General features: G+C 42.3%; 4 protein-coding genes and 1 non-coding gene across 5 annotated transcripts; 3 read left to right on the forward strand and 2 right to left on the reverse strand.

Moving 5' to 3' along the window:
• Positions 1 to 12,814: 12,814 nt before the first annotated feature.
• On the forward strand, positions 12,815 to 13,744 carry LOC135169791 (uncharacterized). The gene is made up of 3 exons (XM_064135089.1): positions 12,815 to 12,832; positions 12,877 to 13,384; positions 13,465 to 13,744. The coding sequence occupies exons 1-3, from the start codon at positions 12,815 to 12,817 to the stop codon at positions 13,695 to 13,697; spliced, it is 759 nt and encodes a 252-aa protein (XP_063991159.1). The 3' UTR covers positions 13,698 to 13,744.
• Positions 13,745 to 17,125: 3,381 nt separating this feature from the next.
• LOC135169792 (uncharacterized) lies at positions 17,126 to 21,301 on the forward strand. The gene is made up of 2 exons (XM_064135090.1): positions 17,126 to 18,398; positions 18,462 to 21,301. The coding sequence occupies exons 1-2, from the start codon at positions 17,126 to 17,128 to the stop codon at positions 21,299 to 21,301; spliced, it is 4,113 nt and encodes a 1,370-aa protein (XP_063991160.1).
• A 2,971-nt stretch (positions 21,302 to 24,272) lies between these two features.
• LOC135169793 (uncharacterized) lies at positions 24,273 to 95,021 on the reverse strand. Its single transcript, XM_064135091.1, has 4 exons — positions 95,013 to 95,021; positions 93,400 to 94,908; positions 92,299 to 93,289; positions 24,273 to 24,319 (listed from the first exon to the last, which is right to left on the reverse strand). The coding sequence occupies exons 1-4, from the start codon at positions 95,019 to 95,021 to the stop codon at positions 24,273 to 24,275; spliced, it is 2,556 nt and encodes an 851-aa protein (XP_063991161.1).
• On the forward strand, positions 30,970 to 31,043 carry Trnam-cau (transfer RNA methionine (anticodon CAU)). Its single transcript has one exon. It is a non-coding gene; the product is annotated as a tRNA-Met (tRNA).
• On the reverse strand, positions 93,151 to 96,497 carry LOC135169456 (uncharacterized). Its single transcript, XM_064134494.1, has 3 exons — positions 96,168 to 96,497; positions 95,095 to 95,971; positions 93,151 to 93,289 (listed from the first exon to the last, which is right to left on the reverse strand). The coding sequence occupies exons 1-2, from the start codon at positions 96,361 to 96,363 to the stop codon at positions 95,100 to 95,102; spliced, it is 1,068 nt and encodes a 355-aa protein (XP_063990564.1). The 5' UTR covers positions 96,364 to 96,497; the 3' UTR covers positions 93,151 to 93,289; positions 95,095 to 95,099.
• Between the last annotated feature and the right edge of the window lie 47,682 nt (positions 96,498 to 144,179).

Genomic DNA, 144,179 nt, shown 5'->3' on the forward strand with positions numbered 1-144,179 from the left:
GGTCGCAAGGAAAACGATGTCGCATCAGTTTCCTTGGTTATTCGACGTGCTGAAACCGAATATGATGCCAGATTTTGTCTAGGTGCAGCCAAAAGAAAGTGATTCCCACGATGTCGTAAAAACGCATATGTATAATCGACTTTTTCTCGAAGACAAATTGTTCACACGCAAACTTCGCGCATTGCACTCGTGTAGTTCGACGAGACGAAGCTATTGCACGCGGTTTCATCGGCCTACGACAATGTGTACTCAAGTTATATGCCATCATATCGAACACGAATATCAACTTCTATGATTGAGTTTTTCGTGAGCTGTGGTCGCAAAGAAAACGATGTCGCATCAGTTTCCTTGGTTATTCGACGTGCTGAAACCGAATATGATGCCAGATTTTGTCTAGGTGCAGCCAAAAAAAAGTGATTCCCACGATGTCGTAAAAACGCATATGTATAATCGACGTTTTCTCGAAGACAAATTGTTCACACGCAAACTTCGCGCATTGCACTCGTGTGGTTCGACGAGACGAAGCTATTGCACGCGGTTTCATCGGCCTACGACAATGTGTACTCAAGTTATATGCCATCATATCGAACACGAATATCAACTTCTATGATTGAGTTTTTCGTGAGCTGTGGTCGCAAAGAAAACGATGTCGCATCAGTTTCCTTGGTTATTCGACGTGCTAAAACCGAATATGATGCCAGATTTTGTCTAGGTGCAGCCAAAAAAAAGTGATTCCCACGATGTCGTAAAAACGCATATGTATAATCGACTTTTTCTCGAAGACAAATTGTTCACGCGCAAACTTCGCGCATTGCACTCGTGTAGTTCGACGGGACGAAGCTATTGCACGCGGTTTCATCGGCCTACGACAATGTGTACTCAAGTTATATGCCATCATATCGAACACGAATATCAACTTCTATGATTGAGTTTTTCGTGAGCTTTGGTCGCAAAGGAAACGATGTCGCATCAGTTTCCTTGGTTATTCGACGTGCTGAAACCGAATATGATGCCAGATTTTGTCTAGGTGCAGCCAAAAAAAAGTGATTCCCACGATGTCGTAAAAACGCATATGTATAATCGACTTTTTTTCGAAGACAAATTGTTCACACGCAAACTTCGCGCATTGCACTCCTGTAGTTCGACGGGACGAAGCTATTGCACGCGGTTTCATCGGCCTACGACAATGTGTACTCAAGTTATATGCCATCATATCGAACACGAATATCAACTTCTATGATTGAGTTTTTCGTGAGCTGTGGTCGCAAAGGAAACGATGTCGCCTCAGTTTCCTTGGTTATTCGACGTGCTGAAACCGAATATGATGCCAGATTTTGTCTAGGTGCAGCCAAAAGAAAGTGATTCCCACGATGTCGTAAAAACGCATATGTATAATCGACTTTTTCTCGAAGACAAATTGTTCACACGCAAACTTCGCGCATTGCACTCGTGTAGTTCGACGAAACGAAGCTATTGCACGCGGTTTCATCGGCCTACGACAATGTGTACTCAAGTTATATGCCATCATATCGAACACGAATATCAACTTCTATGATTGAGTTTTTCGTGAGCTGTGGTCGCAAAGAAAACGATGTCGCATCAGTTTCCTTGGTTATTCGACGTGCTGAAACCGAATATGATGCCAGATTTTGTCTAGGTGCAGCCAAAAAAAAGTGATTCCCACGATGTCGTAAAAACGCATATGTATAATCGACTTTTTCTCGAAGACAAATTGTTCACACGCAAACTTCGCGCATTGCACTCGTGTAGTTCGACGAGACGGAGCTATTGCACGCGGTTTCCCTGGCCTACGACAATGTGTACTCAAGTTATATGCCATCATATCGAACACGAATATCAACTTCTATGATTGAGTTTTTCGTGAGCTGTGGTCGCAAGGAAAACGATGTCGCATCAGTTTCCTTGGTTATTCGACGTGCTGAAACCGAATATGATGCCAGATTTTGTCTAGGTGCAGCCAAAAGAAAGTGATTCCCACGATGTCGTAAAAACGCATATGTATAATCGACTTTTGCTCGAAGACAAATTGTTCACACGCAAACTTCGCGCATTGCACTCGTGTAGTTCGACGAGACGAAGCTATTGCACGCGGTTTCATCGCCCTACGACAATGTGTACTCAAGTTATATGCCATCATATCGAACACGAATATCAACTTCTATGATTGAGTTTTTCGTGAGCTGTGGTCGCAAAGAAAACGATGTCGCATCAGTTTCCTTGGTTATTCGACGTGCTGAAACCGAATATGATGCCACATTTTGTCTAGGTGCAGTCAAAAAAAAGTGATTCCCACGATGTCGTAAAAACGCATATGTATAATCGACTTTTTCTCGAAGACAAATTGTTCACACGCAAACTTCGCGCATTGCACTCGTGTAGTTCGACGAGACGAAGCTATTGCACGCGGTTTCATCGGCCTACGACAATGTGTACTCAAGTTATATGCCATCATATCGAACACGAATATCAACTTCTATGATTGAGTTTTTCGTGAGCTGTGGTCGCAAAGAAAACGATGTCGCATCAGTTTCCTTGGTTATTCGACGTGCTCAAACCGAATATGATGCCAGATTTTGTCTAGGTGCAGCCAAAAAAAAGTGATTCCCACGATGTCGTAAAAACGCATATGTATAATCGACGTTTTCTCGAAGACAAATTGTTCACACGCAAACTTCGCGCATTGCACTCGTGTAGTTCGACGAGACGAAGCTATTGCACGCGGTTTCATCGCCCTACGACAATGTGTACTCAAGTTATATGCCATCATATCGAACACGAATATCAACTTCTATGATTGAGTTTTTCGTGAGCTGTGGTCGCAAAGAAAACGATCTCGCATCAGTTTCCTTGGTTATTCGACGTGCTGAAACCGAATATGATGCCACATTTTGTCTAGGTGCAGTCAAAAAAAAGTGATTCCCACGATGTCGTAAAAACGCATATGTATAATCGACTTTTTCTCGAAGACAAATTGTTCACACGCAAACTTCGCGCATTGCACTCGTGTAGTTCGACGAGACGAAGCTATTGCACGCGGTTTCATCGGCCTACGACAATGTGTACTCAAGTTATATGCCATCATATCGAACACGAATATCAACTTCTATGATTGAGTTTTTCGTGAGCTGTGGTCGCAAAGAAAACGATGTCGCATCAGTTTCCTTGGTTATTCGACGTGCTCAAACCGAATATGATGCCAGATTTTGTCTAGGTGCAGCCAAAAAAAAGTGATTCCCACGATGTCGTAAAAACGCATATGTATAATCGACGTTTTCTCGAAGACAAATTGTTCACACGCAAACTTCGCGCATTGCACTCGTGTAGTTCGACGAGACGAAGCTATTGCACGCGGTTTCATCGCCCTACGACAATGTGTACTCAAGTTATATGCCATCATATCGAACACGAATATCAACTTCTATGATTGAGTTTTTCGTGAGCTGTGGTCGCAAAGAAAACGATCTCGCATCAGTTTCCTTGGTTATTCGACGTGCTGAAACCGAATATGATGCCAGATTTTGTCTAGGTGCAGCCAAAAAAAAGTGATTCCCACGATGTCGTAAAAATGCTAATGTATAATCGACTTTTTCTCGAAGACAAATTGTTCACACGCAAACTTCGCGCAGTGCACTGGTGTAGTTCGACGAGACGAAGCTATTGCACGCGGTTTCATCGGCCTACGACAATGTGTACTCAAGTTATATGCCATCATATCGAACACGAATATCAACTTCTATGATTGAGTTTTTCGTGAGCTGTGGTCGCAAAGGAAACGATGTCGCCTCAGTTTCCTTGGTTATTCGACGTGCTGAAACCGAATATGATGCCAGATTTTGTCTAGGTGCAGCCAAAAGAAAGTGATTCCCACGATGTCGTAAAAACGCATATGTATAATCGACTTTTTCTCGAAGACAAATTGTTCACACGCAAACTTCGCGCATTGCACTCGTGTAGTTCGACGAGACGAAGCTATTGCACGCGGTTTCATCGGCCTACGACAATGTGTACTCAAGTTATATGCCATCATATCGAACACGAATATCAACTTCTATGATTGAGTTTTTCGTGAGCTGTGGTCGCAAAGAAAACGATGTCGCATCAGTTTCCTTGGTTATTCGACGTGCTAAAACCGAATATGATGCCAGATTTTGTCTAGGTGCAGCCAAAAAAAAGTGATTCCCACGATGTCGTAAAAACGCATATGTATAATCGACTTTTTCTCGAAGACAAATTGTTCACGCGCAAACTTCGCGCATTGCACTCGTGTAGTTCGACGGGACGAAGCTATTGCACGCGGTTTCATCGGCCTACGACAATGTGTACTCAAGTTATATGCCATCATATCGAACACGAATATCAACTTCTATGATTGAGTTTTTCGTGAGCTGTGGTCGCAAAGGAAACGATGTCGCATCAGTTTCCTCGGTTATTCGACGTGCTGAAACCGAATATGACGCCAGATTTTGTCTGGGTGCAGCCAAAAAAAAGTGATTCCCACGATGTCGTAAAAACGCATATGTATAATCGACTTTTTCTCGAAGACAAATTGTTCACACGCAAACTTCGCGCAATGCACTCGTGTAGTTCGACGAGACGAAGCTATTGCACGCGGTTTCATCGGCCTACGACAATGTGTACTCAAGTTATATGCCATCATATCGAACACGAATATCAACTTCTATGATTGAGTTTTTCGTGAGCTTTGGTCGCAAAGGAAACGATGTCGCATCAGTTTCCTTGGTTATTCGACGTGCTGAAACCGAATATGATGCCAGATTTTGTCTAGGTGCAGCCAAAAAAAAGTGATTCCCACGATGTCGTAAAAACGCATATGTATAATCGACTTTTTTTCGAACGCAAATTGTTCACACGCAAACTTCGCGCATTGCACACCTGTAGTTCGACGGGACGAAGCTATTGCACGCGGTTTCATCGGCCTACGACAATGTGTACTCAAGTTATATGCCATCATATCGAACACGAATATCAACTTCTATGATTGAGTTTTTCGTGAGCTGTGGTCGCAAAGGAAACGATGTCGCCTCAGTTTCCTTGGTTATTCGACGTGCTGAAACCGAATATGATGCCAGATTTTGTCTAGGTGCAGCCAAAAGAAAGTGATTCCCACGATGTCGTAAAAACGCATATGTATAATCGACTTTTTCTCGAAGACAAATTGTTCACACGCAAACTTCGCGCATTGCACTCGTGTAGTTCGACGAGACGAAGCTATTGCACGCGGTTTCATCGGCCTACGACAATGTGTACTCAAGTTATATGCCATCATATCGAACACGAATATCAACTTCTATGATTGAGTTTTTCGTGAGCTGTGGTCGCAAAGAAAACGATGTCGCATCAGTTTCCTTGGTTATTCGACGTGCTGAAACCGAATATGATGCCAGATTTTGTCTAGGTGCAGCCAAAAAAAAGTGATTCCCACGATGTCGTAAAAACGCATATGTATAATCGACTTTTTCTCGAAGACAAATTGTTCACACGCAAACTTCGCGCATTGCACTCGTGTAGTTCGACGAGACGGAGCTATTGCACGCGGTTTCATTGGCCTACGACAATGTGTACTCAAGTTATATGCCATCATATCGAACACGAATATCAACTTCTATGATTGAGTTTTTCGTGAGCTGTGGTCGCAAGGAAAACGATGTCGCATCAGTTTCCTTGGTTATTCGACGTGCTGAAACCGAATATGATGCCAGATTTTGTCTAGGTGCAGCCAAAAGAAAGTGATTCCCACGATGTCGTAAAAACGCATATGTATAATCGACTTTTTCTCGAAGACAAATTGTTCACACGCAAACTTCGCGCATTGCACTCGTGTAGTTCGACGAGACGAAGCTATTGCACGCGGTTTCATCGGCCTACGACAATGTGTACTCAAGTTATATGCCATCATATCGAACACGAATATCAACTTCTATGATTGAGTTTTTCGTGAGCTGTGGTCGCAAAGAAAACGATGTCGCATCAGTTTCCTTGGTTATTCGACGTGCTGAAACCGAATATGATGCCAGATTTTGTCTAGGTGCAGCCAAAAAAAAGTGATTCCCACGATGTCGTAAAAACGCATATGTATAATCGACGTTTTCTCGAAGACAAATTGTTCACACGCAAACTTCGCGCATTGCACTCGTGTGGTTCGACGAGACGAAGCTATTGCACGCGGTTTCATCGGCCTACGACAATGTGTACTCAAGTTATATGCCATCATATCGAACACGAATATCAACTTCTATGATTGAGTTTTTCGTGAGCTGTGGTCGCAAAGAAAACGATGTCGCATCAGTTTCCTTGGTTATTCGACGTGCTAAAACCGAATATGATGCCAGATTTTGTCTAGGTGCAGCCAAAAAAAAGCGATTCCCACGATGTCGTAAAAACGCATATGTATAATCGACTTTTTCTCGAAGACAAATTGTTCACGCGCAAACTTCGCGCATTGCACTCGTGTAGTTCGACGGGACGAAGCTATTGCACGCGGTTTCATCGGCCTACGACAATGTGTACTCAAGTTATATGCCATCATATCGAACACGAATATCAACTTCTATGATTGAGTTTTTCGTGAGCTTTGGTCGCAAAGGAAACGATGTCGCATCAGTTTCCTTGGTTATTCGACGTGCTGAAACCGAATATGATGCCAGATTTTGTCTAGGTGCAGCCAAAAAAAAGTGATTCCCACGATGTCGTAAAAACGCATATGTATAATCGACTTTTTTTCGAAGACAAATTGTTCACACGCAAACTTCGCGCATTGCACTCCTGTAGTTCGACGGGACGAAGCTATTGCACGCGGTTTCATCGGCCTACGACAATGTGTACTCAAGTTATATGCCATCATATCGAACACGAATATCAACTTCTATGATTGAGTTTTTCGTGAGCTGTGGTCGCAAAGGAAACGATGTCGCCTCAGTTTCCTTGGTTATTCGACGTGCTGAAACCGAATATGATGCCAGATTTTGTCTAGGTGCAGCCAAAAGAAAGTGATTCCCACGATGTCGTAAAAACGCATATGTATAATCGACTTTTTCTCGAAGACAAATTGTTCACACGCAAACTTCGCGCATTGCACTCGTGTAGTTCGACGAAACGAAGCTATTGCACGCGGTTTCATCGGCCTACGACAATGTGTACTCAAGTTATATGCCATCATATCGAACACGAATATCAACTTCTATGATTGAGTTTTTCGTGAGCTGTGGTCGCAAAGAAAACGATGTCGCATCAGTTTCCTTGGTTATTCGACGTGCTGAAACCGAATATGATGCCAGATTTTGTCTAGGTGCAGCCAAAAAAAAGTGATTCCCACGATGTCGTAAAAACGCATATGTATAATCGACTTTTTCTCGAAGACAAATTGTTCACACGCAAACTTCGCGCATTGCACTCGTGTAGTTCGACGAGACGGAGCTATTGCACGCGGTTTCCCTGGCCTACGACAATGTGTACTCAAGTTATATGCCATCATATCGAACACGAATATCAACTTCTATGATTGAGTTTTTCGTGAGCTGTGGTCGCAAGGAAAACGATGTCGCATCAGTTTCCTTGGTTATTCGACGTGCTGAAACCGAATATGATGCCAGATTTTGTCTAGGTGCAGCCAAAAGAAAGTGATTCCCACGATGTCGTAAAAACGCATATGTATAATCGACTTTTGCTCGAAGACAAATTGTTCACACGCAAACTTCGCGCATTGCACTCGTGTAGTTCGACGAGACGAAGCTATTGCACGCGGTTTCATCGCCCTACGACAATGTGTACTCAAGTTATATGCCATCATATCGAACACGAATATCAACTTCTATGATTGAGTTTTTCGTGAGCTGTGGTCGCAAAGAAAACGATGTCGCATCAGTTTCCTTGGTTATTCGACGTGCTGAAACCGAATATGATGCCACATTTTGTCTAGGTGCAGTCAAAAAAAAGTGATTCCCACGATGTCGTAAAAACGCATATGTATAATCGACTTTTTCTCGAAGACAAATTGTTCACACGCAAACTTCGCGCATTGCACTCGTGTAGTTCGACGAGACGAAGCTATTGCACGCGGTTTCATCGGCCTACGACAATGTGTACTCAAGTTATATGCCATCATATCGAACACGAATATCAACTTCTATGATTGAGTTTTTCGTGAGCTGTGGTCGCAAAGAAAACGATGTCGCATCAGTTTCCTTGGTTATTCGACGTGCTCAAACCGAATATGATGCCAGATTTTGTCTAGGTGCAGCCAAAAAAAAGTGATTCCCACGATGTCGTAAAAACGCATATGTATAATCGACGTTTTCTCGAAGACAAATTGTTCACACGCAAACTTCGCGCATTGCACTCGTGTAGTTCGACGAGACGAAGCTATTGCACGCGGTTTCATCGCCCTACGACAATGTGTACTCAAGTTATATGCCATCATATCGAACACGAATATCAACTTCTATGATTGAGTTTTTCGTGAGCTGTGGTCGCAAAGAAAACGATCTCGCATCAGTTTCCTTGGTTATTCGACGTGCTGAAACCGAATATGATGCCACATTTTGTCTAGGTGCAGTCAAAAAAAAGTGATTCCCACGATGTCGTAAAAACGCATATGTATAATCGACTTTTTCTCGAAGACAAATTGTTCACACGCAAACTTCGCGCATTGCACTCGTGTAGTTCGACGAGACGAAGCTATTGCACGCGGTTTCATCGGCCTACGACAATGTGTACTCAAGTTATATGCCATCATATCGAACACGAATATCAACTTCTATGATTGAGTTTTTCGTGAGCTGTGGTCGCAAAGAAAACGATGTCGCATCAGTTTCCTTGGTTATTCGACGTGCTCAAACCGAATATGATGCCAGATTTTGTCTAGGTGCAGCCAAAAAAAAGTGATTCCCACGATGTCGTAAAAACGCATATGTATAATCGACGTTTTCTCGAAGACAAATTGTTCACACGCAAACTTCGCGCATTGCACTCGTGTAGTTCGACGAGACGAAGCTATTGCACGCGGTTTCATCGCCCTACGACAATGTGTACTCAAGTTATATGCCATCATATCGAACACGAATATCAACTTCTATGATTGAGTTTTTCGTGAGCTGTGGTCGCAAAGAAAACGATCTCGCATCAGTTTCCTTGGTTATTCGACGTGCTGAAACCGAATATGATGCCAGATTTTGTCTAGGTGCAGCCAAAAAAAAGTGATTCCCACGATGTCGTAAAAATGCTAATGTATAATCGACTTTTTCTCGAAGACAAATTGTTCACACGCAAACTTCGCGCAGTGCACTGGTGTAGTTCGACGAGACGAAGCTATTGCACGCGGTTTCATCGGCCTACGACAATGTGTACTCAAGTTATATGCCATCATATCGAACACGAATATCAACTTCTATGATTGAGTTTTTCGTGAGCTGTGGTCGCAAAGGAAACGATGTCGCCTCAGTTTCCTTGGTTATTCGACGTGCTGAAACCGAATATGATGCCAGATTTTGTCTAGGTGCAGCCAAAAGAAAGTGATTCCCACGATGTCGTAAAAACGCATATGTATAATCGACTTTTTCTCGAAGACAAATTGTTCACACGCAAACTTCGCGCATTGCACTCGTGTAGTTCGACGAGACGAAGCTATTGCACGCGGTTTCATCGGCCTACGACAATGTGTACTCAAGTTATATGCCATCATATCGAACACGAATATCAACTTCTATGATTGAGTTTTTCGTGAGCTGTGGTCGCAAAGAAAACGATGTCGCATCAGTTTCCTTGGTTATTCGACGTGCTGAAACCGAATATGATGCCAGATTTTGTCTAGGTGCAGCCAAAAAAAAGTGATTCCCACGATGTCGTAAAAACGCATATGTATAATCGACGTTTTCTCGAAGACAAATTGTTCACACGCAAGTAGTAAGTGGGCACGATTGGCGAATTTTCTTCCAGGAATCGCCCCCCTTCCCCCTTTTTCCAGACGTGTCCGAACACGTTTTCCCCATTGTCCTTTGAGGAGGACGTCGCCGCTCTAGGGCCCCCCTGGGGTGAGGGTCCCCAAAAAATGTCATTGTTCGACAGGAAGTGGGTGGTGGGTGGGTGACGAAGGAATGCGGGCAGGTCCCAAAACGCCTGAAAGCATTCCGTTGTTATGCAATGGAATATCGTTCACGTGTTAAGGGAAACTGGGCCCATTATTTTTTTTTTTTTAGATGGAGGATTGCGCAATGCCCTGGCATGAATGGCGCAGTAAATGGATGATTTTTTTACAGGTTTTTTAGGGTAATAAATTTTCCCTTTCTATGGAAGACCGTTGGAAAAATTCTCAACGATGTCTCCTTTTTTTTTGACTATGTTTTTCTCTCTCTTTTAGTACATGTTGTTTCCTTTTAAAAGGTTTTTTTTTATTTAAAGATCAAAAATGTTTTTTGCCTTCCGTCTTTTTTATACCTGAAAAGATGTTGAGGGTTTTTGTAATAAATAATTAAACATAGGGTTTAAATTTTATCTTTTTTTATATTTCATAAAATCGTAGGTTCCATTTTACAAATGAGTTACATAAAATCATATGTGTATGGTTTTTCAATATGAGGGCATTCTGTAAGCCCCTCCCGCGAATTTATCCAAATAATTGTAACAATTATGGAATAATTCTCCAAATAATTGATACAAATAACCAAGATTTTCGTGGGGTATTGTACGTCGAAGATCATCGCGAGCCATGAGATAAATTTCCTCGAAATTTACGCGTATGCGATGATGAAGATCCTCCGTGGCAGGCATTCTATTATAATCCATATAATTCATAGCAATTCCTTTAATTGATTGTACAAGCGATTCCTTGTATTCCTTGAGAGGCAATGTCTCCAAGAAATCCAGCCACTGATTAATCCATGCAGCCTTGTGTTTCAATGTAATGATGCTCTGTCCCATCATCATTATGGGAGTCTGATTTGCATCATCATTGCGAACAAAGGTCACGCAGGGATTTTCAAAACTGCGGTGGAATTTCACGTTTATGGCCCCAAATTCCTTTGCAGGTAGATTGTGGTTGATCTTTGGGTGGAACTTCTCAGGGTCAAAGTAATCGGTTACAGCATCCAAATCGTTGAAAAAAAGGGTCCATTCTTCTCGTGTCATTGACAATATGGCGCGTTTCGGGCGTACGCCCATAAATTGCACAACCGGGACGAATTGACCGAAACACGTAACTTTTAAGCCGACACGAATTTGTTTTGTCTCTGATCTATTCAAAGATATAACTTGAGACAAGACCACATGCTGTTCAGCATCACTGAATCCCTTTTGTTTGTTGCTCTCCATGTTGAAAAAATGAATGGATGAAATCAGGACGACTGAATCAAATCCACCGCGAGCACCCGCGTTTTATAGCACTACGTATGAGAGTGGAGGGGACAGAATCCCCCACTATACGCATGACAGACCTATAATCGTCACACATTATCCCCCACCGCAGGGAGTTCTGCGGCGGCGGCGTCACACATGCGCCCCACTTTCGCGGTTTTTGTATGTTGCGCGGTACCCCCACTCTTACCATGGAACCTTCCTATACCGATTTTTTTTTGTTAAATCGAGTGACGCGTTTGTTGTCATTCGTTAAAAGGCATTGCAATAGTAAAAATGTCTAAAAACTTTGAAAGTTACGATTTAGAGTCCCTTAAAAAATATCTCGCGGGTCGCGAATCGTATGAGGGACGACAAAAGCCTGAATTTCGCCAGAAAAGAGTACGCGTATGTGTTGATAAATATACCGATGATGATTACCTAGACAGTGATGACATGTGCATTCCAGCAAAAGCGCGGAAAATCGCGATAGGGTCAGGATTGGAATGCGAAGTGGAAGATTTCCTTGTTGATCCTTCTTGTGTATGCAAATATAAATTTCTCGGTGAAATATGGAATAAAATCCATATCAGATATCGCAGGGATAAATTACACACTCAAGATGAGGGCATAGACATGTGTACGACTTTTAAAGTATGTTACAATGAAGAACCTGCAGAATCTAATAAAGAAATCGAATCGAATTTTCAAATGAGATATAATCCTCCATCACTGAGAAGCATTGCAATCGCGAATTTATTAAATGAAAGGAAATATGCGAAAAATGCAAAAACTTTGGCTGTGGTTACTAAAGCAATTGTGCATAATAGTGATGTATTATTATATAAAATGTCGAAGTCAAATGGTTTTTTCAACTGCATAGAACACACAAGATTATGCAAAGCAGGAGTGGGGGAAAAACTCTATTGGTACTACTTTTTTAGGGCGTGTGAGGAAGAATATTATCTCCCTGCGGGGGAGGAGACATTGGTCTACAAGAAAGGAAATGGGCCAATCATTGACCTTTCCTTTCAATAGCCAACAAATGCAAAACAAGTGGGGGGGGGGGGGCGAAAAAAAGGAAAACTCGAGCATCCGCCCCCATCAGGTATGCAAAGGACCCCCCACCAAGGGCAAATCTTCAAAAAAGTGTGGAAAACTTAGCCCCTCCTCCTCTAAACTAGGGATGCATCAAGGACCCCAGGGAGATCATTTTACTGCATTTACGCTTTTTACGTCAAAATGACATCAAGTCAAATGAACTCATCTCCAAAATCCAGTTATCAATCAGGTTATCAGCCTGGAACTTTTAAACCTAAAAAATCTAAATATGGTGGAAACAAGGCCAATCAAAACGGAATTAAGATAATTAGTGATCGTGTAGTGCAATATAACAGTGATGAGAAAAGATCAATTGAAAAAATAGTGAAAAAAGTGAAACTCCAAAGACATGAGATTTCCAAGGCAGGTCCTGTCATAAATATTGACTTTGACCTTCAAAAGGTTGAAAAGAAGAAGAAAAACTCAGCCAGACGATTGGGCCATAAATCACCCGGTAGCACTCAAAGTGGCTCTAAAATCCTGAAAGTCAATAATAAAAAAACAAGTGAAATTATGCAAGTGAGTACAGAAGAAAAAAAGTTATGGATTAATATGTTAGAAAAAGATCTTGATTTATTCAATCAAGTGAACTGCATTGATAAGAAAAAGGATCTGAAAAAAATACAGGCTCGCGAAAAACGTTTAAAACTCGCGGAAAAAAAGAAGGCCGACTTTATCGCTCGCGAAAAACGTCGCGAACTAGCTAAGGAAAAACAAAGACAATTTAGAGCTCGCGAATCAGAAAAAAATCGATCCAAGGACAACACATCGAAGGATATCATCCCTGAGCCCATGATGGAATTGGATTCATCGATCGAGATCATTCCCAGCACTCCATCAGTGATCAATTTAATCCTGGAACGCGAGGGTGAAGATGCTCAGCATGGATCATTGAATTTCGCGACCTCAACCCCGAAAAGTAAATATTCAATCAATCAATCATATGAATTTTGAGATTAGATTGATTTAGGCTAATCTTGTATTGTTTTTTTGTTTCAGAACCGCGAAAATCTATCGAGGAAATCGAGGCCGTTCTAGTCGCGTTGGGCGCGAATCTAGAACAAAGGAATCGCGAGGACGATTACGGAGGGCGATGGGCTCCAACGCAGCGCCAAAAAGAGCTTGATCAAATTGCGATGCAATTGGATCAAAGCGGGGATGATGATGATGAAGGATTGGCCATCCAGAGTCTTGATTTCACCCCGTTATCACCCAGTAACCGTTCGGGTTAAAAATTCATTAAACATGTCTGTATTTTTTTGAATACCTGAAATAAAAGTCATACATTTTATTGCATTACCTGTGAGTCTTGACTTTTTTTTATTGCTAGGCAAGACCCAATATTCCCTCTCCTGTCCCCAGCCCTTTTTTTTTCACGTAGAAGCTAGGAGAAATTTCTCTCTCGCTTCTTCTTCGTCGGCGTCCTGTAGTCTTTCGTTTATTGTCTCCTTCCTTCTCGTTGTTTAGAGGGTTTAGAGAACAATTTTGACTTTTTCCTCGTCTTTCCTACATAAATCCTTACCCCCATCTCCCTCTAACTTACGGTTTAGAGGGTTGAGGGCGAAATAGTGGGGCAGAAGTTATATAAACCGTGAGGTTCCACTACTCGCCCTCTTTCACCATCACCATCCCCGAGGACTAGTGTCGTGTCCAGTTTTAGTGTTTTTTGTGTGTTTATTTAAAAAAAAAAAAAAAAATGGTGAAAGTGACATGTGCAGGAGCGTGCCAAGAGCACTTAGCCCGCGAGGTAAGTTTTTTTCATATCTTTTGCATGTTTTTCGTGGGGTTTCGCGGTTTTTCTCGCGATTTTTTATATGTGTTTCGCGGTTTGTTTTTAAATTTTCATCTTTTCGCGTCTGTGGGTTTCATTTCGCGTATTTTTATATTCTTGGGTTTTTTGTTTTTGGTTTTCATTTCGCGTATTTTTATATTGTTTAAATGTCGGCATGCCTATACGTTTCGCGTTTTTTAAATTTCAAATCCGCGTTTTTTTTCATTCAAATTTTTGTTGTTATAGTTTTGATTTTTTCGTTTGTTTTCGTTTTTTAGATTTTTCGGTTTTCGTTTGTTTTAGTTTTAAATTCATGCGGCTTAATTTAGTTTTTGGATTTTTTCGTTTTCATATTTTTGTTTTAGTTTTTGATTTTCGTTTGTTTTAATTTTTAAATCCATTTTGTTCGGCTTTTTTTTTTTTTAAATTTTTAATTCATTGTGCTTTTTTTTTCATTTTTCAGATGCAGGCAACCAGGAGGGAGCGGGCCTACCTGAGAGAGGCCAATGCGTGGCTGCGGTGGGAGGACAAGGAGGGTGAAACCCTGGAAGGCGAAAATATTTTCGCCATCCAGGATTTGCACGCCAGGGCCGCCAAATGGTTGGCGGATTCCGAGGACGAGGCCTACATGGTGAGTTTTGTCTCTCTCTCTCTCTCTCTCTCTCTCTCTCTCTCTCTCTCTCTCTATCTCTCTATCCCCTTTATCCCGTTTAAACCCTTCCTGTCATTCCCATCAGCCCTCTCCTAAAATACACCTCTTCCCCTCCTTATTTTCCTATTTATATAAAATTAATTTATTTATTTATTTTTTCTTTTTTGTTGCAGGCCGGGGCTCGCTGGGAAGGAGGTGTCGGTCCGGACACCCCGAGAGCGCGCTGGGTCCGCGCTGTGAGGCGCGAGGCGCGACAGTTCGAGGCCGAGGGCGAGCAGGTGCTCGCCCTCTACGATGTCGAGGATGCCTGGGCCCTCAGGATCCTCTTCGGAGAGGAGCCCACCCAGCCTGACCTGACGGAGGAGGACTGGTCCCTGGAGCAGTGGGACTGAGATCCCCCTCCACCCTACCCCCCCTTTAATTAGATTAAATTAAAAAAAAAATTGTATTTTCTAATTTTAAGTTTTTTTTAAAATAAAATAAAATTTTAAAATTAATATTTTCTTGTTTCTACTTTTATTTATTTCCCTTAGTTTTAATTTATAAAATAGAAATAGAAAAAAAAAATTTTACTTTAATTTTAATATTTTAAAAAAGAAAATTTGTATGTTAGGTTTAAGTTTTTTTTTAAATAAATAAATTTTAAAATAAATTTTTGTATTTCTATGTTCTTTTTACATTATCCCTTCCCTTAGTTTTAAGTTTATTATTCAGAAAGAGTATATTAGCTTTAAGATTATTATTATTAAGAACCAAAAAAAAAAATGTAGTTTAGTTTTAAGTTTTTCAATAAAAAAATTTTTAAAATGAATATTTGTGTACCTTTTTTTTTTAAACATTTACTTCTTTTTAATTTTAAATTATTATTATTAAATAGGAAATGGGTGGGGGAATAAGCGTAAAGGGAATCTTTTCAATTTTTATTCATTTATTTATTTATTTCTTCGTATAAATTACATTTTTCTTACAGATAATTTTCATTTTCGCGGGCCGCGGGTTTTTGAAACTTCGTATTTCAATTCGAAATACGAACGGCTGAAAACCCGCCCCGTCAAAGTTGACGGTGGCGCCCCCCTGACAGTCGGTAACCCCTCCCAGGACCCTAGAAACGTACATTCCCAGAATTCCACAGTGTCGGTAAAACCGTAGGGCCGCCTCCTGACACCAGGAGGCTCTGCTCAAATGTAAACATTGTAGGGCCCATTTTTTAAAAAATTAATATCTAATGAACAAACAAACTTAAAAATATGTAATTTGGATATTAATTATCAACAAACGATTCCCTATCCATTAATAATAACTATTCGAGGCTACAATAAAATATTAAGCGAGTGGAGGAATAGCCCCTACTCATTAAATTGTTTAATTAATGTTGCGTATCAAATTATCAAGAAACCCCAAAAAAAATAGCATTAAGGAAAAACTCTTAATTATGTTAGTTTTTAGTCCCAACCCTTAATGACAGTATTCATTTTCCCATTAGTTATGGACATTCCTCAGACCCTTTCCTAATTGCCAAAACATCCCTGGCGGCCCAATCTTACTTTATGACCCATCTAAAATCCCTCACATTTTCCTCTCCAAACTTCTTTTATTGGAGAGTGGGCCCATTAATATTGTCCCTTCCCTTAATATTCCTCCCTTCCATCGCATGTCCAAGGCGAAATGCCTCCAATTGTAAATTTAGTCTTCAACCACCCTGCGCATAAGAAACACCTCATCGGAGGTCCCCAAGACATTTTTTATTAGAAATAAACAAATATCTCTCTTTTTCAAATCGTGAGTGTTCATTTCAAGTCTCCTCACCCTAATATCTTCCCAAACAATAATCAGCTACACAAGGATAAATTCGGCGTGTAGCATAAATTGTAAATACTGTTCTGTGGAGGTCAGAGCTCTGGAATTTACAACTCCAGAGTGTTCAAAAACGAACGCAGTGTTAACACAATTTAATTCATGGTCCTTCGAGCCGGATATTTAGAATCATTCGTATAAAACTCAAGTGTATAGAACTCAAGTGTATAAACTCATTCGCATAAAACTCAAGTGTGAAAAACTCAAGTGTAAAGACAGTGAACAAACTCAGTGTATTTTCGTGACATCAAGTGATTGTGTTCGTGCATAAACTCATTATTCGCAACTAAGTGACCTTTTTTATCTATTAACGCTACGCATCGGGGGAGCACGAAAATCTTATGATCTCATACAGTCCACCCAGAACTCGAACACACCCCGAGATGGCTCATATAGAGAATATGAAGTCCGCCCGCACGATTTTTAAATCACGACTAACAAGGTGTAAAACTTTCTTGGATGGAGATACACGAGAAACAATGGTCGAACTCATCGAGGGAAAATTAAAAACACTAACAGAGAAATTCGCTGAATGGGAGCGAAGCAACAAGGCACTCCTCGAGCTCGACATCGATAACGTAGACATCAACACCAAAGAAGCTGACACCATAGAAGACAACTATGAACTAGTGGCAGCTAGGATGAGACGCCTCATTAAAGAAAAAAATTCACCCACAGTGCAATCGCCATCAACACAGCCGACGTCACCTCATAATGTACATTTGGCAAATTTCAATATGAAATTGCCCGAAATTACATTACCAACCTTTGATGGACGGTTCGAAACGTACAGATCCTTCAGAGATCAATTCAACGCTCGTTTACCCAGTCATGTTGATAAGGTCATCAGGCTACAGTATCTCCAAACGTGCTGCAAGGGAGAAGCCTTTCAAGCCATTGAGGCCCTGGACATCACTGACGTCAATTACGACGCAGCTTGGGCTCTCCTGGATAAAAAATTCGACATCCCCAGGCAAGCTCTCCGACGGCATTGCTCTCACCTCCTCAACATTGGGAAAAGAAATAAAGAACACACATCGCTCATCGACCTTGTCAACGCAGTGCGCCAACAACTACGCTCCATCAGTGGTTTTGGTACAGCAGAGGACCAATTGAATGGCATCATATGTACCATCATTCTCGACCAATTGGATGAAGACCTAGTATTCCAATGGGAAACCCTCATAGAAGGCAAGGAGATGCCAAAACACGAGCAACTCCTGGATTTTCTTGAAAAACGTGGCATTTGTGCTAAAAACGCAGACACATCCAAATCTTCCAGACAGAAGAACGAGTCACCACACATCAAAGATTTAGGACGAAAAAATCCACACATTAAGCGTCAACAATATGCCAGATCCAGCCCTTCAGAGACAACCAGAGGTCAAACTTTCCTCACCAATACTCCTATGAAATGTCCAGTCTGTTCAGAAGAACATAGAATTTACGAGTGTTCTAAGTTCACAGACATGGATGTTGAAAATCGAAAGAAGCTAATCTTCAATCAAGGCCGTTGTCTCAATGGCCTAGCCAAAGGACATGGGATAAAAGAATGCAAATCAAAGGCCTATTGCAAGACGTGTAATAACCCAGAAGCAAGGCATCATTCTCTTCTACACCATGTCCGGGAATCTCCAACAGCATCAGCTAGCACCAGTACCTGACTAGCCTCTCCAGTCCCACTTACGCCGCTCACATCAGCCATCTCTCTACCACTAGATTCATCAGGACAGGACATTCTCCCCACCGCCATTGTGAATTTGCTGAACAAAAATCATCAACCTGTTCAGTGTCGTGCTCTGATTGATACCGCCTCAACGAAGAATTTCATTACTCAAGAATTGGCTGCTGAACTGGGCATCAAAAGGTTAACCTGCTCCATCCCCATTGGAGCTCTAAACGAACTCTCCACAACTGTCCATCATCGGATCCAGACAACGATCACCTCTCAACAGAATAACTTCAAAAAGGTATTGAGTTTTCTAATAGTTCCCAGAATTTCATCTCTCGTGCCCAGTGATCAGATTGATCGTGAATCACTGAACATCCCAAAGAATTTACCTCTAGCAGACTCGAATTTCCACAAACCTGCGCCAATTCAGGTCTTGTTGGGTTCCAGCACATCCATCTCCATTCTTAGCATAGGACAAGTCAAACTCCCCAACGCAGCAGACATCTATCTTCAAAAAACCGTATTTGGTTGGATTGTCTCTGGTAATATGTATGACGAATCTGATGATTATCACGGAAACTGTCATTTCACCGAAATTATGAATGACTTTAAGAAATTTTGGGAAATTGAAGACATCGGGCTCAGTGAGAGCCGACAATCAGAAGTTGAAGTAGCTTGCCAAGCCCATTTTCAAAAACACGTCTCACGCAACCTAGAAGGCCGGTATGTGGTGGCACTTCCCTTTAATGAAAAAAAGGATCAGCTTGGTACTTCATTGCTCCAAGCAAAACGCCGACTCCTCTCATTGGAAAGGAAATTCCAATGGAACCCAAAACTCGCCGAGGACTACACGAAGGTCATCAAGGAGTACCAGCAGCTGGGCCACATGAAGAAAATTGAATCAGAGGTAGAAGATGGCTTCTACCTACCCCATCATGCAGTTTTCAAGGAGACCAGTCTCACCACCAAGACTAGAGTGGTGTTCGACGGTTCAGCATGTTCCAGTACGGGTATCTCACTCAATGACGCCCTGATGGTCGGCCCAACCATTCAGGACGATATCCTAGCATTGGTACTTCGATTCAGGCTCCACAACTATATACTCACTGGCGACATCGAGAAGATGTATCGCCAAGTGCTGATCAGACCTGAGGATACCAAGTATCAACGCATCCTTTGGCGCGAACAGGGAAAAATCACTACATATGAATTACAGACAGTCACGTTTGGTCTCTCCTCTGCTCCATTTCTCGCAGTCCGATGCCTTCACCAGTTGGCTGACGACGAACACCACAAATTCCCATTCGCAGCATCACGATTGAAGCGAGATCTCTATGTTGACGATCTTCTCACTGGAACCTCCACACTAGAAGAAGCCCTGATCCTCAGAGACGAGATGATTAGCTTGCTCAAAGCTGGTGGTTTCAACCTGCGGCAGTGTGCCTCCAACTCTCACCAAGTTCTCCAAGGGCTCTCAGACTCTACAGTCAATCTCCAGCTGCTTGGAGGTGATGATCCCACATTGAAGACTCTCGGAATCCATTGGGATTCACAACAGGACAGTATTGTGTATACTGTAAACCCCATTGGCACCAGAGACATCATCACGATGAGAACGATCGCATCAGACGTAGCACGCATTTTTGATCCACTTGGACTCCTAAATCCAGTGGTCACACATGCCAAAATCATCCAGCAAGAACTCTGGAGGCTGAAGCTGAATTGGGATGACTCCACACCATTAGAAATTCATACCAGATGGAATGAATTTGCCTCGCAGCTTCCCCTACTCAATAAGATGCAATTCAAACGACAAGCCGCAACGAATCTTCAACATCTGGAATTGCATGGCTTCTGTGATGCCAGCCAAGCTGCCTATGGAGCCTGCATCTATCTAAAATCAATTGAAGAAAATGGAAAGGTCCAGGTCAATCTCTACTGCGCGAAATCCCGGATAACACCACTCAAGGGTACACACACGATTCCTCGATTAGAACTGTGTGCCATGGAACTGCTGTCCAAACTGTATGTCACCGTTAAAACATCAACGAACCTCGTACCTCGACGAGAAATTTTTTGGTCTGATTCCACCGTGGCTCTCCACTGGATCAAGACTCCTCCTCATCTCCTCCAACGGTTTGTAGGCAACAGAGTGGCCCGAATCCAAGAAATTACCAAGGACATCGAATGGAGACATGTCCGCACGCATGAGAATCCCGCAGACGCAGTATCCAGAGGTCAACTGGCTTCTGATTTCTTGAAAAATCACCTCTGGCTACATGGAACCCAATGGCTTCAATTACCTGAAGAGCATTGGCCCCATTTACATATTGCACGACCCACAGAACTACCGGAACTAAAGAAGGCCACCTGTCTCTATATGACTGAAACTCCCAAAAATCCATTTCTCCATCAATATTCATCTTTTGAGAAACTGAAACGAATCACAGCACGATGTTTGAGGTGGCATCAGAGACTCCCACACAAACATCTCACTCTCCAAGAACTACAAGCAGCAGAAACTAGGATCATGCAATTAGTGCATCAAGAAGCCTTCTCCACCGAACTAACTCTACTTCAACACGGACGACCTCTCCCTCTCAAGAATCGACTCAATAACCTCAGCCTGAAGCTCGATGAAAACGGCCTCATACGAGTTGGTGGACGACTGAGAAAATCTCGTAACTTCCCTCTAGATGGAAAACATCCGATACTTTTACCCAAAGGACATCACATCACCCATCTTCTCATCAAGAAACTCACTTGTCTAACCTACATACTGGCATTCAGACCACCCTCCATCTACTTAGGCAGCGGTACTGGCCCATTGACGGGCGCAGCCAAGTCAGATTTGTCATCCACAAATGCATCAACTGTGCTAGGGTAAATCCACCTGCAGTAAATTACCCAATGGCAGATCTTCCGAGCACACGAATCACGCAGACAAAACCCTTCACCCACACGGGAGTGGACTATTGTGGTCCATTTTTCATCAAAGAGAGAAGACACCGCAACCTCAAGAAATTGAAAATCTGGGTTTGCATATTCGTCTGCTTCGCCACCAAGGCGGTCCATATTGAATTGGTCGATGACTTGACCAGTGAGGAATTCTTGGCCACTCTCAGCAGATTTCTTTCCCGACATCCATCCTGCAAGGCTCTCCATTCAGATAACGCGACTACCTTCACCGGTGCCAACAAGGAGTTGGCGGAACTCTTCGCACTCCTCAACGACGAGAAACACTGTGACATTGTCAATGGACATCTTGCTGAACAGGGTATTGAATGGCATTTCATTCCTCCTGTTTCTCCTCACTGCGGTGGCATATGGGAAGCCGCCGTCAAATCGTGCAAGCAGCATATGAAGCGAGTCATTGGAAACGAGATGTTGACATATCAACAACTTAATACTCTCTGTATTAAAATTGAGGGAGTCCTCAATTCTCGTCCACTGACTCCACTATCTGCTGACCCCAACGATTTTACTGCTCTCACACCCGCTCACTTCTTGCATGGAGACATTACCAGAGATCTCCCCTCACCTGACTGGACCGAAGTACCCAACAATCGTCTTTCCTACTGGCAGCATCTGGAGAAGATCAAACAACACTTTTGGAACCGATGGCATAAGGAGTACCTGTCAGAACTGAACATCCGTCACAAGTGGACTTCGGGGCATCACGATGTCAACATTGGAACATTGGTGCTCCTGCGTGATGACAATCTCCCTCCTCTTAAATGGCGCATGGGCCGCGTCATTGAGACCTATCCATCGAGCGATGGCATAATCAGAAAGGTCAAGGTTCGAACATCTACTGGAGAAGTAGATCGAAATGTTCGACGACTGGCACCCCTTCCCATGGATTCCAGCAGCTCGAAAAATTAATTGATCGCAATGCTCTCAACGGGGGAGTATGTTGCGTATCAAATTATCAAGAAACCCCAAAAAAAATAGCATTAAGGAAAAACTCTTAATTATGTTAGTTTTTAGTCCCAACCCTTAATGACAGTATTCATTTTCCCATTAGTTATGGACATTCCTCAGACCCTTTCCTAATTGCCAAAACATCCCTGGCGGCCCAATCTTACTTTATGACCCATCTAAAATCCCTCACATTTTCCTCTCCAAACTTCTTTTATTGGAGAGTGGGCCCATTAATATTGTCCCTTCCCTTAATATTCCTCCCTTCCATCGCATGTCCAAGGCGAAATGCCTCCAATTGTAAATTTAGTCTTCAACCACCCTGCGCATAAGAAACACCTCATCGGAGGTCCCCAAGACATTTTTTATTAGAAATAAACAAATATCTCTCTTTTTCAAATCGTGAGTGTTCATTTCAAGTCTCCTCACCCTAATATCTTCCCAAACAATAATCAGCTACACAAGGATAAATTCGGCGTGTAGCATAAATTGTAAATACTGTTCTGTGGAGGTCAGAGCTCTGGAATTTACAACTCCAGAGTGTTCAAAAACGAACGCAGTGTTAACACAATTTAATTCAATTAATTATTAAATAATGCAGGCCTACAAACGTTTTTCGTGCATAACAATATTATACAAAACTACAACAATTAATCTAAATGCATAAAATACTTAATTTAAAAAAAACAGTGCGCGCCAACTAGCAGCGGTTAAATCGCGGTTTTTTGAAACCATAGGGCAGAGTCGCAAAACCATCAAGCCGCCGTTTTGGGCCTGTCGCACGTACGATCTTACTCTCAGGCTTCGTGATGACGTCATGATACACGGTCCGCCGAATACCATGATAGTCGATCTGGTAGGGATCTGCTTTATCGACAACGAGCGCGCGAATCGAGTCGTAATGAATTTCTTTACGCGATTCATAATTCAGTCTAACCCCTTTTATTTTACTAACTTCCGCGATACTGCCGTCCGGTTTTTTTACGCGATAAGTGTAAAATTTAGGTCCCCCAGAGACAAAAGAAGTAATGAAACTTCCTTCTCCGTAGCCCTCTACTTCGTCGGTCAAATCCCCTAGAAAATTCCCTAGCGGTAATTCATTTGATCCATCGCTAACGTAAATGACCGAATCTGTATCATAATATAAAACACGTTCTTGTTGTTTTTCTAGATAAGAATATAACTTTAGACGCGCGTGAGCGGTTGTATAAGCCGCAATAACGACATTAGCCTTAGTGGACATTTCCGCGGCTTCGTTTAAATGTTTCCAGGACATGAAGAGAGTGTCGTTATCGACAGGAACAAGTCCTGTTACTTCAATTTCAGGATTAAACATTATATTTGCAAATTCCTCATGTGTTCGAATAATAGTTTTTTTTGTCAAGTTCTCCCTCTCCCCAAATTTACCCCTGAGACAGTTTAAACAAAGTTTTGCTACGGCTCTTAATCCGGCATTCTTTTGAATTTTATCTTTGTCAAGTTTTATACCTTCTCGCGTCTCATATTCAGCAATATATCTATTCTTTGATTCATCATCTACACACTCAGCAGGCCAATCCGAAGCCTCTTGTTTTATTTTCAAAAAAGTGTTAATGTATTCGGCAAATAATCCACCTGTTCGCGTCACAGGATTATAACGCGTAGTACTCTTATACTCCCAAAGCTCACTGATTTCTAATATTTTATACCCCATTTCTACGGCTTTACGAAGTTCTGGAGCGACCCAAGTTCCCAAAAATTCGCGATCAGCGGGATCATCATGAGGGCAATTGTCTTGTACAAGATCATCGCAGCATGATCGACAGAGAGGGAACAGTAACTTTCCATGGGCTTTTACTGGTAAAACAGGGTGAAATAATTGACAAGGGGGTAAAACGCGATATTTCACGAGACCTTCTATCCGCGAAATATTATTATTAGGACATATAAGCTGGCAATCACGCCCCACATGGACAGTGGGATGGCCAATCGGGAAAATCCCTGTCTTTAAAACGTATGGGTATAACGAACAAACATCAACATAGCGAATTTTCTCATTATCTTTTACGTCATAATGTGTTACGGTATTTCCTGTTCGTCCCCCGAAAAATGCATCGCGCGGATCCAGCGCTATAAACATTTGCTGATCAACGTTTTCTACAAAATTCGCCAACACATGATCTGTCTTTTTTTGACCAATAAAATCGCATTCCCACATTTCAATGACTTCATAACCCGAGTGTCGCAATTCCCGTGTAATCGCCCCTGTTCTCTCATATCGACTCTCTAGTGTATCCTTGTGACTCAACTCTTTATCTCTATTGAATTTGAAACACCGTGGGCATCCGTGCCAATAACATCCGTGGAACTGATATGCATATTTCTTATTATTATTCGCGGTATCCTCCCAAAAACCATCTAGACGCAGGCCTGAAGTTGTTCTGTGCTCACGAGTTCGTCCGGCATGTATTATTCGATGATTCTCGCAATGTTCGCGCCACAAGAGCCATTCAATTGCGATTTTCGACTGCGTTTTCCCTAACCGATATCCTCCCTGAGGTATAATGCCTATCTGCTTGTCTTTTAAGAAATTTGTTTGAAAAATACGCATGCATGTAGAAGCAATCGTTACACATTCTGTAAAAGGACAGACATTTCCAGCATTCATAATCAGTTTTCGAAATTCAACACAGGCTCGTCTCAAAATTGTAACATCAAGTCTGCAATAATGAAGAATTTCTTTACGAAAATCAAATTCATAATCTTCTTCAACACGATCATTATACCAGGATAAGAATTTTTCACGATCTTGTACTCCCATAGTGTCAGCACCATAATATTTTCTATCAGGTATAGGCCCTACGTAGTTTTGATTGTCTTTTGTATTGAAAAAATGTGGAAAATAGCCTTTCGCTATATTCCCCAATCCAAAAGCTTTCGGTAAACTTGCAAGAGCCATGTGAAAATAATTTAAACTGTCTATAAATTTATTATCCCCAAAATCCATCAAGATAATGTTTGTTCCGTTAATTATCGCTTTAATTTGACTGTTAATGCGTTTCATGACGTCTCTCAAAACGAATTGTGAATCATAGCCTTTCGCGTTATGTGCAATACAAACTACTTTTTTATACGTCTTACCCATCGACGTGATGTAATCAACAAATCCTCGCACAGGATCCTCACCATCGAAAACATTTTCCCGATGTTTACACACGCCACACGGATTTCCGTGATTATCGTTGGCGTTCACAATGTCATCGTCGGTCATATCTGCACAACGATCACACACAGTTTGGGCAACGCAAAGATTAGGAATGTGTACGTTGACATCTGTAGTTCCTTGCAGAAGCTCATCCTGTCTGGTTTCAAAGTCGTAGAAAACAAACGCCACGCGTTTCAAAGTCAATTTTTTCTTGCTTTTTAAGGTGGGCATATAGCAGAGATGAGAAATATCTCCGTCCTTTTGACATACGTTGCAATAATATTTGTGGCACACATGATTCTGAGCTTTGCGATGATCAATTTTCGTATTACATTGTCCACACAATTTTATATAGTCACAGACGGTGGGGTTATTTCCGCTGAAAGATCCTGGTTTCTTATGTTGATCGAAGCACAATTGCCCGTGAAACTCCCGATTACAATCGTCACACACTATTTTATCAACAATCGTAGAGTCACACGGAGGATTCTTCAAACACCTATCACAAGTCCTATCACAAACATGTCCTTGCGTAGTGTAAGGTTTGTTACAATGCTCGCAATAATACTTCACGCCAAAGAATGAAGGTAAATTTTGGATTGGCTCATAGTGGTTCTCTTCAGGATAATACACAATCGGTAAGGTATATCGGACGGTCATCTTTCTGCTAATCAATTCAGGTGTACCATCGTAGGGCACAGGGTGATCTTTTCCGTTTCTCATGAGGGAATAGACCTTGATAAGGCATCCTTCTTCAGCCAAGTATCGCTGATATTGAGCAACTTCCTGTAGACCACAGCCTTCGTCAGGAGCAATGACTCCTGCCCTTCGAGTTAGTCTTTCGGCCTCCTTACGTTGCATTTTTCCCTTGCATTGCCGGATTGCCTGCCATACCTCGTGGATCTTGCCCTTATCAGCTCTGGTTTTTAATTTTTCTGCATGTGCTTTGGCCACAACAAGTGATCGGGCTAGACACAAGCCATCTTCATTCGAAATCTGAAGGATACATTTTCTACTAAACCCTCTTTTCATGCCGTTTTCAAGGAAACCTTGACCTACCGGGGCTTCAGCCACGTGAAGTTTGATCCAAAACTTATCGGCACATCCGAAACCGTTTGCGCTCTGCGCGATAGAGCTGACAAGATTCCATAGATCTTGAAACTCATATCCTTTGATCGCACGTGGACTTATCCAGGCATTGTCTCTTTGCATATTTGCAAAATTGAATGTAAGACACATTCGATTCATACCACGCCCTCCAGCCTCAATAATTTTATTATAGACATCACGAAAAGCTTCTTCAACCCAGTCGGCAGGGTCACGACTTTCAGGTAAAGGGTTGATTGCAAACTCCATCACATGTGTGTCGAGTTTGAAACGTGGAAGTCTCTGGCGTGATCGTCGTATTGTCCTTAAGGCCGGCAATCGATTTTCAATCTCTTCTTCGCGGCCATTTTGTTGATCTGAAATTGGGTTTAGTATTTTTCAATAAAAAAATATGCCTAAAATTTTTTCTCGGTATTAGAAAAAGGTATGAAGCTAGATACTTACCATTCTGCTGATCTAGTAAATCTAGATTAAACTCTTCAACAGCTTCCAAAACCTTAGGGTCACTCACAACATTTTCACCACCACCACATTGAATATCAAAGAGCGCAGAATTAAAATTTTCGAATAAATCTCCATCAAAATTATTTTCAATGGCAAAATCACCGAATAACTCAAGATCAAAATTATTTATCCAATCAAAATCTCCCTGTGGAGGTGTAGTATTTTCTTCGGACGGGTCACTGGGCCCCGCTAAATCGTTGGGGTCCGACATTGTGAATGTCCCTTGGACGACTGCAGTTAGTGCGAGAAAATTCGGGCTATATTGGGAAAAGTCAGGGGTTTTACTGTTGGCGCCACAGGGGGGCTACTGCACTTCTTCGCCTTTTTTACCTGCCCCCGCCTACGAGCATTGTCCTTGTCCTAGTCATAGGCAAGCCCACTTGACCCCAATACAGGTGCATTACGTCACGCCCCTCTCTAGCATTTTCAAATCCATATTTTCAGATATCGTAAAATTGTATAAAATGATGAGATTTTAGGCATGATTAATCAGAAGGCAATATGGACACGAGGTGGAAACATCCCTTTACTGCAATGATTTGTGGTCCCACGGGTTGTGGAAAAACATTTTTTGTTAAAAGGTTTTTGAAGGAAATTAAGCAAATGTGCGATACACAAATTGAAAAAGTGATCTTTTATTACGCTGAGTGGCAGAATGGATATTCGGATTATGATAATAATTTTGTCGAATTTCGTGAAGGCCTACCAAGATCTGGAGATTTTGATGATAATAAGCCAAAATTGGTTGTCGTGGACGATTTGATGCGGGAATCTTCGAATGGTGCAATAGTTGATTTATTTACAAAAGGAAGCCATCATAAAAATCTCAGTGTAATGTTTCTATCTCAAAATTTATTCCACCAAGGAACACGACAGAGAGACATTTCATTGAATACAAATTACATCGTCGTATTTAAAAATCCCAGAGATCGTGCACAAATTGCCCATTTGGCTCGTCAAATATATCCAGAAGATCCAAAATTTCTGCAAGAAGCCTATTTTGATGCAACGTCGGCAGCTCATGGCTATTTGTTGTTAGATTTGAAACAATCGACTCCTGAAAACTGTAGGTTTCGAACCAATGTATTCCCCAGTGATCCCCATCATTATGTTTATATTCCGCGCAAGGATCGCAATATAAAAGGAGGAGGGGCATCACGGAGTGTACCAGTCGTTCATGTGTGATGGCAACGAGAAGTCGTTCTGAAAGCGGCTCTGTTCGCAAGTCGCTGGGAGAAAAAAATACAGCCTTATTACACGCTCTCATCTACGCACCACCCAGGCTACGCCGGGTAATAATACAACACGCTAATAAAGATTTAATTCGCTGCATTTGCGAGTGTGCTTTAAATTTGTTACACGGAAATATTCCTTTGGAAAATTGTGAGAAATCAAAACTGTGCAAACATAAAAAACTATTGAGAAAACTTGCCGATAAAAAACAAAGTTTAAGCAGCAAGAAAAAAATCATTAATCAGAAAGGTGGTTCAATTTTGCCGATGCTATTGGGTCCTCTGATAAGCGCACTTATCTCAGCCATTGTATAAGGATGGAACATGCACGTAAAATGATTCTTGTACCAGAGGAGAGTGTGGAGCGTCTAAAAAAAAAAATTCTTCACATGTTGATGCTCACCATGTTTTAACGGAATTGGCTAAAGAAATTCAGCCATCAGCGCAAACTCCAGGCACTGTTACAAGCAGATTAGATACCCAGCTATTGGAAATTTTAAATTCGAAAAGCCCTAGAGATGACCATGAAAAATGGAAGTTGTATAACGACGTTCTGAGGCGATATTTGTTTTATACAGAACAAACTAAAACGCCGGTGTTAGAAACGGAGGCCCACGTCGAAACTGAAACCGCTGAACGATACGACCCAAAAGCTATTGTTGCTACTGTACCTAAAGTATATCAGCGAAAAGCCGCTGGTATACTAGAATACATTGACGCCATTGATACTGCTAACAGACTCAAATGGAATTCAAAAGGACAAGTGACTTTGGATGGACAGACATTTCCTGGTGTCAATATTGTGGATCTCATACAAGATGTTGTCAGAGCACGGAAAACATATTCAGCTAAAGGATGGGAGCATTTTGCCATTTATCTCCAAAGCCTGAACACCCCTCGGGAGTTTCTGGGTAATCCCAAGTTTCATCAGCCTCCACCAGCATTGCCAGACATTAGGAATCGAAGAGAACCTGAAATTTCAGAGGACGAGAGTTCCGTAGACGAAGATAGAAGAAGGAAAAGCTATAGATCACGCACTCCTCCTGTTCATCGCCCCCGTAAAAACTCGAAAAAACCCCGGCTTAGTTCTCCCTACACTGCGAAAACCGACAAAGTTACATCATGGCTTCCGTTTTGAACAATGAAAAACTCTCGAGGACATATTTTGACCTTCCAGAGCCTGAGGCATACACAGGGGCTCGAAATATTTTGTCAAAATATAAGAAAGAAATACCTGAAAGTGAAATAAAAAATTGGCTTAATGCTCAGAACACTTATACCCTTCATAGACCCATTAAGCGTAAATTTCCGCGTCTTCATTATACAGTAACCAACATTGATGATGTGTGGGAGGCTGACTTAGTTGAATTGAGATCATTAAAAACATATAATGATGGGGTTTCATATTTACTTGTAGTTATTGATGTCTTGAGTAAATTTGCCTGGGTAGAGCCATTGAAAGACAAATCAGCATCACAGGTTCTTGAAGCTTTCAAACGTATAATGGATACAAATGGAGGGCGCATTCCTGTTTCGATACAAACGGACAAGGGAAAAGAATTTATGGCCAACAGTGTCCAAAAATTTTTTTCTGATAAGAAAATAAAATTTCGTGTTGCACGTAATCCCGACATAAAAGCTGCAGTTGTGGAGCGCTTCAATCGGACATTGAAGGAATGTATGTGGCGTTACTTTACACATAGTCGAACATATAAGTATACAGATGTTTTGAAACAAATTGTCGAGTCTTATAACAACTCGCGACATTCTTCAATAAAGATGGCGCCTGCGGCTGTGACTATGGATAATGCACCATACGTATGGCGTAATATACAAAGTCGATTCAAGACGGAGAAACCACGTAAAGAATCCTTTAAATATAAAGTTGGTGACTATGTACGCATCAGTCGAACGAAAGGCATCTTTGAGAAAGGATATGAAACTAATTGGAGTAAAGAAATATTCAAAATAACGAAAGCCGTTTTCAAACAATCATTGCCGATATACGAGTTGATGGATTTTGCTGACGAACCAATTGAGGGATTTTTCTACGAACCAGAATTGGTGCTTGTCAATAAACCAACGGACAAGGACGAGTTCATAGTGGAACGTGTCATACGCTCCAAGGGAAAAGGAAAAAATAAGCAGGTTCTTGTTCATTGGGAAGGATATCCTGATAAGTTTGATTCTTGGATACCTGCTGCAGAACTGCATGCAATTGGGAAAAAATGAAGAGAAACGAATTTTATATGGTGCTCCCCAGCAACAGCAGCATGAGCTATCATCCTGATAATACAGCATCGAAATTCACGACCTTGCTTCCAAAACAAGTTGAACTGGAAGGAGAATGGGTAGTGGGTCTGAGTGAAATACAGTTTCCTTGCAATTTTTTACATATACGTAATGGAAAAGATTCTCCAATCAATTTCGTTAGTAATTCAACCGACAAAAAGACCAAGACAAACTCGGTACAAACATTTTTTCTACCTACTGCAGTTTTCAAAGATATAACAGATTTAGTGGGGTTCATGAATACTTTTCCGTCTTTGAGTACTCATATCCGATTTGAATATTTAGCAAGAAAAGTGAATCGAAGAAATGGCTAGGAGCCGGATAGCTCAGTTGGGAGAGCACCCGATGCATAATCGGAAGGTCCCGGGTTCGAATCCCGGTCTGGACTATCCATTTTTTCAGTAATTTTTCTTGCAAAAATTATATGGAGAATTATCCTGTTCCCCTTCCTACCTCATCCAAAATCCTATCCAACGATTTCCTTTGACGTCACAAGAAATGTGGAACGCTATATAAACTTCCCGTCTTGTTGATAAAAATATTTTTCAATCGGGGAGAGCACCCGATGCATAATCGGAAGGTCCCGGGTTCAAATCCCGGTCTGGACTATCCATTTTTTCAGTAATTTTTCTTGCAAAATTATGGAGAATTATCCTGTTCCCCTTCCTACCTCATCCAAAATCCTATCCAACGATTTCCTTTGACGTCACAAGAAATGTGGAACGCTATATAAACTTCCCGTCTTGTTGATAAAAATGATTGCCGAATGAAGGACGGCGGTGCTCCATATAGGCAAGAAAAGTGAATAGAAGAAATGGCTAGGAGCCGGATAGCTCAGTTGGGAGAGCACCCGATGCATAATCGGAAGGTCCCGGGTTCAAATCCCGGTCTGGACTATCCATTTTTTCAGTAATTTTTCTTGCAAAATTATGGGGAATTATCCTGTTCCCCTTCCTACCTCATCCAAAATCCTATCCAACGATTTCCTTTGACGTCACAAGAAATGTGGAACGCTATATAAACTTCCCGTCTTGTTGATAAAAATCTGTCGTTTTTATCAACAAGACGGGAAGTTTATATAGCGTTCCACATTTCTTGTGACGTCAAAGGAAATCGTTGGATAGGATTTTGGATGAGGTAGGAAGGGGAACAGGATAATTCTCCATAATTTTGCAAGAAAAATTACTGGAGAAAAATATTGAAAAATAAAAAATATTTTTCATTTTTATTTTAATATTTTTTTATATTTTTATTTTATTTTCACAAGGTTTTGTGAAAATTGTAAAACACTGCAACTCCAGGAACTGCACTAGCACAGTTCATGCAATAGACTTTTCCGATAAAGTATCCGATATGTTGGGATTTGAGAGACGTATACACAGCCTCACACACGCCAGGCCGTATTGTCAAGGATCTTCACCAGCAAGTTTGGCCAGAGGTTTACCTGCGAATTTGTTCATCTACAGCGATCTTTGTGTACCCTCCGTAACAGGTGACGTGCAGTCATCTCTGTTACGAGTGGTACCATTCAGCGCTTCTACGTATACCTATGGGGCCATGCACTGTACTACGTTTTCCACTCCTCATTATATTCCGTTGATGAGGTATTCATTTCGCACAATTGAAATAGATATAAGATGCAATCAGGGTGATATGATTCCATTCGAGTATGGTCCTTTGAACGTGACACTTCATTTCAAGAGGATTGATTGACTAAAAAATGAGCCCGTACATTGCATATTACGCAAACCAAGCTGGTGGAGGAACAGTGGACCGATATAATGATTTTGGAAGGATATTCGTTGGAAGTCCTTATCAACGAGGTCATGGAATTGGTGCTTTCCTTGGAGGTCTGTTTCGACGCATTCTGCCCTATCTGGGAAGCGCAGCCCGAGCTGTCGGTAAAGAAGCTCTCAATGCGGGTATTAACGTTGTTGGGGATGTAGTGACAAATGGAAAGCCCTTAAAGGTGGCGCTGGAAAACCGATTAGCCGAGTCTGGGCTGAAATTGAAAAGGAGGGCCCAGGACAAAATTGGGACCATGATGCGTGGCTCAGGATATAAGAGGAAGCGTAAACGCCTCGCCTCTCATAAGCTCACTGGCCGTGGATCTGCCAAGACATCCAAAACTCGGAAGAATAAAAAGAAAAGACCCGTTGCAAACAAAAGAAGCAAGAAAGTGAAAAAAGTACCGAGACATAAATCAAAGCGGAACACTCGTGATTTGTACGATATTTTCAACTAATCATCATGTCGTTTCTACATTCGCACTCTTCTGAGTGTGTGAAGTCGGAGCTGGACCTATTTACCATACCACCTACCCAAACAAGTATTGAAAATTCTCAATTTGTTTATTATAATCCTGTATCTACGCTGTCGGACGATGCCCCAATTGAATTCATCGTACCAGGCCATGGAGAAGAATATATTGATTTGGCACATACCATGATCAAAGTTCGCGCCAGAATCCTGATACCCGATGGCTCTGCTGGTATAGACGACTCTGTTGGGCCTGTGAATAACTTTTTACATTCAATGTTTAACCAAGTGGATGTATATTTCAACCAAAAAGTTGTTACGCCTCCAAATAACCTGTACGCTTATAGAGCATACATTGAAACATTACTAAACTATGGAACCGATGCAAAGTCCTCACATCTTGGAATGTCTCTTTGGGCTACGGATAGCTATGGTGCAATGGATTCTATTGCTGTAGCGGCGGCTGATGCAAGAAACAACGATGGACTAGCCGTACGTCAGGCAATTACTAAAGGTGGAAAAGCATTTGATCTACTGGGACATTTACATTGTGACGTGTTCAATCAAGACAAGTTTTTGATGAATGGCGTAGAGCTACGCGTTCGTCTTATCCGTGCAAAGGACGACTTTTGCCTTATGGACTCCACTCCCCTGCATTATAAGGTGCATATAGAAGAAGCCTCCTTGATAGTTCGCCGTGTGAAACTCAGCCCTGGAATTTTGATAGCTCACGCTAAAACGCTTGCAAAGACAACTGCGAAATATCCTTTGACACGGGTGGAGGTCAAATCTTTTGTTCTCCATCGGGGGATTATGGGGGAGACAATAGACAATGCCATTTTGGGTCAACTACCTAAAAGAATCATACTGGGATTTGTTGACAATGTCAGTTTCAACGGATCGAGAAAGAAGAACCCCTTCAACTTTCAAAATTTTGGGATAAACTTTTTATGCCTGAATGTCGATGGACGCCAAGTACCTACAAAACCTCTGCAGCCAAGTTTCACCTCTGGTGCCTGCCTAGATGTGGAGGCATTCAACACCCTATTTGCTGGTACTGGAACACATTTCAGCGACCATGGAAATAGCATCTCTCGTCCGGCCTATTCCGATGGATTTTGCTTGTTCGCGTTCGATCTGACTCCTGATTTATCTGCAAGTTCCGCTGGCCATTGGAATCTGGTGAAAAGTGGAAGTATTCGCATTGAAGTTCGCTTCAATAGAGCAACAGAGCAGAATGTAAATTGTCTGTTGTACGCCGAATATGACAATTTGCTAGAAATTGATTCCACAAGGCAGGTTATTGTCGACTACAGTGGATGAAAATGGAGGGCTACTTAATGGGAGCGCAGCATAAGATTGCATTAGTTGCATTCAACCTGCTGAACGAGACCAACGCTCATTTCCCGGATTACCGACGTTCTATGAATACCCTTGAGCTCCTGGAGATATTACCGCATACAGATGCATGCATTGGAGGTGTCTACCCTGCCGACCGTATCCCCTGGACATGGCCCCGGCCCTGTGCTATCATCATCAACACCGACAACCACAATCAGGCAGGAAGTCACTGGGTTGCCGTTTACCTCGGTTCAAATAGGCGAGGAATCTATTTCGACAGCTTCGGAATGCCACCCTTCGATACAAGAATCTCTCAGCGCCTTAAGCGAAATTGCAATGTTTATGAATGGAGCCAGAAGAGACTCCAAGATATATCGTCTGATGTTTGTGGGCAGTACTGCATTGTTGTGCTTCACTGGTTGTTCAATGATCGGTCTTTACAGTCCTTTCATAAACTATTTACTTCAGACACAAAACGTAACGATCGCATTGTTATGAAAATGTTCAACAAAATTATTCAAAAACGCAATTGTAATCGTAGAAATTTAAGTAAGCCTTTTCAGAACTTGTCTGGTAAAGGTAGTTTGCATTGTAACCAGCGGTCTTTAAAAAATATATTCCATTTGCATTAATTTAATAATAATAATAATAACAATAATTTTGATTACTACTATTTTTTAAATCCCTAATATTATGTACCACCCCTCATACAAGTATAATTTCTGAATAAATGATTTATATACTCAATAAATTATGTATTACATATTTATTTCATTTTCCCATATATACCCACATTTCCCACGCCATCCACTTTCCCCCCACGCCCGCCCTTTTAAATCACGTGACCCTTACCACCCATTTCCCACCCACTCTCCCGTTTGGATCACGTGACCCTTACCACCCATTTTCCACCCACCCTCCCGTTTGGATCACGTGACCGTTACCCCCCACCCACTATCTACTTCCTGTCGAACAAAAACATTCCTTTGGGGACCCTCACCCCAGGGGGCCCTAGAGCGGCGACGTCCTCCTCAAAGGACAATGGGGAAAACGTGTTCGGACACGTCTGGAAAAAGGGGGAAGGGGGGCGATTCCTGGAAGAAAATTCGCCAATCGTGCCCACTTACTACTAACGCAAACTTCGCGCATTGCACTCGTGTAGTTCGACGAGACGAAGCTATTGCACGCGGTTTCATCGGCCTACGACAATGTGTACTCAAGTTATATGCCATCATATCGAAAACGAATATCAACTTCTATGATTGAGTTTTTCGTGAGCTGTGGTCGCAAAGGGAACGATGTCGCATCAGTTTCCTTGGTTATTCGACGTGCTGAAACCGAATATGATGCCAGATTTTGTCTAGGTGCAGCCAAAAAAAAGTGATTCCCACGATGTCGTAAAAACGCATATGTATAATCGACTTTTTCTCGAAGACAAATTGTTCACACGCAAACTTCGCGCATTGCACTCGTGTAGTTCGACGAGACGAAGCTATTGCACGCGGTTTCATCGGCCTACGACAATGTGTACTCAAGTTATATGCCATCATATCGAACACGAATATCAACTTCTATGATTGAGTTTTTCGTGAGCTGTGGTCGCAAAGGAAACGATGTCGCATCAGTTTCCTTGGTTATTCGACGTGCTGAAACCGAATATGATGCCAGATTTTGTCTAGGTGCAGCCAAAAAAAAGTGATTCCCACGATGTCGTAAAAACGCATATGTATAATCGACTTTTTCTCGAAGACAAATTGTTCACACGCAAACTTCGCGCATTGCACTCGTGTAGTTCGACGAGACGAAGCTATTGCACGCGGTTTCATCGGCCTACGACAATGTGTACTCAAGTTATATGCCATCATATCGAACACGAATATCAACTTTTATGATTGAGTTTTTCGTGAGCTGTGGTCGCAAAGGAAACGATGTCGCATCAGTTTCCTTGGTTATTCGACGTGCTGAAACCGAATATGATGCCAGATTTTGTCTAGGTGCAGCCAAAAAAAAGTGATTCCCACGATGTCGTAAAAACGCATATGTATAATCGACGTTTTCTCGAAGACAAATTGTTCACACGCAAACTTCGCGCATTCCACTCGTGTAGTTCGACGAGACGAAGCTATTGCACGCGGTTTCATCGGCCTACGACAATGTGTACTCAAGTTATATGCCATCATATCGAACACGAATATCAACTTCTATGATTGAGTGTTTCGTGAGCTGTGGTCGCAAAGGAAACGATGTCGCATCAGTTTCCTTGGTTATTCGACGTGCTGAAACCGAATATGATGCCAGATTTTGTCTAGGTGCAGCCAAAAAAAAGTGATTCCCACGATGTCGTAAAAACGCATATGTATAATCGACTTTTTCTCGAAGACAAATTGTTCACACGCAAACTTCGCGCATTGCACTCGTGTAGTTCGACGAGACGAAGCTATTGCACGCGGTTTCATCGGCCTACGACAATGTGTACTCAAGTTATATGCCATCATATCGAACACGAATATCAACTTCTATGATTGAGTTTTTCGTGAGCTGTGGTCGCAAAGGAAACGATGTCGCATCAGTTTCCTTGGTTATTCGACGTGCTGAAACCGAATATGATGCCAGATTTTGTCTAGGTGCAGCCAAAAAAAAGTGATTCCCACGATGTCGTAAAAACGCATATGTATAATCGACTTTTTCTCGAAGACAAATTGTTCACACGCAAACTTCGCGCATTGCACTCGTGTAGTTCGACGAGACGAAGCTATTGCACGCGGTTTCATCGGCCTACGACAATGTGTACTCAAGTTATATGCCATCATATCGAACACGAATATCAACTTCTATGATTGAGTTTTTCGTGAGCTGTGGTCGCAAAGAAAACGATGTCGCATCAGTTTCCTTGGTTATTCGACGTGCTGAAACCGAATATGATGCCAGATTTTGTCTAGGTGCAGCCAAAAAAAAGTGATTCCCACGATGTCGTAAAAACGCATATGTATAATCGACGTTTTCTCGAAGACAAATTGTTCACACGCAAACTTCGCGCATTGCACTCATGTAGTTCGACGAGACGAAGCTATTGCACGCGGTTTCATCGGCCTACGACAATGTGTACTCAAGTTATATGCCATCATATCGAACACGAATATCAACTTCTATGATTGAGTTTTTCGTGAGCTGTGGTCGCAAAGAAAACGATGTCGCATCAGTTTCCTTGGTTATTCGACGTGCTGAAACCGAATATGATGCCACATTTTGTCCAGGTGCAGCCAAAAAAAAGTGATTCCCACGATGTCGTAAAAACGCATATGTATAATCGACTTTTTCTCGAAGACAAATTGTTCACACGCAAACTTCGCGCATTGCACTCGTGTAGTTCGACGAGACGAAGCTATTGCACGCGGTTTCATCGGCCTACGACAATGTGTACTCAAGTTATATGCCATCATATCGAACACGAATATCAACTTTTATGATTGAGTTTTTCGTGAGCTGTGGTCGCAAAGGAAACGATGTCGCATCAGTTTCCTTGGTTATTCGACGTGCTGAAACCGAATATGATGCCAGATTTTGTCTAGGTGCAGCCAAAAAAAAGTGATTCCCACGATGTCGTAAAAACGCATATGTATAATCGACGTTTTCTCGAAGACAAATTGTTCACACGCAAACTTCGCGCATTGCACTCGTGTAGTTCGACGAGACGAAGCTATTGCACGCGGTTTCATCGCCCTACGACAATGTGTACTCAAGGTATATGCCATCATATCGAACACGAATATCAACTTCTTTGAGTGAGTTTTTCGTGAGCTGTGGTCGCAAAGAAAACGATGTCGCATCAGTTTCTTTGCTTATTCGACGTGCTGAAACCGAATATGATGCCAGATTTTGTCTAGGTGCAGCCAAAAAAAAGTGATTCCCACGATGTCGTAAAAACGCTAATGTATAATCGACTTTTTCTCGAAGACAAATTGTTCACACGCAAAGTTCGCGCATTGCACTCGTGTAGTTCGACGAGACGAAGCTCTTGCACGCGGTTTCATCGGCCTACGACAATGTGTACTCAAGTTATATGCCATCATATCGAACACGAATATCAACTTCTATGATTGAGTTTTTCGTGAGCTGTGGTCGCAAAGGAAACGATGTCGCATCAGTTTCCATGGTTATTCGACGTGCTGAAACCGAATATGATGCCAGATTTTGTCTAGGTGCAGCCAAAAAAAAGTGATTCCCACGATGTCGTAAAAACGCATATGTATAATCGACGTTTTCTCGAAGACAAATTGTTCACACGCAAACTTCGCGCATTGCACTCATGTAGTTCGACGAGACGAAGCTATTGCACGCGGTTTCATCGGGCTACGACAATGTGTACTCAAGTTATATGCCATCATATCGAACACGAATATCAACTTCTATGATTGAGTTTTTCGTGAGCTGTGGTCGCAAAGAAAACGATGTCGCATCAGTTTCCTTGGTTATTCGACGTGCTGAAACCGAATATGATGCCACATTTTGTCCAGGTGCAGCCAAAAAAAAGTGATTCCCACGATGTCGTAAAAACGCATATGTATAATCGACGTTTTCTCGAAGACAAATTGTTCACACGCGAACTTCACGCATTGCACTCGTGTAGTTCGACGAGACGATGCTATTGCACGCGGTTTCATCGGCCTACGACAATGTGTACTCAAGTTATATGCCATCATATCGAACACGAATATCAACTTCTATGATTGAGTTTTTCGTGAGCTGTGGTCGCAAAGGAAACGATGTCGCATCAGTTTCCTTGGTTATTCGACGTGCTGAAACCGAATATGATGCCAGATTTTGTTTAGGTGCAGCCAAAAAAAAGTGATTCCCACGATGTCGTAAAAACGCATATGTATAATCGACTTTTTCTCGAAGACAAATTGTTCACACGCAAACTCCGCGCATTACACTCGTGTAGTTCGACGAGGCGAAGCTATTGCACGCGGTTTCATCGGCCTACGACAATGTGTACTCAAGTTATATGCCATCATATCGAACACGAATATCAACTTCTATGATGGAGTTTTTCGTGAGCTGTGGTCGCAAAGAAAACGATGTCGCATCAGTTTCCTTGGTTATTCGACGTGCTGAAACCGAATAAGATGCCAGATCTTGTCTAGGTGCAGCCAAAAAAAAGTGATTCCCACGATGTCGTAAAAACGCATATGTATAATCGACGTTTTCTCGAAGACAAATTGTTCACACGCAAACTTCGCGCATTGCACTCGTGTAGTTCGACAAGACGAAGCTATCGCACGCGGTTTCATCGGCCTACGACAATGTGTACTCAAGTTATATGCCATCATATCGAACGCGAATATCAACTTCTATGAGTGAGTTTTTCGTGAGCTGTGGTCGCAAAGAAAACGATGTCGCATCAGTTTCCTTGGTTATTCGACGTGCTGAAACCGAATATGATGCCAGATTTTGTCTAGGTGCAGCCAAAAAAAAGTGATTCCCACGATGTCGTAAAAACGCATATGTATAATCGACGTTTTCTCGAAGACAAATTTTTCACACGCAAACTTCGCGCATTGCACTCGTGTAGTTCGACGAGACGAAGCTATTGCGTGCGGTTTCATCGGCCTACGACAATGTGTACTCAAGTTATATGCCATCATATCGAACACGAATATCAACTTCTATGATTGAGTTTTTCGTGAGCTGTGGTCGCAAAGGAAACGATGTCGCATCAGTTTCCTTGGTTATTCGACGTGCTGAAACCGAATATGATGCCAGATTTTGTCTAGGTGCAGCCAAAAAAAAGTGATTCCCACGATGTCGTAAAAACGCATATGTATAATCGACTTTTTCTCGAAGACAAATTGTTCACACGCAAACTTCGCGCATTGCACTCGTGTAGTTCGACGAGACGAAGCTATTGCACGCGGTTTCATCGGCCTACGACAATGTGTACTCAAGTTATATGCCATCATATCGAACACGAATATCAACTTCTATGATTGAGTTTTTCGTGAGCTGTGGTCGCAAAGAAAACGATGTCGCATCAGTTTCCTTGGTTATTCGACGTGCTGAAACCGAATATGATGCCAGATTTTGTCTAGGTGCAGCCAAAAAGAAGTGATTCCCACGATGTCGTAAAAACGCTAATGTATAATCGACTTTTTCTCGGAGACAAATTGTTCACACGCAAACGTCGCGCATTGCACTCGTGTAGTTCGACGAGACGAAGCTATTGCACGCGGTTTCATCGGCCTACGACAATGTGTACTCAAGTTATATGCCATCATATCGAACACGACTATCAACTTCTATGATTGAGTTTTTCGTGAGCTGTGGTCGCAAAGAAAACGATGTCGCATCAGTTTCCTTGGTTATTCGACGTGCTGAAACCGAATATGATGCCAGATTTTGTCTAGGTGCAGCCAAAAAAAAGTGATTCCCACGATGTCGTAAAAACGCATATGTATAATCGACGTTTTCTCGAAGACAAATTGTTCACACGCAAACTTCGCGCATTGCACTCGTGTAGTTCGACGAGACGAAGCTATTGCACGCGGTTTCATCGGCCTACGACAATGTGTACTCAAGTTATATGCCATCATATCGAACACGAATATCAACTTCTATGATTGAGTTTTTCGTGAGCTGTGGTCGCAAAGAAAACGATGTCGCATCAGTTTCCTTGGTTATTCGACGTGCTGAAATCGAATATGATGCCAGATTTTGTCTAGGTGCAGCCAAAAAAAAGTGATTCCCACGATGTCGTAAAAACTCATATGTATAATCGACGTTTTCTCCAAGACAAATTGTTCACACGCAAACTTCGCGCATTGCACTCGTGTAGTTCGACGAGACGAAGCTATTGCACGTGGTTTCATCGGCCTACGACAATGTGTACTCAAGTTATATGCCATCATATCGAACACGAATATCAACTTCTATGATTGAGTTTTTCGTGAGCTGTGGTCGCAAAGGAAACGATGTCGCATCAGTTTCCTTGGTTATTCGACGTGCTGAAACCGAATATGATGCCAGATTTTGTCTAGGTGCAGCCAAAAAAAAGTGATTCCCACGATGTCTTAAAAACGCATATGTATAATCGACTTTTTCTCGAAGACAAATTGTTCACACGCAAACTTCGCGCATTGCACTCGTGTAGTTCGACGAGACCAAGCTATTGCACGCGGTTTCATCGGCCTACGACAATGTGTACTCAAGTTATATGCCATCATATCGAACACGAATATCAACTTCTATGATTGAGTTTTTCGTGAGCTGTGGTCGCAAAGGAAACGATGTCGCATCAGTTTCCTTGATTATTCGACGTGCTGAAACCGAATATGATGCCAGATTTTGTCTAGGTGCAGCCAAAAAAAAGTGATTCCCACGATGTCGTAAAAACGCATATGTATAATCGACTTTTTCTCGAAGACAAATTGTTCACACGCGAACTTCGCGCATTGCACTCGTGTAGTTCGACGAGACGAAGCTATTGCACGCGGTTTCATCGGCCTACGACAATGTGTACTCAAGTTATATGCCATCATATCGAACACGAATATCAACTTCTATGATTGAGTTTTTCGTGAGCTGTGGTCGCAAAGAAAACGATGTCGCATCAGTTTCCTTGGTAATTCGACGTGCTGAAACCGAATATGATGCCAGATTTTGTCTAGGTGCAGCCAAAAAGAAGTGATTCCCACGATGTCGTAAAAACGCTAATGTATAATCGACGTTTTCTCGAAGACAAATTGTTCACACGCAAACTTCGCGCATTGCACTCGTGTAGTTCGACGAGACGAAGCTATTGCACGCGGTTTCATCGGCCTACGACAATGTGTACTCAAGTTATATGCCATCATATCGAACACGAATATCAACTTCTATGATTGAGTTTTTCGTGAGCTGTGGTCGCAAAGAAAACGATGTCGCATCAGTTTCCTTGGATATTCGACGTGCTGAAACCGAATATGATGCCAGATTTTGTCTAGGTGCAGCCAAAAAAAAGTGATTCCCACGATGTCGTAAAAACGCATATGTATAATCGACTTTTTCTCGAAGACAAATTGTTCACACGCAAACTTCGCGCATTGCACTCGTGTAGTTCGACGTGACGAAGCTATTGCACGCGGTTTCATCGGCCTACGACAATGTGTACTCAAGTTATATGCCATCATATCGAACACGAATATCAACTTCTATGATTGAGTTTTTCGTGAGCTGTGTTCGCAAAGAAAACGATGTCGCATCAGTTTCCTTGGTTATTCGACGTGCTGAAACCGAATATGATGCCAGATTTTGTCTAGGTGCAGCCAAAAAAAAGTGATTCCCACGAAGTCGTAAAAACGCATATGTATAATCGACTTTTTCTCGAAGACAAATTATTCACACGCAAACTTCGCGCACTGCACTCGTGTAGTTCGACGAGACGAAGCTATTGCACACGGTTTCATCGGCCTACGACAATGTGTACTCAAGTTATATGCCATCATATCGTACACGAATATCAACTTTTATGATTGAGTTTTTCGTGAGCTGCGGTCGCAAAGGAAACGATGTCGCATCAGTTTCCTTGGTTATTCGACGTGCTGAAACCGAATATGATGCCAGATTTTGTCTAGGTGCAGCCAAAAAAAAGTGATTCCCACGATGTCGTAAAAACGCATATGTATAATCGACTTTTTCTCGAAGACAAATTGTTCACACGCAAACTTCGCGCATTGCACTCGTGTAGTTCGACGAGACGAAGCTATTGCACGCGGTTTCATCGGCCTACGACAATGTGTACTCAAGTTATATGCCATCATATCGAACACGAATATCAACTTCCATGATTGAGTTTTTCGTGAGCTGTGGTCGCAAAGGAAACGATGTCGCATCAGTTTCCTTGGTTATTCGACGTGCTGAAACCGAATATGATGCCAGATTTTGTCTAGGTGCAGCCAAAAAAAAGTGATTCCCACGATGTCGTAAAAACGCATATGTATAATCGACTTTTTCTCGAAGACAAATTGTTCACACGCAAACGTCGCGCATTGCACTCGTGTAGTTCGACGAGACGAAGCTATTGCACGCGGTTTCATCGGCCTACGACAATGTGTACTCAAGTTATATGCCATCATATCGAACACGACTATCAACTTCTATGATTGAGTTTTTCGTGAGCTGTGGTCGCAAAGAAAACGATGTCGCATCAGTTTCCTTGGTTATTCGACGTGCTGAAACCGAATATGATGCCAGATTTTGTCTAGGTGCAGCCAAAAAAAAGTGATTCCCACGATGTCGTAAAAACGCATATGTATAATCGACGTTTTCTCGAAGACAAATTGTTCACACGCAAACTTCGCGCATTGCACTCGTGTAGTTCGACGAGACGAAGCTATTGCACGCGGTTTCATCGGCCTACGACAATGTGTACTCAAGTTATATGCCATCATATCGAACACGAATATCAACTTCTATGATTGAGTTTTTCGTGAGCTGTGGTCGCAAAGAAAACGATGTCGCATCAGTTTCCTTGGTTATTCGACGTGCTGAAACCGAATATGATGCCAGATTTTGTCTAGGTGCAGCCAAAAAAAAGTGATTCCCACGATGTCGTAAAAACTCATATGTATAATCGACGTTTTCTCCAAGACAAATTGTTCACACGCAAACTTCGCGCATTGCACTCGTGTAGTTCGACGAGACGAAGCTATTGCACGTGGTTTCATCGGCCTACGACAATGTGTACTCAAGTTATATGCCATCATATCGAACACGAATATCAACTTCTATGATTGAGTTTTTCGTGAGCTGTGGTCGCAAAGAAAACGATGTCGCATCAGTTTCCTTGGTTATTCGACGTGCTGAAACCGAATATGATGCCAGATTTTCTCTAGGTGCAGCCAAAAAAAAGTGATTCCCACGATGTCGTAAAAACGCATATGTATAATCGACTTTTTCTCGAAGACAAATTGTTCACACGCAAACTTCGCGCATTGCACTCGTATAGTTCGACGAGACGAAGCTATTGCACGCGGTTTCATCGGCCTACGACAATGTGTACTCAAGTTATATGCCATCATATCGAACACGAATATCAACTTCTATGATTGAGTTTTTCGTGAGCTGTGGTCGCAAAGGAAACGATGTCGCATCAGTTTCCTTGATTATTCGACGTGCTGAAACCGAATATGATGCCAGATTTTGTCTAGGTGCAGCCAAAAAAAAGTGATTCCCACGATGTCGTAAAAACGCATATGTATAATCGACTTTTTCTCGAAGACAAATTGTTCACACGCAAACTTCGCGCATTGCACTCGTGTAGTTCGACGAGACGAAGCTATTGCACGCGGTTTCATCGGCCTACGACAATGTGTACTCAAGTTATATGCCATCATATCGAACACGACTATCAACTTCTATGATTGAGTTTTTCGTGAGCTGTGGTCGCAAAGAAAACGATGTCGCATCAGTTTCCTTGGTTATTCGACGTGCTGAAACCGAATATGATGCCAGATTTTGTCTAGGTGCAGCCAAAAAAAAGTGATTCCCACGATGTCGTAAAAACGCATATGTATAATCGACGTTTTCTCGAAGACAAATTGTTCACACGCAAACTTCGCGCATTGCACTCGTGTAGTTCGACGAGACGAAGCTATTGCACGCGGTTTCATCGGCCTACGACAATGTGTACTCAAGTTATATGTCATCATATCGAACACGAATATCAACTTCTATGATTGAGTTTTTTGTGAGCTGTGGTCGCAAAGAAAACGATGTCTCATCAGTTTCCTTGGTTATTCGACGTGCTGAAACCGAATATGATGCCAGATTTTGTCTAGGTGCAGCCAAAAAAAAGTGATTCCCACGATGTCGTAAAAACGCTAATGTATAATCGACTTTTTCTCGGAGACAAATTGTTCACACGCAAACGTCGCGCATTGCACTCGTGTAGTTCGACGAGACGAAGCTATTGCACGCGGTTTCATCGGCCTACGACAATGTGTACTCAAGTTATATGCCATCATATCGAACACGACTATCAACTTCTATGATTGAGTTTTTCGTGAGCTGTGGTCGCAAAGAAAACGATGTCACATCAGTTTCCTTGGTTATTCGACGTGCTGAAACCGAATATGATGCCAGATTTTGTCTAGGTGCAGCCAAAAAAAAGTGATTCCCACGATGTCGTAAAAACTCATATGTATAATCGACGTTTTCTCCAAGACAAATTGTTCACACGCAAACTTCGCGCATTGCACTCGTGTAGTTCGACGAGACGAAGCTATTGCACGTGGTTTCATCGGCCTACGACAATGTGTACTCAAGTTATATGCCATCATATCGAACACGAATATCAACTTCTATGATTGAGTTTTTCGTGAGCTGTGGTCGCAAAGAAAACGATGTCGCATCAGTTTCCTTGGTTATTCGACGTGCTGAAACCGAATATGATGCCAGATTTTCTCTAGGTGCAGCCAAAAAAAAGTGATTCCCACGATGTCGTAAAAACGCATATGTATAATCGACTTTTTCTCGAAGACAAATTGTTCACACGCAAACTTCGCGCATTGCACTCGTATAGTTCGACGAGACGAAGCTATTGCACGCGGTTTCATCGGCCTACGACAATGTGTACTCAAGTTATATGCCATCATATCGAACACGAATATCAACTTCTATGATTGAGTTTTTCGTGAGCTGTGGTCGCAAAGAAAACGATGTCGCATCAGTTTCCTTGGTTATTCGACGTGCTGAAACCGAATATGATGCCAGATTTTGTCTAGGTGCAGCCAAAAAAAAGTGATTCCCACGATGTTGTAAAAACGCATATGTATAATCGACTTTTTCTCGAAGACAAATTGTTCACACGCAAACTTCGCGCATTGCACTCGTGTAGTTCGACGAGACGAAGCTCTTGCACGCGGTTTCATCGGCCTACGACAATGTGTACTCAAGTTATATGCCATCATATCGAACACGAATATCAACTTCTATGATTGAGTTTTTCGTGAGCTGTGGTCGCAAAGAAAACGATGTCGCATCAGTTTCCTTGGTTATTCGACGTGCTGAAACCGAATATGATGCCAGATTTTGTCTAGGTGCAGCCAAAAAAAAGTGATTCCGACGATGTCGTAAAAACGCATATGTATAATCGACGTTTTCTCGAAGACAAATTGTTCACACGCAAACTTCGCGCATTGCACTCGTGTAGTTCGACGAGACGAAGCTATTGCGCGCGGTTTCATCGGCCTACGACAATGTGTACTCAAGTTATATGCCATCATATCGAACACGAATATCAACTTCTATGATTGAGTTTTTCGTGAGCTGTGGTCGCAAAGGAAACGATGTCGCATCAGTTTCCTTGGTTATTCGACGTGCTGAAACCGAATATGATGCCAGATTTTGTCTAGGTGCAGCCAAAAAAAAGTGATTCCCACGATGTCGTAAAAACGCATATGTATAATCGACTTTTTCTCGAAGACAAATTGTTCACACGCAAACTTCGCGCATTGCACTCGTGTAGTTCGACGAGACGAAGCTATTGCACGCGGTTTCATCGGCCTACGACAATGTGTACTCAAGTTATATGCCATCATATCGAACACGAATATCAACTTCTATGATTGAGTTTTTCGTGAGCTGTGGTCGCAAAGGAAACGATGTCGCATCAGTTTCCTTGATTATTCGACGTGCTGAAACCAAATATGATGCCAGATTTTGTCTAGGTGCAGCCAAAAAAAAGTGATTCCCACGATGTCGTAAAAACGCATATGTATAATCGACTTTTTCTCGAAGACAAATTGTTCACACGCGAACTTCGCGCATTGCACTCGTGTAGTTCGACGAGACGAAGCTATTGCACGCGGTTTCATCGGCCTACGACAATGTGTACTCAAGTTATATGCCATCATATCGAAAACGAATATCAACTTCTATGATTGAGTTTTTCGTGAGCTGTGGTCGCAAAGGGAACGATGTCGCATCAGTTTCCTTGGTTATTCGACGTGCTGAAACCGAATATGATGCCAGATTTTGTCTAGGTGCAGCCAAAAAAAAGTGATTCCCACGATGTCGTAAAAACGCATATGTATAATCGACTTTTTCTCGAAGACAAATTGTTCACACGCAAACTTCGCGCATTGCACTCGTGTAGTTCGACGAGACGAAGCTATTGCACGCGGTTTCATCGGCCTACGACAATGTGTACTCAAGTTATATGCCATCATATCGAACACGAATATCAACTTCTATGATTGAGTTTTTCGTGAGCTGTGGTCGCAAAGGAAACGATGTCGCATCAGTTTCCTTGGTTATTCGACGTGCTGAAACCGAATATGATGCCAGATTTTGTCTAGGTGCAGCCAAAAAAAAGTGATTCCCACGATGTCGTAAAAACGCATATGTATAATCGAATTTTTCTCGAAGACAAATTGTTCACACGCAAACTTCGCGCATTGCACTCGTGTAGTTCGACGAGACGAAGCTATTGCACGCGGTTTCATCGGCCTACGACAAAGTGTACTCAAGTTATATGCCATCATATCGAACACGAATATCAACTTCTATGATTGAGTTTTTCGTGAGCTGTGGTCGCAAAGGGAACGATGTCGCATCAGTTTCCTTGGTTATTCGACGTGCTGAAACCGAATATGATGCCAGATTTTGTCTAGGTGCAGCCAAAAAAAAGTGATTCCCACGATGTCGTAAAAACGCATATGTATAATCGACTTTTTCTCGAAGACAAATTGTTCACACGCAAACTTCGCGCATTGCACTCGTGTAGTTCGACGAGACGAAGCTATTGCACGCGGTTTCATCGGCCTACGACAATGTGTACTCAAGTTATATGCCATCATATCGAACACGAATATCAACTTTTATGATTGAGTTTTTCGTGAGCTGTGGTCGCAAAGGAAACGATGTCGCATCAGTTTCCTTGGTTATTCGACGTGCTGAAACCGAATATGATGCCAGATTTTGTCTAGGTGCAGCCAAAAAAAAGTGATTCCCACGATGTCGTAAAAACGCATATGTATAATCGACGTTTTCTCGAAGACAAATTGTTCACACGCAAACTTCGCGCATTCCACTCGTGTAGTTCGACGAGACGAAGCTATTGCACGCGGTTTCATCGGCCTACGACAATGTGTACTCAAGTTATATGCCATCATATCGAACACGAATATCAACTTCTATGATTGAGTGTTTCGTGAGCTGTGGTCGCAAAGGAAACGATGTCGCATCAGTTTCCTTGGTTATTCGACGTGCTGAAACCGAATATGATGCCAGATTTTGTCTAGGTGCAGCCAAAAAAAAGTGATTCCCACGATGTCGTAAAAACGCATATGTATAATCGACTTTTTCTCGAAGACAAATTGTTCACACGCAAACTTCGCGCATTGCACTCGTGTAGTTCGACGAGACGAAGCTATTGCACGCGGTTTCATCGGCCTACGACAATGTGTACTCAAGTTATATGCCATCATATCGAACACGAATATCAACTTCTATGATTGAGTTTTTCGTGAGCTGTGGTCGCAAAGGAAACGATGTCGCATCAGTTTCCTTGGTTATTCGACGTGCTGAAACCGAATATGATGCCAGATTTTGTCTAGGTGCAGCCAAAAAAAAGTGATTCCCACGATGTCGTAAAAACGCATATGTATAATCGACTTTTTCTCGAAGACAAATTGTTCACACGCAAACTTCGCGCATTGCACTCGTGTAGTTCGACGAGACGAAGCTATTGCACGCGGTTTCATCGGCCTACGACAATGTGTACTCAAGTTATATGCCATCATATCGAACACGAATATCAACTTCTATGATTGAGTTTTTCGTGAGCTGTGGTCGCAAAGAAAACGATGTCGCATCAGTTTCCTTGGTTATTCGACGTGCTGAAACCGAATATGATGCCAGATTTTGTCTAGGTGCAGCCAAAAAAAAGTGATTCCCACGATGTCGTAAAAACGCATATGTATAATCGACGTTTTCTCGAAGACAAATTGTTCACACGCAAACTTCGCGCATTGCACTCATGTAGTTCGACGAGACGAAGCTATTGCACGCGGTTTCATCGGCCTACGACAATGTGTACTCAAGTTATATGCCATCATATCGAACACGAATATCAACTTCTATGATTGAGTTTTTCGTGAGCTGTGGTCGCAAAGAAAACGATGTCGCATCAGTTTCCTTGGTTATTCGACGTGCTGAAACCGAATATGATGCCACATTTTGTCCAGGTGCAGCCAAAAAAAAGTGATTCCCACGATGTCGTAAAAACGCATATGTATAATCGACTTTTTCTCGAAGACAAATTGTTCACACGCAAACTTCGCGCATTGCACTCGTGTAGTTCGACGAGACGAAGCTATTGCACGCGGTTTCATCGGCCTACGACAATGTGTACTCAAGTTATATGCCATCATATCGAACACGAATATCAACTTCTTTGAGTGAGTTTTTCGTGAGCTGTGGTCGCAAAGAAAACGATGTCGCATCAGTTTCTTTGCTTATTCGACGTGCTGAAACCGAATATGATGCCAGATTTTGTCTAGGTGCAGCCAAAAAAAAGTGATTCCCACGATGTCGTAAAAACGCTAATGTATAATCGACTTTTTCTCGAAGACAAATTGTTCACACGCAAAGTTCGCGCATTGCACTCGTGTAGTTCGACGAGACGAAGCTCTTGCACGCGGTTTCATCGGCCTACGACAATGTGTACTCAAGTTATATGCCATCATATCGAACACGAATATCAACTTCTATGATTGAGTTTTTCGTGAGCTGTGGTCGCAAAGGAAACGATGTCGCATCAGTTTCCATGGTTATTCGACGTGCTGAAACCGAATATGATGCCAGATTTTGTCTAGGTGCAGCCAAAAAAAAGTGATTCCCACGATGTCGTAAAAACGCATATGTATAATCGACGTTTTCTCGAAGACAAATTGTTCACACGCAAACTTCGCGCATTGCACTCATGTAGTTCGACGAGACGAAGCTATTGCACGCGGTTTCATCGGGCTACGACAATGTGTACTCAAGTTATATGCCATCATATCGAACACGAATATCAACTTCTATGATTGAGTTTTTCGTGAGCTGTGGTCGCAAAGAAAACGATGTCGCATCAGTTTCCTTGGTTATTCGACGTGCTGAAACCGAATATGATGCCACATTTTGTCCAGGTGCAGCCAAAAAAAAGTGATTCCCACGATGTCGTAAAAACGCATATGTATAATCGACGTTTTCTCGAAGACAAATTGTTCACACGCGAACTTCACGCATTGCACTCGTGTAGTTCGACGAGACGATGCTATTGCACGCGGTTTCATCGGCCTACGACAATGTGTACTCAAGTTATATGCCATCATATCGAACACGAATATCAACTTCTATGATTGAGTTTTTCGTGAGCTGTGGTCGCAAAGGAAACGATGTCGCATCAGTTTCCTTGGTTATTCGACGTGCTGAAACCGAATATGATGCCAGATTTTGTTTAGGTGCAGCCAAAAAAAAGTGATTCCCACGATGTCGTAAAAACGCATATGTATAATCGACTTTTTCTCGAAGACAAATTGTTCACACGCAAACTCCGCGCATTACACTCGTGTAGTTCGACGAGGCGAAGCTATTGCACGCGGTTTCATCGGCCTACGACAATGTGTACTCAAGTTATATGCCATCATATCGAACACGAATATCAACTTCTATGATGGAGTTTTTCGTGAGCTGTGGTCGCAAAGAAAACGATGTCGCATCAGTTTCCTTGGTTATTCGACGTGCTGAAACCGAATAAGATGCCAGATCTTGTCTAGGTGCAGCCAAAAAAAAGTGATTCCCACGATGTCGTAAAAACGCATATGTATAATCGACGTTTTCTCGAAGACAAATTGTTCACACGCAAACTTCGCGCATTGCACTCGTGTAGTTCGACAAGACGAAGCTATCGCACGCGGTTTCATCGGCCTACGACAATGTGTACTCAAGTTATATGCCATCATATCGAACGCGAATATCAACTTCTATGAGTGAGTTTTTCGTGAGCTGTGGTCGCAAAGAAAACGATGTCGCATCAGTTTCCTTGGTTATTCGACGTGCTGAAACCGAATATGATGCCAGATTTTGTCTAGGTGCAGCCAAAAAAAAGTGATTCCCACGATGTCGTAAAAACGCATATGTATAATCGACGTTTTCTCGAAGACAAATTTTTCACACGCAAACTTCGCGCATTGCACTCGTGTAGTTCGACGAGACGAAGCTATTGCGTGCGGTTTCATCGGCCTACGACAATGTGTACTCAAGTTATATGCCATCATATCGAACACGAATATCAACTTCTATGATTGAGTTTTTCGTGAGCTGTGGTCGCAAAGGAAACGATGTCGCATCAGTTTCCTTGGTTATTCGACGTGCTGAAACCGAATATGATGCCAGATTTTGTCTAGGTGCAGCCAAAAAAAAGTGATTCCCACGATGTCGTAAAAACGCATATGTATAATCGACTTTTTCTCGAAGACAAATTGTTCACACGCAAACTTCGCGCATTGCACTCGTGTAGTTCGACGAGACGAAGCTATTGCACGCGGTTTCATCGGCCTACGACAATGTGTACTCAAGTTATATGCCATCATATCGAACACGAATATCAACTTCTATGATTGAGTTTTTCGTGAGCTGTGGTCGCAAAGAAAACGATGTCGCATCAGTTTCCTTGGTTATTCGACGTGCTGAAACCGAATATGATGCCAGATTTTGTCTAGGTGCAGCCAAAAAGAAGTGATTCCCACGATGTCGTAAAAACGCTAATGTATAATCGACTTTTTCTCGGAGACAAATTGTTCACACGCAAACGTCGCGCATTGCACTCGTGTAGTTCGACGAGACGAAGCTATTGCACGCGGTTTCATCGGCCTACGACAATGTGTACTCAAGTTATATGCCATCATATCGAACACGACTATCAACTTCTATGATTGAGTTTTTCGTGAGCTGTGGTCGCAAAGAAAACGATGTCGCATCAGTTTCCTTGGTTATTCGACGTGCTGAAACCGAATATGATGCCAGATTTTGTCTAGGTGCAGCCAAAAAAAAGTGATTCCCACGATGTCGTAAAAACGCATATGTATAATCGACGTTTTCTCGAAGACAAATTGTTCACACGCAAACTTCGCGCATTGCACTCGTGTAGTTCGACGAGACGAAGCTATTGCACGCGGTTTCATCGGCCTACGACAATGTGTACTCAAGTTATATGCCATCATATCGAACACGAATATCAACTTCTATGATTGAGTTTTTCGTGAGCTGTGGTCGCAAAGAAAACGATGTCGCATCAGTTTCCTTGGTTATTCGACGTGCTGAAATCGAATATGATGCCAGATTTTGTCTAGGTGCAGCCAAAAAAAAGTGATTCCCACGATGTCGTAAAAACTCATATGTATAATCGACGTTTTCTCCAAGACAAATTGTTCACACGCAAACTTCGCGCATTGCACTCGTGTAGTTCGACGAGACGAAGCGATTGCACGTGGTTTCATCGGCCTACGACAATGTGTACTCAAGTTATATGCCATCATATCGAACACGAATATCAACTTCTATGATTGAGTTTTTCGTGAGCTGTGGTCGCAAAGAAAACGATGTCGCATCAGTTTCCTTGGTTATTCGACGTGCTGAAACCGAATATGATGCCAGATTTTGTCTAGGTGCAGCCAAAAAAAAGTGATTCCCACGATGTCGTAAAAACGCATATGTATAATCGACGTTTTCTCGAAGACAAATTGTTCACACGCAAACTTCGCGCATTGCACTCGTGTAGTTCGACGAGACGAAGCTATTGCGCGCGGTTTCATCGGCCTACGACAATGTGTACTCAAGTTATATGCCATCATATCGAACACGAATATCAACTTCTATGATTGAGTTTTTCGTGAGCTGTGGTCGCAAAGGAAACGATGTCGCATCAGTTTCCTTGGTTATTCGACGTGCTGAAACCGAATATGATGCCAGATTTTGTCTAGGTGCAGCCAAAAAAAAGTGATTCCCACGATGTCTTAAAAACGCATATGTATAATCGACTTTTTCTCGAAGACAAATTGTTCACACGCAAACTTCGCGCATTGCACTCGTGTAGTTCGACGAGACCAAGCTATTGCACGCGGTTTCATCGGCCTACGACAATGTGTACTCAAGTTATATGCCATCATATCGAACACGAATATCAACTTCTATGATTGAGTTTTTCGTGAGCTGTGGTCGCAAAGGAAACGATGTCGCATCAGTTTCCTTGATTATTCGACGTGCTGAAACCGAATATGATGCCAGATTTTGTCTAGGTGCAGCCAAAAAAAAGTGATTCCCACGATGTCGTAAAAACGCATATGTATAATCGACTTTTTCTCGAAGACAAATTGTTCACACGCGAACTTCGCGCATTGCACTCGTGTAGTTCGACGAGACGAAGCTATTGCACGCGGTTTCATCGGCCTACGACAATGTGTACTCAAGTTATATGCCATCATATCGAACACGAATATCAACTTCTATGATTGAGTTTTTCGTGAGCTGTGGTCGCAAAGAAAACGATGTCGCATCAGTTTCCTTGGTAATTCGACGTGCTGAAACCGAATATGATGCCAGATTTTGTCTAGGTGCAGCCAAAAAGAAGTGATTCCCACGATGTCGTAAAAACGCTAATGTATAATCGACGTTTTCTCGAAGACAAATTGTTCACACGCAAACTTCGCGCATTGCACTCGTGTAGTTCGACGAGACGAAGCTATTGCACGCGGTTTCATCGGCCTACGACAATGTGTACTCAAGTTATATGCCATCATATCGAACACGAATATCAACTTCTATGATTGAGTTTTTCGTGAGCTGTGGTCGCAAAGAAAACGATGTCGCATCAGTTTCCTTGGATATTCGACGTGCTGAAACCGAATATGATGCCAGATTTTGTCTAGGTGCAGCCAAAAAAAAGTGATTCCCACGATGTCGTAAAAACGCATATGTATAATCGACTTTTTCTCGAAGACAAATTGTTCACACGCAAACTTCGCGCATTGCACTCGTGTAGTTCGACGTGACGAAGCTATTGCACGCGGTTTCATCGGCCTACGACAATGTGTACTCAAGTTATATGCCATCATATCGAACACGAATATCAACTTCTATGATTGAGTTTTTCGTGAGCTGTGTTCGCAAAGAAAACGATGTCGCATCAGTTTCCTTGGTTATTCGACGTGCTGAAACCGAATATGATGCCAGATTTTGTCTAGGTGCAGCCAAAAAAAAGTGATTCCCACGAAGTCGTAAAAACGCATATGTATAATCGACTTTTTCTCGAAGACAAATTATTCACACGCAAACTTCGCGCACTGCACTCGTGTAGTTCGACGAGACGAAGCTATTGCACACGGTTTCATCGGCCTACGACAATGTGTACTCAAGTTATATGCCATCATATCGTACACGAATATCAACTTTTATGATTGAGTTTTTCGTGAGCTGCGGTCGCAAAGGAAACGATGTCGCATCAGTTTCCTTGGTTATTCGACGTGCTGAAACCGAATATGATGCCAGATTTTGTCTAGGTGCAGCCAAAAAAAAGTGATTCCCACGATGTCGTAAAAACGCATATGTATAATCGACTTTTTCTCGAAGACAAATTGTTCACACGCAAACTTCGCGCATTGCACTCGTGTAGTTCGACGAGACGAAGCTATTGCACGCGGTTTCATCGGCCTACGACAATGTGTACTCAAGTTATATGCCATCATATCGAACACGAATATCAACTTCCATGATTGAGTTTTTCGTGAGCTGTGGTCGCAAAGGAAACGATGTCGCATCAGTTTCCTTGGTTATTCGACGTGCTGAAACCGAATATGATGCCAGATTTTGTCTAGGTGCAGCCAAAAAAAAGTGATTCCCACGATGTCGTAAAAACGCATATGTATAATCGACTTTTTCTCGAAGACAAATTGTTCACACGCAAACGTCGCGCATTGCACTCGTGTAGTTCGACGAGACGAAGCTATTGCACGCGGTTTCATCGGCCTACGACAATGTGTACTCAAGTTATATGCCATCATATCGAACACGACTATCAACTTCTATGATTGAGTTTTTCGTGAGCTGTGGTCGCAAAGAAAACGATGTCGCATCAGTTTCCTTGGTTATTCGACGTGCTGAAACCGAATATGATGCCAGATTTTGTCTAGGTGCAGCCAAAAAAAAGTGATTCCCACGATGTCGTAAAAACGCATATGTATAATCGACGTTTTCTCGAAGACAAATTGTTCACACGCAAACTTCGCGCATTGCACTCGTGTAGTTCGACGAGACGAAGCTATTGCACGCGGTTTCATCGGCCTACGACAATGTGTACTCAAGTTATATGCCATCATATCGAACACGAATATCAACTTCTATGATTGAGTTTTTCGTGAGCTGTGGTCGCAAAGAAAACGATGTCGCATCAGTTTCCTTGGTTATTCGACGTGCTGAAACCGAATATGATGCCAGATTTTGTCTAGGTGCAGCCAAAAAAAAGTGATTCCCACGATGTCGTAAAAACTCATATGTATAATCGACGTTTTCTCCAAGACAAATTGTTCACACGCAAACTTCGCGCATTGCACTCGTGTAGTTCGACGAGACGAAGCTATTGCACGTGGTTTCATCGGCCTACGACAATGTGTACTCAAGTTATATGCCATCATATCGAACACGAATATCAACTTCTATGATTGAGTTTTTCGTGAGCTGTGGTCGCAAAGAAAACGATGTCGCATCAGTTTCCTTGGTTATTCGACGTGCTGAAACCGAATATGATGCCAGATTTTCTCTAGGTGCAGCCAAAAAAAAGTGATTCCCACGATGTCGTAAAAACGCATATGTATAATCGACTTTTTCTCGAAGACAAATTGTTCACACGCAAACTTCGCGCATTGCACTCGTATAGTTCGACGAGACGAAGCTATTGCACGCGGTTTCATCGGCCTACGACAATGTGTACTCAAGTTATATGCCATCATATCGAACACGAATATCAACTTCTATGATTGAGTTTTTCGTGAGCTGTGGTCGCAAAGGAAACGATGTCGCATCAGTTTCCTTGATTATTCGACGTGCTGAAACCGAATATGATGCCAGATTTTGTCTAGGTGCAGCCAAAAAAAAGTGATTCCCACGATGTCGTAAAAACGCATATGTATAATCGACTTTTTCTCGAAGACAAATTGTTCACACGCAAACTTCGCGCATTGCACTCGTGTAGTTCGACGAGACGAAGCTATTGCACGCGGTTTCATCGGCCTACGACAATGTGTACTCAAGTTATATGCCATCATATCGAACACGACTATCAACTTCTATGATTGAGTTTTTCGTGAGCTGTGGTCGCAAAGAAAACGATGTCGCATCAGTTTCCTTGGTTATTCGACGTGCTGAAACCGAATATGATGCCAGATTTTGTCTAGGTGCAGCCAAAAAAAAGTGATTCCCACGATGTCGTAAAAACGCATATGTATAATCGACGTTTTCTCGAAGACAAATTGTTCACACGCAAACTTCGCGCATTGCACTCGTGTAGTTCGACGAGACGAAGCTATTGCACGCGGTTTCATCGGCCTACGACAATGTGTACTCAAGTTATATGTCATCATATCGAACACGAATATCAACTTCTATGATTGAGTTTTTTGTGAGCTGTGGTCGCAAAGAAAACGATGTCTCATCAGTTTCCTTGGTTATTCGACGTGCTGAAACCGAATATGATGCCAGATTTTGTCTAGGTGCAGCCAAAAAAAAGTGATTCCCACGATGTCGTAAAAACGCTAATGTATAATCGACTTTTTCTCGGAGACAAATTGTTCACACGCAAACGTCGCGCATTGCACTCGTGTAGTTCGACGAGACGAAGCTATTGCACGCGGTTTCATCGGCCTACGACAATGTGTACTCAAGTTATATGCCATCATATCGAACACGACTATCAACTTCTATGATTGAGTTTTTCGTGAGCTGTGGTCGCAAAGAAAACGATGTCACATCAGTTTCCTTGGTTATTCGACGTGCTGAAACCGAATATGATGCCAGATTTTGTCTAGGTGCAGCCAAAAAAAAGTGATTCCCACGATGTCGTAAAAACTCATATGTATAATCGACGTTTTCTCCAAGACAAATTGTTCACACGCAAACTTCGCGCATTGCACTCGTGTAGTTCGACGAGACGAAGCTATTGCACGTGGTTTCATCGGCCTACGACAATGTGTACTCAAGTTATATGCCATCATATCGAACACGAATATCAACTTCTATGATTGAGTTTTTCGTGAGCTGTGGTCGCAAAGAAAACGATGTCGCATCAGTTTCCTTGGTTATTCGACGTGCTGAAACCGAATATGATGCCAGATTTTCTCTAGGTGCAGCCAAAAAAAAGTGATTCCCACGATGTCGTAAAAACGCATATGTATAATCGACTTTTTCTCGAAGACAAATTGTTCACACGCAAACTTCGCGCATTGCACTCGTATAGTTCGACGAGACGATGCTATTGCACGCGGTTTCATCGGCCTACGACAATGTGTACTCAAGTTATATGCCATCATATCGAACACGAATATCAACTTCTATGATTGAGTTTTTCGTGAGCTGTGGTCGCAAAGAAAACGATGTCGCATCAGTTTCCTTGGTTATTCGACGTGCTGAAACCGAATATGATGCCAGATTTTGTCTAGGTGCAGCCAAAAAAAAGTGATTCCCACGATGTTGTAAAAACGCATATGTATAATCGACTTTTTCTCGAAGACAAATTGTTCACACGCAAACTTCGCGCATTGCACTCGTGTAGTTCGACGAGACGAAGCTCTTGCACGCGGTTTCATCGGCCTACGACAATGTGTACTCAAGTTATATGCCATCATATCGAACACGAATATCAACTTCTATGATTGAGTTTTTCGTGAGCTGTGGTCGCAAAGAAAACGATGTCGCATCAGTTTCCTTGGTTATTCGACGTGCTGAAACCGAATATGATGCCAGATTTTGTCTAGGTGCAGCCAAAAAAAAGTGATTCCGACGATGTCGTAAAAACGCATATGTATAATCGACGTTTTCTCGAAGACAAATTGTTCACACGCAAACTTCGCGCATTGCACTCGTGTAGTTCGACGAGACGAAGCTATTGCGCGCGGTTTCATCGGCCTACGACAATGTGTACTCAAGTTATATGCCATCATATCGAACACGAATATCAACTTCTATGATTGAGTTTTTCGTGAGCTGTGGTCGCAAAGGAAACGATGTCGCATCAGTTTCCTTGGTTATTCGACGTGCTGAAACCGAATATGATGCCAGATTTTGTCTAGGTGCAGCCAAAAAAAAGTGATTCCCACGATGTCGTAAAAACGCATATGTATAATCGACTTTTTCTCGAAGACAAATTGTTCACACGCAAACTTCGCGCATTGCACTCGTGTAGTTCGACGAGACGAAGCTATTGCACGCGGTTTCATCGGCCTACGACAATGTGTACTCAAGTTATATGCCATCATATCGAACACGAATATCAACTTCTATGATTGAGTTTTTCGTGAGCTGTGGTCGCAAAGGAAACGATGTCGCATCAGTTTCCTTGATTATTCGACGTGCTGAAACCAAATATGATGCCAGATTTTGTCTAGGTGCAGCCAAAAAAAAGTGATTCCCACGATGTCGTAAAAACGCATATGTATAATCGACTTTTTCTCGAAGACAAATTGTTCACACGCGAACTTCGCGCATTGCACTCGTGTAGTTCGACGAGACGAAGCTATTGCACGCGGTTTCATCGGCCTACGACAATGTGTACTCAAGTTATATGCCATCATATCGAACACGAATATCAACTTCTATGATTGAGTTTTTCGTGAGCTGTGGTCGCAAAGAAAACGATGTCGCATCAGTTTCCTTGGTAATTCGACGTGCTGAAACCGAATATGATGCCAGATTTTCTCTAGGTGCAGCCAAAAAAAAGTGATTCCCACGATGTCGTAAAAACGCATATGTATAATCGACTTTTTCTCGAAGACAAATTGTTCACACGCAAACTTCGCGCATTGCACTCGTATAGTTCGACGAGACGAAGCTATTGCACGTGGTTTCATCGGCCTACGACAATGTGTACTCAAGTTATATGCCATCATATCGAAAACGAATATCAACTTCTATGATTGAGTTTTTCGTGAGCTGTGGTCGCAAAGAAAACGATGTCGCATCAGTTTCCTTGGTTATTCGACGTGCTGAAACCGAATATGATGCCAGATTTTGTCTAGGTGCAGCCAAAAAAAAGTGATTCCCACGATGTTGTAAAAACGCATATGTATAATCGACTTTTTCTCGAAGACAAATTGTTCACACGCAAACTTCGCGCATTGCACTCGTGTAGTTCGACGAGACGAAGCTCTTGCACGCGGTTTCATCGGCCTACGACAATGTGTACTCAAGTTATATGCCATCATATCGAACACGAATATCAACTTCTATGATTGAGTTTTTCGTGAGCTGTGGTCGCAAAGAAAACGATGTCGCATCAGTTTCCTTGGTTATTCGACGTGCTGAAACCGAATATGATGCCAGATTTTGTCTAGGTGCAGCCAAAAAAAAGTGATTCCCACGATGTCGTAAAAACGCATATGTATAATCGACGTTTTCTCGAAGACAAATTGTTCACACGCAAACTTCGCGCATTGCACTCGTGTAGTTCGACGAGACGAAGCTATTGCACGCGGTTTCATCGGCCTACGACAATGTGTACTCAAGTTATATGCCATCATATCGAACACGAATATCAACTTATATGATTGAGTTTTTCGTGAGCTGTGGTCGCAAAGGAAACGATGTCGCATCAGTTTCCTTGGTTATTCGACGGGCTGAAACCGAATATGATGCCAGATTTTGTCTAGGTGCAGCCAAAAAAAAGTGATTCCCACGATGTCGTAAAAACGCATATGTATAATCGACTTTTTCTCGAAGACAAATTGTTCACACGCAAACTTCGCGCATTGCACTCGTGTAGTTCGAGGAGACGAAGCTATTGCACGCGGTTTCATCGGGCTACGACCATGTGTACTCAAGTTATATGCCATCATATCGAACACGAATATCAACTTCTATTATTGAGTTTTTCGTGAGCTGTGGTCGCAACGAAAACGATGTCGCATCAGTTTCCTTGGATATTCGACGTGCTGAAACCGAATATGATGCCAGATTTTGTCTAGGTGCAGCCAAAAAAAAGTGATTCCCACGATGTCGTAAAAACGCATATGTATAATCGACTTTTTCTCGAAGACAAATTGTTCACACGCAAACTTCGCGCATTGCACTCGTGTAGTTCGACGAGACGAAGCTATCGCACGCGGTTTCATCGGCCTACGACAATGTGTACTCAAGTTATATGCCATCATATCGAACGCGAATATCAACTTCTATGAGTGAGTTTTTCGTGAGCTGTGGTCGCAAAGAAAACGATGTCGCATCAGTTTCCTTGGATATTCGACGTGCTGAAACCGAATATGATGCCAGATTTTGTCTAGGTGCAGCCAAAAAAAAGTGATTCCCACGATGTCGTAAAAAGCATATGTATAATCGACTTTTTCTCGAAGACAAATTGTTCACACGCAAACTTCGCGCATTGCACTCGTGTAGTTCGACGAGGCGAAGCTATTGCACGCGGTTTCATCGGCCTACGACAATGTGTACTCAAGTTATATGCCATCATATCGAACACGAATATCAACGTCTATGATGGAGTTTTTCGTGAGCTGTGGTCGCAAAGAAAACGATGTCGCATCAGTTTCCTTGGTTATTCGACGTGCTGAAACCGAATATGATGCCAGATCTTGTCTAGGTGCAGCCAAAAAAAAAGTGATTCCCACGATGTCGTAAAAACGCATATGTATAATCGACGTTTTCTCGAAGACAAATTGTTCACACGCAAACTTCGCGCATTGCACTCGTGTAGTTCGACGAGACGAAGCTATCGCACGCGGTTTCATCGGCCTACGACAATGTGTACTCAAGTTATATGCCATCATATCGAACGCGAATATCAACTTCTATGAGTGAGTTTTTCGTGAGCTGTGGTCGCAAAGAAAACGATGTCGCATCAGTTTCCTTGGTTATTCGACGTGCTGAAACCGAATATGATGCCAGATTTTGTCTAGGTGCAGCCAAAAAAAAGTGATTCCCACGATGTCGTAAAAACGCATATGTATAATCGACGTTTTCTCGAAGACAAATTTTTCACACGCAAACTTCGCGCATTGCACTCGTGTAGTTCGACGAGACGAAGCTATTGCGCGCGGTTTCATCGGCCTACGACAATGTGTACTCAAGTTATATGCCATCATATCGAACACGAATATCAACTTCTATGATTGAGTTTTTCGTGAGCTGTGGTCGCAAAGGAAACGATGTCGCATCAGTTTCCTTGGTTATTCGACGTGCTGAAACCGAATATGATGCCAGATTTTGTCTAGGTGCAGCCAAAAAGAAGTGATTCCCACGATGTCGTAAAAACGCTAATGTATAATCGACTTTTTCTCGGAGACAAATTGTTCACACGCAAACTTCGCGCATTGCACTCGTGTAGTTCGACGAGACGAAGCTATTGCACGCGGTTTCATCGGCCTACGACAATGTGTACTCAAGTTATATGCCATCATATCGAACACGAATATCAACTTCTATGATTGAGTTTTTCGTGAGCTGTGGTCGCAAAGAAAACGATGTCGCATCAGTTTCCTTGGTTATTCGACGTGCTGAAACCGAATATGATGCCAGATTTTGTCTAGGTGCAGCCAAAAAAAAGTGATTCCCACGATGTTGTAAAAACGCATATGTATAATCGACTTTTTCTCGAAGACAAATTGTTCACACGCAAACTTCGCGCATTGCACTCGTGTAGTTCGACGAGACGAAGCTCTTGCACGCGGTTTCATCGGCCTACGACAATGTGTACTCAAGTTATATGCCATCATATCGAACACGAATATCAACTTCTATGATTGAGTTTTTCGTGAGCTGCGGTCGCAAAGGAAACGATGTCGCATCAGTTTCCTTGGTTATTCGACGTGCTGAAACCGAATATGATGCCAGATTTTGTCTAGGTGCAGCCAAAAAAAAGTGATTCCCACGATGTCGTAAAAACGCATATGTATAATCGACTTTTTCTCGAAGACAAATTGTTCACACGCAAACTTCGCGCATTGCACTCGTGTAGTTCGACAAGACGAAGCTATTGCACGCGGTTTCATCGGCCTACGACAATGTGTACTCAAGTTATATGCCATCATATCGAACACGAATATCAACTTCCATGATTGAGTTTTTCGTGAGCTGTGGTCGCAAAGGAAACGATGTCGCATCAGTTTCCTTGGTTATTCGACGTGCTGAAACCGAATATGATGCCAGATTTTGTCTAGGTGCAGCCAAAAAAAAGTGATTCCCACGATGTCGTAAAAACGCATATGTATAATCGACTTTTTCTCGAAGACAAATTGTTCACACGCAAACGTCGCGCATTGCACTCGTGTAGTTCGACGAGACGAAGCTATTGCACGCGGTTTCATCGGCCTACGACAATGTGTACTCAAGTTATATGCCATCATATCGAACACGACTATCAACTTCTATGATTGAGTTTTTCGTGAGCTGTGGTCGCAAAGAAAACAATGTCGCACCAGTTTCCTTGGTTATTCGACGTGCTGAAACCGAATATGATGCCAGATTTTGTCTAGGTGCAGCCAAAAAAAAGTGATTCCCACGATGTCGTAAAAACGCATATGTATAACCGACTTTTTCTCGAAGACAAATTGTTCACACGCAAACTTCGCGCATTGCACTCGTGTAGTTCGACGAGACGAAGCTATTGCACGCGGTTTCATCGGCCTACGACAATGTGTACTCAAGTTATATGCCATCATATCGAACACGAATATCAACTTCTATGATTGAGTTTTTTGTGAGCTGTGGTCGCAAAGAAAACGATGTCTCATCAGTTTCCTTGGTTATTCGACGTGCTGAAACCGAATATGATGCCAGATTTTGTCTAGGTGCAGCCAAAAAAAAGTGATTCCCACGATGTCGTAAAAACGCTAATGTATAATCGACTTTTTCTCGGAGACAAATTGTTCACACGCAAACGTCGCGCATTGCACTCGTGTAGTTCGACGAGACGAAGCTATTGCACGCGGTTTCATCGGCCTACGACAATGTGTACTCAAGTTATATGCCATCATATCGAACACGACTATCAACTTCTATGATTGAGTTTTTCGTGAGCTGTGGTCGCAAAGAAAACGATGTCGCATCAGTTTCCTTGGTTATTCGACGTGCTGAAACCGAATATGATGCCAGATTTTGTCTAGGTGCAGCCAAAAAAAAGTGATTCCCACGATGTCGTAAAAACTCATATGTATAATCGACGTTTTCTCCAAGACAAATTGTTCACACGCAAACTTCGCGCATTGCACTCGTGTAGTTCGACGAGACGAAGCTATTGCACGTGGTTTCATCGGCCTACGACAATGTGTACTCAAGTTATATGCCATCATATCGAACACGAATATCAACTTCTATGATTGAGTTTTTCGTGAGCTGTGGTCGCAAAGAAAACGATGTCGCATCAGTTTCCTTGGTTATTCGACGTGCTGAAACCGAATATGATGCCAGATTTTCTCTAGGTGCAGCCAAAAAAAAGTGATTCCCACGATGTCGTAAAAACGCATATGTATAATCGACTTTTTCTCGAAGACAAATTGTTCACACGCAAACTTCGCGCATTGCACTCGTATAGTTCGACGAGACGAAGCTATTGCACGCGGTTTCATCGGCCTACGACAATGTGTACTCAAGTTATATGCCATCATATCGAACACGAATATCAACTTCTATGATTGAGTTTTTCGTGAGCTGTGTTCGCAAAGAAAACGATGTCGCATCAGTTTCCTTGGTTATTCGACGTGCTGAAACCGAATATGATGCCAGATTTTGTCTAGGTGCAGCCAAAAAAAAGTGATTCCCACGAAGTCGTAAAAACGCATATGTATAATCGACTTTTTCTCGAAGACAAATTATTCACACGCAAACTTCGCGCACTGCACTCGTGTAGTTCGACGAGACGAAGCTATTGCACACGGTTTCATCGGCCTACGACAATGTGTACTCAAGTTATATGCCATCATATCGTACACGAATATCAACTTTTATGATTGAGTTTTTCGTGAGCTGCGGTCGCAAAGGAAACGATGTCGCATCAGTTTCCTTGGTTATTCGACGTGCTGAAACCGAATATGATGCCAGATTTTGTCTAGGTGCAGCCAAAAAAAAGTGATTCCCACGATGTCGTAAAAACGCATATGTATAATCGACTTTTTCTCGAAGACAAATTGTTCACACGCAAACTTCGCGCATTGCACTCGTGTAGTTCGACGAGACGAAGCTATTGCACGCGGTTTCATCGGCCTACGACAATGTGTACTCAAGTTATATGCCATCATATCGAACACGAATATCAACTTCCATGATTGAGTTTTTCGTGAGCTGTGGTCGCAAAGGAAACGATGTCGCATCAGTTTCCTTGGTTATTCGACGTGCTGAAACCGAATATGATGCCAGATTTTGTCTAGGTGCAGCCAAAAAAAAGTGATTCCCACGATGTCGTAAAAACGCATATGTATAATCGACTTTTTCTCGAAGACAAATTGTTCACACGCAAACGTCGCGCATTGCACTCGTGTAGTTCGACGAGACGAAGCTATTGCACGCGGTTTCATCGGCCTACGACAATGTGTACTCAAGTTATATGCCATCATATCGAACACGACTATCAACTTCTATGATTGAGTTTTTCGTGAGCTGTGGTCGCAAAGAAAACGATGTCGCATCAGTTTCCTTGGTTATTCGACGTGCTGAAACCGAATATGATGCCAGATTTTGTCTAGGTGCAGCCAAAAAAAAGTGATTCCCATGATGTCGTAAAAACGCATATGTATAATCGACGTTTTCTCGAAGACAAATTGTTCACACGCAAACTTCGCGCATTGCACTCGTGTAGTTCGACGAGACGAAGCTATTGCACGCGGTTTCATCGGCCTACGACAATGTGTACTCAAGTTATATGCCATCATATCGAACACGAATATCAACTTCTATGATTGAGTTTTTCGTGAGCTGTGGTCGCAAAGAAAACGATGTCGCATCAGTTTCCTTGGTTATTCGACGTGCTGAAACCGAATATGATGCCAGATTTTGTCTAGGTGCAGCCAAAAAAAAGTGATTCCCACGATGTCGTAAAAACTCATATGTATAATCGACGTTTTCTCCAAGACAAATTGTTCACACGCAAACTTCGCGCATTGCACTCGTGTAGTTCGACGAGACGAAGCTATTGCACGTGGTTTCATCGGCCTACGACAATGTGTACTCAAGTTATATGCCATCATATCGAACACGAATATCAACTTCTATGATTGAGTTTTTCGTGAGCTGTGGTCGCAAAGAAAACGATGTCGCATCAGTTTCCTTGGTTATTCGACGTGCTGAAACCGAATATGATGCCAGATTTTCTCTAGGTGCAGCCAAAAAAAAGTGATTCCCACGATGTCGTAAAAACGCATATGTATAATCGACTTTTTCTCGAAGACAAATTGTTCACACGCAAACTTCGCGCATTGCACTCGTATAGTTCGACGAGACGAAGCTATTGCACGCGGTTTCATCGGCCTACGACAATGTGTACTCAAGTTATATGCCATCATATCGAACACGAATATCAACTTCTATGATTGAGTTTTCGTGAGCTGTGGTCGCAAAGGAAACGATGTCGCATCAGTTTCCTTGATTATTCGACGTGCTGAAACCGAATATGATGCCAGATTTTGTCTAGGTGCAGCCAAAAAAAAGTGATTCCCACGATGTCGTAAAAACGCATATGTATAATCGACTTTTTCTCGAAGACAAATTGTTCACACGCAAACTTCGCGCATTGCACTCGTGTAGTTCGACGAGACGAAGCTATTGCACGCGGTTTCATCGGCCTACGACAATGTGTACTCAAGTTATATGCCATCATATCGAACACGACTATCAACTTCTATGATTGAGTTTTTCGTGAGCTGTGGTCGCAAAGAAAACGATGTCGCATCAGTTTCCTTGGTTATTCGACGTGCTGAAACCGAATATGATGCCAGATTTTGTCTAGGTGCAGCCAAAAAAAAGTGATTCCCACGATGTCGTAAAAACGCATATGTATAATCGACGTTTTCTCGAAGACAAATTGTTCACACGCAAACTTCGCGCATTGCACTCGTGTAGTTCGACGAGACGAAGCTATTGCACGCGGTTTCATCGGCCTACGACAATGTGTACTCAAGTTATATGTCATCATATCGAACACGAATATCAACTTCTATGATTGAGTTTTTTGTGAGCTGTGGTCGCAAAGAAAACGATGTCTCATCAGTTTCCTTGGTTATTCGACGTGCTGAAACCGAATATGATGCCAGATTTTGTCTAGGTGCAGCCAAAAAAAAGTGATTCCCACGATGTCGTAAAAACGCTAATGTATAATCGACTTTTTCTCGGAGACAAATTGTTCACACGCAAACGTCGCGCATTGCACTCGTGTAGTTCGACGAGACGAAGCTATTGCACGCGGTTTCATCGGCCTACGACAATGTGTACTCAAGTTATATGCCATCATATCGAACACGACTATCAACTTCTATGATTGAGTTTTTCGTGAGCTGTGGTCGCAAAGAAAACGATGTCACATCAGTTTCCTTGGTTATTCGACGTGCTGAAACCGAATATGATGCCAGATTTTGTCTAGGTGCAGCCAAAAAAAAGTGATTCCCACGATGTCGTAAAAACTCATATGTATAATCGACGTTTTCTCCAAGACAAATTGTTCACACGCAAACTTCGCGCATTGCACTCGTGTAGTTCGACGAGACGAAGCTATTGCACGTGGTTTCATCGGCCTACGACAATGTGTACTCAAGTTATATGCCATCATATCGAACACGAATATCAACTTCTATGATTGAGTTTTTCGTGAGCTGTGGTCGCAAAGAAAACGATGTCGCATCAGTTTCCTTGGTTATTCGACGTGCTGAAACCGAATATGATGCCAGATTTTCTCTAGGTGCAGCCAAAAAAAAGTGATTCCCACGATGTCGTAAAAACGCATATGTATAATCGACTTTTTCTCGAAGACAAATTGTTCACACGCAAACTTCGCGCATTGCACTCGTATAGTTCGACGAGACGAAGCTATTGCACGCGGTTTCATCGGCCTACGACAATGTGTACTCAAGTTATATGCCATCATATCGAACACGAATATCAACTTCTATGATTGAGTTTTTCGTGAGCTGTGGTCGCAAAGAAAACGATGTCGCATCAGTTTCCTTGGTTATTCGACGTGCTGAAACCGAATATGATGCCAGATTTTGTCTAGGTGCAGCCAAAAAAAAGTGATTCCCACGATGTTGTAAAAACGCATATGTATAATCGACTTTTTCTCGAAGACAAATTGTTCACACGCAAACTTCGCGCATTGCACTCGTGTAGTTCGACGAGACGAAGCTCTTGCACGCGGTTTCATCGGCCTACGACAATGTGTACTCAAGTTATATGCCATCATATCGAACACGAATATCAACTTCTATGATTGAGTTTTTCGTGAGCTGTGGTCGCAAAGAAAACGATGTCGCATCAGTTTCCTTGGTTATTCGACGTGCTGAAACCGAATATGATGCCAGATTTTGTCTAGGTGCAGCCAAAAAAAAGTGATTCCCACGATGTCGTAAAAACGCATATGTATAATCGACGTTTTCTCGAAGACAAATTGTTCACACGCAAACTTCGCGCATTGCACTCGTGTAGTTCGACGAGACGAAGCTATTGCGCGCGGTTTCATCGGCCTACGACAATGTGTACTCAAGTTATATGCCATCATATCGAACACGAATATCAACTTCTATGATTGAGTTTTTCGTGAGCTGTGGTCGCAAAGGAAACGATGTCGCATCAGTTTCCTTGGTTATTCGACGTGCTGAAACCGAATATGATGCCAGATTTTGTCTAGGTGCAGCCAAAAAAAAGTGATTCCCACGATGTCGTAAAAACGCATATGTATAATCGACTTTTTCTCGAAGACAAATTGTTCACACGCAAACTTCGCGCATTGCACTCGTGTAGTTCGACGAGACGAAGCTATTGCACGCGGTTTCATCGGCCTACGACAATGTGTACTCAAGTTATATGCCATCATATCGAACACGAATATCAACTTCTATGATTGAGTTTTTCGTGAGCTGTGGTCGCAAAGGAAACGATGTCGCATCAGTTTCCTTGATTATTCGACGTGCTGAAACCAAATATGATGCCAGATTTTGTCTAGGTGCAGCCAAAAAAAAGTGATTCCCACGATGTCGTAAAAACGCATATGTATAATCGACTTTTTCTCGAAGACAAATTGTTCACACGCGAACTTCGCGCATTGCACTCGTGTAGTTCGACGAGACGAAGCTATTGCACGCGGTTTCATCGGCCTACGACAATGTGTACTCAAGTTATATGCCATCATATCGAACACGAATATCAACTTCTATGATTGAGTTTTTCGTGAGCTGTGGTCGCAAAGAAAACGATGTCGCATCAGTTTCCTTGGTAATTCGACGTGCTGAAACCGAATATGATGCCAGATTTTCTCTAGGTGCAGCCAAAAAAAAGTGATTCCCACGATGTCGTAAAAACGCATATGTATAATCGACTTTTTCTCGAAGACAAATTGTTCACACGCAAACTTCGCGCATTGCACTCGTATAGTTCGACGAGACGAAGCTATTGCACGTGGTTTCATCGGCCTACGACAATGTGTACTCAAGTTATATGCCATCATATCGAAAACGAATATCAACTTCTATGATTGAGTTTTTCGTGAGCTGTGGTCGCAAAGAAAACGATGTCGCATCAGTTTCCTTGGTTATTCGACGTGCTGAAACCGAATATGATGCCAGATTTTGTCTAGGTGCAGCCAAAAAAAAGTGATTCCCACGATGTTGTAAAAACGCATATGTATAATCGACTTTTTCTCGAAGACAAATTGTTCACACGCAAACTTCGCGCATTGCACTCGTGTAGTTCGACGAGACGAAGCTCTTGCACGCGGTTTCATCGGCCTACGACAATGTGTACTCAAGTTATATGCCATCATATCGAACACGAATATCAACTTCTATGATTGAGTTTTTCGTGAGCTGTGGTCGCAAAGAAAACGATGTCGCATCAGTTTCCTTGGTTATTCGACGTGCTGAAACCGAATATGATGCCAGATTTTGTCTAGGTGCAGCCAAAAAAAAGTGATTCCCACGATGTCGTAAAAACGCATATGTATAATCGACGTTTTCTCGAAGACAAATTGTTCACACGCAAACTTCGCGCATTGCACTCGTGTAGTTCGACGAGACGAAGCTATTGCACGCGGTTTCATCGGCCTACGACAATGTGTACTCAAGTTATATGCCATCATATCGAACACGAATATCAACTTATATGATTGAGTTTTTCGTGAGCTGTGGTCGCAAAGGAAACGATGTCGCATCAGTTTCCTTGGTTATTCGACGGGCTGAAACCGAATATGATGCCAGATTTTGTCTAGGTGCAGCCAAAAAAAAGTGATTCCCACGATGTCGTAAAAACGCATATGTATAATCGACTTTTTCTCGAAGACAAATTGTTCACACGCAAACTTCGCGCATTGCACTCGTGTAGTTCGAGGAGACGAAGCTATTGCACGCGGTTTCATCGGGCTACGACCATGTGTACTCAAGTTATATGCCATCATATCGAACACGAATATCAACTTCTATTATTGAGTTTTTCGTGAGCTGTGGTCGCAACGAAAACGATGTCGCATCAGTTTCCTTGGATATTCGACGTGCTGAAACCGAATATGATGCCAGATTTTGTCTAGGTGCAGCCAAAAAAAAGTGATTCCCACGATGTCGTAAAAACGCATATGTATAATCGACTTTTTCTCGAAGACAAATTGTTCACACGCAAACTTCGCGCATTGCACTCGTGTAGTTCGACGAGACGAAGCTATTGCACGCGGTTTCATCGGCCTACGACAATGTGTACTCAAGTTATATGCCATCATATCGAACACGAATATCAACTTCTATGATTGAGTTTTTCGTGAGCTGTGGTCGCAAAGAAAACTATGTCGCATCAGTTTCCTTGGATATTCGACGTGCTGAAACCGAATATGATGCCAGATTTTGTCTAGGTGCAGCCAAAAAAAAGTGATTCCCACGATGTCGTAAAAAGCATATGTATAATCGACTTTTTCTCGAAGACAAATTGTTCACACGCAAACTTCGCGCATTGCACTCGTGTAGTTCGACGAGGCGAAGCTATTGCACGCGGTTTCATCGGCCTACGACAATGTGTACTCAAGTTATATGCCATCATATCGAACACGAATATCAACTTCTATGATGGAGTTTTTCGTGAGCTGTGGTCGCAAAGAAAACGATGTCGCATCAGTTTCCTTGGTTATTCGACGTGCTGAAACCGAATATGATGCCAGATCTTGTCTAGGTGCAGCCAAAAAAAAAGTGATTCCCACGATGTCGTAAAAACGCATATGTATAATCGACGTTTTCTCGAAGACAAATTGTTCACACGCAAACTTCGCGCATTGCACTCGTGTAGTTCGACGAGACGAAGCTATCGCACGCGGTTTCATCGGCCTACGACAATGTGTACTCAAGTTATATGCCATCATATCGAACGCGAATATCAACTTCTATGAGTGAGTTTTTCGTGAGCTGTGGTGGCAAAGAAAACGATGTCGCATCAGTTTCCTTGGTTATTCGACGTGCTGAAACCGAATATGATGCCAGATTTTGTCTAGGTGCAGCCAAAAAAAAGTGATTCCCACGATGTCGTAAAAACGCATATGTATAATCGACGTTTTCTCGAAGACAAATTTTTCACACGCAAACTTCGCGCATTGCACTCGTGTAGTTCGACGAGACGAAGCTATTGCGCGCGGTTTCATCGGCCTACGACAATGTGTACTCAAGTTATATGCCATCATATCGAACACGAATATCAACTTCTATGATTGAGTTTTTCGTGAGCTGTGGTCGCAAAGGAAACGATGTCGCATCAGTTTCCTTGGTTATTCGACGTGCTGAAACCGAATATGATGCCAGATTTTGTCTAGGTGCAGCCAAAAAGAAGTGATTCCCACGATGTCGTAAAAACGCTAATGTATAATCGACTTTTTCTCGGAGACAAATTGTTCACACGCAAACTTCGCGCATTGCACTCGTGTAGTTCGACGAGACGAAGCTATTGCACGCGGTTTCATCGGCCTACGACAATGTGTACTCAAGTTATATGCCATCATATCGAACACGAATATCAACTTCTATGATTGAGTTTTTCGTGAGCTGTGGTCGCAAAGAAAACGATGTCGCATCAGTTTCCTTGGTTATTCGACGTGCTGAAACCGAATATGATGCCAGATTTTGTCTAGGTGCAGCCAAAAAAAAGTGATTCCCACGATGTTGTAAAAACGCATATGTATAATCGACTTTTTCTCGAAGACAAATTGTTCACACGCAAACTTCGCGCATTGCACTCGTGTAGTTCGACGAGACGAAGCTCTTGCACGCGGTTTCATCGGCCTACGACAATGTGTACTCAAGTTATATGCCATCATATCGAACACGAATATCAACTTCTATGATTGAGTTTTTCGTGAGCTGCGGTCGCAAAGGAAACGATGTCGCATCAGTTTCCTTGGTTATTCGACGTGCTGAAACCGAATATGATGCCAGATTTTGTCTAGGTGCAGCCAAAAAAAAGTGATTCCCACGATGTCGTAAAAACGCATATGTATAATCGACTTTTTCTCGAAGACAAATTGTTCACACGCAAACTTCGCGCATTGCACTCGTGTAGTTCGACAAGACGAAGCTATTGCACGCGGTTTCATCGGCCTACGACAATGTGTACTCAAGTTATATGCCATCATATCGAACACGAATATCAACTTCCATGATTGAGTTTTTCGTGAGCTGTGGTCGCAAAGGAAACGATGTCGCATCAGTTTCCTTGGTTATTCGACGTGCTGAAACCGAATATGATGCCAGATTTTGTCTAGGTGCAGCCAAAAAAAAGTGATTCCCACGATGTCGTAAAAACGCATATGTATAATCGACTTTTTCTCGAAGACAAATTGTTCACACGCAAACTTCGCGCATTGCACTCGTGTAGTTCGACGAGACGAAGCTATTGCACGCGGTTTCATCGGCCTACGACAATGTGTACTCAAGTTATATGCCATCATATCGAACACGACTATCAACTTCCATGATTGAGTTTTTCGTGAGCTGTGGTCGCAAAGAAAACGATGTCGCATCAGTTTCCTTGGTTATTCGACGTGCTGAAACCGAATATGATGCCAGATTTTGTCTAGGTGCAGCCAAAAAAAAGTGATTCCCACGATGTCGTAAAAACGCATATGTATAATCGACGTTTTCTCGAAGACAAATTGTTCACACGCAAACTTCGCGCATTGCACTCGTGTAGTTCGACGAGACGAAGCTATTGCACGCGGTTTCATCGGCCTACGACAATGTGTACTCAAGTTATATGCCATCATATCGAACACGAATATCAACTTCTATGATTGAGTTTTTCGTGAGCTGTGGTCGCAAAGAAAACGATGTCGCATCAGTTTCCTTGGTTATTCGACGTGCTGAAACCGAATATGATGCCAGATTTTGTCTAGGTGCAGCCAAAAAAAAGTGATTCCCACGATGTCGTAAAAACGCATATGTATAACCGACTTTTTCTCGAAGACAAATTGTTCACACGCAAACTTCGCGCATTGCACTCGTGTAGTTCGACGAGACGAAGCTATTGCACGCGGTTTCATCGGCCTACGACAATGTGTACTCAAGTTATATGCCATCATATCGAACACGAATATCAACTTCTATGATTGAGTTTTTTGTGAGCTGTGGTCGCAAAGAAAACGATGTCTCATCAGTTTCCTTGGTTATTCGACGTGCTGAAACCGAATATGATGCCAGATTTTGTCTAGGTGCAGCCAAAAAAAAGTGATTCCCACGATGTCGTAAAAACGCTAATGTATAATCGACTTTTTCTCGGAGACAAATTGTTCACACGCAAACGTCGCGCATTGCACTCGTGTAGTTCGACGAGACGAAGCTATTGCACGCGGTTTCATCGGCCTACGACAATGTGTACTCAAGTTATATGCCATCATATCGAACACGACTATCAACTTCTATGATTGAGTTTTTCGTGAGCTGTGGTCGCAAAGAAAACGATGTCGCATCAGTTTCCTTGGTTATTCGACGTGCTGAAACCGAATATGATGCCAGATTTTGTCTAGGTGCAGCCAAAAAAAAGTGATTCCCACGATGTCGTAAAAACTCATATGTATAATCGACGTTTTCTCCAAGACAAATTGTTCACACGCAAACTTCGCGCATTGCACTCGTGTAGTTCGACGAGACGAAGCTATTGCACGTGGTTTCATCGGCCTACGACAATGTGTACTCAAGTTATATGCCATCATATCGAACACGAATATCAACTTCTATGATTGAGTTTTTCGTGAGCTGTGGTCGCAAAGAAAACGATGTCGCATCAGTTTCCTTGGTTATTCGACGTGCTGAAACCGAATATGATGCCAGATTTTCTCTAGGTGCAGCCAAAAAAAAGTGATTCCCACGATGTCGTAAAAACGCATATGTATAATCGACTTTTTCTCGAAGACAAATTGTTCACACGCAAACTTCGCGCATTGCACTCGTATAGTTCGACGAGACGAAGCTATTGCACGCGGTTTCATCGGCCTACGACAATGTGTACTCAAGTTATATGCCATCATATCGAACACGAATATCAACTTCTATGATTGAGTTTTTCGTGAGCTGTGGTCGCAAAGAAAACGATGTCGCATCAGTTTCCTTGGTTATTCGACGTGCTGAAACCGAATATGATGCCAGATTTTGTCTAGGTGCAGCCAAAAAAAAGTGATTCCCACGATGTTGTAAAAACGCATATGTATAATCGACTTTTTCTCGAAGACAAATTGTTCACACGCAAACTTCGCGCATTGCACTCGTGTAGTTCGACGAGACGAAGCTCTTGCACGCGGTTTCATCGGCCTACGACAATGTGTACTCAAGTTATATGCCATCATATCGAACACGAATATCAACTTCTATGATTGAGTTTTTCGTGAGCTGTGGTCGCAAAGAAAACGATGTCGCATCAGTTTCCTTGGTTATTCGACGTGCTGAAACCGAATATGATGCCAGATTTTGTCTAGGTGCAGCCAAAAAAAAGTGATTCCCACGATGTCGTAAAAACGCATATGTATAATCGACGTTTTCTCGAAGACAAATTGTTCACACGCAAACTTCGCGCATTGCACTCGTGTAGTTCGACGAGACGAAGCTATTGCACGCGGTTTCATCGGCCTACGACAATGTGTACTCAAGTTATATGCCATCATATCGAACACGAATATCAACTTCTATGATTGAGTTTTTCGTGAGCTGTGGTCGCAAAGAAAACGATGTCGCATCAGTTTCCTTGATTATTCGACGTGCTGAAACCAAATATGATGCCAGATTTTGTCTAGGTGCAGCCAAAAAAAAGTGATTCCCACGATGTCGTAAAAACGCATATGTATAATCGACTTTTTCTCGAAGACAAATTGTTCACACGCGAACTTCGCGCATTGCACTCGTGTAGTTCGACGAGACGAAGCTATTGCACGCGGTTTCATCGGCCTACGACAATGTGTACTCAAGTTATATGCCATCATATCGAACACGAATATCAACTTCTATGATTGAGTTTTTCGTGAGCTGTGGTCGCAAAGAAAACGATGTCGCATCAGTTTCCTTGGTAATTCGACGTGCTGAAACCGAATATGATGCCAGATTTTCTCTAGGTGCAGCCAAAAAAAAGTGATTCCCACGATGTCGTAAAAACGCATATGTATAATCGACTTTTTCTCGAAGACAAATTGTTCACACGCAAACTTCGCGCATTGCACTCGTATAGTTCGACGAGACGAAGCTATTGCACGCGGTTTCATCGGCCTACGACAATGTGTACTCAAGTTATATGCCATCATATCGAACACGAATATCAACTTCTATGATTGAGTTTTTCGTGAGCTGTGGTCGCAAAGAAAACGATGTCGCATCAGTTTCCTTGGTTATTCGACGTGCTGAAACCGAATATGATGCCAGATTTTGTCTAGGTGCAGCCAAAAAAAAGTGATTCCCACGATGTCGTAAAAACGCATATGTATAATCGACTTTTTCTCGAAGACAAATTGTTCACACGCAAACGTCGCGCATTGCACTCGTGTAGTTCGACGAGACGAAGCTATTGCACGCGGTTTCATCGGCCTACGACAATGTGTACTCAAGTTATATGCCATCATATCGAACACGACTATCAACTTCTATGATTGAGTTTTTCGTGAGCTGTGGTCGCAAAGAAAACAATGTCGCATCAGTTTCCTTGGTTATTCGACGTGCTGAAACCGAATATGATGCCAGATTTTGTCTAGGTGCAGCCAAAAAAAAGTGATTCCCACGATGTCGTAAAAACGCATATGTATAATCGACGTTTTCTCGAAGACAAATTGTTCACACGCAAACTTCGCGCATTGCACTCGTGTAGTTCGACGAGACGAAGCTATTGCACGCGGTTTCATCGGCCTACGACAATGTGTACTCAAGTTATATGCCATCATATCGAACACGAATATCAACTTCTATGATTGAGTTTTTCGTGAGCTGTGGTCGCAAAGAAAACGATGTCGCATCAGTTTCCTTGGTTATTCGACGTGCTGAAACCGAATATGATGCCAGATTTTGTCTAGGTGCAGCCAAAAAAAAGTGATTCCCACGATGTCGTAAAAACTCATATGTATAATCGACGTTTTCTCGAAGAAAAATTGTTCACACGCAAACTTCGCGCATTGCACTCGTGTAGTTCGACGAGACGAAGCTATTGCACGTGGTTTCATCGGCCTACGACAATGTGTACTCAAGTTATATGCCATCATATCGAACACGAATATCAACTTCTATGATTGAGTTTTTCGTGAGCTGTGGTCGCAAAGAAAACGATGTCGCATCAGTTTCCTTGGTTATTCGACGTGCTGAAACCGAATATGATGCCAGATTTTCTCTAGGTGCAGCCAAAAAAAAGTGATTCCCACGATGTCGTAAAAACGCATATGTATAATCGACTTTTTCTCGAAGACAAATTGTTCACACGCAAACTTCGCGCATTGCACTCGTATAGTTCGACGAGACGAAGCTATTGCACGCGGTTTCATCGGCCTACGACAATGTGTACTCAAGTTATATGCCATCATATCGAACACGAATATCAACTTCTATGATTGAGTTTTTCGTGAGCTGTGGTCGCAAAGGAAACGATGTCGCATCAGTTTCCTTGATTATTCGACGTGCTGAAACCGAAGATGATGCCAGATTTTGTCTAGGTGCAGCCAAAAAAAAGTGATTCCCACGATGTCGTAAAAACGCATATGTATAATCGACTTTTTCTCGAAGACAAATTGTTCACACGCAAACTTCGCGCATTGCACTCGTGTAGTTCGACGAGACGAAGCTATTGCACGCGGTTTCATCGGCCTACGACAATGTGTACTCAAGTTATATGCCATCATATCGAACACGACTATCAACTTCTATGATTGAGTTTTTCGTGAGCTGTGGTCGGAAAGAAAACGATGTCGCATCAGTTTCCTTGGTTATTCGACGTGCTGAAACCGAATATGATGCCAGATTTTGTCTAGGTGCAGCCAAAAAAAAGTGATTCCCACGATGTCGTAAAAACGCATATGTATAATCGACGTTTTCTCGAAGACAAATTGTTCACACGCAAACTTCGCGCATTGCACTCGTGTAGTTCGACGAGACGAAGCTATTGCACGCGGTTTCATCGGCCTACGACAATGTGTACTCAAGTTATATGCCATCATATCGAACACGAATATCAACTTCTATGATTGAGTTTTTCGTGAGCTGTGGTCGCAAAGAAAACGATGTCGCATCAGTTTCCTTGGTTATTCGACGTGCTGAAACCGAATATGATGCCAGATTTTGTCTAGGTGCAGCCAAAAAAAAGTGATTCCCACGATGTCGTAAAAACGCATATGTATAACCGACTTTTTCTCGAAGACAAATTGTTCACACGCAAACTTCGCGCATTGCACTCGTGTAGTTCGACGAGACGAAGCTATTGCACGCGGTTTCATCGGCCTACGACAATGTGTACTCAAGTTATATGCCATCATATCGAACACGAATATCAACTTCTATGATTGAGTTTTTTGTGAGCTGTGGTCGCAAAGAAAACGATGTCTCATCAGTTTCCTTGGTTATTCGACGTGCTGAAACCGAATATGATGCCAGATTTTGTCTAGGTGCAGCCAAAAAAAAGTGATTCCCACGATGTCGTAAAAACGCTAATGTATAATCGACTTTTTCTCGGAGACAAATTGTTCACACGCAAACGTCGCGCATTGCACTCGTGTAGTTCGACGAGACGAAGCTATTGCACGCGGTTTCATCGGCCTACGACAATGTGTACTCAAGTTATATGCCATCATATCGAACACGACTATCAACTTCTATGATTGAGTTTTTCGTGAGCTGTGGTCGCAAAGAAAACGATGTCGCATCAGTTTCCTTGGTTATTCGACGTGCTGAAACCGAATATGATGCCAGATTTTGTCTAGGTGCAGCCAAAAAAAAGTGATTCCCACGATGTCGTAAAAACTCATATGTATAATCGACGTTTTCTCCAAGACAAATTGTTCACACGCAAACTTCGCGCATTGCACTCGTGTAGTTCGACGAGACGAAGCTATTGCACGTGGTTTCATCGGCCTACGACAATGTGTACTCAAGTTATATGCCATCATATCGAACACGAATACCAACTTCTATGATTGAGTTTTTCGTGAGCTGTGGTCGCAAAGAAAACGATGTCGCATCAGTTTCCTTGGTTATTCGACGTGCTGAAACCGAATATGATGCCAGATTTTCTCTAGGTGCAGCCAAAAAAAAGTGATTCCCACGATGTCGTAAAAACGCATATGTATAATCGACTTTTTCTCGAAGACAAATTGTTCACACGCAAACTTCGCGCATTGCACTCGTATAGTTCGACGAGACGAAGCTATTGCACGCGGTTTCATCGGCCTACGACAATGTGTACTCAAGTTATATGCCATCATATCGAACACGAATATCAACTTCTATGATTGAGTTTTTCGTGAGCTGTGGTCGCAAAGAAAACGATGTCGCATCAGTTTCCTTGGTTATTCGACGTGCTGAAACCGAATATGATGCCAGATTTTGTCTAGGTGCAGCCAAAAAAAAGTGATTCCCACGATGTTGTAAAAACGCATATGTATAATCGACTTTTTCTCGAAGACAAATTGTTCACACGCAAACTTCGCGCATTGCACTCGTGTAGTTCGACGAGACGAAGCTCTTGCACGCGGTTTCATCGGCCTACGACAATGTGTACTCAAGTTATATGCCATCATATCGAACACGAATATCAACTTCTATGATTGAGTTTTTCGTGAGCTGTGGTCGCAAAGAAAACGATGTCGCATCAGTTTCCTTGGTTATTCGACGTGCTGAAACCGAATATGATGCCAGATTTTGTCTAGGTGCAGCCAAAAAAAAGTGATTCCCACGATGTCGTAAAAACGCATATGTATAATCGACGTTTTCTCGAAGACAAATTGTTCACACGCAAACTTCGCGCATTGCACTCGTGTAGTTCGACGAGACGAAGCTATTGCACGCGGTTTCATCGGCCTACGACAATGTGTACTCAAGTTATATGCCATCATATCGAACACGAATATCAACTTCTATGATTGAGTTTTTCGTGAGCTGTGGTCGCAAAGAAAACGATGTCGCATCAGTTTCCTTGATTATTCGACGTGCTGAAACCAAATATGATGCCAGATTTTGTCTAGGTGCAGCCAAAAAAAAGTGATTCCCACGATGTCGTAAAAACGCATATGTATAATCGACTTTTTCTCGAAGACAAATTGTTCACACGCGAACTTCGCGCATTGCACTCGTGTAGTTCGACGAGACGAAGCTATTGCACGCGGTTTCATCGGCCTACGACAATGTGTACTCAAGTTATATGCCATCATATCGAACACGAATATCAACTTCTATGATTGAGTTTTTCGTGAGCTGTGGTCGCAAAGAAAACGATGTCGCATCAGTTTCCTTGGTAATTCGACGTGCTGAAACCGAATATGATGCCAGATTTTCTCTAGGTGCAGCCAAAAAAAAGTGATTCCCACGATGTCGTAAAAACGCATATGTATAATCGACTTTTTCTCGAAGACAAATTGTTCACACGCAAACTTCGCGCATTGCACTCGTATAGTTCGACGAGACGAAGCTATTGCACGCGGTTTCATCGGCCTACGACAATGTGTACTCAAGTTATATGCCATCATATCGAACACGAATATCAACTTCTATGATTGAGTTTTTCGTGAGCTGTGGTCGCAAAGAAAACGATGTCGCATCAGTTTCCTTGGTTATTCGACGTGCTGAAACCGAATATGATGCCAGATTTTGTCTAGGTGCAGCCAAAAAAAAGTGATTCCCACGATGTTGTAAAAACGCATATGTATAATCGACTTTTTCTCGAAGACAAATTGTTCACACGCAAACTTCGCGCATTGCACTCGTGTAGTTCGACGAGACGAAGCTCTTGCACGCGGTTTCATCGGCCTACGACAATGTGTACTCAAGTTATATGCCATCATATCGAACACGAATATCAACTTCTATGATTGAGTTTTTCGTGAGCTGTGGTCGCAAAGAAAACGATGTCGCATCAGTTTCCTTGGTTATTCGACGTGCTGAAACCGAATATGATGCCAGATTTTGTCTAGGTGCAGCCAAAAAAAAGTGATTCCCACGATGTCGTAAAAACGCATATGTATAATCGACGTTTTCTCGAAGACAAATTGTTCACACGCAAACTTCGCGCATTGCACTCGTGTAGTTCGACGAGACGAAGCTATTGCGCGCGGTTTCATCGGCCTACGACAATGTGTACTCAAGTTATATGCCATCATATCGAACACGAATATCAACTTCTATGATTGAGTTTTTCGTGAGCTGTGGTCGCAAAGGAAACGATGTCGCATCAGTTTCCTTGGTTATTCGACGTGCTGAAACCGAATATGATGCCAGATTTTGTCTAGGTGCAGCCAAAAAGAAGTGATTCCCACGATGTCGTAAAAACGCTAATGTATAATCGACTTTTTCTCGGAGACAAATTGTTCACACGCAAACTTCGCGCATTGCACTCGTGTAGTTCGACGAGACGAAGCTATTGCACGCGGTTTCATCGGCCTACGACAATGTGTACTCAAGTTATATGCCATCATATCGAACACGAATATCAACTTCTATGATTGAGTTTTTCGTGAGCTGTGGTCGCAAAGAAAACGATGTCGCATCAGTTTCCTTGGTTATTCGACGTGCTGAAACCGAATATGATGCCAGATTTTGTCTAGGTGCAGCCAAAAAAAAGTGATTCCCACGATGTTGTAAAAACGCATATGTATAATCGACTTTTTCTCGAAGACAAATTGTTCACACGCAAACTTCGCGCATTGCACTCGTGTAGTTCGACGAGACGAAGCTCTTGCACGCGGTTTCATCGGCCTACGACAATGTGTACTCAAGTTATATGCCATCATATCGAACACGAATATCAACTTCTATGATTGAGTTTTTCGTGAGCTGCGGTCGCAAAGGAAACGATGTCGCATCAGTTTCCTTGGTTATTCGACGTGCTGAAACCGAATATGATGCCAGATTTTGTCTAGGTGCAGCCAAAAAAAAGTGATTCCCACGATGTCGTAAAAACGCATATGTATAATCGACTTTTTCTCGAAGACAAATTGTTCACACGCAAACTTCGCGCATTGCACTCGTGTAGTTCGACAAGACGAAGCTATTGCACGCGGTTTCATCGGCCTACGACAATGTGTACTCAAGTTATATGCCATCATATCGAACACGAATATCAACTTCCATGATTGAGTTTTTCGTGAGCTGTGGTCGCAAAGGAAACGATGTCGCATCAGTTTCCTTGGTTATTCGACGTGCTGAAACCGAATATGATGCCAGATTTTGTCTAGGTGCAGCCAAAAAAAAGTGATTCCCACGATGTCGTAAAAACGCATATGTATAATCGACTTTTTCTCGAAGACAAATTGTTCACACGCAAACGTCGCGCATTGCACTCGTGTAGTTCGACGAGACGAAGCTATTGCACGCGGTTTCATCGGCCTACGACAATGTGTACTCAAGTTATATGCCATCATATCGAACACGACTATCAACTTCTATGATTGAGTTTTTCGTGAGCTGTGGTCGCAAAGAAAACAATGTCGCATCAGTTTCCTTGGTTATTCGACGTGCTGAAACCGAATATGATGCCAGATTTTGTCTAGGTGCAGCCAAAAAAAAGTGATTCCCACGATGTCGTAAAAACGCATATGTATAATCGACGTTTTCTCGAAGACAAATTGTTCACACGCAAACTTCGCGCATTGCACTCGTGTAGTTCGACGAGACGAAGCTATTGCACGCGGTTTCATCGGCCTACGACAATGTGTACTCAAGTTATATGCCATCATATCGAACACGAATATCAACTTCTATGATTGAGTTTTTCGTGAGCTGTGGTCGCAAAGAAAACGATGTCGCATCAGTTTCCTTGGTTATTCGACGTGCTGAAACCGAATATGATGCCAGATTTTGTCTAGGTGCAGCCAAAAAAAAGTGATTCCCACGATGTCGTAAAAACTCATATGTATAATCGACGTTTTCTCGAAGACAAATTGTTCACACGCAAACTTCGCGCATTGCACTCGTGTAGTTCGACGAGACGAAGCTATTGCACGTGGTTTCATCGGCCTACGACAATGTGTACTCAAGTTATATGCCATCATATCGAACACGAATATCAACTTCTATGATTGAGTTTTTCGTGAGCTGTGGTCGCAAAGAAAACGATGTCGCATCAGTTTCCTTGGTTATTCGACGTGCTGAAATCGAATATGATGCCAGATTTTCTCTAGGTGCAGCCAAAAAAAAGTGATTCCCACGATGTCGTAAAAACGCATATGTATAATCGACTTTTTCTCGAAGACAAATTGTTCACACGCAAACTTCGCGCATTGCACTCGTATAGTTCGACGAGACGAAGCTATTGCACGCGGTTTCATCGGCCTACGACAATGTGTACTCAAGTTATATGCCATCATATCGAACACGAATATCAACTTCTATGATTGAGTTTTTCGTGAGCTGTGGTCGCAAAGGAAACGATGTCGCATCAGTTTCCTTGATTATTCGACGTGCTGAAACCGAATATGATGCCAGATTTTGTCTAGGTGCAGCCAAAAAAAAGTGATTCTCACGATGTCGTAAAAACGCATATGTATAATCGACTTTTTCTCGAAGACAAATTGTTCACACGCAAACTTCGCGCATTGCACTCGTGTAGTTCGACGAGACGAGGCTATTGAACGCGGTTTCATCGGCCTACGACAATGTGTACTCAAGTTATATGCCATCATATCGAACACGACTATCAACTTCTATGATTGAGTTTTTCGTGAGCTGTGGTCGCAAAGAAAACGATGTCGCATCAGTTTCCTTGGTTATTCGACGTGCTGAAACCGAATATGATGCCAGATTTTGTCTAGGTGCAGCCAAAAAAAAGTGATTCCCACGATGTCGTAAAAACGCATATGTATAATCGACGTTTTCTCGAAGACAAATTGTTCACACGCAAACTTCGCGCATTGCACTCGTGTAGTTCGACGAGACGAAGCTATTGCACGCGGTTTCATCGGCCTACGACAATGTGTACTCAAGTTATATGCCATCATATCGAACACGAATATCAACTTCTATGATTGAGTTTTTCGTGAGCTGTGGTCGCAAAGAAAACGATGTCGCATCAGTTTCCTTGGTTATTCGACGTGCTGAAACCGAATATGATGCCAGATTTTGTCTAGGTGCAGCCAAAAAAAAGTGATTCCCACGATGTCGTAAAAACGCATATGTATAACCGACTTTTTCTCGAAGACAAATTGTTCACACGCAAACTTCGCGCATTGCACTCGTGTAGTTCGACGAGACGAAGCTATTGCACGCGGTTTCATCGGCCTACGACAATGTGTACTCAAGTTATATGCCATCATATCGAACACGAATATCAACTTCTATGATTGAGTTTTTTGTGAGCTGTGGTCGCAAAGAAAACGATGTCTCATCAGTTTCCTTGGTTATTCGACGTGCTGAAACCGAATATGATGCCAGATTTTGTCTAGGTGCAGCCAAAAAAAAGTGATTCCCACGATGTCGTAAAAACGCTAATGTATAATCGACTTTTTCTCGGAGACAAATTGTTCACACGCAAACGTCGCGCATTGCACTCGTGTAGTTCGACGAGACGAAGCTATTGCACGCGGTTTCATCGGCCTACGACAATGTGTACTCAAGTTATATGCCATCATATCGAACACGACTATCAACTTCTATGATTGAGTTTTTCGTGAGCTGTGGTCGCAAAGAAAACGATGTCGCATCAGTTTCCTTGGTTATTCGACGTGCTGAAACCGAATATGATGCCAGATTTTGTCTAGGTGCAGCCAAAAAAAAGTGATTCCCACGATGTCGTAAAAACTCATATGTATAATCGACGTTTTCTCCAAGACAAATTGTTCACACGCAAACTTCGCGCATTGCACTCGTGTAGTTCGACGAGACGAAGCTATTGCACGTGGTTTCATCGGCCTACGACAATGTGTACTCAAGTTATATGCCATCATATCGAACACGAATATCAACTTCTATGATTGAGTTTTTCGTGAGCTGTGGTCGCAAAGAAAACGATGTCGCATCAGTTTCCTTGGTTATTCGACGTGCTGAAACCGAATATGATGCCAGATTTTCTCTAGGTGCAGCCAAAAAAAAGTGATTCCCACGATGTCGTAAAAACGCATATGTATAATCGACTTTTTCTCGAAGACAAATTGTTCACACGCAAACTTCGCGCATTGCACTCGTGTAGTTCGACGAGACGAAGCTCTTGCACGCGGTTTCATCGGCCTACGACAATGTGTACTCAAGTTATATGCCATCATATCGAACACGAATATCAACTTCTATGATTGAGTTTTTCGTGAGCTGTGGTCGCAAAGAAAACGATGTCGCATCAGTTTCCTTGGTTATTCGACGTGCTGAAACCGAATATGATGCCAGATTTTGTCTAGGTGCAGCCAAAAAAAAGTGATTCCCACGATGTCGTAAAAACGCATATGTATAATCGACGTTTTCTCGAAGACAAATTGTTCACACGCAAACTTCGCGCATTGCACTCGTGTAGTTCGACGAGACGAAGCTATTGCACGCGGTTTCATCGGCCTACGACAATGTGTACTCAAGTTATATGCCATCATATCGAACACGAATATCAACTTCTATGATTGAGTTTTTCGTGAGCTGTGGTCGCAAAGAAAACGATGTCGCATCAGTTTCCTTGATTATTCGACGTGCTGAAACCAAATATGATGCCAGATTTTGTCTAGGTGCAGCCAAAAAAAAGTGATTCCCACGATGTCGTAAAAACGCATATGTATAATCGACTTTTTCTCGAAGACAAATTGTTCACACGCGAACTTCGCGCATTGCACTCGTGTAGTTCGACGAGACGAAGCTATTGCACGCGGTTTCATCGGCCTACGACAATGTGTACTCAAGTTATATGCCATCATATCGAACACGAATATCAACTTCTATGATTGAGTTTTTCGTGAGCTGTGGTCGCAAAGAAAACGATGTCGCATCAGTTTCCTTGGTAATTCGACGTGCTGAAACCGAATATGATGCCAGATTTTCTCTAGGTGCAGCCAAAAAAAAGTGATTCCCACGATGTCGTAAAAACGCATATGTATAATCGACTTTTTCTCGAAGACAAATTGTTCACACGCAAACTTCGCGCATTGCACTCGTATAGTTCGACGAGACGAAGCTATTGCACGCGGTTTCATCGGCCTACGACAATGTGTACTCAAGTTATATGCCATCATATCGAACACGAATATCAACTTCTATGATTGAGTTTTTCGTGAGCTGTGGTCGCAAAGAAAACGATGTCGCATCAGTTTCCTTGGTTATTCGACGTGCTGAAACCGAATATAATGCCAGATTTTGTCTAGGTGCAGCCAAAAAAAAGTGATTCCCACGATGTCGTAAAAACGCATATGTATAATCGACTTTTTCTCGAAGACAAATTGTTCACACGCAAACGTCGCGCATTGCACTCGTGTAGTTCGACGAGACGAAGCTATTGCACGCGGTTTCATCGGCCTACGACAATGTGTACTCAAGTTATATGCCATCATATCGAACACGACTATCAACTTCTATGATTGAGTTTTTCGTGAGCTGTGGTCGCAAAGAAAACAATGTCGCATCAGTTTCCTTGGTTATTCGACGTGCTGAAACCGAATATGATGCCAGATTTTGTCTAGGTGCAGCCAAAAAAAAGTGATTCCCACGATGTCGTAAAAACGCATATGTATAATCGACGTTTTCTCGAAGACAAATTGTTCACACGCAAACTTCGCGCATTGCACTCGTGTAGTTCGACGAGACGAAGCTATTGCACGCGGTTTCATCGGCCTACGACAATGTGTACTCAAGTTATATGCCATCATATCGAACACGAATATCAACTTCTATGATTGAGTTTTTCGTGAGCTGTGGTCGCAAAGAAAACGATGTCGCATCAGTTTCCTTGGTTATTCGACGTGCTGAAACCGAATATGATGCCAGATTTTGTCTAGGTGCAGCCAAAAAAAAGTGATTCCCACGATGTCGTAAAAACTCATATGTATAATCGACGTTTTCTCGAAGACAAATTGTTCACACGCAAACTTCGCGCATTGCACTCGTGTAGTTCGACGAGACGAAGCTATTGCACGTGGTTTCATCGGCCTACGACAATGTGTACTCAAGTTATATGCCATCATATCGAACACGAATATCAACTTCTATGATTGAGTTTTTCGTGAGCTGTGGTCGCAAAGAAAACGATGTCGCATCAGTTTCCTTGGTTATTCGACGTGCTGAAACCGAATATGATGCCAGATTTTCTCTAGGTGCAGCCAAAAAAAAGTGATTCCCACGATGTCGTAAAAACGCATATGTATAATCGACTTTTTCTCGAAGACAAATTGTTCACACGCAAACTTCGCGCATTGCACTCGTATAGTTCGACGAGACGAAGCTATTGCACGCGGTTTCATCGGCCTACGACAATGTGTACTCAAGTTATATGCCATCATATCGAACACGAATATCAACTTCTATGATTGAGTTTTTCGTGAGCTGTGGTCGCAAAGGAAACGATGTCGCATCAGTTTCCTTGATTATTCGACGTGCTGAAACCGAATATGATGCCAGATTTTGTCTAGGTGCAGCCAAAAAAAAGTGATTCCCACGATGTCGTAAAAACGCATATGTATAATCGACTTTTTCTCGAAGACAAATTGTTCACACGCAAACTTCGCGCATTGCACTCGTGTAGTTCGACGAGACGAAGCTATTGCACGCGGTTTCATCGGCCTACGACAATGTGTACTCAAGTTATATGCCATCATAACGAACACGACTATCAACTTCTATGATTGAGTTTTTCGTGAGCTGTGGTCGCAAAGAAAACGATGTCGCATCAGTTTCCTTGGTTATTCGACGTGCTGAAACCGAATATGATGCCAGATTTTGTCTAGGTGCAGCCAAAAAAAAGTGATTCCCACGATGTCGTAAAAACGCATATGTATAATCGACGTTTTCTCGAAGACAAATTGTTCACACGCAAACTTCGCGCATTGCACTCGTGTAGTTCGACGAGACGAAGCTATTGCACGCGGTTTCATCGGCCTACGACAATGTGTACTCAAGTTATATGCCATCATATCGAACACGAATATCAACTTCTATGATTGAGTTTTTCGTGAGCTGTGGTCGCAAAGAAAACGATGTCGCATCAGTTTCCTTGGTTATTCGACGTGCTGAAACCGAATATGATGCCAGATTTTGTCTAGGTGCAGCCAAAAAAAAGTGATTCCCACGATGTCGTAAAAACGCATATGTATAACCGACTTTTTCTCGAAGACAAATTGTTCACACGCAAACTTCGCGCATTGCACTCGTGTAGTTCGACGAGACGAAGCTATTGCACGCGGTTTCATCGGCCTACGACAATGTGTACTCAAGTTATATGCCATCATATCGAACACGAATATCAACTTCTATGATTGAGTTTTTTGTGAGCTGTGGTCGCAAAGAAAACGATGTCTCATCAGTTTCCTTGGTTATTCGACGTGCTGAAACCGAATATGATGCCAGATTTTGTCTAGGTGCAGCCAAAAAAAAGTGATTCCCACGATGTCGTAAAAACGCTAATGTATAATCGACTTTTTCTCGGAGACAAATTGTTCACACGCAAACGTCGCGCATTGCACTCGTGTAGTTCGACGAGACGAAGCTATTGCACGCGGTTTCATCGGCCTACGACAATGTGTACTCAAGTTATATGCCATCATATCGAACACGACTATCAACTTCTATGATTGAGTTTTTCGTGAGCTGTGGTCGCAAAGAAAACGATGTCGCATCAGTTTCCTTGGTTATTCGACGTGCTGAAACCGAATATGATGCCAGATTTTGTCTAGGTGCAGCCAAAAAAAAGTGATTCCCACGATGTCGTAAAAACTCATATGTATAATCGACGTTTTCTCCAAGACAAATTGTTCACACGCAAACTTCGCGCATTGCACTCGTGTAGTTCGACGAGACGAAGCTATTGCACGTGGTTTCATCGGCCTACGACAATGTGTACTCAAGTTATATGCCATCATATCGAACACGAATATCAACTTCTATGATTGAGTTTTTCGTGAGCTGTGGTCGCAAAGAAAACGATGTCGCATCAGTTTCCTTGGTTATTCGACGTGCTGAAACCGAATATGATGCCAGATTTTCTCTAGGTGCAGCCAAAAAAAAGTGATTCCCACGATGTCGTAAAAACGCATATGTATAATCGACTTTTTCTCGAAGACAAATTGTTCACACGCAAACTTCGCGCATTGCACTCGTATAGTTCGACGAGACGAAGCTATTGCACGCGGTTTCATCGGCCTACGACAATGTGTACTCAAGTTATATGCCATCATATCGAACACGAATATCAACTTCTATGATTGAGTTTTTCGTGAGCTGTGGTCGCAAAGAAAACGATGTCGCATCAGTTTCCTTGGTTATTCGACGTGCTGAAACCGAATATGATGCCAGATTTTGTCTAGGTGCAGCCAAAAAAAAGTGATTCCCACGATGTTGTAAAAACGCATATGTATAATCGACTTTTTCTCGAAGACAAATTGTTCACACGCAAACTTCGCGCATTGCACTCGTGTAGTTCGACGAGACGAAGCTCTTGCACGCGGTTTCATCGGCCTACGACAATGTGTACTCAAGTTATATGCCATCATATCGAACACGAATATCAACTTCTATGATTGAGTTTTTCGTGAGCTGTGGTCGCAAAGAAAACGATGTCGCATCAGTTTCCTTGGTTATTCGACGTGCTGAAACCGAATATGATGCCAGATTTTGTCTAGGTGCAGCCAAAAAAAAGTGATTCCCACGATGTCGTAAAAACGCATATGTATAATCGACGTTTTCTCGAAGACAAATTGTTCACACGCAAACTTCGCGCATTGCACTCGTGTAGTTCGACGAGACGAAGCTATTGCACGCGGTTTCATCGGCCTACGACAATGTGTACTCAAGTTATATGCCATCATATCGAACACGAATATCAACTTCTATGATTGAGTTTTTCGTGAGCTGTGGTCGCAAAGAAAACGATGTCGCATCAGTTTCCTTGATTATTCGACGTGCTGAAACCAAATATGATGCCAGATTTTGTCTAGGTGCAGCCAAAAAAAAGTGATTCCCACGATGTCGTAAAAACGCATATGTATAATCGACTTTTTCTCGAAGACAAATTGTTCACACGCGAACTTCGCGCATTGCACTCGTGTAGTTCGACGAGACGAAGCTATTGCACGCGGTTTCATCGGCCTACGACAATGTGTACTCAAGTTATATGCCATCATATCGAACACGAATATCAACTTCTATGATTGAGTTTTTCGTGAGCTGTGGTCGCAAAGAAAACGATGTCGCATCAGTTTCCTTGGTAATTCGACGTGCTGAAACCGAATATGATGCCAGATTTTCTCTAGGTGCAGCCAAAAAAAAGTGATTCCCACGATGTCGTAAAAACGCATATGTATAATCGACTTTTTCTCGAAGACAAATTGTTCACACGCAAACTTCGCGCATTGCACTCGTATAGTTCGACGAGACGAAGCTATTGCACGCGGTTTCATCGGACTACGACAATGTGTACTCAAGTTATATGCCATCATATCGAACACGAATATCAACTTCTATGATTGAGTTTTTCGTGAGCTGTGGTCGCAAAGAAAACGATGTCGCATCAGTTTCCTTGGTTATTCGACGTGCTGAAACCGAATATGATGCCAGATTTTGTCTAGGTGCAGCCAAAAAAAAGTGATTCCCACGATGTTGTAAAAACGCATATGTATAATCGACTTTTTCTCGAAGACAAATTGTTCACACGCAAACTTCGCGCATTGCACTCGTGTAGTTCGACGAGACGAAGCTCTTGCACGCGGTTTCATCGGCCTACGACAATGTGTACTCAAGTTATATGCCATCATATCGAACACGAATATCAACTTCTATGATTGAGTTTTTCGTGAGCTGTGGTCGCAAAGAAAACGATGTCGCATCAGTTTCCTTGGTTATTCGACGTGCTGAAACCGAATATGATGCCAGATTTTGTCTAGGTGCAGCCAAAAAAAAGTGATTCCCACGATGTCGTAAAAACGCATATGTATAATCGACGTTTTCTCGAAGACAAATTGTTCACACGCAAACTTCGCGCATTGCACTCGTGTAGTTCGACGAGACGAAGCTATTGCACGCGGTTTCATCGGCCTACGACAATGTGTACTCAAGTTATATGCCATCATATCGAACACGAATATCAACTTCTATGATTGAGTTTTTCGTGAGCTGTGGTCGCAAAGAAAACGATGTCGCATCAGTTTCCTTGATTATTCGACGTGCTGAAACCAAATATGATGCCAGATTTTGTCTAGGTGCAGCCAAAAAAAAGTGATTCCCACGATGTCGTAAAAACGCATATGTATAATCGACTTTTTCTCGAAGACAAATTGTTCACACGCGAACTTCGCGCATTGCACTCGTGTAGTTCGACGAGACGAAGCTATTGCACGCGGTTTCATCGGCCTACGACAATGTGTACTCAAGTTATATGCCATCATATCGAACACGAATATCAACTTCTATGATTGAGTTTTTCGTGAGCTGTGGTCGCAAAGAAAACGATGTCGCATCAGTTTCCTTGGTAATTCGACGTGCTGAAACCGAATATGATGCCAGATTTTCTCTAGGTGCAGCCAAAAAAAAGTGATTCCCACGATGTCGTAAAAACGCATATGTATAATCGACTTTTTCTCGAAGACAAATTGTTCACACGCAAACTTCGCGCATTGCACTCGTATAGTTCGACGAGACGAAGCTATTGCACGCGGTTTCATCGGACTACGACAATGTGTACTCAAGTTATATGCCATCATATCGAACACGAATATCAACTTCTATGATTGAGTTTTTCGTGAGCTGTGGTCGCAAAGAAAACGATGTCGCATCAGTTTCCTTGGTTATTCGACGTGCTGAAACCGAATATGATGCCAGATTTTGTCTAGGTGCAGCCAAAAAAAAGTGATTCCCACGATGTTGTAAAAACGCATATGTATAATCGACTTTTTCTCGAAGACAAATTGTTCACACGCAAACTTCGCGCATTGCACTCGTGTAGTTCGACGAGACGAAGCTCTTGCACGCGGTTTCATCGGCCTACGACAATGTGTACTCAAGTTATATGCCATCATATCGAACACGAATATCAACTTCTATGATTGAGTTTTTCGTGAGCTGTGGTCGCAAAGAAAACGATGTCGCATCAGTTTCCTTGGTTATTCGACGTGCTGAAACCGAATATGATGCCAGATTTTGTCTAGGTGCAGCCAAAAAAAAGTGATTCCCACGATGTCGTAAAAACGCATATGTATAATCGACGTTTTCTCGAAGACAAATTGTTCACACGCAAACTTCGCGCATTGCACTCGTGTAGTTCGACGAGACGAAGCTATTGCGCGCGGTTTCATCGGCCTACGACAATGTGTACTCAAGTTATATGCCATCATATCGAACACGAATATCAACTTCTATGATTGAGTTTTTCGTGAGCTGTGGTCGCAAAGGAAACGATGTCGCATCAGTTTCCTTGGTTATTCGACGTGCTGAAACCGAATATGATGCCAGATTTTGTCTAGGTGCAGCCAAAAAAAAGTGATTCCCACGAAGTCGTAAAAACGCATATGTATAATTGACCCATCAAACGAGCCCGCCGAAGGCGGGCGAAGTTTGATTGAAATTATACGAAGAGTCTCGTTCTCGATGATAATAATTGTAGTTTTTTAGAGGGTTCAATGGTGATTATGACAATTTTTTCTTTACATGATAATTTGTTTCACTTATTTATTTATCTTCCTTTTTTGGAAAACTAACATAGTAGAACAATAGAAACGCAATAACAAATGTAAATAATTAGCTTATCCAATGATTGCACGTGCAAATTCATCATTGAGAGGCTGGATGGGTCTATTATAGAACTTGAAAAAGGTCTGAGATTCAGGGGCCCATCCAGCAGTTCGTCTAATAGTTGCAATATCTATTCCTCGCTTGTGAGCTGCTGAAACCGCAGAATGCCGAGTACTGTAAGCACCGAACTGAGATATGTCGATACCTGCCTTTCCCAAAAGCCTCTTGATCCAGTGACCAATCGTTTGGGCACTAATAGCCCCGTAGGGTTTCATGGTAGCAATCAATAGGTTTTTGGTTTGTTCATTTCTGAATTTTTGGGTCATCTTAATATAGTCTAGTACTAATGAGGCTACACATAATCCAGGTCTCTCAGGGAAAAAAGGTAGAATTAGATCTGGTTCTGATGAACCTGGTTTCGACGTCTTAACCAATTCCGTAATTTTTATACTTATGTAAGAGTCAAATCTGACTATGTTATCAATCCTGATGAGTGATAAGGTTTGTAACCTTTGAGCCGTTGTGAGAGCCAGGAGAGTACATAATTTTTCAGCTGCGACACTCAAGGTTAATTCTTGTAGAGGGGGCAGCTTTTCTAAATAATCTAGAACTGGAGTAATGTTCCATGTCGTGGAGTATCGTGCTTTGGTAGGATTTTCTCTGAAAACCCCTCTCATGAAACGTGATATCAAACCATCATTGTTCACATCATATGAAGTAATCAAGGCAATTGCTGCGCGAGAACTATTCAAAGTATTATATTTACTCCCTTCTTCCGATCTGGAGTTGAGGAATTCAATAATCTCTGAAGTCTTTGCGTTGAAGACATCTAATTGTTTAGCATGAGCATAACTCCACCATCTTTTTAGCTGACATTCATATTGTCGGAGTGTTGATGCAGCAATAGAATTGATCATTTTTTCTACTGAACTCTCGTCGATTCCCTTCCTTGAGTAGGCTGACCGGATAATTTCCCTGCCACCAATGAAAGGTGGGATGACAGGGGATGGATCTCGTTCCTGAAAGGGGATATCAGAGAGAATTCGTCAGGCTTGAAAATTATTGGGGCCTCGATAAGGAGGGAAGAAAAAAGAGGGTACCAGGGTTGTGTGGGCCAATGTGGAATTACTAGAATACCAGTAGCTTCGTCATTGATAATTTTCCTTAAGCTACGGAGGATCAGCGCGAAAGGAGGAAAGGCATAGAAGAGTTCTTCTTTCCATGAGACAGTAAATGCATCAATGATACTAGCTTGAGGGTCTGGGAAACGAGAATAGAACTTATTGCACTTGTTGTTCAATCTTGTTGCAAAAAGATCCACCGAGAAGGGACCGAACTTTTCCTCGATTCGTTCAAATGCTGAGGGAGAGAGACTCCACTCTGTATCAATATTCGTTATTCGGGATGCTGAATCTGCTTCTATATTCTCCTTTGAAGGGATGTATGAAGCTCTTATCCATAACTTTCTCCTTTCGCACCACTCCCAAATTTTTCTTGATAATTCACTTAGGTGTGGGAATTGGATTCCTCTAGATTTATTAATATAAGAGACCGCGGTAGTATTGTCTAGACGTAATAGGATTTCGGTATTCGATACTTTAGATGCAAAGCATCTCAGGGCAAAAAAGGCCGCTAATAATTCAAGGTAATTAATGTGTTTCCCTTGCTCCTTTTCACTCCAAAAACCATGAGCCTTGATATTGTTACAATAACATCCCCAGCCTGTCAACGAGGAATCTGAAAATATCACCATGGAATATTCCTGACGTCTGATAGGATTCAATCCAATATTAACATTTTTCTGCCACCACTCTAGATCTTCAAACATAATATCATTAATCAGAATTTTTCCCTCATAATTGCCACCGTTGAATTTCAACGCCAAGAATTTTTGTCTCTCCAGCCTTTTACAGTGGATAGAGCCATACTCCATTGCCGGGCATGCTGCAGTTAGGACACCCAAGAGAGTGGCAAATTGACGAATTTTGTGTTTTCCTCCCTTCTTGAATATTTTGATCATTTCCTTAATCTGTATTTTCTTTTTGTCTGGTAACTCCAATGAATAGTTGACAGAATTGATCACAAAACCTAAGTATTTACACTTCTGGGTGGCTACTAAGGAGCTCTTTTCGAAATTCACAATAAAACCTAGATTTTCTAATAAGTTTATGCATGTTCTCATATTTTCTTCGCATTGATCCTTGGAATTACTTACGAAAAGAAAATCATCCAAATATATCATTAGCCGCATTCCTTGTAATCGGAGTTTACTAACAACGGGTTTCATAATTTTTGTAAAAACAAAGGGACTGGTGGATAATCCAAAAGGAAGACATGTAAATTGAAATAGTTGGCCTTTGAATTCTAATCTGAGAAATTTTCTGTCTTCCTCGTCAATAGGAACTACAAAGTAGGCATCCTTTAGATCAATAGATCCCATGAAATCATTAACTGAAACGAGATTCATGGCAGATTTTAAATCTTCAAGCTTGAAGTGGGGTGCATAAATGAATTTATTCAGCTCTTTTAAATTAAAAATGAAGCGAAATGTTCCATTTGGTTTCGGGGTGAGGAAGAATGTCGAGATAAACTCTCCTACTACATGGTCGCATTCCTCAAGAGCGCCTAAGTGTAGTAACTTATCAATTTCTAATTGAATTTGTATTGATTCCTGGTCAGCAAATTTTCTCTCTTTGGGAGGATTTTTCTGCACCGGAATTTTTGTAAAGGGAAGTCGATAACCTTCCACATATTTCAAGATATTTATGTCTAATTCCTTCCAATTCTCCAGGAAACAGGCTAGGCGTCCTGCTAGTTTCGTTACCTTAGCTATTTCTTTGATGACGATTGGCTCGTCTGAGGATTCGTTTTGGGACGATTCGTGGAGGCACTCTTGTATGACGTCTTCCTGAACTGAAGGAGTCGATGTCTCTGTTGATGATAACCCACCTGACGAGCATTCGCAGGTGGGTTCTTCGAGTTTCCCTGGAGTCGTGTTCTAGGAGCGTTCTTCTGTGGGGGTTTATCCTTGATGTCAGAGGATGCTCGTTCAATTTCCTTTGCCGTTTTAACTTTTTCTTTCAAGTTTTCTCCATATAGCCATTCATCTGTTAGCATCGTATCCACCGTGGGCTTCATGGTCTTGTTGAAGAGAGGGGTAATGAAAGACTTACGTGCCACAGTCTGTTGATAAAAAATATCCGCGAGCATCTGTCCCGTATGACTCAAATAGTCAGTAAAGACGTCTTCATCCAGACCTTCTTCTGGAGGATCAACCATCAAGGACACTGCCGCTCCCAGAGCAGCCAGAGCTGTCCCAACACAATTCTGGGTATCCACGAAGTGTGAGTCTCTCTTCTTCGCCATATCTGAGAGGAGTGGCAAAATTTCTAAGTTGACCTTGGGGGCTTCCACGTATAATTCGCCTTTGCGGTTATACAAGTCGACGATATCTTTTTTATTTTTAGCCGGAAGACCTTCTTTAGTCCATTTTGACCATGTCTTCATCAGCTCTGAATTGTACGTCACCTCTTTCAATTTAGAAAATGACACATCCACCCCCAAGGCTTTCAGGACTGCCTCCCTGGACGAAGACACCGTTATGTGGGTCGGATCCTCTGAATTAACCACCTGTTCCCGTGCCTGAGAAGGGTTTGTGTCGTCATTGATGACAGAAGAATTATTTTCTTTGTCGTCAATTTCTGTAACGACAATGGGGAAAAGGTGCTAACTTGTGCCAAGGCTACACTTGTTGTGTATATTAAGATAATAACTCGTTACTTTGAACGATATCTTAATGCCCCCTCAGAGTCGTGTGGACTCTGATTCTCAAATTTCGTATGGAAAGGTGAGATTGGCATGGAATGAGATTTGTTTTACCCGTATGGGGTTACTTACCAATTATCTCATTCAAATTAGTGAGATCTTTTACAGCAGGTTTTGCTCGAACCTCAACTAATTTGTTGACGACCTGAGTGAGGTTATCTAACTGATTTTGTAGCACTCTGAATTTTTCCGATGATCTCATCCTCTTGTGACTGCGTTCATCTCTCGATCTGGATCTGGAACGCCGTTTCCTATCTCGACTGGACATTATACCACTGTTTGTTGAACAAAATTAACTTTTTTATGTGACGAAATACGAAAAACGTTGAGAAGTTTCGGCACAACGAAACAATATGAGGTAAAGATGGCGCCACTGTAGCGACCAGAGGATACATGGCGCGGATAAAAATAAATTTAAAAAATTTGAGTTAAACGTTGTGGACTTAAGGCATGGCAAGCATGACTACAATTATTATCATCGAGAACGAGACTCACAGTATAATCGACTTTTTCTCGAAGACAAATTGTTCACACGCAAACTTCGCGCATTACACTCGTGTAGTTCGACGAGACGAAGCTATTGCACGCGGTTTCATCGGGCTACGACAATGTGTACTCAAGTTATATGCCATCATATCGAACACGAATATCAACTTCTATGATTGAGTTTTTCGTGAGCTGTGGTCGCAAAGAAAACGATGTCGCATCAGTTTCCTTGGTTATTCGACGTGCTGAAACCGAATATGATGCCAGATTTTGTCTAGGTGCAGCCAAAAAAAAGTGATTCCCACGATGTCGTAAAAACGCATATGTATAATCGACGGTTTCTCGAAGACAAATTGTTCACACGCAAACTTCGCGCATTGCACTCGTGTAGTTCGACGAGACGAAGCTATTGCACGCGGTTTCATCGCCCTACGACAATGTGTACTCAAGTTATATGCCATCATATCGAACACGAATATCAACTTCTATGATTGAGTTTTTCGTGAGCTGTGGTCGCAAAGAAAACGATGTCGCATCAGTTTCCTTGCTTATTCGACGTGCTGAAACCGAATATGATGCCAGATTTTGTCTAGGTGCAGCCAAAAAAAAGTGATTCCCACGATGTCGTAAAAACGCTAATGTATAATCGACTTTTTCTCGAAGACAAATTGTTCACACGCAAACTTCGCGCATTCCACTCGTGTAGTTCGACGAGACGAAGCTATTGCACGCGGTTTCATCGGCCTACGACAATGTGTACTCAAGTTATATGCCATCATATCGAACACGAATATCAACTTCTATGATTGAGTTTTTCGTGAGCTGTGGTCGCAAAGAAAACGATGTCGCATCAGTTTCCTTGCTTATTCGACGTGCTGAAACCGAATATGATGCCAGATTTTGTCTAGGTGCAGCCAAAAAAAAGTGATTCCCACGATGTCGTAAAAACGCATATGTATAATCGACTTTTTCTCGAAGACAAATTGTTCACACGCAAACTTCGCGCATTGCACTCATGTAGTTCGACGAGACGATGCTATTGCACGCGGTTTCATCGGCCTACGACAATGTGTACTCAAGTTATATGCCATCATATCGAACACGAATATCAACTTCTATGATTGAGTTTTTCGTGAGCTGTGGTCGCAAAGGAAACGATGTCGCATCATTTTCCTTGGTTATTCGACGTGCTGAAACCGAATATGATGCCAGATTTTGTCTAGGTGCAGCCAAAAAAAAGTGATTCCCACGATGTCGTAAAAACGCATATGTATAATCGACGTTTTCTCGAAGACATATTGTTCACACGCAAACTTCGCGCATTGCACTCGTGTAGTTCGACGAGACGAAGCTATTGCACGCGGTTTCATCGCCCTACGACAATGTGTACTCAAGGTATATGCCATCATATCGAACACGAATATCAACTTCTATGAGTGAGTTTTTCGGGAGCTGTGGTCGCAAAGAAAACGATGTCGCATCAGTTTCCTTGCTTATTCGACGTGCTGAAACCGAATATGATGCCAGATTTTGTCTAGGTGCAGCCAAAAAAAAGTGATTCCCACGATGTCGTAAAAACGCTAATGTATAATCGACTTTTTCTCGAAGACAAATTGTTCACACGCAAACTTCGCGCATTGCACTCGTGTAGTTCGACGAGACGAAGCTATTGCACGCGGTTTCATCGGGCTACGACAATGTGTACTCAAGTTATATGCCATCATATCGAACACGAATATCAACTTCTATGATTGAGTTTTTCGTGAGCTGTGGTCGCAAAGAAAACGATGTCGCATCAGTTTCCTTGCTTATTCGACGTGCTGAAACCGAATATGATGCCAGATTTTGTCTAAGTGCAGCCAAAAAAAAGTGATTCCCACGATGTCGTAAAAACGCTAATGTATAATCGACTTTTTCTCGAAGACAAATTGTTCACACGCAAACTTCGCGCATTCCACTCGTGTAGTTCGACGAGACGAAGCTATTGCACGCGGTTTCATCGGCCTACGACAATGTGTACTCAAGTTATATGCCATCATATCGAACACGAATATCAACTTCTATGATTGAGTTTTTCGTGAGCTGTGGTCGCAAAGAAAACGATGTCGCATCAGTTTCCTTGGTTATTCGACGTGCTGAAACCGAATATGATGCCAGATTTTGTCTAGGTGCAGCCAAAAAAAAGTGATTCCCACGATGTTGTAAAAACGCATATGTATAATCGACTTTTTCTCGAAGACAAATAGTTCACACGCAAACTTCGCGCATTGCACTCGTATAGTTCGACGAGACGAAGCTATTGCACGCGGTTTCATCGGCCTACGACAATGTGTACTCAAGTTATATGCCATCATATCGAACACGAATATCAACTTCTATGATTGAGTTTTTCGTGAGCTGTGGTCGCAAAGAAAACGATGTCGCATCAGTTTCCTTGGTTATTCGACGTGCTGAAACCGAATATGATGCCAGATTTTGTCTAGGTGCAGCCAAAAAAAAGTGATTCCCACGATGTCGTAAAAACGCATATGTATAATCGACGTTTTCTCGAAGACAAATTGTTCACACGCAAACTTCGCGCATTGCACTCGTGTAGTTCGACGAGACGAAGCTATTGCGCGCGGTTTCATCGGCCTACGACAATGTGTACTCAAGTTATATGCCATCATATCGAACACGAATATCAACTTCTATGATTGAGTTTTTCGTGAGCTGTGGTCGCAAAGGAAACGATGTCGCATCAGTTTCCTTGGTTATTCGACATGCTGAAACCGAATATGATGCCAGATTTTGTCTAGGTGCAGCCAAAAAAAAGTGATTCCCACGATGTCGTAAAAACGCATATGTATAATCGACTTTTTCTCGAAGACAAATTGTTCACACGCAAACTTCGCGCATTGCACTCGTGTAGTTCGACGAGACGAAGCTATTGCACGCGGTTTCATTGCCCTACGACAATGTGTACTCAAGTTATATGCCATCATATCGAACACGAATATCAATTTCCATGATTGAGTTTTTCGTGAGCTCTGGTCGCAAAGAAAACGATGTCGCATCAGTTTCCTTGGTTATTCGACGTGCTGAAACCGAATATGATGCCAGATTTTGTCTAGGTGCAGCCAAAAAAAAGTGATTCCCACGATGTCGTAAAAACGCATATGTATAATATGTATAAAACGATGTCGCATCAGTTTCCTTGGTTATTCGCCGTGCTGAAACCGAATATGATGCCAGATTTTGTCTAGGTGCAGCCAAAAAAAAGTGATTCCCACGATGTCGTAAAGACGCATATGTATAATCGACGTTTTCTCGAAGACAAAATGTTCACACGCAAACTTCGCGCATTGCACTCGTGTAGTTCGACGAGACGAAGCTATTGCACGCGGTTTCATTGCCCTACGACAATGTGTACTCAAGTTATATGCCATCATATCGAACACGAATATCAATTTCCATGATTGAGTTTTTCGTGAGCTCTGGTCGCAAAGAAAACGATGTCGCATCAGTTTCCTTGGTTATTCGACGTGCTGAAACCGAATATGATGCCAGATTTTGTCTAGGTGCAGCCAAAAAAAAGTGATTCCCACGATGTCGTAAAAACGCATATGTATAATATGTATAAAACGATGTCGCATCAGTTTCCTTGGTTATTCGACGTGCTGAAACCGAATATGATGCCAGATTTTGTCTAGGTGCAGCCAAAAAAAAGTAATTCCCACGATGTCGTAAAAACGCATATGTATAATCGAAGTTTTCTCGAAGACAAATTGTTCACACGCAGACTTCGCGCATTGCACTCGTGTAGTTCGACGAGACGAAGCTATTGCACGCGGTTTCATCGCCCTACGACAATGTGTACTCAAGTTATATGCCATCATATCGAACACGAATATCAACTTCTATGATTGAGTTTTTCGTGAGCTGTGGTCGCAAAGAACACGATGTCGCATCAGTTTCCTTGGTTATTCGCCGTGCTGAAACCGAATATGATGCCAGATTTTGTCTAGGTGCAGCCAAAAAAAAGTGATTCCCACGATGTCGTAAAAACGCATATGTATAATATGTATAAAACGATGTCGCATCAGCTTCCTTGGTTATTCGACGTGCTGAAACCGAATATGATGCCAGATTTTGTTTAGGTGCAGCCAAAAAAAAGTGATTCCCACGATGTCGTAAAAACGCATATGTATAATCGACTTTTTCTCGAAGACAAATTGTTCAAACGCAAACATCGCACATTGCACTCGTGTAGTTCGACGAGACGAAGCTATTGCACGCTGTTTCATCGGCCTACGACAATGTGTACTCAAGTTATATGCCATCATATCGAACACGAATATCAACTTCTATGATTGAGTTTTTCGTGAGCTGTGGTCGCAAAGAAAACGATGTCGCATCAGTTTCCTTGGTTATTCGACGTGCTGAAACCGAATATGATGCCAGATTTTGTCTAGGTGCAGCCAAAAAAAAGTGATTCCCACGATGTCGTAAAAACGCATATGTATAATCGACGTTTTCTCGAAGACAAATTGTTCACACGCAAACTTCGCGCATTGCACTCGTGTAGTACGACGAGACGAAGCTATTGCACGCGGTTTCATCGCCCTACGACAATGTGTACTCAAGTTATATGCCATCATATCGAACACGAATATCAACTTCTATGATTGAGTTTTTCGTGAGCTGTGGTCGCAAAGAAAACGATGTCGCATCAGTTTCCTTGGTTATTCGACGTGCTGAAACCGAATATGATGCCAGATTTTGTCTAGGTGCAGCCAAAAAAAAGTGATCCCCACGATGTCGTAAAAACGCATATGTATAATCGACGTTTTCTCGAAGACAAATTGTTCACACGCAAACTTCGCGCATTGCACTCGTGTAGTTCGACGAGACGAAGCTATTGCACGCGGTTTCATCGCCCTACGACAATGTGTACTCAAGTTATATGCCATCATATCGAACACGAATATCAACTTCCATGATTGAGTTTTTCGTGAGCTGTGGTCGCAAAGAAAACGATGTCGCATCAGTTTCCTTGGTTGTTCGACGTGCTGAAACCGAATATGATGCCAGATTTTGTCTAGGTGCAGCCAAAAAAAAGTAATTCCCACGATGTCGTAAAAACGCATATGTATAATCGAAGTTTTCTCGAAGACAAATTGTTCACACGCAGACTTCGCGCATTGCACTCGTGTAGTTCGACGAGACGAAGCTATTGCACGCGGTTTCATCGCCCTACGACAATGTGTACTCAAGTTATATGCCATCATATCGAACACGAATATCAACTTCTATGATTGAGTTTTTCGTGAGCTGTGGTCGCAAAGAACACGATGTCGCATCAGTTTCCTTGGTTATTCGCCGTGCTGAAACCGAATATGATGCCAGATTTTGTCTAGGTGCAGCCAAAAAAAAGTGATTCCCACGATGTCGTAAAAACGCATATGTATAATATGTATAAAACGATGTCGCATCAGCTTCCTTGGTTATTCGACGTGCTGAAACCGAATATGATGCCAGATTTTGTCTAGGTGCAGCCAAAAAAAAGTGATTCCCACGATGTCGTAAAAACGCATATGTATAATCGACTTTTTCTCGAAGACAAATTGTTCACACGCAAACTTCGCGCATTGCACTCGTGTAGTTCGACGAGACGAAGCTATTGCACGCGGTTTCATCGGCCTACGACAATGTGTACTCAAGTTATATGCCATCATATCGAACACGAATATCAACTTCTATGATTGAGTTTTTCGTGAGCTGTGGTCGCAAAGAAAACGATGTCGCATCAGTTTCCTTGGTTATTCGACGTGCTGAAACCGAATATGATGCCAGATTTTGTCTAGGTGCAGCCAAAAAAAAGTGATCCCCACGATGTCGTAAAAACGCATATGTATAATCAACTTTTTCTCGAACACAAATTGTTCACACGCAAACTTCGCGCATTGCACTCGTGTAGTTCGACGAGACGAAGCTATTGCACGCGGTTTCATCGGCCTACGACAATGTGTACTCAAGTTATATGCCATCATATCGAACACGAATATCAACTTCTATGATTGAGTTTTTCGTGAGCTGTGGTCGCAAAGAAAACGATGTCGCATCAGTTTCCTTGGTTATTCGACGTGCTCAAACCGAATATGATGCCAGATTTTGTCTAGGTGCAGCCAAAAAAAAGTGATTCCCACGATGTCGTAAAAACGCATATGTATAATCGACTTTTTCTCGAAGACAAATTGTTCAAACGCAAACATCGCACATTGCACTCGTGTAGTTCGACGAGACGAAGCTATTGCACGCTGTTTCATCGGCCTACGACAATGTGTACTCAAGTTATATGCCATCATATCGAACACGAATATCAACTTCTATGATTGAGTTTTTCGTGAGCTGTGGTCGCAAAGAAAACGATGTCGCATCAGTTTCCTTGGTTATTCGACGGGCTGAAACCGAATATGATGCCAGATTTTGTCTAGGTGCAGCCAAAAAAAAGTGATTCCCACGATGTCGTAAAAACGCATATGTATAATCGACGTTTTCTCGAAGACAAATTGTTCACACGCAAACTTCGCGCATTGCACTCGTGTAGTACGACGAGACGAAGCTATTGCACGCGGTTTCATCGCCCTACGACAATGTGTACTCAAGTTATATGCCATCATATCGAACACGAATATCAACTTCTATGATTGAGTTTTTCGTGAGCTGTGGTCGCAAAGAAAACGATGTCGCATCAGTTTCCTTGGTTATTCGACGTGCTGAAACCGAATATGATGCCAGATTTTGTCTAGGTGCAGCCAAAAAAAAGTGATCCCCACGATGTCGTAAAAACGCATATGTATAATCGACGTTTTCTCGAAGACAAATTGTTCACACGCAAACTTCGCGCATTGCACTCGTGTAGTTCGACGAGACGAAGCTATTGCACGCGGTTTCATCGCCCTACGACAATGTGTACTCAAGTTATATGCCATCATATCGAACACGAATATCAACTTCCATGATTGAGTTTTTCGTGAGCTGTGGTCGCAAAGAAAACGATGTCGCATCAGTTTCCTTGGTTGTTCGACGTGCTGAAACCGAATATGATGCCAGATTTTGTCTAGGTGCAGCCAAAAAAAAGTAATTCCCACGATGTCGTAAAAACGCATATGTATAATCGAAGTTTTCTCGAAGACAAATTGTTCACACGCAGACTTCGCGCATTGCACTCGTGTAGTTCGACGAGACGAAGCTATTGCACGCGGTTTCATCGCCCTACGACAATGTGTACTCAAGTTATATGCCATCATATCGAACACGAATATCAACTTCTATGATTGAGTTTTTCGTGAGCTGTGGTCGCAAAGAACACGATGTCGCATCAGTTTCCTTGGTTATTCGCCGTGCTGAAACCGAATATGATGCCAGATTTTGTCTAGGTGCAGCCAAAAAAAAGTGATTCCCACGATGTCGTAAAAACGCATATGTATAATATGTATAAAACGATGTCGCATCAGTTTCCTTGGTTATTCGACGTGCTGAAACCGAATATGATGCCAAATTTTGTCTAGGTGCAGCCAAAAAAAAGTGATTCCCACGATGTCGTAAAAACGCATATGTATAATCGACGTTTTCTCGAAGACAAATTGTTCACACGCAAACTTCGCGCATTGCACTCGTGTAGTTCGACGAGACGAAGCTATTGCACGCGGTTTCATCGGCCTACGACAATGTGTACTCAAGTTATATGCCATCATATCGAACACGAATATCAACTTCTATGATTGAGATTTTCGTGAGCTGTGGTCGCAAAGAAAAAGATGTCGCATCAGTTGCCTTGGTTATTCGACGTGCTGAAACCGAATATGATGCCAGATTTTGTCTAGGTGCAGCCAAAAAAAAGTGATTCCCACGATGTCGTAAAAACGCATATGTATAATCGATTTTTTCTCGAAGACAAATTGTTCACACGCAAACTTCGCGCATTGCACTCGTGTAGTTCGACGAGACGAAGCTATTGCACGCGGTTTCATCGCCCTACGACAATGTGTACTCAAGTTATATGCCATCATATCGAACACGAATATCAACTTCCATGATTGAGTTTTTCGTGAGCTGTGGTCGCAATGAAAACGATGTCGCATCAGTTTCCTTGGTTATTCGACGTGCTGAAACCGAATATGATGCCAGATTTTGTCTAGGTGCAGCCAAAAAAAAGTAATTCCCACGATGTCGTAAAAACGCATATGTATAATCGAAGTTTTCTCGAAGACAAATTGTTCACACGCAGACTTCGCGCATTGCACTCGTGTAGTTCGACGAGACGAAGCTATTGCACGCGGTTTCATCGCCCTACGACAATGTGTACTCAAGTTATATGCCATCATATCGAACACGAATATCAACTTCTATGATTGAGTTTTTCGTGAGCTGTGGTCGCAAAGAACACGATGTCACATCAGTTTCCTTGGTTATTCGCCGTGCTGAAACCGAATATGATGCCAGATTTTGTCTAGGTGCAGCCAAAAAAAAGTGATTCCCACGATGTCGTAAAAACGCATATGTATAATATGTATAAAATGATGTCGCATCAGTTTCCTTGGTTATTGGACGTGCTGAAACCGAATATGATGCCAAATTTTGTCTAGGTGCAGCCAAAAAAAAGTGATTCCCACGATGTCGTAAAGACGCATATGTATAATCGACGTTTTCTCGAAGACAAAATGTTCACACGCAAACTTCGCGCATTGCACTCGTGTAGTTCGACGAGACGAAGCTATTGCACGCGGTTTCATCGGCCTACGACAATGTGTACTCAAGTTATATGCCATCATATCGAACACGAATATCAACTTCTATGATTGAGATTTTCGTGAGCTGTGGTCGCAAAGAAAAAGATGTCGCATCAGTTGCCTTGGTTATTCGACGTGCTGAAACCGAATATGATGCCAGATTTTGTCTAGGTGCAGCCAAAAAAAAGTGATTCCCACGATGTCGTAAAAACGCATATGTATAATCGATTTTTTCTCGAAGACAAATTGTTCACACGCAAACTTCGCGCATTGCACTCGTGTAGTTCGACGAGACGAAGCTATTGCACGCGGTTTCATCGCCCTACGACAATGTGTACTCAAGTTATATGCCATCATATCGAACACGAATATCAACTTCCATGATTGAGTTTTTCGTGAGCTGTGGTCGCAATGAAAACGATGTCGCATCAGTTTCCTTGGTTATTCGACGTGCTGAAACCGAATATGATGCCAGATTTTGTCTAGGTGCAGCCAAAAAAAAGTAATTCCCACGATGTCGTAAAAACGCATATGTATAATCGAAGTTTTCTCGAAGACAAATTGTTCACACGCAGACTTCGCGCATTGCACTCGTGTAGTTCGACGAGACGAAGCTATTGCACGCGGTTTCATCGCCCTACGACAATGTGTACTCAAGTTATATGCCATCATATCGAACACGAATATCAACTTCTATGATTGAGTTTTTCGTGAGCTGTGGTCGCAAAGAACACGATGTCACATCAGTTTCCTTGGTTATTCGCCGTGCTGAAACCGAATATGATGCCAGATTTTGTCTAGGTGCAGCCAAAAAAAAGTGATTCCCACGATGTCGTAAAAACGCATATGTATAATATGTATAAAATGATGTCGCATCAGTTTCCTTGGTTATTGGACGTGCTGAAACCGAATATGATGCCAAATTTTGTCTAGGTGCAGCCAAAAAAAAGTGATTCCCACGATGTCGTAAAGACGCATATGTATAATCGACGTTTTCTCGAAGACAAAATGTTCACACGCAAACTTCGCGCATTGCACTCGTGTAGTTCGACGAGACGAAGCTATTGCACGCGATTTCATCGCCCTACGACAATGTGTACTCAAGTTATATGCCATCATATCGAACACGAATATCAACTTCTATGATTGAGTTTTTCGTGAGCTCTGGTCGCAAAGAAAACGATGTCGCATCAGTTTCCTTGGTTATTCGACGTGCTGAAACCGAATATGATGCCAGATTTTGTCTAGGTGCAGCCAAAAAAAAGTGATTCCCACGATGTCGTAAAAACGCATATGTATAATCGACGTTATCTCGAAGACAAATTGTTCACACGCAAACTTCGCGCATTGCACTCGTGTAGTTCGACGAGACGAAGCTATTGCACGCGGTTTCATCGCCCTACGACAATGTGTACTCAAGTTATATGCCATCATATCGAACACGAATATCAACTTCTATGATTGAGTTTTTCGTGAGCTGTGGTCGCAAAGAAAACGATGTCGCATTAGTTTCCTTGGTTATTCGACGTGCTGAAACCGAATATGATGCCAGATTTTGTCTAGGTGCAGCCAAAAAAAAGTGATCCCCACGATGTCGTAAAAACGCATATGTATAATCGACTTTTTCTCGAACACAAATTGTTCACACGCAAACTTCGCGCATTGCACTCGTGTAGTTCGACGAGACGAAGCTATTGCACGCGGTTTCATCGGCCTACGACAATGTGTACTCAAGTTATATGCCATCATATCGAACACGAATATCAACTTCTATGATTGAGATTTTCGTGAGCTGTGGTCGCAAAGAAAAAGATGTCGCATCAGTTGCCTTGGTTATTCGACCGCTGAAACCGAATATGATGCCAGATTTTGTCTAGGTGCAGCCAAAAAAAAGTGATTCCCACGATGTCGTAAAAACGCATATGTATAATCGACTTTTTCTCGAAGACAAATTGTTCACACGCAAACACCGCGCATTGCACTCGTGTAGTTCGACGAGACGAAGCTATTGCACGCGGTTTCATCGCCCTACGACAATGTGTACTCAAGTTATATGCCATCATATCGAACACGAATATCAACTTCTATGATTGAGTTTTTCGTGAGCTGTGGTCGCAAAGAAAACGATGTCGCATCAGTTTCCTTGGTTATTCGACGTGCTGAAACCGAATATGATGCCAGATTTTGTCTAGGTGCAGCCAAAAAAAAGTGATTCCCACGATGTCGTAAAAACGCATATGTATAATCGACTTTTTCTCGAAGACAAATTGTTCACACGCAAACTTCGCGCATTGCACTCGTGTAGTTCGACGAGACGAAGCTATTGCACGCGGTTTCATCGGCCTACGACAATGTGTACTCAAGTTATATGCCATCATATCGAACACGAATATCAACTTCTATGATTGAGATTTTCGTGAGCTGTGGTCGCAAAGAAAAAGATGTCGCATCAGTTGCCTTGGTTATTCGACGTGCTGAAACCGAATATGATGCCAGATTTTGTCTAGGTGCAGCCAAAAAAAAGTGATTCCCACGATGTCGTAAAAACGCATATGTATAATCGACTTTTTCTCGAAGACAAATTGTTCACACGCAAACATCGCGCATTGCACTCGTGTAGTTCGACGAGACGAAGCTATTGCACGCGGTTTCATCGGCCTACGACAATGTGTACTCAAGTTATATGCCATCATATCGAACACGAATATCAACTCCTATGATTGAGATTTTCGTGAGCTGTGGTCGCAAAGAAAAAGATGTCGCATCAGTTGCCTTGGTTATTCGACGTGCTGAAACCGAATATGATGCCAGATTTTGTCTAGGTGCAGCCAAAAAAAAGTGATTCCCACGATGTCGTAAAAACGCATATGTATAATCGACTTTTTCTCGAAGACAAATTGTTCACACGCAAACTTCGCGCATTGCACTCGTGTAGTTCGACGAGACGAAGCTATTGCACGCGGTTTCATCGCCCTACGACAATGTGTACTCAAGTTATATGCCATCATATCGAACACGAATATCAACTTCTATGATTGAGTTTTTCGTGAGCTGTGGTCGCAAAGAAAACGATGTCGCATCAGTTTCCTTGGTTATTGGACGTGCTGAAACCGAATATCATGCCAGATTTTGTCTAGGTGCAGCCAAAAAAAAGTGATTCCCACGATGTCGTAAAAACGCTAATGTATAATCGACTTTTTCTCGAAGACAAATTGTTCACACGCAAACTTCGCGCATTGCACTCGTGTAGTTCGACGAGACGAAGCTATTGCACGCGGTTTCATCGCCCTACGACAATGTGTACTCAAGTTATATGCCATCATATCGAACACGAATATCAACTTCTATGATTGAGTTTTTCGTGAGCTGTGGTCGCAAAGAAAACGATGTCACATCAGTTTCCTTGGTTATTCGACGTGCTGAGACCGAATATGATGCCAGATTTTGTCTAGGTGCAGCCAAAAAAAAGTGATTCCCACGATGTCGTAAAAACGCTAATGTATAATCGACTTTTTCTCGAAGACAAATTGTTCACACGCAAACTTCGCGCATTGCACTCGTGTAGTTCGACGAGACGAAGCTATTGCACGCGGTTTCATCGGCCTACGACAATGTGTACTCAAGTTATATGCCATCATATCGAACACGAATATCAACTTCTATGATTGAGTTTTTCGTATAATCGACTTTTTCTCGAAGACAAATTGTTCACACGCAAACTTCGCGCATTGCACTCGTGTAGTTCGACGAGACGAAGCTATTGCACGCGGTTTCATCGGCCTACGACAATGTGTACTCAAGTTATATGCCATCATATCGAACACGAATATCAACTTCTATGATTGAGTTTTTCGTGAGCTGTGGTCGCAAAGAAAACGATGTCACATCAGTTTCCTTTGTTATTCGACGTGCTGAGACCGAATATGATGCCAGATTTTGTCTAGGTGCAGCCAAAAAAAAGTGTTTCCCACGATGTCGTAAAAACGCATATGTATAATCGACTTTTTCTCGAAGACAAATTGTTCACACGCAAACTTCGCGCATTGCACTCGTGTAGTTCGACGAGACGAAGCTATTGCACGCGGTTTCATCGCCCTACGACAATGTGTACTCAAGTTATATGCCATCATATCGAACACGAATATCAACTTCTATGATTGAGTTTTTCGTGAGCTGTGGTCGCAAAGAAAACGATGTCGCATCAGTTTCCTTGGTTATTCGACGTGCTGAAACCGAATATGATGCCAGATTTTGTCTAGGTGCAGCCAAAAAAAAGTGATTCCCACGATGTCGTAAAAACGCTAATGTATAATCGACTTTTTCTCGAAGACAAATTGTTCACACGCAAACTTCGCGCATTGCACTCGTGTAGTTCGACGAGACGAAGCTATTGCACGCGGTTTCATCGGCCTACGACAATGTGTACTCAAGTTATATGCCATCATATCGAACACGAATATCAACTTCTATGATTGAGTTTTTCGTGAGCTGTGGTCGCAAAGAAAACGATGTCGCATCAGTTTCCTTGGTTATTGGACGTGCTGAAACCGAATATCATGCCAGATTTTGTCTAGGTGCAGCCAAAAAAAAGTGATTCCCACGATGTCGTAAAAACGCTAATGTATAATCGACTTTTTCTCGAAGACAAATTGTTCACACGCAAACTTTGCGCATTGCACTCGTGTAGTTCGACGAGACGAAGCTATTGCACGCGGTTTCATCGGCCTACGACAATGTGTACTCAAGTTATATGCCATCATATCGAACACGAATATCAACTTCTATGATTGAGTTTTTCGTGAGCTGTGGTCGCAAAGAAAACGATGTCGCATCAGTTTCCTTGGTTATTCGACGTGCTGAAACCGAATATGATGCCAGATTTTGTCTAGGTGCAGCCAAAAAAAAGTGATTCCCACGATGTCGTAAAAACGCATATGTATAATCGACTTTTTCTCGAAGACAAATTGTTCACACGCAAACTTCGCGCATTGCACTCGTGAAGTTCGACGAGACGAAGCTATTGCACGCGGTTTCATCGGCCTACGACAATGTGTACTCAAGTTATATGCCATCATATCGAACACGGATATCAACTTCTATGATTGAGTTTTTCGTGAGCTGTGGTGGCAAAGAAATCGATGTCGCATCAGTTTCCTTGGTTATTCGACGTGCTGAAACCGAATATGATGCCAGATTTTGTCTAGGTGCAGCCAAAAAAAAGTGATTCCCACGATGTCGTAAAAACGCATATGTATAATCGACTTTTTCTCGAAGACAAATTGTTCACACGCAAATTTCGCGCGTTGCACTCGTGTAGTTCGACGAGACGAAGCTATTGCACGCGGTTTCATCGGCCTACGACAATGTGTACCCAAGTTATATGCCATCATATCGAACACGAATATCAACTTCTATGATTGAGTTTTTCGTGAGCTGTGGTCGCAAAGAAAATGATGTCGCATCAGTTTCCTTGGTTATTCGACGTGCTGAAACCGAATATGATGCCAGATTTTGTCTAGGTGCAGCCAAAAAAAAGTGATTCCCACGATGTCGTAAAAACGCATATGTATAATCGACTTTTTCTCGAAGACAAATTGTTCACACGCAAACTTCGCGCATTGCACTCGTGTAGTTCGACGAGACGAAGCTATTGCACGCGGTTTCATCGCCCTACGACAATGTGTACTCAAGTTATATGCCATCATATCGAACACGAATATCAACTTCTATGATTGAGTTTTTCGTGAGCTGTGGTCGCAAAGAAAACGATGTCACATCAGTTTCCTTTGTTATTCGACGTGCTGAGACCGAATATGATGCCAGATTTTGTCTAGGTGCAGCCAAAAAAAAGTGTTTCCCACGATGTCGTAAAAACGCATATGTATAATCGACTTTTTCTCGAAGACAAATTGTTCACACGCAAACTTCGCGCATTGCACTCGTGTAGTTCGACGAGACGAAGCTATTGCACGCGGTTTCATCGCCCTACGACAATGTGTACTCAAGTTATATGCCATCATATCGAACACGAATATCAACTTCTATGATTGAGTTTTTCGTGAGCTGTGGTCGCAAAGAAAACGATGTCGCATCAGTTTCCTTGGTTATTCGACGTGCTGAAACCGAATATGATGCCAGATTTTGTCTAGGTGCAGCCAAAAAAAAGTGATTCCCACGATGTCGTAAAAACGCATATGTATAATTGACTTTTTCTCGAAGACAAATTGTTCACACGCAAACTTCGCGCATTGCACTCGTGTAGTTCGACGAGACGAAGCTATTGCACGCGGTTTCATCGCCCTACGACAATGTGTACTCAAGTTATATGCCATCATATCGAATACGAATATCAACTTCTATGATTGAGTTTTTCGTAAGCTGTGGTCGCAAAGAAAACGATGTCGCATCAGTTTCCTTGGTTATTCGACGTGCTGAGACCGAATATGATGCCAGATTTTGTCTAGGTGCAGCCAAAAAAAAGTGATTCCCACGATGTCGTAAAAACGCATATGTATAATCGACTTTTTCTCGAAGACAAATTGTTCACACGCAAACTTCGCGCATTGCACTCGTGTAGTTCGACGAGACGAAGCTATTGCACGCGGTTTCATCGGCCTACGACAATGTGTACTCAAGTTATATGCCATCATATCGAACACGAATATCAACTCCTATGATTGAGTTTTTCGTGAGCTGTGGTCGTAAAGAAAACGATGTCGCATCAGTTTCCTTGGTTATTCGACGTGCTGAAACCGAATATGATGCCAGATTTTGTCTAGGTGCAGCCAAAAAAAAGTGATTCCCACGATGTCGTAAAAACGCATATGTATAATCGACTTTTTCTCGTAGACAAATTGTTCACACGCAAACTTCGCGCATTGCACTCGTGTAGTTCGACGAGACGAGGCTATTGCACGCGGTTTCATCGGCCTACGACAATGTGTACTCAAGTTATATGCCATCATATCGAACACGAATATCAACTTCTATGATTGAGTTTTTCGTGAGCTGTGGTCGCAAAGAAAACGATGTCACATCAGTTTCCTTGGTTATTCGACGTGCTGAGACCGAATATGATGCCAGATTTTGTCTAGGTGCAGCCAAAAAAAAGTGATTCCCACGATGTCGTAAAAACGCTAATGTATAATCGACTTTTTCTCGAAGACAAATTGTTCACACGCAAACTTCGCGCATTGCACTCGTGTAGTTCGACGAGACAAAGCTATTGCACGCGGTTTCATCGCCCTACGAAAATGTGTACTCAAGTTATATGCCATCATATCGAACACGAATATCAACTTCTATGATTGAGTTTTTCGTGAGCTGTGGTCGCAAAGAAAACGATGTCGCATCAGTTTCCTTGGTTATTCGACGTGCTGAGACCGAATATGATGCCAGATTTTGTCTAGGTGCAGCCAAAAAAAAGTGATTCCCACGATGTCGTAAAAACGCTAATGTATAATCGACTTTTTCTCGAAGACAAATTGTTCACACGCAAACTTCGCGCATTGCACTCGTGTAGTTCGACGAGACGAAGCTATTGCACGCGGTTTCATCGGCTTACGACAATGTGTACTCAAGTTATATGCCATCATATCGAACACGAATATCAACTTCTATGATTGAGTTTTTCGTGAGCTGTGGTCGCAAAGAAAACGATGTCGCATCAGTTTCCTTGGTTATTCGACGTGCTGAAACCGAATATGATGCCAGATTTTGTCTAGGTGCAGCCAAAAAAAAGTGATTCCCACGATGTCGTAAAAACGCATATGTATAATTGACTTTTTCTCGAAGACAAATTGTTCACACGCAAACTTCGCGCATTGCACTCGTGTAGTTCGACGAGACGAAGCTATTGCACGCGGTTTCATCGCCCTACGACAATGTGTACTCAAGTTATATGCCATCATATCGAATACGAATATCAACTTCTATGATTGAGTTTTTCGTAAGCTGTGGTCGCAAAGAAAACGATGTCGCATCAGTTTCCTTGGTTATTCGACGTGCTGAGACCGAATATGATGCCAGATTTTGTCTAGGTGCAGCCAAAAAAAAGTGATTCCCACGATGTCGTAAAAACGCATATGTATAATCGACTTTTTCTCGAAGACAAATTGTTCACACGCAAACTTCGCGCATTGCACTCGTGTAGTTCGACGAGACGAAGCTATTGCACGCGGTTTCATCGCCCTACGACAATGTGTACTCAAGTTATATGCCATCATATCGAACACGAATATCAACTTCTATGATTGAGTTTTTCGTGAGCTGTGGTCGCAAAGAAAACGATGTCACATCAGTTTCCTTGGTTATTCGACGTGCTGAGACCGAATATGATGCCAGATTTTGTCTAGGTGCAGCCAAAAAAAAGTGTTTCCCACGATGTCGTAAAAACGCATATGTATAATCGACTTTTTCTCGAAGACAAATTGTTCACACGCAAACTTCGCGCATTGCACTCGTGTAGTTCGACGAGACGAAGCTATTGCACGCGGTTTCATCGCCCTACGACAATGTGTACTCAAGTTATATGCCATCATATCGAACACGAATATCAACTTCTATGATTGAGTTTTTCGTGAGCTGTGGTCGCAAAGAAAACGATGTCGCATCAGTTTCCTTGGTTATTCGACGTGCTGAAACCGAATATGATGCCAGATTTTGTCTAGGTGCAGCCAAAAAAAAGTGATTCCCACGATGTCGTAAAAACGCATATGTATAAGTGACTTTTTCTCGAAGACAAATTGTTCACACGCAAACTTCGCGCATTGCACTCGTGTAGTTCGACGAGACGAAGCTATTGCACGCGGTTTCATCGGCCTACGACAATGTGTACTCAAGTTATATGCCATCATATCGAACACGAATATCAACTTCTATGATTGAGTTTTTCGTGAGCTGTGGTCGCAAAGAAAACGATGTCGCATCAGTTTCCTTGGTTATTCGACGTGCTGAAACCGAATATCATGCCAGATTTTGTCTAGGTGCAGCCAAAAAAAAGTGATTCCCACGATGTCGTAAAAACGCTAATGTATAATCGACTTTTTCTCGAAGACAAATTGTTCACACGCAAACTTTGCGCATTGCACTCGTGTAGTTCGACGAGACGAAGCTATTGCACGCGGTTTCATCGGCCTACGACAATGTGTACTCAAGTTATATGCCATCATATCGAACACGAATATCAACTTCTATGATTGAGTTTTTCGTGAGCTGTGGTCGCAAAGAAAACGATGTCGCATCAGTTTCCTTGGTTATTCGACGTGCTGAAACCGAATATGATGCCAGATTTTGTCTAGGTGCAGCCAAAAAAAAGTGATTCCCACGATGTCGTAAAAACGCATATGTATAATCGACTTTTTCTCGAAGACAAATTGTTCACACGCAAACTTCGCGCATTGCACTCGTGAAGTTCGACGAGACGACGCTATTGCACGCGGTTTCATCGGCCTACGACAATGTGTACGCAAGTTATATGCCATCATATCGAACACGGATATCAACTTCTATGATTGAGTTTTTCGTGAGCTGTGGTCGCAAAGAAATCGATGTCGCATCAGTTTCCTTGGTTATTCGACGTGCTGAAACCGAATATGATGCCAGATTTTGTCTAGGTGTCAGCCAAAAAAAAGTGATTCCCACGATGTCGTAAAAACGCATATGTATAATCGACTTTTTCTCGCAGACAAATTGTTCACACGCAAATTTCGCGCGTTGCACTCGTGTAGTTCGACGAGACGAAGCTATTGCACGCGGTTTCATCGGCCTACGACAATGTGTACCCAAGTTATATGCCATCATATCGAACACGAATATCAACTTCTATGATTGAGTTTTTCGTGAGCTGTGGTCGCAAAGAAAATGATGTCGCATCAGTTTCCTTGGTTATTCGACGTGCTGAAACCGAATATGATGCCAGATTTTGTCTAGGTGCAGCCAAAAAAAAGTGATTCCCACGATGTCGTAAAAACGCATATGTATAATCGACTTTTTCTCGAAGACAAATTGTTCACACGCAAACTTCGCGCATTGCACTCGTGTAGTTCGACGAGACGAAGCTATTGCACGCGGTTTCATCGCCCTACGACAATGTGTACTCAAGTTATATGCCATCATATCGAACACGAATATCAACTTCTATGATTGAGTTTTTCGTGAGCTGTGGTCGCAAAGAAAACGATGTCACATCAGTTTCCTTTGTTATTCGACGTGCTGAGACCGAATATGATGCCAGATTTTGTCTAGGTGCAGCCAAAAAAAAGTGTTTCCCACGATGTCGTAAAAACGCATATGTATAATCGACTTTTTCTCGAAGACAAATTGTTCACACGCAAACTTCGCGCATTGCACTCGTGTAGTTCGACGAGACGAAGCTATTGCACGCGGTTTCATCGCCCTACGACAATGTGTACTCAAGTTATATGCCATCATATCGAACACGAATATCAACTTCTATGATTGAGTTTTTCGTGAGCTGTGGTCGCAAAGAAAACGATGTCGCATCAGTTTCCTTGGTTATTCGACGTGCTGAAACCGAATATGATGCCAGATTTTGTCTAGGTGCAGCCAAAAAAAAGTGATTCCCACGATGTCGTAAAAACGCATATGTATAATTGACTTTTTCTCGAAGACAAATTGTTCACACGCAAACTTCGCGCATTGCACTCGTGTAGTTCGACGAGACGAAGCTATTGCACGCGGTTTCATCGCCCTACGACAATGTGTACTCAAGTTATATGCCATCATATCGAATACGAATATCAACTTCTATGATTGAGTTTTTCGTAAGCTGTGGTCGCAAAGAAAACGATGTCGCATCAGTTTCCTTGGTTATTCGACGTGCTGAGACCGAATATGATGCCAGATTTTGTCTAGGTGCAGCCAAAAAAAAGTGATTCCCACGATGTCGTAAAAACGCATATGTATAATCGACTTTTTCTCGAAGACAAATTGTTCACACGCAAACTTCGCGCATTGCACTCGTGTAGTTCGACGAGACGAAGCTATTGCACGCGGTTTCATCGGCCTACGACAATGTGTACTCAAGTTATATGCCATCATATCGAACACGAATATCAACTCCTATGATTGAGTTTTTCGTGAGCTGTGGTCGTAAAGAAAACGATGTCGCATCAGTTTCCTTGGTTATTCGACGTGCTGAAACCGAATATGATGCCAGATTTTGTCTAGGTGCAGCCAAAAAAAAGTGATTCCCACGATGTCGTAAAAACGCATATGTATAATCGACTTTTTCTCGTAGACAAATTGTTCACACGCAAACTTCGCGCATTGCACTCGTGTAGTTCGACGAGACGAGGCTATTGCACGCGGTTTCATCGGCCTACGACAATGTGTACTCAAGTTATATGCCATCATATCGAACACGAATATCAACTTCTATGATTGAGTTTTTCGTGAGCTGTGGTCGCAAAGAAAACGATGTCACATCAGTTTCCTTGGTTATTCGACATGCTGAGACCGAATATGATGCCAGATTTTGTCTAGGTGCAGCCAAAAAAAAGTGATTCCCACGATGTCGTAAAAACGCTAATGTATAATCGACTTTTTCTCGAAGACAAATTGTTCACACGCAAACTTCGCGCATTGCACTCGTGTAGTTCGACGAGACAAAGCTATTGCACGCGGTTTCATCGCCCTACGAAAATGTGTACTCAAGTTATATGCCATCATATCGAACACGAATATCAACTTCTATGATTGAGTTTTTCGTGAGCTGTGGTCGCAAAGAAAACGATGTCGCATCAGTTTCCTTGGTTATTCGACGTGCTGAGACCGAATATGATGCCAGATTTTGTCTAGGTGCAGCCAAAAAAAAGTGATTCCCACGATGTCGTAAAAACGCTAATGTATAATCGACTTTTTCTCGAAGACAAATTGTTCACACGCAAACTTCGCGCATTGCACTCGTGTAGTTCGACGAGACGAAGCTATTGCACGCGGTTTCATCGGCTTACGACAATGTGTACTCAAGTTATATGCCATCATATCGAACACGAATATCAACTTCTATGATTGAGTTTTTCGTGAGCTGTGGTCGCAAAGAAAACGATGTCGCATCAGTTTCCTTGGTTATTCGACGTGCTGAAACCGAATATGATGCCAGATTTTGTCTAGGTGCAGCCAAAAAAAAGTGATTCCCACGATGTCGTAAAAACGCATATGTATAATTGACTTTTTCTCGAAGACAAATTGTTCACACGCAAACTTCGCGCATTGCACTCGTGTAGTTCGACGAGACGAAGCTATTGCACGCGGTTTCATCGCCCTACGACAATGTGTACTGAAGTTATATGCCATCATATCGAATACGAATATCAACTTCTATGATTGAGTTTTTCGTAAGCTGTGGTCGCAAAGAAAACGATGTCGCATCAGTTTCCTTGGTTATTCGACGTGCTGAGACCGAATATGATGCCAGATTTTGTCTAGGTGCAGCCAAAAAAAAGTGATTCCCACGATGTCGTAAAAACGCATATGTATAATCGACTTTTTCTCGAAGACAAATTGTTCACACGCAAACTTCGCGCATTGCACTCGTGTAGTTCGACGAGACGAAGCTATTGCACGCGGTTTCATCGCCCTACGACAATGTGTACTCAAGTTATATGCCATCATATCGAACACGAATATCAACTTCTATGATTGAGTTTTTCGTGAGCTGTGGTCGCAAAGAAAACGATGTCACATCAGTTTCCTTGGTTATTCGACGTGCTGAGACCGAATATGATGCCAGATTTTGTCTAGGTGCAGCCAAAAAAAAGTGTTTCCCACGATGTCGTAAAAACGCATATGTATAATCGACTTTTTCTCGAAGACAAATTGTTCACACGCAAACTTCGCGCATTGCACTCGTGTAGTTCGACGAGACGAAGCTATTGCACGCGGTTTCATCGCCCTACGACAATGTGTACTCAAGTTATATGCCATCATATCGAACACGAATATCAACTTCTATGATTGAGTTTTTCGTGAGCTGTGGTCGCAAAGAAAACGATGTCGCATCAGTTTCCTTGGTTATTCGACGTGCTGAAACCGAATATGATGCCAGATTTTGTCTAGGTGCAGCCAAAAAAAAGTGATTCCCACGATGTCGTAAAAACGCATATGTATAAGTGACTTTTTCTCGAAGACAAATTGTTCACACGCAAACTTCGCGCATTGCACTCGTGTAGTTCGACGAGACGAAGCTATTGCACGCGGTTTCATCGGCCTACGACAATGTGTACTCAAGTTATATGCCATCATATCGAACACGAATATCAACTCCTATGATTGAGTTTTTCGTGAGCTGTGGTCGTAAAGAAAACGATGTCGCATCAGTTTCCTTGGTTATTCGACGTGCTGAAACCGAATATGATGCCAGATTTTGTCTAGGTGCAGCCAAAAAAAAGTGATTCCCACGATGTCGTAAAAACGCATATGTATAATCGACTTTTTCTCGTAGACAAATTGTTCACACGCAAACTTCGCGCATTGCACTCGTGTAGTTCGACGAGACGAGGCTATTGCACGCGGTTTCATCGGCCTACGACAATGTGTACTCAAGTTATATGCCATCATATCGAACACGAATATCAACTTCTATGATTGAGTTTTTCGTGAGCTGTGGTCGCAAAGAAAACGATGTCGCATCAGTTTCCTTGGTTATTCGACGTGCTGAGACCGAATATGATGCCAGATTTTGTCTAGGTGCAGCCAAAAAAAAGTGATTCCCACGATGTCGTAAAAACGCTAATGTATAATCGACTTTTTCTCGAAGACAAATTGTTCACACGCAAACTTCGCGCATTGCACTCGTGTAGTTCGACGAGACGAAGCTATTGCACGCGGTTTCATCGGCTTACGACAATGTGTACTCAAGTTATATGCCATCATATCGAACACGAATATCAACTTCTATGATTGAGTTTTTCGTGAGCTGTGGTCGCAAAGAAAACGATGTCACATCAGTTTCCTTGGTTATTCGACGTGCTGAGACCGAATATGATGCCAGATTTTGTCTAGGTGCAGCCAAAAAAAAGTGTTTCCCACGATGTCGTAAAAACGCATATGTATAATCGACTTTTTCTCGAAGACAAATTGTTCACACGCAAACTTCGCGCATTGCACTCGTGTAGTTCGACGAGACGAAGCTATTGCACGCGGTTTCATCGCCCTACGACAATGTGTACTCAAGTTATATGCCATCATATCGAACACGAATATCAACTTCTATGATTGAGTTTTTCGTGAGCTGTGGTCGCAAAGAAAACGATGTCGCATCAGTTTCCTTGGTTATTCGACGTGCTGAAACCGAATATGATGCCAGATTTTGTCTAGGTGCAGCCAAAAAAAAGTGATTCCCACGATGTCGTAAAAACGCATATGTATAAGTGACTTTTTCTCGAAGACAAATTGTTCACACGCAAACTTCGCGCATTGCACTCGTGTAGTTCGACGAGACGAAGCTATTGCACGCGGTTTCATCGGCCTACGACAATGTGTACTCAAGTTATATGCCATCATATCGAACACGAATATCAACTCCTATGATTGAGTTTTTCGTGAGCTGTGGTCGTAAAGAAAACGATGTCGCATCAGTTTCCTTGGTTATTCGACGTGCTGAAACCGAATATGATGCCAGATTTTGTCTAGGTGCAGCCAAAAAAAAGTGATTCCCACGATGTCGTAAAAACGCATATGTATAATCGACTTTTTCTCGTAGACAAATTGTTCACACGCAAACTTCGCGCATTGCACTCGTGTAGTTCGACGAGACGAGGCTATTGCACGCGGTTTCATCGGCCTACGACAATGTGTACTCAAGTTATATGCCATCATATCGAACACGAATATCAACTTCTATGATTGAGTTTTTCGTGAGCTGTGGTCGCAAAGAAAACGATGTCACATCAGTTTCCTTGGTTATTCGACATGCTGAGACCGAATATGATGCCAGATTTTGTCTAGGTGCAGCCAAAAAAAAGTGATTCCCACGATGTCGTAAAAACGCTAATGTATAATCGACTTTTTCTCGAAGACAAATTGTTCACACGCAAACTTCGCGCATTGCACTCGTGTAGTTCGACGAGACAAAGCTATTGCACGCGGTTTCATCGCCCTACGAAAATGTGTACTCAAGTTATATGCCATCATATCGAACACGAATATCAACTTCTATGATTGAGTTTTTCGTGAGCTGTGGTCGCAAAGAAAACGATGTCGCATCAGTTTCCTTGGTTATTCGACGTGCTGAGACCGAATATGATGCCAGATTTTGTCTAGGTGCAGCCAAAAAAAAGTGTTTCCCACGATGTCGTAAAAACGCATATGTATAATCGACTTTTTCTCGAAGACAAATTGTTCACACGCAAACTTCGCGCATTGCACTCGTGTAGTTCGACGAGACGAAGCTATTGCACGCGGTTTCATCGCCCTACGACAATGTGTACTCAAGTTATATGCCATCATATCGAACACGAATATCAACTTCTATGATTGAGTTTTTCGTGAGCTGTGGTCGCAAAGAAAACGATGTCGCATCAGTTTCCTTGGTTATTCGACGTGCTGAAACCGAATATGATGCCAGATTTTGTCTAGGTGCAGCCAAAAAAAAGTGATTCCCACGATGTCGTAAAAACGCATATGTATAATTGACTTTTTCTCGAAGACAAATTGTTCACACGCAAACTTCGCGCATTGCACTCGTGTAGTTCGACGAGACGAAGCTATTGCACGCGGTTTCATCGCCCTACGACAATGTGTACTCAAGTTATATGCCATCATATCGAATACGAATATCAACTTCTATGATTGAGTTTTTCGTAAGCTGTGGTCGCAAAGAAAACGATGTCGCATCAGTTTCCTTGGTTATTCGACGTGCTGAGACCGAATATGATGCCAGATTTTGTCTAGGTGCAGCCAAAAAAAAGTGATTCCCACGATGTCGTAAAAACGCATATGTATAATCGACTTTTTCTCGAAGACAAATTGTTCACACGCAAACTTCGCGCATTGCACTCGTGTAGTTCGACGAGACGAAGCTATTGCACGCGGTTTCATCGGCCTACGACAATGTGTACTCAAGTTATATGCCATCATATCGAACACGAATATCAACTCCTATGATTGAGTTTTTCGTGAGCTGTGGTCGTAAAGAAAACGATGTCGCATCAGTTTCCTTGGTTATTCGACGTGCTGAAACCGAATATGATGCCAGATTTTGTCTAGGTGCAGCCAAAAAAAAGTGATTCCCACGATGTCGTAAAAACGCATATGTATAATCGACTTTTTCTCGTAGACAAATTGTTCACACGCAAACTTCGCGCATTGCACTCGTGTAGTTCGACGAGACGAGGCTATTGCACGCGGTTTCATCGGCCTACGACAATGTGTACTCAAGTTATATGCCATCATATCGAACACGAATATCAACTTCTATGATTGAGTTTTTCGTGAGCTGTGGTCGCAAAGAAAACGATGTCACATCAGTTTCCTTGGTTATTCGACATGCTGAGACCGAATATGATGCCAGATTTTGTCTAGGTGCAGCCAAAAAAAAGTGATTCCCACGATGTCGTAAAAACGCTAATGTATAATCGACTTTTTCTCGAAGACAAATTGTTCACACGCAAACTTCGCGCATTGCACTCGTGTAGTTCGACGAGACAAAGCTATTGCACGCGGTTTCATCGCCCTACGAAAATGTGTACTCAAGTTATATGCCATCATATCGAACACGAATATCAACTTCTATGATTGAGTTTTTCGTGAGCTGTGGTCGCAAAGAAAACGATGTCGCATCAGTTTCCTTGGTTATTCGACGTGCTGAGACCGAATATGATGCCAGATTTTGTCTAGGTGCAGCCAAAAAAAAGTGATTCCCACGATGTCGTAAAAACGCTAATGTATAATCGACTTTTTCTCGAAGACAAATTGTTCACACGCAAACTTCGCGCATTGCACTCGTGTAGTTCGACGAGACGAAGCTATTGCACGCGGTTTCATCGGCTTACGACAATGTGTACTCAAGTTATATGCCATCATATCGAACACGAATATCAACTTCTATGATTGAGTTTTTCGTGAGCTGTGGTCGCAAAGAAAACGATGTCGCATCAGTTTCCTTGGTTATTCGACGTGCTGAAACCGAATATGATGCCAGATTTTGTCTAGGTGCAGCCAAAAAAAAGTGATTCCCACGATGTCGTAAAAACGCATATGTATAATTGACTTTTTCTCGAAGACAAATTGTTCACACGCAAACTTCGCGCATTGCACTCGTGTAGTTCGACGAGACGAAGCTATTGCACGCGGTTTCATCGCCCTACGACAATGTGTACTGAAGTTATATGCCATCATATCGAATACGAATATCAACTTCTATGATTGAGTTTTTCGTAAGCTGTGGTCGCAAAGAAAACGATGTCGCATCAGTTTCCTTGGTTATTCGACGTGCTGAGACCGAATATGATGCCAGATTTTGTCTAGGTGCAGCCAAAAAAAAGTGATTCCCACGATGTCGTAAAAACGCATATGTATAATCGACTTTTTCTCGAAGACAAATTGTTCACACGCAAACTTCGCGCATTGCACTCGTGTAGTTCGACGAGACGAAGCTATTGCACGCGGTTTCATCGCCCTACGACAATGTGTACTCAAGTTATATGCCATCATATCGAACACGAATATCAACTTCTATGATTGAGTTTTTCGTGAGCTGTGGTCGCAAAGAAAACGATGTCACATCAGTTTCCTTGGTTATTCGACGTGCTGAGACCGAATATGATGCCAGATTTTGTCTAGGTGCAGCCAAAAAAAAGTGTTTCCCACGATGTCGTAAAAACGCATATGTATAATCGACTTTTTCTCGAAGACAAATTGTTCACACGCAAACTTCGCGCATTGCACTCGTGTAGTTCGACGAGACGAAGCTATTGCACGCGGTTTCATCGCCCTACGACAATGTGTACTCAAGTTATATGCCATCATATCGAACACGAATATCAACTTCTATGATTGAGTTTTTCGTGAGCTGTGGTCGCAAAGAAAACGATGTCGCATCAGTTTCCTTGGTTATTCGACGTGCTGAAACCGAATATGATGCCAGATTTTGTCTAGGTGCAGCCAAAAAAAAGTGATTCCCACGATGTCGTAAAAACGCATATGTATAAGTGACTTTTTCTCGAAGACAAATTGTTCACACGCAAACTTCGCGCATTGCACTCGTGTAGTTCGACGAGACGAAGCTATTGCACGCGGTTTCATCGGCCTACGACAATGTGTACTCAAGTTATATGCCATCATATCGAACACGAATATCAACTCCTATGATTGAGTTTTTCGTGAGCTGTGGTCGTAAAGAAAACGATGTCGCATCAGTTTCCTTGGTTATTCGACGTGCTGAAACCGAATATGATGCCAGATTTTGTCTAGGTGCAGCCAAAAAAAAGTGATTCCCACGATGTCGTAAAAACGCATATGTATAATCGACTTTTTCTCGTAGACAAATTGTTCACACGCAAACTTCGCGCATTGCACTCGTGTAGTTCGACGAGACGAGGCTATTGCACGCGGTTTCATCGGCCTACGACAATGTGTACTCAAGTTATATGCCATCATATCGAACACGAATATCAACTTCTATGATTGAGTTTTTCGTGAGCTGTGGTCGCAAAGAAAACGATGTCGCATCAGTTTCCTTGGTTATTCGACGTGCTGAGACCGAATATGATGCCAGATTTTGTCTAGGTGCAGCCAAAAAAAAGTGATTCCCACGATGTCGTAAAAACGCTAATGTATAATCGACTTTTTCTCGAAGACAAATTGTTCACACGCAAACTTCGCGCATTGCACTCGTGTAGTTCGACGAGACGAAGCTATTGCACGCGGTTTCATCGGCTTACGACAATGTGTACTCAAGTTATATGCCATCATATCGAACACGAATATCAACTTCTATGATTGAGTTTTTCGTGAGCTGTGGTCGCAAAGAAAACGATGTCACATCAGTTTCCTTGGTTATTCGACGTGCTGAGACCGAATATGATGCCAGATTTTGTCTAGGTGCAGCCAAAAAAAAGTGTTTCCCACGATGTCGTAAAAACGCATATGTATAATCGACTTTTTCTCGAAGACAAATTGTTCACACGCAAACTTCGCGCATTGCACTCGTGTAGTTCGACGAGACGAAGCTATTGCACGCGGTTTCATCGCCCTACGACAATGTGTACTCAAGTTATATGCCATCATATCGAACACGAATATCAACTTCTATGATTGAGTTTTTCGTGAGCTGTGGTCGCAAAGAAAACGATGTCGCATCAGTTTCCTTGGTTATTCGACGTGCTGAAACCGAATATGATGCCAGATTTTGTCTAGGTGCAGCCAAAAAAAAGTGATTCCCACGATGTCGTAAAAACGCATATGTATAAGTGACTTTTTCTCGAAGACAAATTGTTCACACGCAAACTTCGCGCATTGCACTCGTGTAGTTCGACGAGACGAAGCTATTGCACGCGGTTTCATCGGCCTACGACAATGTGTACTCAAGTTATATGCCATCATATCGAACACGAATATCAACTCCTATGATTGAGTTTTTCGTGAGCTGTGGTCGTAAAGAAAACGATGTCGCATCAGTTTCCTTGGTTATTCGACGTGCTGAAACCGAATATGATGCCAGATTTTGTCTAGGTGCAGCCAAAAAAAAGTGATTCCCACGATGTCGTAAAAACGCATATGTATAATCGACTTTTTCTCGTAGACAAATTGTTCACACGCAAACTTCGCGCATTGCACTCGTGTAGTTCGACGAGACGAGGCTATTGCACGCGGTTTCATCGGCCTACGACAATGTGTACTCAAGTTATATGCCATCATATCGAACACGAATATCAACTTCTATGATTGAGTTTTTCGTGAGCTGTGGTCGCAAAGAAAACGATGTCGCATCAGTTTCCTTGGTTATTCGACGTGCTGAGACCGAATATGATGCCAGATTTTGTCTAGGTGCAGCCAAAAAAAAGTGATTCCCACGATGTCGTAAAAACGCTAATGTATAATCGACTTTTTCTCGAAGACAAATTGTTCACACGCAAACTTCGCGCATTGCACTCGTGTAGTTCGACGAGACGAAGCTATTGCACGCGGTTTCATCGGCTTACGACAATGTGTACTCAAGTTATATGCCATCATATCGAACACGAATATCAACTTCTATGATTGAGTTTTTCGTGAGCTGTGGTCGCAAAGAAAACGATGTCGCATCAGTTTCCTTGGTTATTCGACGTGCTGAAACCGAATATGATGCCAGATTTTGTCTAGGTGCAGCCAAAAAAAAGTGATTCCCACGATGTCGTAAAAACGCATATGTATAATCGACTTTTTCTCGAAGACAAATTGTTCACACGCAAACTTCGCGCATTGCACTCGTGTAGTTCGACGAGACGAAGCTATTGCACGCGGTTTCATCGCCCTACGACAATGTGTACTCAAGTTATATGCCATCATATCGAACACGAATATCAACTTCTATGATTGAGTTTTTCGTGAGCTGTGGTCGCAAAGAAAACGATGTCACATCAGTTTCCTTGGTTATTCGACGTGCTGAGACCGAATATGATGCCAGATTTTGTCTAGGTGCAGCCAAAAAAAAGTGTTTCCCACGATGTCGTAAAAACGCATATGTATAATCGACTTTTTCTCGAAGACAAATTGTTCACACGCAAACTTCGCGCATTGCACTCGTGTAGTTCGACGAGACGAAGCTATTGCACGCGGTTTCATCGCCCTACGACAATGTGTACTCAAGTTATATGCCATCATATCGAACACGAATATCAACTTCTATGATTGAGTTTTTCGTGAGCTGTGGTCGCAAAGAAAACGATGTCGCATCAGTTTCCTTGGTTATTCGACGTGCTGAAACCGAATATGATGCCAGATTTTGTCTAGGTGCAGCCAAAAAAAAGTGATTCCCACGATGTCGTAAAAACGCATATGTATAAGTGACTTTTTCTCGAAGACAAATTGTTCACACGCAAACTTCGCGCATTGCACTCGTGTAGTTCGACGAGACGAAGCTATTGCACGCGGTTTCATCGGCCTACGACAATGTGTACTCAAGTTATATGCCATCATATCGAACACGAATATCAACTCCTATGATTGAGTTTTTCGTGAGCTGTGGTCGTAAAGAAAACGATGTCGCATCAGTTTCCTTGGTTATTCGACGTGCTGAAACCGAATATGATGCCAGATTTTGTCTAGGTGCAGCCAAAAAAAAGTGATTCCCACGATGTCGTAAAAACGCATATGTATAATCGACTTTTTCTCGTAGACAAATTGTTCACACGCAAACTTCGCGCATTGCACTCGTGTAGTTCGACGAGACGAGGCTATTGCACGCGGTTTCATCGGCCTACGACAATGTGTACTCAAGTTATATGCCATCATATCGAACACGAATATCAACTTCTATGATTGAGTTTTTCGTGAGCTGTGGTCGCAAAGAAAACGATGTCGCATCAGTTTCCTTGGTTATTCGACGTGCTGAGACCGAATATGATGCCAGATTTTGTCTAGGTGCAGCCAAAAAAAAGTGATTCCCACGATGTCGTAAAAACGCTAATGTATAATCGACTTTTTCTCGAAGACAAATTGTTCACACGCAAACTTCGCGCATTGCACTCGTGTAGTTCGACGAGACGAAGCTATTGCACGCGGTTTCATCGGCTTACGACAATGTGTACTCAAGTTATATGCCATCATATCGAACACGAATATCAACTTCTATGATTGAGTTTTTCGTGAGCTGTGGTCGCAAAGAAAACGATGTCGCATCAGTTTCCTTGGTTATTCGACGTGCTGAAACCGAATATGATGCCAGATTTTGTCTAGGTGCAGCCAAAAAAAAGTGATTCCCACGATGTCGTAAAAACGCATATGTATAATTGACTTTTTCTCGAAGACAAATTGTTCACACGCAAACTTCGCGCATTGCACTCGTGTAGTTCGACGAGACGAAGCTATTGCACGCGGTTTCATCGCCCTACGACAATGTGTACTCAAGTTATATGCCATCATATCGAATACGAATATCAACTTCTATGATTGAGTTTTTCGTAAGCTGTGGTCGCAAAGAAAACGATGTCGCATCAGTTTCCTTGGTTATTCGACGTGCTGAGACCGAATATGATGCCAGATTTTGTCTAGGTGCAGCCAAAAAAAAGTGATTCCCACGATGTCGTAAAAATGCATATGTATAATCGACTTTTTCTCGAAGACAAATTGTTCACACGCAAACTTCGCGCATTGCACTCGTGTAGTTCGACGAGACGAAGCTATTGCACGCGGTTTCATCGCCCTACGACAATGTGTACTCAAGTTATATGCCATCATATCGAACACGAATATCAACTTCTATGATTGAGTTTTTCGTGAGCTGTGGTCGCAAAGAAAACGATGTCACATCAGTTTCCTTGGTTATTCGACGTGCTGAGACCGAATATGATGCCAGATTTTGTCTAGGTGCAGCCAAAAAAAAGTGTTTCCCACGATGTCGTAAAAACGCATATGTATAATCGACTTTTTCTCGAAGACAAATTGTTCACACGCAAACTTCGCGCATTGCACTCGTGTAGTTCGACGAGACGAAGCTATTGCACGCGGTTTCATCGCCCTACGACAATGTGTACTCAAGTTATATGCCATCATATCGAACACGAATATCAACTTCTATGATTGAGTTTTTCGTGAGCTGTGGTCGCAAAGAAAACGATGTCGCATCAGTTTCCTTGGTTATTCGACGTGCTGAAACCGAATATGATGCCAGATTTTGTCTAGGTGCAGCCAAAAAAAAGTGATTCCCACGATGTCGTAAAAACGCATATGTATAAGTGACTTTTTCTCGAAGACAAATTGTTCACACGCAAACTTCGCGCATTGCACTCGTGTAGTTCGACGAGACGAAGCTATTGCACGCGGTTTCATCGCCCTACGACAATGTGTACTCAAGTTATATGCCATCATATCGAATACGAATATCAACTTCTATGATTGAGTTTTTCGTAAGCTGTGGTCGCAAAGAAAACGATGTCGCATCAGTTTCCTTGGTTATTCGACGTGCTGAGACCGAATATGATGCCAGATTTTGTCTAGGTGCAGCCAAAAAAAAGTGATTCCCACGATGTCGTAAAAACGCATATGTATAATCGACTTTTTCTCGAAGACAAATTGTTCACACGCAAACTTCGCGCATTGCACTCGTGTAGTTCGACGAGACGAAGCTATTGCACGCGGTTTCATCGGCCTACGACAATGTGTACTCAAGTTATATGCCATCATATCGAACACGAATATCAACTCCTATGATTGAGTTTTTCGTGAGCTGTGGTCGTAAAGAAAACGATGTCGCATCAGTTTCCTTGGTTATTCGACGTGCTGAAACCGAATATGATGCCAGATTTTGTCTAGGTGCAGCCAAAAAAAAGTGATTCCCACGATGTCGTAAAAACGCATATGTATAATCGACTTTTTCTCGTAGACAAATTGTTCACACGCAAACTTCGCGCATTGCACTCGTGTAGTTCGACGAGACGAGGCTATTGCACGCGGTTTCATCGGCCTACGACAATGTGTACTCAAGTTATATGCCATCATATCGAACACGAATATCAACTTCTATGATTGAGTTTTTCGTGAGCTGTGGTCGCAAAGAAAACGATGTCACATCAGTTTCCTTGGTTATTCGACGTGCTGAGACCGAATATGATGCCAGATTTTGTCTAGGTGCAGCCAAAAAAAAGTGATTCCCACGATGTCGTAAAAACGCATATGTATAAGTGACTTTTTCTCGAAGACAAATTGTTCACACGCAAACTTCGCGCATTGCACTCGTGTAGTTCGACGAGACGAAGCTATTGCACGCGGTTTCATCGGCCTACGACAATGTGTACTCAAGTTATATGCCATCATATCGAACACGAATATCAACTCCTATGATTGAGTTTTTCGTGAGCTGTGGTCGTAAAGAAAACGATGTCGCATCAGTTTCCTTGGTTATTCGACGTGCTGAAACCGAATATGATGCCAGATTTTGTCTAGGTGCAGCCAAAAAAAAGTGATTCCCACGATGTCGTAAAAACGCATATGTATAATCGACTTTTTCTCGTAGACAAATTGTTCACACGCAAACTTCGCGCATTGCACTCGTGTAGTTCGACGAGACGAGGCTATTGCACGCGGTTTCATCGGCCTACGACAATGTGTACTCAAGTTATATGCCATCATATCGAACACGAATATCAACTTCTATGATTGAGTTTTTCGTGAGCTGTGGTCGCAAAGAAAACGATGTCGCATCAGTTTCCTTGGTTATTCGACGTGCTGAGACCGAATATGATGCCAGATTTTGTCTAGGTGCAGCCAAAAAAAAGTGATTCCCACGATGTCGTAAAAACGCTAATGTATAATCGACTTTTTCTCGAAGACAAATTGTTCACACGCAAACTTCGCGCATTGCACTCGTGTAGTTCGACGAGACGAAGCTATTGCACGCGGTTTCATCGGCTTACGACAATGTGTACTCAAGTTATATGCCATCATATCGAACACGAATATCAACTTCTATGATTGAGTTTTTCGTGAGCTGTGGTCGCAAAGAAAACGATGTCGCATCAGTTTCCTTGGTTATTCGACGTGCTGAAACCGAATATGATGCCAGATTTTGTCTAGGTGCAGCCAAAAAAAAGTGATTCCCACGATGTCGTAAAAACGCATATGTATAATTGACTTTTTCTCGAAGACAAATTGTTCACACGCAAACTTCGCGCATTGCACTCGTGTAGTTCGACGAGACGAAGCTATTGCACGCGGTTTCATCGCCCTACGACAATGTGTACTCAAGTTATATGCCATCATATCGAATACGAATATCAACTTCTATGATTGAGTTTTTCGTAAGCTGTGGTCGCAAAGAAAACGATGTCGCATCAGTTTCCTTGGTTATTCGACGTGCTGAGACCGAATATGATGCCAGATTTTGTCTAGGTGCAGCCAAAAAAAAGTGATTCCCACGATGTCGTAAAAACGCATATGTATAATCGACTTTTTCTCGAAGACAAATTGTTCACACGCAAACTTCGCGCATTGCACTCGTGTAGTTCGACGAGACGAAGCTATTGCACGCGGTTTCATCGCCCTACGACAATGTGTACTCAAGTTATATGCCATCATATCGAACACGAATATCAACTTCTATGATTGAGTTTTTCGTGAGCTGTGGTCGCAAAGAAAACGATGTCACATCAGTTTCCTTGGTTATTCGACGTGCTGAGACCGAATATGATGCCAGATTTTGTCTAGGTGCAGCCAAAAAAAAGTGTTTCCCACGATGTCGTAAAAACGCATATGTATAATCGACTTTTTCTCGAAGACAAATTGTTCACACGCAAACTTCGCGCATTGCACTCGTGTAGTTCGACGAGACGAAGCTATTGCACGCGGTTTCATCGCCCTACGACAATGTGTACTCAAGTTATATGCCATCATATCGAACACGAATATCAACTTCTATGATTGAGTTTTTCGTGAGCTGTGGTCGCAAAGAAAACGATGTCGCATCAGTTTCCTTGGTTATTCGACGTGCTGAAACCGAATATGATGCCAGATTTTGTCTAGGTGCAGCCAAAAAAAAGTGATTCCCACGATGTCGTAAAAACGCATATGTATAAGTGACTTTTTCTCGAAGACAAATTGTTCACACGCAAACTTCGCGCATTGCACTCGTGTAGTTCGACGAGACGAAGCTATTGCACGCGGTTTCATCGCCCTACGACAATGTGTACTCAAGTTATATGCCATCATATCGAATACGAATATCAACTTCTATGATTGAGTTTTTCGTAAGCTGTGGTCGCAAAGAAAACGATGTCGCATCAGTTTCCTTGGTTATTCGACGTGCTGAGACCGAATATGATGCCAGATTTTGTCTAGGTGCAGCCAAAAAAAAGTGATTCCCACGATGTCGTAAAAACGCATATGTATAATCGACTTTTTCTCGAAGACAAATTGTTCACACGCAAACTTCGCGCATTGCACTCGTGTAGTTCGACGAGACGAAGCTATTGCACGCGGTTTCATCGGCCTACGACAATGTGTACTCAAGTTATATGCCATCATATCGAACACGAATATCAACTCCTATGATTGAGTTTTTCGTGAGCTGTGGTCGTAAAGAAAACGATGTCGCATCAGTTTCCTTGGTTATTCGACGTGCTGAAACCGAATATGATGCCAGATTTTGTCTAGGTGCAGCCAAAAAAAAGTGATTCCCACGATGTCGTAAAAACGCATATGTATAATCGACTTTTTCTCGTAGACAAATTGTTCACACGCAAACTTCGCGCATTGCACTCGTGTAGTTCGACGAGACGAGGCTATTGCACGCGGTTTCATCGGCCTACGACAATGTGTACTCAAGTTATATGCCATCATATCGAACACGAATATCAACTTCTATGATTGAGTTTTTCGTGAGCTGTGGTCGCAAAGAAAACGATGTCACATCAGTTTCCTTGGTTATTCGACGTGCTGAGACCGAATATGATGCCAGATTTTGTCTAGGTGCAGCCAAAAAAAAGTGATTCCCACGATGTCGTAAAAACGCTAATGTATAATCGACTTTTTCTCGAAGACAAATTGTTCACACGCAAACTTCGCGCATTGCACTCGTGTAGTTCGACGAGACAAAGCTATTGCACGCGGTTTCATCGCCCTACGAAAATGTGTACTCAAGTTATATGCCATCATATCGAACACGAATATCAACTTCTATGATTGAGTTTTTCGTGAGCTGTGGTCGCAAAGAAAACGATGTCGCATCAGTTTTCTTGGTTATTCGACGTGCTGAGACCGAATATGATGCCAGATTTTGTCTAGGTGCAGCCAAAAAAAAGTGATTCCCACGATGTCGTAAAAACGCTAATGTATAATCGACTTTTTCTCGAAGACAAATTGTTCACACGCAAACTTCGCGCATTGCACTCGTGTAGTTCGACGAGACGAAGCTATTGCACGCGGTTTCATCGGCCTACGACAATGTGTACTCAAGTTATATGCCATCATATCGAACACGAATATCAACTTCTATGATTGAGTTTTTCGTGAGCTGTGGTCGCAAAGAAAACGATGTCGCATCAGTTTCCTTGGTTATTCGACGTGCTGAAACCGAATATGATGCCAGATTTTGTCTAGGTGCAGCCAAAAAAAAGTGATTCCCACGATGTCGTAAAAACGCATATGTATAATTGACTTTTTCTCGAAGACAAATTGTTCACACGCAAACTTCGCGCATTGCACTCGTGTAGTTCGACGAGACGAAGCAATTGCACGCGGTTTCAACGCCCTACGACAATGTGTACTCAAGTTATATGCCATCATATCGAATACGAATATCAACTTCTATGATTGAGTTTTTCGTAAGCTGTGGTCGCAAAGAAAACGATGTCGCATCAGTTTCCTTGGTTATTCGACGTGCTGAGACCGAATATGATGCCAGATTTTGTCTAGGTGCAGCCAAAAAAAAGTGATTCCCACGATGTCGTAAAAACGCATATGTATAATCGACTTTTTCTCGAAGACAAATTGTTCACACGCAAACTTCGCGCATTGCACTCGTGTAGTTCGACGAGACGAAGCTATTGCACGCGGTTTCATCGGCCTACGACAATGTGTACTCAAGTTATATGCCATCATATCGAACACGAATATCAACTTCTATGATTGAGTTTTTCGTGAGCTGTGGTCGCAAAGAAAACGATGTCGCATCAATTCCCTTGGTTATTCGACGTGCTGAAACCGAATATGATGCCAGATTTTGTCTAGGTGCAGCCAAAAAAAAGTGATTCCCACGATGTCGTAAAAACGCATATGTATAATCGACTTTTTCTCGAAGACAAATTATTCACACGCAAACTTCGCGCATTGCACTCGTGTAGTTCGACGAGACGAAGCTATTGCACGCGGTTTCATCGGCCTACGACAATGTGTACTCAAGTTATATGCCATCATATCGAACACGAATATCAACTTCTATGATTGAGTTTTTCGTGAGCTGTGGTCGCAAAGAAAACGATGTCGCATCAATTCCCTTGGTTATTCGACGTGCTGAAACCGAATATGATGCCAGATTTTGTCTAGGTGCAGCCAAAAAAAAGTGATTCCCACGATGTCGTAAAAACGCATATGTATAATCGACTTTTTCTCGAAGACAAATTGTTCACACGCAAACTTCGCGCATTGCACTCGTGTAGTTCGACGAGACGAAGCTATTGCACGCGGTTTCATCGGCCTACGACAATGTGTACTAAAGTTCTATGCCATCATATCGAACACGAATATCAACTTCTATGATTGAGTTTTTCGTGAGCTGTGGTCGCAAAGAAAACGATGTCGCATCAGTTTCCTTTGTTATTCGACGTGCTGAAACCGAATATGATGCCAGATTTTGTCTAGGTGCAGCCAAAAAAAAGTGATTCCCACGATGTCGTAAAAACGCATATGTATAATCGACTTTTTCTCGAAGACAAATTGTTCACACGCAAACTTCGCACATTGCACTCGTGTAGTTCGACGAGACGAAGCTATTGCACGCGATTTCATCGGCCTACGACAATGTGTACTCAAGTTATATGCCATCATATCGAACACGAATATCAACTTCTATGGTTGAGTTTTTCGTGAGCTGTGGTCGCAAAGAAAACGATGTCGCATCAGTTTCCTTGGTTATTCGACGTGCTGAAACCGAATATGATGCCAGATTTTGTCTAGGTGCAGCCAAAAAAAAGTGATTCCCACGATGTCGTAAAAACGCATATGTATAATCGACTTTTTCTCGAAGACAAATTGTTCACACGCAAACTTCGTGCATTGCACTCGTGTAGTTCGACGAGACGAAGCTATTGCACGCGGTTTCATCGGCCTAAGACAATGTGTACTCAAGTTATATGCCATCATATCGAACACGAATATCAACTTCTATGATTGAGTTTTTCGTGAGCTGTGGTCGCAAAGAAAACGATGTCGCATCAGTTTCCTTGGTTATTCGACGTGCTGAAACTGAATATGATGCCAGATTTTGTCTAGGTGCAGCCAAAAAAAAGTGATTCCCACGATGTCGTAAAAACGCATATGTATAATCGACTTTTTCTCGAAGACAAATTGTTCACACGCAAACTTCGCGCATTGCACTCGTGTAGTTCGACGAGACGAGGCTATTGCACGCGGTTTCATCGGCCTACGACAATGTGTACTCAAGTTATATGCCATCATATCGAACACGAATATCAACTTCTATGATTGAGTTTTTCGTGAGCTGTGGTCGCAAAGAAAACGATGTCACATCAGTTTCCTTGGTTATTCGACGTGCTGAGACCGAATATGATGCCAGATTTTGTCTAGGTGCAGCCAAAAAAAAGTGATTCCCACGATGTCGTAAAAACGCTAATGTATAATCGACTTTTTCTCGAAGACAAATTATTCACACGCAAACTTCGCGCATTGCACTCGTGTAGTTCGACGAGACGAAGCTATTGCACGCGGTTTCATCGGCCTACGACAATGTGTACTCAAGTTATATGCCATCATATCGAACACGAATATCAACTTCTATGAATGAGTTTTTCGTGAGCTGTGGTCGCAAAGAAAACGATGTCGCATCAGTTTCCTTGGTTATTCGACGTGCTGAAACCGAATATGATGCCAGATTTTGTCTAGGTGCAGCCAAAAAAAGTGATTCCCACGATGTCGTAAAAACGCATATGTATAATTGACTTTTTCTCGAAGACAAATTGTTCACACGCAAACTTCGCGCATTGCACTCGTGTAGTTCGACGAGACGAAGCTATTGCACGCGGTTTCATCGGCCTACGACAATGTGTACTAAAGTTCTATGCCATCATATCGAACACGAATATCAACTTCTATGATTGAGTTTTTCGTGAGCTGTGGTCGCAAAGAAAACGATGTCGCATCAGTTTCCTTGGTTATTCGACGTGCTGAAACCGAATATGATGCCAGATTTTGTCTAGGTGTCAGCCAAAAAAAAGTGATTCCCACGATGTCGTAAAAACGCATATGTATAATCGACTTTTTCTCGCAGACAAATTGTTCACACGCAAACTTCGCGCATTGCACTCGTGTAGTTCGACGAGACGAAGCTAGTGCACGCGGTTTCATCGCCCTACGAAAATGTGTACTCAAGTTATATGCCATCATATCGAACACGAATATCAACTTCTATGATTGAGTTTTTCGTATAATCGACTGTTTCTCGAAGACAAATTGTTCACACGCAAACTTCGCGCATTGCACTCGGCGTACTTCGACGAGACGAAGCTATTGCACGCGGTTTCATCGGCCTACGACAATGTGTACTAAAGTTCTATGCCATCATATCGAACACGAATATCAACTTCTATGATTGAGTTATTCGTGAGCTGTGGTCGCAAAGAAAACGATGTCGCATCAGTTTCCTTGGTTATTCGACGTGCTGAAACCGAATATGATGCCAGATTTTGTCTAGGTGCAGCCAAAAAAAAGTGATTCCCACGATGTCGTAAAAACGCATATGTATAATCGACTTTTTCTCGAAGACAAATTGTTCACACGCAAACTTCGCACATTGCACTCGTGTAGTTCGACGAGACGAAGCTATTGCACGCGGTTTCATCGGCCTACGACAATGTGTACTCAAGTTATATGCCATCATATCGAACACGAATATCAACTTCTATGGTTGAGTTTTTCGTGAGCTGTGGTCGCAAAGAAAATGATGTCGCATCAGTTTCCTTGGTTATTCGACGTGCTGAAACCGAATATGATGCCAGATTTTGTCTAGGTGCAGCCAAAAAAAAGTGATTCCCACGATGTCGTAAAAACGCTAATGTATAATCGACTTTTTCTCGAAGACAAATTGTTCACACGCAAACTTCGCGCATTGCACTCGTGTAGTTCGACGAGACGAAGCTATTGCACGCGGTTTCATCGGCCTAAGACAATGTGTACTCAAGTTATATGCCATCATATCGAACACGAATATCAACTTCTATGATTGAGTTTTTCGTGAGCTGTGGTCGCAAAGAAAACGATGTCGCATCAGTTTCCTTGGTTATTCGACGTGCTGAAACCGAATATGATGCCAGATTTTGTCTAGGTGCAGCCAAAAAAAAGTGATTCCCACGATGTCGTAAAAACGCATATGTATAATTGACTTTTTCTCGAAGACAAATTGTTCACACGCAAACTTCGCGCATTGCACTCGTGTAGTTCGACGAGACGAAGCTATTGCACGCGGTTTCATCGCCCTACGACAATGTGTACTCAAGTTATATGCCATCATATCGAATACGAATATCAACTTCTATGATTGAGTTTTTCGTAAGCTGTGGTCGCAAAGAAAACGATGTCGCATCAGTTTCCTTGGTTATTCGACGTGCTGAGACCGAATATGATGCCAGATTTTGTCTAGGTGCAGCCAAAAAAAAGTGATTCCAACGATGTCGTAAAAACGCATATGTATAATCGACTTTTTCTCGAAGACAAATTGTTCACACGCAAACTTCGCGTATTGCACTCGTGTAGTTCGACGAGACGAAGCTATTGCACGCGGTTTCATCGGCCTACGACAATGTGTACTCAAGTTATATGCCATCATATCGAACACGAATATCAACTTCTATGATTGAGTTTTTCGTGAGCTGTGGTCGCAAAGAAAACGATGTCGCATCAATTCCCTTGGTTATTCGACGTGCTGAAACCGAATATGATGCCAGATTTTGTCTAGGTGCAGCCAAAAAAAAGTGATTCCCACGATGTCGTAAAAACGCATATGTATAATCGACTTTTTCTCGAAGACAAATTGTTCACACGCAAACTTTGCGCATTGCACTCGTGTAGTTCGACGAGACAAAGCTATTGCACGCGGTTTCATCGCCCTACGAAAATGTGTACTCAAGTTATATGCCATCATATCGAACACGAATATCAACTTCTATGATTGAGTTTTTCGTATAATCGACTTTTTCTCGAAGACAAATTGTTCACACTCAAACTTCGCGCATTGCACTCGTGTAGTTCGACGAGACGAAGCTATTGCACGCGGTTTCATCGGCCTACGACAATGTGTACTCAAGTTATATGCCATCATATCGAACACGAATATCAACTTCTATGATTGAGTTTTTCGTGAGCTGTGGTCGCAAAGAAAACGATGTCGCATCAATTCCCTTGGTTATTCGACGTGCTGAAACCGAATATGATGCCAGATTTTGTCTAGGTGCAGCCAAAAAAAAGTGATTCCCACGAAGTCGTAAAAACGCATATGTATAATCGACTTTTTCTCGAAGACAAATTGTTCACACGCAAACTTCGCGCATTGCACTCGTGTAGTTCGACGAGACAAAGCTATTGCACGCGGTTTCATCGCCCTACGAAAATGTGTACTCAAGTTATATGCCATCATATCGAACACGAATATCAACTTCTATGATTGAGTTTTTCGTATAATCGACTTTTTCTCGAAGACAAATTGTTCACACGCAAACTTCGCGCATTGCACTCGTGTACTTCGACGAGACGAAGCTATTGCACGCGGTTTCATCGGCCTACGACAATGTGTACTAAAGTTCTATGCCATCATATCGAACACGAATATCAACTTCTATGATTGAGTTTTTCGTGAGCTGTGGTCGCAAAGAAAACGATGTCGCATCAGTTTCCTTTGTTATTCGACGTGCTGAAGACGAATATGATGCCAGATTTTGTCTAGGTGCAGCCAAAAAAAAGTGATTCCCACGATGTCGTAAAAACGCATATGTATAATCGACTTTTTCTCGAAGACAAATTGTTCACACGCAAACTTCGCACATTGCACTCGTGTAGTTCGACGAGACGAAGCTATTGCACGCGGTTTCATCGGCCTACGACAATGTGTACTCAAGTTATATGCCATCATATCGAACACGAATATCAACTTCTATGGTTGAGTTTTTCGTGAGCTGTGGTCGCAAAGAAAACGATGTCGTATCAGTTTCCTTGGTTATTCGACGTGCTGAAACCGAATATGATGCCAGATTTTGTCTAGGTGCAGCCAAAAAAAAGTGATTCCCACGATGTCGTAAAAACGCATATGTATAATCGACTTTTTCTCGAAGACAAATTGTTCACACGCAAACTTCGCGCATTGCACTCGTGTAGTTCGACGAGACGAAGCTATTGCACGCGGTTTCATCGGCCTACGACAATGTGTACTAAAGTTCTATGCCATCATATCGAACACGAATATCAACTTCTATGATTGAGTTTTTCGTGAGCTGTGGTCGCAAAGAAAACGATGTCGCATCAGTTTCCTTTGTTATTCGACGTGCTGAAACCGAATATGATGCCAGATTTTGTCTAGGTGCAGCCAAAAAAAAGTGATTCCCACGATGTCGTAAAAACGCATATGTATAATCGACTTTTTCTCGAAGACAAATTGTTCACACGCAAACTTCGCACATTGCACTCGTGTAGTTCGACGAGACGAAGCTATTGCACGCGGTTTCATCGGCCTACGACAATGTGTACTCAAGTTATATGCCATCATATCGAACACGAATATCAACTTCTATGGTTGAGTTTTTCGTGAGCTGTGGTCGCAAAGAAAACGATGTCGCATCAGTTTCCTTGGTTATTCGACGTGCTGAAACCGAATATGATGCCAGATTTTGTCTAGGTGCAGCCAAAAAAAATGATTCCCACGATGTCGTAAAAACGCATATGTATAATCGACTTTTTCTCGAAGACAAATTGTTCACACGCAAACTTCGTGCATTGCACTCGTGTAGTTCGACGAGAGGAAGCTATTGCACGCGGTTTCATCGGCCTAAGACAATGTGTACTCAAGTTATATGCCATCATATCGAACACGAATATCAACTTCTATGATTGAGTTTTTCGTGAGCTGTGGTCGCAAAGAAAACGATGTCGCATCAGTTTCCTTGGTTATTCGACGTGCTGAAACCGAATATGATGCCAGATTTTGTCTAGGTGCAGCCAAAAAAAAGTGATTCCCACGATGTCGTAAAAACGCATATGTATAATCGACTTTTTCTCGAAGACAAATTGTTCACACGCAAACTTCGCGCATTGCACTCGTGTAGTTCGACGAGACGAGGCTATTGCACGCGGTTTCATCGGCCTACGACAATGTGTACTCAAGTTATATGCCATCATATCGAACACGAATAGCAACTTCTATGATTGAGTTTTTCGTGAGCTGTGGTCGCAAAGAAAACGATGTCGCATCAGTTTCCTCGGTTATTCGACGTGCTGAAACCGAATATGATGCCAGATTTTGTCTAGGTGCAGCCAAAAAAAGTGATTCCCACGATGTCGTAAAAACGCATATGTATAATTGACTTTTTCTCGAAGACAAATTGTTCACACGCAAACTTCGCGCATTGCACTCGTGTAGTTAGACGAGACGAAGCTATTGCACGCGGTTTCATCGGCCTACGACAATGTGTACTAAAGTTCTATGCCATCATATCGAACACGAATATCAACTTCTATGATTGAGTTTTTCGTGAGCTGTGGTCGCAATGAAAACGATGTCGCATCAGTTTCCTTGGTTATTCGACGTGCTGAAACCGAATATGATGCCAGATTTGGTCTAGGTGTCAGCCAAAAAAAAGTGATTCCCACGATGTCGTAAAAACGCATATGTATAATCGACTTTTTCTCGCAGACAAATTGTTCACACGCAAACTTCGCGCATTGCACTCGTGTAGTTCGACGAGACGAAGCTAGTGCACGCGGTTTCATTGGCCTACGACAATGTGTACTCAAGTTATATGCCATCATATCGAACACGAATATCAACTTCTATGATTGAGTTTTTCGTGAGCTGTGGTCGCAAAGAAAACGATGTCGCATCAGTTTCCTTGGTTATTCGACGTGCTGAAACCGAATATGATGCCAGATTTTGTCTAGGTGCAGCCAAAAAAAAGTGATTCCCACGATGTCGTAAAAACGCTAATGTATAATCGACTTTTTCTCGAAGACAAATTGTTCACACGCAAACTTCGCGCATTGCACTCGTGTAGTTCGACGAGACGAAGCTATTGCACGCGGTTTCATCGGCCTACGACAATGTGTACTCAAGTTATATGCCATCATATCGAACACGAATATCAACTTCTATGATTGAGTTTTTCGTGAGCTGTGGTCGCAAAGAAAACGATGTCGCATCAATTCCCTTGGTTATTCGACGTGCTGAAACCGAATATGATGCCAGATTTTGTCTAGGTGCAGCCAAAAAAAAGTGATTCCCACGATGTCGTAAAAACGCATATGTATAATCGACTTTTTCTCGAAGACAAATTGTTCACACGCAAACTTCGCGCATTGCACTCGTGTAGTTCGACGAGACAAAGCTATTGCACGCGGTTTCATCGCCCTACGAAAATGTGTACTCAAGTTATATGCCATCATATCGAACACGAATATCAACTTCTATGATTGAGTTTTTCGTATAATCGACTTTTTCTCGAAGACAAATTGTTCACACGCAAACTTCGCGCATTGCACTCGTGTACTTCGACGAGACGAAGCTATTGCACGCGGTTTCATCGGCCTACGACAATGTGTACTAAATTTCTATGCCATCATATCGAACACGAATATCAACTTCTATGATTGAGTTTTTCGTGAGCTGTGGTCGCAAAGAAAACGATGTCGCATCAGTTTCCTTTGTTATTCGACGTGCTGAAGACGAATATGATGCCAGATTTTGTCTAGGTGCAGCCAAAAAAAAGTGATTCCCACGATGTCGTAAAAACGCATATGTATAATCGACTTTTTCTCGAAGACAAATTGTTCACACGCAAACTTCGCACATTGCACTCGTGTAGTTCGACGAGACGAAGCTATTGCACGCGGTTTCATCGGCCTACGACAATGTGTACTCAAGTTATATGCCATCATATCGAACACGAATATCAACTTCTATGGTTGAGTTTTTCGTGAGCTGTGGTCGCAAAGAAAACGATGTCGTATCAGTTTCCTTGGTTATTCGACGTGCTGAAACCGAATATGATGCCAGATTTTGTCTAGGTGCAGCCAAAAAAAAGTGATTCCCACGATGTCGTAAAAACGCATATGTATAATCGACTTTTTCTCGAAGACAAATTGTTCACACGCAAACTTCGCGCATTGCACTCGTGTAGTTCGACGAGACGAAGCTATTGCACGCGGTTTCATCGGCCTACGACAATGTGTACTAAAGTTCTATGCCATCATATCGAACACGAATATCAACTTCTATGATTGAGTTTTTCGTGAGCTGTGATCGCAAAGAAAACGATGTCGCATCAGTTTCCTTTGTTATTCGACGTGCTGAAACCGAATATGATGCCAGATTTTGTCTAGGTGCAGCCAAAAAAAAGTGATTCCCACGATGTCGTAAAAACGCATATGTATAATCGACTTTTTCTCGAAGACAAATTGTTCACACGCAAACTTCGCACATTGCACTCGTGTAGTTCGACGAGACGAAGCTATTGCACGCGGTTTCATCGGCCTACGACAATGTGTACTCAAGTTATATGCCATCATATCGAACACGAATATCAACTTCTATGGTTGAGTTTTTCGTGAGCTGTGGTCGCAAAGAAAACGATGTCGCATCAGTTTCCTTGGTTATTCGACGTGCTGAAACCGAATATGATGCCAGATTTTGTCTAGGTGCAGCCAAAAAAAAGTGATTCCCACGATGTCGTAAAAACGCATATGTATAATCGACTTTTTCTCGAAGACAAATTGTTCACACGCAAACTTCGTGCATTGCACTCGTGTAGTTCGACGAGAGGAAGCTATTGCACGCGGTTTCATCGGCCTAAGACAATGTGTACTCAAGTTATATGCCATCATATCGAACACGAATATCAACTTCTATGATTGAGTTTTTCGTGAGCTGTGGTCGCAAAGAAAACGATGTCGCATCAGTTTCCTTGGTTATTCGACGTGCTGAAACCGAATATGATGCCAGATTTTGTCTAGGTGCAGCCAAAAAAAAGTGATTCCCACGATGTCGTAAAAACGCATATGTATAATCGACTTTTTCTCGAAGACAAATTGTTCACACGCAAACTTCGCGCATTGCACTCGTGTAGTTCGACGAGACGAGGCTATTGCACGCGGTTTCATCGGCCTACGACAATGTGTACTCAAGTTATATGCCATCATATCGAACACGAATAGCAACTTCTATGATTGAGTTTTTCGTGAGCTGTGGTCGCAAAGAAAACGATGTCGCATCAGTTTCCTCGGTTATTCGACGTGCTGAAACCGAATATGATGCCAGATTTTGTCTAGGTGCAGCCAAAAAAAGTGATTCCCACGATGTCGTAAAAACGCATATGTATAATTGACTTTTTCTCGAAGACAAATTGTTCACACGCAAACTTCGCGCATTGCACTCGTGTAGTTAGACGAGACGAAGCTATTGCACGCGGTTTCATCGGCCTACGACAATGTGTACTAAAGTTCTATGCCATCATATCGAACACGAATATCAACTTCTATGATTGAGTTTTTCGTGAGCTGTGGTCGCAATGAAAACGATGTCGCATCAGTTTCCTTGGTTATTCGACGTGCTGAAACCGAATATGATGCCAGATTTTGTCTAGGTGTCAGCCAAAAAAAAGTGATTCCCACGATGTCGTAAAAACGCATATGTATAATCGACTTTTTCTCGCAGACAAATTGTTCACACGCAAACTTCGCGCATTGCACTCGTGTAGTTCGACGAGACGAAGCTAGTGCACGCGGTTTCATTGGCCTACGACAATGTGTACTCAAGTTATATGCCATCATATCGAACACGAATATCAACTTCTATGATTGAGTTTTTCGTGAGCTGTGGTCGCAAAGAAAACGATGTCGCATCAGTTTCCTTGGTTATTCGACGTGCTGAAACCGAATATGATGCCAGATTTTGTCTAGGTGCAGCCAAAAAAAAGTGATTCCCACGATGTCGTAAAAACGCTAATGTATAATCGACTTTTTCTCGAAGACAAATTGTTCACACGCAAACTTCGCGCATTGCACTCGTGTAGTTCGACGAGACGAAGCTATTGCACGCTTTCATCGGCCTACGACAATGTGTACTCAAGTTATATGCCATCATATCGAACACGAATATCAACTTCTATGATTGAGTTTTTCGTGAGCTGTGGTCGCAAAGAAAACGATGTCGCATCAATTCCCTTGGTTATTCGACGTGCTGAAACCGAATATGATGCCAGATTTTGTCTAGGTGCAGCCAAAAAAAAGTGATTCCCACGATGTCGTAAAAACGCATATGTATAATCGACTTTTTCTCGAAGACAAATTGTTCACACGCAAACTTCGCGCATTGCACTCGTGTAGTTCGACGAGACGAGGCTATTGCAGGCGGTTTCATCGGCCTACGACAATGTGTACTCAAGTTATATGCCATCATATCGAACACGAATAGCAACTTCTATGATTGAGTTTTTCGTGAGCTGTGGTCGCAAAGAAAACGATGTCGCATCAGTTTCCTCGGTTATTCGACGTGCTGAAACCGAATATGATGCCAGATTTTGTCTAGGTGCAGCCAAAAAAAGTGATTCCCACGATGTCGTAAAAACGCATATGTATAATTGACTTTTTCTCGAAGACAAATTGTTCACACGCAAACTTCGCGCATTGCACTCGTGTAGTTAGACGAGACGAAGCTATTGCACGCGGTTTCATCGGCCTA

This window comes from Diachasmimorpha longicaudata, chromosome 15 (genome assembly GCF_034640455.1).
Source record: "Diachasmimorpha longicaudata isolate KC_UGA_2023 chromosome 15, iyDiaLong2, whole genome shotgun sequence".
In the NCBI taxonomy this organism is placed as follows: Eukaryota; Metazoa; Arthropoda; class Insecta; order Hymenoptera; family Braconidae; genus Diachasmimorpha; species Diachasmimorpha longicaudata.

Excerpts from the sequence above, each read along its gene's own strand:
- LOC135169456 (XM_064134494.1), bottom strand. The coding sequence starts at position 96,363 with ATGTCCAGTCGAGATAGGAAACGGCGTTCCAGATCCAGATCGAGAGAT. Across the intron at positions 95,972-96,167 it reads TAATTTGAATGAGATAATTG|AAATTGACGACAAAGAAAAT; the intron begins GTAAGTAACCCC and ends TTGTCGTTACAG.
- LOC135169793 (XM_064135091.1), bottom strand. Across the intron at positions 93,290-93,399 it reads ACGAAGCTACTGGTATTCTA|GAACGAGATCCATCCCCTGT; the intron begins GTAATTCCACAT and ends ATCCCCTTTCAG. Across the intron at positions 24,320-92,298 it reads TCTCAATGATGAATTTGCAC|ACAGGGATTTTCCCGATTGG; the intron begins GTGCAATCATTG and ends TACGTTTTAAAG.
- LOC135169792 (XM_064135090.1), top strand. The coding sequence starts at position 17,126 with ATGGCTCATATAGAGAATATGAAGTCCGCCCGCACGATTTTTAAATCA. Across the intron at positions 18,399-18,461 it reads AACAGCATCAGCTAGCACCA|ATTCATCAGGACAGGACATT; the intron begins GTACCTGACTAG and ends CTCTACCACTAG.
- LOC135169791 (XM_064135089.1), top strand. Across the intron at positions 13,385-13,464 it reads CGCGACCTCAACCCCGAAAA|AACCGCGAAAATCTATCGAG; the intron begins GTAAATATTCAA and ends TTTTTGTTTCAG.